Genomic DNA, 144,179 nt, shown 5'->3' with positions numbered 1-144,179 from the left:
GCAGCAGGCAGTTGGCCTGGAAAAAAAAGCCTCCAGTTACACCTGCTTAAGCCTCTGCTGCTTCTCTGACACTTACGCAGTGACCTGGCAAGGAGAAACATAATTCACTGATACTGACACGTAAGCCATGAAATGAGGTGCGAGTACAAATCGTGCCACTATTTGAACAAGATGCACTCACCCCGCTCTGTCGAGATGTTCTAACAGTGGTGGTGTGCCCTGCAGTTGGCCATACATAAAAAACTGTTGTAAAAGAAACCAGATGAGGTGCACAACAGTGAGAGGCTGGAAAGAATTAAGCCTTCAAAAGTTTGATCATTGGCGTTCCCTCTGATGTGCTCATAAGTCTGGAATCAGAAATCAGAGAGCTGCTGCGCTCGTAGTGGAACTAATAAGGAGAGGATGCCTTCCAAAGGGGTCAAATTAAAGAAAGATGGGCTTTTGTGAAGTGAAAGCATACAGCATATGGCAAAAAATAATGCTGCTGACCTGCAGGCATGATATACTTTTTCCCGTGAATACCCTTCACAGTGACAAATTAAACCTTTGAAAAACTGTAAACACGGCTCTCCTCTGAGAGCTGAGCGCTCATTAATTGTGGGCTTGTCTCTCAGCAGCACATGTACCCAAAAGGGAGTTTTCTTGCATTTTAGCTGAACAGATTGATCCAATAAACCGTGCCGCCTCGGCCATAGGTTGATCATTTAATATTACTCGACTGACACATAATCTGCAATCTGTCTACTGGTTGTGAAAACGCACTGCGTTTTGATATAGTTGGGGAACAGTGAAACCCTTTTCAAAGGACGTCAAAGGATGTCAGTTGTCTCCTTCACTTTATCATTCTGAGTGAGATTATATAGGGGATTAGCGGTTCCTGTTGTAGCGCGCGAGTGGCTGACAGAACGGCTCCTGGGGAGCTGTGTGCCAGGACAAGACGGCACAATGAGAGCACTGTAATGGGCAAGAGGCTTACAAAGGCAGGAGGTAGCCTACTGTAGAGGCAGATAAATATTTGATGCACTCTAATAAGGCCGTTAAGTACAAACTGCATAACAAAACACGTAGTTTGACAGCAGTTAAATTAAATTACAGTGTATTTATCAAAAAGGACAAGAGATGTTGGAATGTTACAATGCACGTTAAATTTCCAAAACAGGTTGGCAGACAATATTTACAAGGTACTTACAACATTTACAATTGGTATGGTACACCTATGACTTTAAGGCTGAATAATGCAATTCAAACACAATTACAGGAATGCAGGTGCTGCTATGACAATGTGCAAAAAATGTTCTCTATAAAGCAAGTCAGATGTCAACTGAAGTATAATTCAAGAGTCAACTTATGTTAAGGCTTAGGAGTTTATCATTAAGATTGCTGAACAGAAGGCAAGAATCCAAATACACATTATGATACCCGGGTCACAAATATAGCCTAACTCTTCATATTCATTATTATTGGGTGAGCATTAGTGGGAGGAGTAAGACAGGAGAGAGACTGGCCTTAATAATTTCTCTCTGCAGGTGTACAGTGAAAATCTCAGCAGGGAGCTTATAAACACGTGTCAAATGTACTTATTTATAAAGTAGGCATCACATTCTATTCACAAGAGGTAGTTCAGCTGGGTATTCAACACAGTTTATGTAATGCGCATCAGTTGAGCACAGGTGTGCCAATCGCGTTGGCAGAGCTCGTTAGACCGTGCCAACAACAAACCCATCACCATGTGCCTGCTGAATGTTCACAGCTGGCTGTACTTTCCTTTGCAATGCAAAATGTGTTTGTATAATCTGTCTATCCTGTCCTGGAGAACTCCAGCGTGCTCGTCTGAGAGAAATCCCAATTCCAGAGACAAAGGCTCGCTGTCTCTGTAGAGCTCCAGCAGCCTTCGCCTGACGTCTCTGCGCCTGTGCAGCTCCGCCACGCGCTGCGTGGTCCTTTTTCTGAACACGCACACGGAGCTCAGTACTGTATTGTGGTATTTCTCCCACATGTTTAACACCCGAAAGCCGTGCACGAGCCCGGCCTCGTTGTCTATGAACACAAGGTCACCGCGGGGTGTCTTGAGGAGGTTGTTGGTGTCCCTCTCCATTACGCGCGAGTCCCACTGCAGGCTGAACAGATTGCTGACGAGTCTGTCGAAGTTCGCCGTCAGGTAGTCGAATATGATCAGATCGCTCCACTGCATCAGCTCCAGCAGCTCCGCCGTCGTCTTGCTCCGCAGCTCCCCGAGCACAGGGTGCAGCCCGCCGCTCTCCTGCCGTAGCGGCGCCGGTGTGACCACCCCGGTCAGGTTGGAGACCCACTCGGTGAGAGAAACCACGGCCCGGTCGCTCCACTGCAATCCGCCTATTCGCGTCCTCACTGCTGCCCATTGTTCACTGTCACCGCTCAGCTGGGACAGCGCGAGAGGAGGCAGGTTTGTGATGCCCAACAAACTGGCAAGGTAATATGTCAAAGTTTCCCCTTGCACCTGATCCGCGTTTATCCCGTAGCGCACGCACGCTTTGGTCCCATCTGCGAAAGTGGCGAGCTGGTTGGATATCCTGCCGCATCCGGGCTCCAGCTTCACGATTCTGTATGTCCTGGCTCTCTCTCGCCAAGCCAGGGCGTATTCCTCCGTGAAGCCCACAGGGAGGAGATCCTCCAGCCATTCACTCCAGAATACCCCATCCTCCACCGGGGAGCCCAACTTGACCGGGCCCTCCCGCGGCGTTGACCTCTTGTTATCCCCATTCTCATGGTAATCTCGATTTCCTGCGGAGGCAGTTTGATCAGTGAGGTTGGGAGCCTCGAGTCTGCCCCCCAAGTGCGGTCTTTGTGCTGCTGGGACAGCAAGCAAAGCCCGGAAAGTTTTGGCGGATAGGTCCGCCGGGAGCCCCTGGTGAGCAGAGCCTCCAGCCGGCACCGAGAACCCGCGTTTGTGTCGCTCCAACCGGCTCTCCAGTGCGCTCCACACGTAGAACACACTCGCGAGGGCGCACAGGAAAAGAAGGGCGAACAAGTTTGCTGAGAAAGCCCTCATGGCGAAGACCACCCTTCCTCGGCGGAGACCCACACAGCTCCTGCAGGTTTAAATAAGACGGCACGAATGGATTTCCTTCAATCCGCCGTGCGCCCCCCTGTCCCGTACACCCCGCGGCTCACAGGCGGACTGTTTGAGATTACCGGAAGAGAAGAGTCTCCAAAACTGTGTGAATCTTATCTGCCGTCCTGTTCAGATGCCTCGTTACATCCTTCCTCTGCGGGAAGCATCGCGTGTCGGATCCCCACCGCGGATAGCCTCTACTGAACGGTGTCCACTGTAACCCACCGGCGTCCTGTGGGTGCTCTCTGTCCGTGTGCACCTCTTCGTCTCTCTCTCATCCTCCTTTCTCTCTCCACCGGGCGCTGGGTGAGTTTGATTTGTGGTGGTGTCGGCTCGCAGAGAGACGCTGCGCTGGGCGGTGAGACACGTGACTCCAGTCCCGAGGTGGTGGGCGGACCGTGGGAAGGGGGGTTTCAGAGAGGAGCGGAGCAAGTGTACCGCACCGCGGTGTGTGTGTGTGTGTGTGTGTGTGTGTGTGTGTGTGTGTGTGTGTGTGCGCACGCGCGTGTACGTGTGTGTGCGTGTACGAGTGTGTGCGTATGGGTGTGTGGATGATATTGGCAACGGCAGCCATTATGATAATTGATACCTAGGGCAGAACTTCCTTGGAAAATAATGCCTCTGCAATTCAATGCAACCAAATAATAAATGTGATTACTTTATTTTGTTTAGCATTAACACCCTCAAATGTTATAGTCAGCACTTTAATTTCACTGTCATCGGTGTTTTTAAGGCCAGTGTGCTGGAGTACAGAGACTAAACACTGTCCCATAGCGCTTCAGTGCAATCTGGCTGTTCCTCCCTTTCCACAAAATATATATATTTGTTGAGGCTGAAATCATATTGTGTCATCATGACATACTTCATACAAATACCTTGTGTTTTATAGTTCACGCTCTTGTTTTGTAGTCATAAAAACATGCATTTCTGTTACTTAGATTTGGATCATATCCTTACTCAATAAAGTCAACTCATCCTCTCATCCTTGTCCGAGGTTTTTGTTGAAGCAAATATGACACACACACACACACACACACACACACACACACACACACACACACACACACACACACACACACACACACACATACACACAAACTCCTCAATACACATCTCCTTCATTAACTTATTCCTCATTAGCATACCCCCAACTCTTTACCATTTAACGCACGTTTTCAAACTCTGTATCTTGAACGTTAGTTTGCTAATCAAATTAATTGGGTCATTTTTATAGCAACATGCTGGCATGCTAAATCGCCTGAGTGGAAAAGACAGCCGTAGACAAGAATACTCAATTACACCCGGTAAATTAGGGGTCTCCTAATGTATGCTTTAAACGCCCGGAGCTTCATGGAGCTCTGTTATCTTCATACTGATAATCATAGCCTGAAGGAAACATACTGAATGACACAAAACCCATACTGTATCTCTTAATAAAGTAACATTTATGCATATATGGGGAAACAACTCCTGGCAGACAGGCAGGTAAAATTATTCTGATGTGGTCATATTGCTCACATAGCCCTCACTTGTGCTTTGTTTTCTGATGTCAGCAGAATCATTTGTTCAATTCCCTGCCTTTGTTTGATTCTGCAACGCAGATTGACAGCAATAGCAGTGCAGAAGGAACGAAACAAATCCTTGGGTTGTGCACGAGTAGAGAAGCATTTACAAGTCCAAGAAGCTCAAGAAATGGTTTGTGTGGTGGTGCATGGCCAAGCATCTTTCTCTTTAGACAAAACAGTGGGTCCTGGTGGAGGTGGGGTTTTTCCATCTCGTTTTAAGAGCTGTTAAAAACAAATTAGCTTTTGCAAATTGCACGCTGTGTCCCAGAAATGCAGATAGTTAAGGAGACTAAACAAGCTCCCTCAATAGGCCGTGCAAGTATAGGAGAATATAGAAAGGATACCTTTAAGAGTTTGAAGTTTGAATGAATGTGTGCTGTACGTCATTGTGGCAGGTTATCTCTCTGCTTAGTCTTTAGCCCTGATTTAAAAAAAAAAAAACCTGCTTCCCTTTGGTCTGGCTGCTTTCCTTCACTTTCACCTTAAAGCTAAGTAACTGCAATACTTCCGAGGTCTAGACGTAGGAAATGAAGACGGCTTAAGTGCATTGCTGGAATTCTGTCTGATGTGTGTTGCTCTTTAGGAGTGTGGAGTGACTGTATTTACTGGCTCTCGGTGTCCCTTTACCCTAAGCACAAGTGTGGGCATGTTCACATATCAAACCTATCTGTTTTCTTGCCATCTGCTATCTGCAGGTCAGCGAACCTAGACGCCCCCCTTCCTCTCGCATTCCTCCTTCATGCTTTCCTCGTAAATCCCTCAGCAGTCCCAGGAGGGCCGTAACACAGGGAAAACCTTTCTCCACCAGTCATGGCTGTCCGTGGTCAAGCGTTGAAGCGTCACCAGGGAGCCCAGACCGTCTGTCATTCTGTCCGCAGCGTCACACTACACCCATCACCGGCCCGTCTGACCACGCCACAGCTGTGATGCAATCTCGGGTTCTCTGTGTGGAGCCGAGCAAAACCCTGCGGATGGACAGAGGGGACCAAAGGAGACAAAAAGGGATGGAGGACAGAGGAGGAGAACGTGCGCTGGGCTACTGTCACTTCCCTCGTGTTAAGGTTAGTGCGCACTGAGCAATAACTCATAGGTCCCTTGACACTTTGCAGCACTCTGTTTCCTGGACTGAATAATGAATGCGCAGGGCTTCCATTAGAGTTGAAAGCTACGATTATTTCACAGGGCCTGACAATTACTCATGCTCAGGGATTCAGGGGCAGGGCAGGCCAGATCTACAGGGATGAATTCATCCTCTCATGATGAAGACATCTGTGCAATGACATGTGTTCTTTGAACATGTGTGTGTGGCGTGGAGCAGATAATAAGCATGAGGAGTAGTGATTTAAATTAGTATTCTGTTGGTGAGCACGTATATGCACACTAAACTGTCGAAACCTGCCTTGAATCCAGGAACGGTGACAGAGTCATCTGTTCAGGAAGCCCGGCATCGGCTTTTCTCTACTTGGAACGCTACAATTTGGCTTCGGTAAACTCGCAGTTGGGGATGGACCATTACAATAAATACTCCAGAGACAGATAAGACATTTCTTTTAACTACTGGTGACAGAAACCCAATCACGTCAGCACGTATCTTATCTCAGCGCTTATATCAAGTAACGCTTTGGAATAGTGCACAAATTGCACAGAGATGGACCTTATAGTCAGCACACTGTAGTTTCTTGGCTTCTTTTAGCAGGTAGATGTTGGTGTTGAATGTGAGAGGTTACGCAGTGTAATTCTCTACCACAGTGTTTCTATAGGATGATGCAGTTTGATGACTTTGTCTAGACAGACATTGTTTCTCTGAGGCGGGGAGCAGAAACAAGCAGCCTCTGCACAATCTGACCGAAGCTGTGGCTCCCATAAGAGATCCAGTGCACCGCTGAGACCCGGGCGAGGCACACAGCCACCCCACTGCGGCCCTTTTTCCAGCAGGCTCTGTGGTTTCATTCGCCTCCCTTCTCCAACTTCCTGATATGCGCTTGCTCTATGTTTTCTTTTTCTTTTCATTTTCAAGCAATGACTGGCTCGGTTTTTATTAAGCTAATGCATGATATATTGTTAATGGATGCTGCATTACTGTCTCTTAGTCATGCAGGAAAAGCAGGACGCTTCGTTTATTAGGGCACTGTACTCTCCATCTCCATCTGGCTTCCATGGAGCAGAAGTTGGGGGGGAGTGGGCGATTTATATTCAGTGCTACACAAGGGAGACCATCTTACAAGACGAAATCAGGGAGGGGAGGACGGAGATGTACTGTCGAGTCAGTCGATTAAAGAATCAGTGTCCAATCTCCTGAATTACACCCCCCTGACCTGCCACACCAAATCCCTTATTAAATAAATCAAGAATTTCATTCTTTTTACTTTCCTTTCTGCTAACTGGCTTATTGATTCAAGCGTGCTCAGTGCTTTGTGGCGAAGATCGCCTTCCAATTGGTTAAAGGGAGTGCTCATGAGCGTTTGATCATAATGAGGAGAGTCATGGCATTCAAAGCCTTTGGTGTGTGTTTTTCTCTCTAATGAAGTGCACCGTGTGATACGGTTTGTGGCCCAGCTCATGTGGGGTTCACAAGGTCAGTTAAGATTAGAGATGGTGGTTGAATATCCTCCTAACGTTTCAGCAAAACATTTAGCAGCTTCGAGTTTAATGGACGAGCAGCGTGAAGTGCTTGCTCACATCATATCACATTGGAATGAATGTTCTGTATGTGTGAGGGCTGAGTGCTGCTTGTGGTTTACATGTGTCTCCTTTCTCAGCTCCTCCCCATCCTCCACATTTCAAACCAGTTTAAGCAACCGCTAATGAAAAACATTTGGCTTGTTCAGCATATGGAAGGAGCTTACACAGACAGTGGAGATAATTCAGCCTCAATTTTTTTTTTGAACAGATGTATGAAGATGTGCAGATCAGTATGGTTTTATTTCAACAAGATCTCCAGAATGCTCAGATAACCGTACAGTGTTTTTAACTCGTGGGCTAATTTGACTTGAGGCCATGTTGTTCTGCATAAAGCGAGTGCTGAGAATATAGTATAGATTTGGAATGGCTAAATGCACAGACTACATTTACATTAACAGGCCTGTGTGGTGCTGTATGAATAATTATTTGCCTTATGGGGCGTACTGTAAACATATGCCAGTTGATCTTTGTGCTATCATTTGGATCTGATGCTTGAAAGCCTGAACTGCTGCTTCGATGCAAGCTGGACATTAATTAAAAAGGAAAACAAAATGGAACATGCCAACATAGAGCAGCTTACAGTTAGGCAGCTCAGGCAGCGATGCTTCAAAATTAAAATCCTTGAATAGGTAGACATACGTTTGAAAACAAGCAGTACACCTTTAATTTTAAATTAGATTTGCACCTGACAAAAATCATATTTTCCTATTGCACTTCCTTTTTCCAGCTCGTCTGCAGTCGTAATAAGGGTGCTGCAGGGTTAACGGAAGGGAAAGCCCAGAGTCTCGGACACGAGGGTGACCCCTTAGCATTTTGACCTCTTCCTACACACGAGGCCGGTAGTGTTGACAGGACCCTGGTGGGGGATGGGTAATCAAACAAGCCGCATGGAGGCAGCCTCTGTAAGTAAAACACGAAAAACTCTCTCAGTCTCTCACTCCAAATCAGCATTCAAGATAGACTGTTTGAGCCAAAAATTATATATTATAAATAAATAATAATTACATAAATAAAAAAGCCCAGTTTTTGAGAATTGTTCATGTCCTTGACACAGCGTGTCTAAATAAGGAACAATCCCTTTATTCTTATCTTTTGAATTTGTTCACTTCTCTGAACTGTGCTGCATACATAACAACATTATGGTTTTCTAAGACAGAAATCCGCAGACCTATTGTCCATAAGAGAGGCTTTTCTGTCATTTAGAATCCACCATTTGATCTCAGCTTCTTTTCACTGAAAGTCCTGTACACAGTAACGGCTTGATCATTCATGTCCGTGGACTTGTGGAACGAGCCTCTTCCATAGGCTTTGATATTGAGTATATTTTACTTGCCTTTGCTTCACTAGTGCCTGGAATATCTAATGTAGCACATAGACTCTCGCCACTGATAGATTTGTGTCTCCTGGGACAGGTTTGTATCACTGTTGGCTGTCAGCGCATACATTATGCCGTTTAAGCAAGAATAATCACTGCTATTAACAACAAAGCAGGCCCAATTGAGTCATTTAACATAGTGGGTAGAGGCAGTGGCTTGTTGTGATAAAAGAAGGGAGTGGAGAATTGATCTAACAGCCAAGCGTCACCCGGCAGTGGGAATATAAATAAGAAAATGAGATCAGAGTGATTAGCTGCGGTGCCCTGATCCAGTCCGCTGCGTTCTACTTACATTCCTCTCCCACTGAGTTTCTCACTGTGGAAACCTTGATTCTACTTTGCTGCTTGCGATGGCAAATCAATATGTTCCATGACAGATGGAAGTGGGAACAATTGGATGTGCTTCATGTAAACTCCAAGAAAATGATGTGCTGCAGTACAGGGATCTTCTTTTTCACCGTGGTCTTTACAAGTGCCTGCACGAGAAAAAACACACATCATCTCTTTCACATCCGGTCGGCTTATCAGTCTTCACAGTCTACTTTAGATGCATCTCATGCCTCTCTTGATAAAAATATCACATAGATTTATAGACTCTGACTCCCCCTAGAGGATCAGAGGATCAACAACAACACTCCTCCCATACATCCGATACATAGCCTACTTTTAAATTCCTAGTTTACACCAAATGTCACATTTGCATCCACATGCATCCCATCTTTAATGATCATGCTGATAGGGAATTACTTTTGCACATTGGCTCTCTTAAAAACATTGGACTCATTAATATCGGCTATATCTACAGGCATGTCTCCACAATCACGGCACACTGGACGCTACACACTGCAGCATGTTCGGTCCTAAGCTGCCCACGTTGTCGGAGGTTAGACTTCAGTATGAGCAATGCATGATGTAACAGTTCTGTAAGGGCTCATTTATCAGCGGCAGAAACGTATCCTCAGCTATCAGGAGGATTTATCAGTTACTTAGGATCACGGCGCTATTTCTGGCTAATGTCTTAAGTATCTCAGAATAATATATTTTGAATCAATATCATCTTATTTTCCCTTAGGTCTGTGGTTGTGTTACATATGGATTGATCCCAGACAAGCTATCTTCTCTTTGACAAGCTAATAAATGTCGTCTGGGCCTTTCAACATCGTTTTCACTGGACAGTTTCAAATGAGAGCCACACATTTGTGAAGAAGATCAAAGGGTTTTGAAATTAACTTTTTGTCTTTCATAAAATCGCAAAATTCCTCCCCAAAAATGAATAGTGCAGAGCCAATAATGTTGGTAGTGGCAGTGCGTTACGATTTTTCATAAATTGTTCATATTTTTAAGCTTCCACTACATCTTCTGATTGTACTTAATTGCACAAATATTCTCTGTCTGTCTGTCTGTCTGTCTGTCTGTCTGTCTGTCTGTCTGTCTGTCTGTCTGTCTGTCTGTCTGTCTGTCTGTCTGTCTGTCTGTCGCCCTCCCTCGCACGCACGCACACACGCAGGCACATTTCTATTACAAATCCAGATACTCTATGCATGTGCCTATTTCAGAACAGATATATTATTTTACAGGCATGTGTGATCTTATTTTGGTGCTGTTCATTCATAAATATCTATATTTTAAATCATTTTTGATTTCCACTGAATCCATACATACTTCCGTGGAAAATGTCTTGCATTTTTTGATATATTACCTAAGATGTCTTGGGTGCATTAAACTTTCTTATCACTGGAACATGACATTTGCATTGCTATGCGGTTAGTCCTGCAGTCAGGGCCTTTGCCAACTTATAACACTGTGTACTTCCACGTTTGGCCACAAGAGGCTGCTGTCCGCATATCATCTCCCTTGTAAAACTTTGGCTGAAAGAACTTTGCACTTGAGTTGTTTTATGTTGTCCGCTGTTTGTGCTCAAACTTCATTCAGCACAACGGCCCGTTGCGACGTTGTGCTGAGAAGACAGAAAGGAGGGAGGGAAAGGATGACTGTCTATTTGCACATTTTACTGTAGATTGTAATATATATATATATAGTTTGCTGGTCAACTTCATTATTTAGCCCCTAAGCACAGCACTGTTGATCTAACGTGTGTTACATAACACTTTAAAAAACATAAAATGCAGTAATCGGCATGAAAAGAAGGATATGCCTCAGTCATAGACGCAGTGGTTACAGGTCCGGTGTATAAAATGTCTCATGCCCTAATAGTGGGATTCATCATCGTAAGAACACAGGTATGAACAATTTACATCGAACTGTGGTTTAAGAAAACGTTGTGAACTGCCGGAGGATTTTCTTCTGACCTTTCTTAAACATCACATTCAAGAATACATTTTGGAAGATGTTGTTGAATGAGACCAAACCCAGTAGGCATTTAACTATTTATACATTCCTTTCATCTTTGGTGAAACACATTGGAAACAAGTCCATAGCTATTATCAATATTAGTCAGTGACAGGACGCCCGGAGGGTAAGAGCTTCACATCTAAAAACAAATCGCAGCCTTTTCAATTCATGAATCATGAATTTGCACTGAGGACACATTTTAAGATTATTTACACATCTTATCTTGCTGTTGCTGTCTCACAGAAGATCAACATCTCTTTCACAAAGCACTTAGCAGTTTGATGAATTTAGCCTCAACAGGATATAAATGCTATGGGTAATATGTAAGGCATAAACCATCCTGACTCGCGGATCAATATGAACTGCCTTCATGTTCACAGGATACAAACAAATTGGAAAAAAAAAGCGAAAAGAGCTGCAAAGGAAAGAGCTGATATGAAGGAAACTACAAACCCACTGAAGCCGAAAGCAAACAGAACTTAAACATTGCGTTATTGTCATCAAACTGCTGAAACCCTCATTTAGCCCTCATCCACAAGAAGAGGCAGCCTTTATACTTCCCTAATGATGATGTGCAACATCAATACTCAAGTCACCCTTTTCCACTTGAGGAAACACACTTAAACAAATTTGAAGTCACACTAATTTAAAGTCACACTAATTTGAAGACTTTTAGTCTCGATAGGACAACATGGAGAAGAAATGTTGTCTCAAGAAAAAGGTTCAGAAACCTTTTGTGACCTTTTGCGAGCCAATTATGTGACGTAGACATGCTTGTGGGCTCACTTTGCCCCTCTGTGTGAGCCTATGCTCACATGGCAGAGCTACACAGGTTAAGCAAAGAGTTGTGCGTTTTGTGCTTTGTTTCACCCTTGAGCAGCCTCCCCTGAAAACTAGATTCTTTTTAGTTTGAGGAGATAACCTTTTTTGTTTTTTTTTAAATTAGACTAATTTGATGATTCTCTTTTGTACTGCAACACAACGTTTGTGGTTGTATTTTTAACAACACTGCTCCCAATAGACACAATATGCATGTGCAATTACAGCATCAATACAAATGTGTATGTGCAATATAAACACTTCATATGTGCCGTAATGTGTATCCAACCTCTCCATCTGATTAGGGTGTATATTTAGCTTTTTTGCGATTTACTTGTTTATTTTACCTTTACTGTTTGAGTATTTATTTTACTTTTTTACATTTTTTTCTACTGATGTCTCTTGCACTATCCATTTTGCTGCTGTATTCATGCACATTTCCCATCTGTGGGATGAAGAAAGGATCATCAGTTTTGATCTTATCTTTAGGAGTGAACTGAAAAGTATGAAAGCCTATTACTGCCACAAAAAAGTCATAATTATAAGATAAAAAAGTCATAATTATGAGATAATAAAGTCGAAATTAAGAGGTAAAAAGTCATTATTATAAAATAAAAAGTCATTATTATGAGATACAAGTCATAATTATGAGATAATAAAGCCGAAATTATGAGATAAAAAGTCCAAATTAGACAATAGTAAGTGCGCTGCCTGCTGTATCTTCATCTCCTCGTCGGTCTAACCATGCAAACTATGTGAACTTTTGACGTTTTAGCTCAATAAATAATAGTATTGCTATTAATGTAGCTGTTGCTGTATTTCTCAAAGGGGGCTAATTTAGTTCACCCTGAAGGCAAGCTGGAGGAACTAGTAGAAGCAAATGCCGAGCTGACTCAGGAGAAGAACAAGGACATATAGGCGCTTCAGGACCATGTTATTGAGTTTCAACAGAGACACCGAAGCAAAAACACTTCCCAGGTCCAGGTGCAGACACTTTGACAAGAGGTTAGAGCTAAAGTTCATCAGCTGTTCTCGCTGAGGATGAAGGTGAAGCAGATGTCTGCAGACCTCGTTGAAGAAAAGAAAGCGTCTACAAATTTCTGCCCGGACAGAAGAACGCTGAAGAGGAAAGTATTTGTCAAAGCCACAAGAACAAAGAAACCGAGTCCTCTGGTGGCGCAAAATGTTGATGTGACCCAACTGGGACAGAAAATCAAGACGGAGACGAAGCACACGTCAGTTCTGATCCCAGAGGCGCAGACTGTGGGAGAAGACATTAGAGAGAAAAGAAAAAATACTCCATCAGCTGAGGTCTGAGCTATTTCGAGGGAACAGATACATCCATTAAGCTCCAAGAAATGTCAAAGATATTGTTGGGACACATGTATGTTTCCACATGTCACCCCTAACCGATTGAGGCAGATGGCCGTGTACATCCAGAGCTCGATTCAGCTCGATTCGGCCCGTAAAAAAGGAGTTTTTTTCTTTGCTACAAGCTCTTGCTCCTGTTGGGATTTTTTGTGTTCATGCAAGTTATATTAGACAGAGAACAATCTACTGGCTTTATTTGAAAATTTGGCGCTAGAAAAGAACAGTTATGAACATTTAAATGCCTCAAACTTTCCTCCAGTCAGCATAACTAATCTTGGATGAATGGTGGAACATTGTTTCTAAACTAAGAACTAACAAATCATAAAAAAAACACTACAACAGTCGTTACAAATCACTAAATGCAACAATATCGTTATACAATGTTCCAGGTTTTGAATTAAAAATATGTCTCTGTCTTAAGATGTTTTGTTGTAGTTTTATGTAAATGAACACACTGTGGCACTGTGCCAAGACATATTTGCCTTCAGTTTAGTTTTTACCTCTTATAATATTACTCTATGAATTCAAATACTTCCAAAGGCACTTCCTTCTTGAAACCCACTTACCTAGTTTTCACTAAGATTCTGACATTCACACATGCATTGTTTTTGTCATTACGTATCTATTACTGACATTACTAAATATAACAGCTTGTCTGACGTTACTTTCTGCAGAAGTGCCTCCACATTGTATTTTTTTTATGTAGTAGTACTAATAAGTAATTTTGGTCCTTATTGACAATTTTTCAGATTTGTTTTATCGCGCAAATAATGCACATTTAACAATAAATAGATAAGCCATTATATGAGAAGTACAACAAAAAAATATGAACTGAAGCTTCAACATTACTCTATTCACTATACATTTTAATAGGCAGCCCTTTCACTAGTAGCTTTACAAAACAAAAACAAAATACATTTCCAAATCTTTCATACAAAATAATAATCAAACCTCAGTTTATATGTTTATCACCTTATTTAAAAAAAAATACATTGTATTATCAATTAAAGTAAACTACCACTTTTTATTCATTGTTTAAACCTCAAGGATTTCAAATCCACTTGTCTCTCTGACAGTCAGCATTCATGTCAATGGAGGAACAAAATATTGTTCCTCATCCCTTCAGTCGTCAAAATAGGATCCGGATCGTAGTGTTGCAGTCCTCACACAACATCCCACATCTGTCACTGACAACATATCGCCATCTCAAGAGCCATATCGAATGAAAACGATTAACGGAACCACAGAGAGAGCTCGGCGAGGAGAACGTTCTCTTAAAGCAGCAAAGTTAGAGCGCTGTGGTGATGTGCTGTAAAATGTTGGGTTTTGTTTATGGGCTTTGTGCGGCGGTTTTACGCTTTAAAGGGACTTAGTGGTGTCTCCCGCTGACATCACTCAGACAAACATTTTCTTTCTTTTTTCTACCTTTGCTATATCTCTATCACCACACTATTTCCACCACAATGGCCCAGCTGCGGTGCTCCGCGGCATACGGAGACAGGAAGGGGATTAAAAAAGAAGTCCAAAACAGAAACCCAGTTGCTATGATGCCTCATAACAAACAATAGTGCGTTGTGTGGCTCATTGCCTGTAATGTGGCTCGCCTTTGGTAACGATGACATGACAAGGGATACTTGTGATGATTAACACAGATCACGTGGAAGAACTTTTGCCGTATAAACACAAGCCGAGGCAGGTCTGCAGGACACTGTGATGCATGTCAGAGACCTCATGACGCCATGTTGGAACCCAGAGCAGATGGAAACTCTCGCCCTTCCTTCCGCACAACATACTTTCTCTCTCTCCATTTCCTTCTGAGGTTTTCATTAGCCCAGTGAGGTTCCGTCTTCCATGGAGAGCTCGGTCAGCAATTATTCAAGGAGCTTAGTGTTGCTGCTACCAGCTCCAGTTGTTTTTCTCATTCAATTTCATTCTCAGACTGGCGCATACGCTCGTCAGACTCTTGGTTTGGACCCCACCGCTGAAGACGACAGTCTGCCTATAAACTTGGAGGGCTGGACGAGATTTATGATCTCGAGCGCCGTTTGGATGGTGGCGTGAGACTATTCTGAGACAAATGCTACTGTATTGGAAGAGAAGGTGACCTTTATTATGCAATCTTCAATTTATTTTCAAAGGGATATCCCGTGTATTATTGGTTATGGATTTAAACTAAGTAACTCGTGGTTTTGGGTTCAAGTTTTTAAATCTTAAATAAGGGATATGTGTGTAATGATGGTTGATGAGATTTGAAAATACTGGCTAATTTCAAATGTGGCTATGCATGGAAAGCTAAGGTATGCAGATATTTTGCATATGAGGTAATTGGGATGTTTCTTATTAAAATAAGTTAATTCCAATTATGTTTTTGTTTTTGCCCGAGCATGAGCTAAGTTTTGATTCAGAGAAAAAGTCACATCGTACTTTGAAGTTTCAGATTAAAGCTTGTTTGAAGGTTTACACTATACTCAAACTGTGACTTCATGCAATAGGGACTCAGTCGACTATATAGCGTGTTCGTGGAAGTATCGTACATATGGAATACTTTATGCTGCATGCTGAATACCATATGGGTGTGGAGCTCGCATGCATGTGAGTCTACGCCTCAGATATGCGCAGCACATTCAAGCATCCTATCTATAATCGCCCTTGAGGGTTCTATAATAATCTTTCGTTTATTGCCGTTCTCTGCGGTTGCAATCTCCTGCGAATGGACCTTTTGAGGTGGTGCAATGACATGTGAAATCCAAGTCTTTGTCATTTCCAGCCAGGGCAACTATAGCTGCATAGCTTTATAGGGTGGAGATTCTGGAGGACAGATTTAGAGCTTCATACAATGTGTAAATGTATTTGACCTGACTTTAAGATTAAGGCAAATCAAAGCCAGACAGCCAGACTATTTGGAGTGTGTCTTATAATCAAAGAGTGCGTGTATGTGAACCCAAACTATGTCAGACGTTTCTGACAAGATTACTTGAATATGCGTTTCAAGCACCGAGAACGCTTTTAAGTTGGTGGAATTGGATGGTAGTGGCAGTGATGTGAAATGTTTCCGAGGCACTTTATCCAACTTTATCGAGAACATGATTTACCTATTAGCATATATGAAATGTCAGAATGAGTCTTGTAAACGGGGTCAGTAAGTTCAGGCACCTATCCTAAAATACATTTAAATGTTCACAGTATCTTCTGCCTTCAGTATATTTAGGCTAATTTGGTCTCATTTCCTCTTTCAAATGATGTGTATCACGTCATTATCACTGTATATCTTTCTTACTTCCTCCTGTTCTTCCCTCCCCTTTAACTGCATATGTGTAATAAATGACAAAGACTGGTGTGCCAAAAGAGCAGACAGGGCTCAGTAAAACAAGCAATCCTTCACAAGTGGATCATTCTCATTAGAATGAAGCACATACATGAGAGCAAATTTGGCATCAGGTTTGACACAGTCTTGCACTATTAAGTTACACACCCACACTTTATCATGGCATTATGCTCCTGGCAACAGTTGTCGCTGGCTTCGCTAAGTAACGGCTGCAGGCATCTGTCTTACCTGTGAAGCACCCGGCCTAGTTTCCACCCGTGTGTTGACTGTGTGTCCACTGTGTAACCATAGAAATAGGATGAATGTGATGCCGTGATTAGATTCCTTCATATTAAAACCACATGGCTCCATAGGCACACACAGATCTGACCCAGTGTGAACTCTGGGACCTCAAACACAAACAAAGCTAAAGCTATTAATAATGAACTGATCAGACCACATTTTGGATCTGAACGTATTTAATATCCTGTGAAAACCTTCTGTAATGAATGTGTAGTCAACAGTGGATGTCATTAAGTGTAATGGCTGCGAGGTAATTTGTTGTGCCCCCACTGCACCACTTCCTTCATGCACTTGGTAATGAGATTTTACTGTGCGCTGTGGGCAGGGGGCCCATTCTCTTTGACCAATCACAGTCACTGTGGTGCCAACTGAGAAGTTTCTATAATGCAGCCCAGGATGAGCGTGATCTGTGGGTCATGAGAAAATGCTTCCCTACAGGAAAATATCTCTATTACAGTAATGATGAATGAAGGTATTAGCAAGGCTCTGTTTTTTTGGCAAGGTATAGTGAGTCTACTATAGAGTCTAGTGGCCAAAACAGAAACTAATGGCAGTATGATAGACCTTCACATCAGTGTAATATTGAGTTTTGTGATGTTGCATCCATCGTCAGACATTATTTTGTCGATTTCTATTTTAGTATTTTTTTTCTTCTAAAATGTGATTTCAGTCTGCATGAGGTAAAGCACAAAACTATAAAGCAGCTTTTGAATTTACAAATCAGAAAATTAGGATATAATTAACAAAAAAAAAAACAATATTCATATATAACCAAGTAATATCTTCATTATTGTCTTGATTTTTGCTGAAATGCTCGACCGATACTTCAGAGATGCAGAAAAGTATCAGAGATGCAGAAAAGTATTCTACTTAAGTCGGATACATCATTAAAAAAATTGGATTATCTAAAGGCTTTTTATCTTCACTCATGAAAAGGTACATTCATGGAGATGTGTTTTCACAGGACAGTGACAGTTTCTTAGAAGTTGTATTCACCTCCAGTAGTCATTGAACATAGATAATGCTTTTGAAGAAAATCCCATTAAAACAATGAAATACACACCATACAATATTATGACAGTTACCACTGTACTGAATATACCAAAAAAAGTGCAACAGTGTGTAAATGTATAGTAAAAAATGGATGGAACAGGCTGTGTATCTATTACCAAAAGCAATCTATTCTGCTGACAGAGTGGACTGAAGATGGAGTCTCTGAGAATACGAAGCCAGTGTCCATGTTAACTTGAAAGTCTTGGGTTTCACATTATAAACCATTAAGCATCTGGACAAACAGTAGAGAGGTGGTGAAAAGTGGATAGGAAGCACACAAAGGCAGACAAAATTTCCTTTCCCCTCCTCTTTCTTCCTTGGTTTACTTTTCTCTCTGCCTCTTTTCTCCCTCTTTGTCCCTATTTATTCATTCCTCTATTCTCTTCATGAACTTTCTTGATTTCAGTCTGTTTTTTTAATTCTCCTCTCATACGCCGATAACGACAGGAGCACTGCTCATGTCTTCCCTCTGCGGTGTAAATCCTGCTGTTTTAGGAAACTGCTTGGGATATTTGATTCTCCAGAGTCGTTTGATCTGTACACCCGGTGAGGTCTTTCATGCAGCTTGGAGTCCCTGTGGGCGAAGAACAACAAATGAATTAATTCCAGTGCTGTGTCCAGCTGAAATAAAACACACACAGGAGATCTTACAACATAACAACTGTTAAAGAAAGTATCTTGGCAAACTGTGCACTAGCTACCTTCCTGTTGTTAAAGTCTTCAAGGTTGAAAGCCGGATTGCAATGAAGGGTAAAACCTTCTATATTTATTTTCCCCACCATTTAATTTGCAAGATAACATTAGTCGTGCACCAAACAAATGCAATGGGAAAAAATACCACATTTTTGTATATTGTCTCACAGGAATAGTTTGACATTTTTTGAAAAGAGTTGGATGAGAAGATTGATATCACTCTCCCAACTGTAGCTGGAGCCAGGTCCCGTTAGCTTAAATTAGCATAAAGAGTGAAAGCAGGGGGAAACCGCTGACCTGGCTTTGTCCGAAAGTAGCAACATTCTAGTCCCAACCATGAAACAGACTGTTTCATAACCAGCCGTAAAAGGTCAAATTATTGTTTTTTGTACAGATACAAAAAAAGAAACAGATATTGGTCCTGATAGGCAGATTTTGTAATCTCTGGTTGCGCATGTTTGCGGTCTTTAAGCAAAGCTAAGAGATTCACAGCTTCAGTGAACACAGGGAGTGATATCAATCGCTTCCACCTGACTCTTGGCAAGAAAGCAAATAAGAGTATGTTACAAAATAACATATTATTCCTCTAAACTTACAATAATAACCTACTAAAGTCTATTGTTTAACCACATTGCATTCAGAGACTACAAACAGCTGCTGTTTTCCAGCTTAGAAAGTGTGAACATGAATAACACTGACCTCGAGAGTTTTTTGACATTGCAGTGAAGCAGACATACTGTATATGCTATCATCACATCATTGGTCTCGTCAGTGTTGCAGGCACAAAGTGTACAACGTAAACTGGTTATTCTGTGCCTCAATGTGTGTGTGTGTGTGTGTGTGTGACCTCATAATGAGTTAAGCATATAACGCGCTGGAGCCTGTATTCATTCAAGAGCAGTGACGTCGTCCTCTTTAGCGGGGCGAGGGGAGTTTTTGGGAGACCTGCAAGTGGAACTCCTTGCGAGGCTGGGCTGTAACTTGAAGCCATAGAGGAGAGAGAGAGAGAGAGAGAGAGAAAGAAAGAGAGAGAGAGAGAGAGAGAGAGAGAGAGAGAGAGAGAGAGAGAGGGAGAGGGGGAGGGAAGGACCGATGGCCAAGAGAAGGTGATGTCAGCTGAGTTCAGAAAGTAAACAGAGTTCCAGACTGCAGCATGCTGTCTGCGGGACGGGGACTGCAGCTGGGGCAAACCCACAGGGGCGACCACACAATCCCCTGGACCTCCACCTTCATCTCATGGAAGCAGGGCTGGTTCCTCTTCATCTCTCTCTTCATCGTCTTACCTCAAGGGACAGCCTGGCCCTACGGTAAGAGACTGGCAGACTGTGGCTTCATTGCTGCTCTTTCTCTCCCTCTCTCTATGTTTGGCACAGCCTCTCGGTTTATGTTCTTTGTTCTCAGAAAGCCGGCATCAGCAACTCTCTCCATCCCCTTTTCCCTTCTATCCTGTTAGAGCACAACAGCGCTGAGCAAGGCTTGTAAAAGTAGAGCCACAAAGAGACAGTGATGTAAAGACGCTGCAAAGAAAAACAGCACTGACATGTTTGTGCAATCTTTGACTTAACAACTCATGTTCTGAAAAATACAGAGTAAGGCATTCCTGTGAGGGTTTGTTTATTGTCCTATTAAAAGGGGCGTCGTGATCTTCCTTTCCGCTCATTGCAGTTGTCCTCTGTGTGAAATTAAAGTCAAATTGTTTTTTTTTCTGCTCTAAAGTAAAAGAAGCAGTTGCATGTGGCACACATTCCTTAAGGTAAAGGGAGGCGGTCACAGTCCTAATAGGGGTGCTGAATCTTGGCACGCGTTCCCTTTTGTGTCAGAGCATCTCTTTAAAGGCTGAAGGGTGCTCTCCCTGAGATTGAGATTCGTCTCTGCTTGTTTACACTGGGTGACCACTCCAAATGCTGAAGACATGAGTCACATTTAGGTCAAACACACTGGCTATGGTAATGTTTATACCATACACCGTCTCCAAGACTCCCAATTAAACCTCTGTTGATTCTCGCGCGGTTACCAGGCTGTAAAATAATCTTCAATTTGTAGTGTTGGTGAATGTGGCAACGGGCTGGGCAGAGCTCAGCTGCCTTAAGCTGCACTGACTAAGAGAGTTAGTCAATGCACTCTGGGATATTTACCCACTTTTGTTGTTGTCAGCTGAGTCACTCTTAGCATGGCTTGTTTCATAATCGTGCATCATCAGCTGATAATAGATGTTTTTCTGGTGAGCAATCGAAAATTGTTTATTTTTCTCAGAGTAGAGCAGGGGTGTTTACGTACAAAATCTTGACATGTCTGTTTTTGTTTACATGTGTGTTTTGGATGCATTTTTTTCTATGGAAGGCTTCCTGTTTCAGATGCTCCAGCCACCTGGATCCTGAGATGACACTCTCCATATAGTGTGTGTCGCTAAAGTCCCCTGGGAAGTTGAAAGCTACTGGGTTGTTGTAAGAAACAAAGGTCAAGGCCAGCACATGTAAAAACACATATTACATTGGAGAAAGCGAATTCCTGGCACAGAAGATAGTTACAAGAATCCAAACACATCCTCTGAATGAGCATTTGGAAAATTAGAACGTCAGATCAGACTCAAGAGTTCATTCCAAGTTGAGGAGCTAAATGCTGAAAAGTGCAAATATCAGACGACCGTTTCGTGCCTGTTCATACCATTTCACCATAGTGGCTGAAGGATATTTCAACGAGGATATTTTATTGGGTTTGTGGTTTCCTGGCGAAGGGTAGTTTATTTAAAGCAAATTTCCAGGATGACCACTGGGACCAGCGCTGGGGATCAGGCTACATTCAGATACGCATCGCTCCCCCGGGAGTTTCCCTGTTCCATGATAGCAAAATCACTCCAACCTCAAAATACCAGACAGCTGCTGTGGGCAGTGTGCAAAAGGAATTATACACCGACACATGCATGGGTATGTGCACGAGCAGCTGCTGTAAAAACAACTGTTTTTCCATGATACGTCAGCATAAAATAAGCACCATTTTGTCAGGAGGAAACTATTTATTCAGTAGATATATACTGTAACCTGTCATTTTCTTCACAGAAAACCTTTTCTGACATAAGTTCCTATTTAATTTCAGTAAGTATGACTTAATGTTGTGGCTAGGGTTATGCAAAGCAGCATGATCAAATGAAACTGACACTGTCTGCATTGCTAGATGCCACGAGAGACATCTTTCTTTTTTTTGGTTAAATATGGCTTGTCACTATCTTGCTGAGACTTGAATGAGACGATTGATACCACTTCTCTGACTCTCAGCGAATAAAAATGTTGAACTGTTATATAACTTCGTCAAAACCTGCAGAACAGAGATGCTACATGTCCACTGTAGGTAACATGGCCACAGCATTGTGCTGCGCTTGATAAACATGTTGAACCCATCTTCTCTCTGGGCGCCGCTAAAATTGTCTCCACATTTTGCTCCTCAGCTTTGTTTGAAGTTGAACATAGCTGAGCTATGGTGGAGGTGTAAGACAGGACTGATAGGATGCAGTCACAGAGAAGTGAGAAAGAATATCACCAACTAGACAACCACTGGTTTGAAGGCCAAAGAAGGCAGTGTGCCATGCTGCATTTCCTAAAACAGTTTACATCAGAATATAACTGGAGTTATTCGACACTCCGGGTGCAGCACTTGGCTGTAAATGTAAACTGGAGCCTAAAGTTGATGCTGATGCAAAATAACAGAACATACTGACCTTGGGTTTTATTTAGTACAGAGGATGTTGCTTCCAGGAAATGTTGGCACAGTTTCAGAGCTGATGCAGGCGTGCGAGACACTTGTAAGGTGAATTCAGCCCCTGCAGCACACTGTGAGTTTATCAATATGATTTTCCAGGGGTCGTGGAACAGTTATGGGTGAGTTATCTGTGACCGTTACATTTTGGACAGAATACATTTCTACAGTTAGAAGAAGAAGAAAAAAGATGCAAAACAGAACAATAAGGGTTTCGCTTTATAGTTAGATCTTGGCAGAAGTCGGAGTTTGCCGTCCAAAGTCTCGTGTGAATTTCTGTGACCACATCTCGTCTGCCCCCAGTAATTATGACATCAGTCTCTGGATCCACATCAAAGGTGTGCAGCTGATGCGTGCTGGCTAACAACCTGGGTCTGCACAGCTTCTCATTGGGTGAGAGCACTGTGTGACACTCACACAGAGGTCTCCACCAGGCGTCAGGGTGTCTGTTATGATGCCACTATTTTCATTTCTCTGCTTTCTTGACATGTTGAAGAGCTCAACATCTGGAATGGAAAAAAAAAAGCAGAGACCAGAAAAGTCCAACAAGACACGAACAATCGGGCATGCTTTGCTTCAGATCAGAGAAGGGAACAAAAACCTTTGTGATCTGCTCTTAAATTGTGTTTGGCTTGGGGCCAGTGCCCTCTCACACAAAATACTAGTTATGTGTGCTTTGGGGAAATACTTAGACGCTATTACATATAACAGAAGACATATCTGACACAGTTGGATGGAAAGGGTGCTTGACAGGCACAACACTCCTTTGTAGGAGGGATTTCTTACTTGTTACGGTACCTGTCAGACAACTGTCAACACTTCCATTGTGATTGAATACACATTAGCCAGAAGCACACAACACTACAACAGTCTTGGGTTGAATCACAGGTCTTAGGAACATAATGATGAATGAAGTGTCATTTGTATGTTTATACCATTTTTTTTCCCACCCGTTTGTAAAAACACATTGGTCCAAAAAACGATTTCCAATTATATTGTCGTGCTTTTGTTAAGCTTAAGGCCAGCTCATGCATGTTCCAATGCTTGCACAAACACCGCTCACTTGCAGGCTCACTCCTGTAAGCATGCAATACACACCTGTTCAGACCTTCCCTGCTGTAAAAACCCATATTAAATTGCTACTGTCCAGTCTGTTGTTACCCGCAGGTGTTGACCTAGAAGCCTCACAGATGTGTTTTTACAAGGCAGTGAGCTTATAGCTGAAGTGAATGAATCCAAATTACAGCGGCACAAGCTGCAGTTATGTACAAATTATCTTCCCTGTAATCAATCAGCAAACATGTATTAAGGAGAGGAGATAGCCTCCCAGAAAAGTTGAGGCATTCTGAGAAACCTAAATGACATAAATGGAAGTCAGAAAACTGAATACATTCAGAGGATAAACACTGAATACACTGCTGCCTGTTCATTTACCTCGGGAGTATTACAGTTTGCGGAAGTCTGTAAACTAATCTTATCATAAATGCATGCTATTTCATGTCACTGTCTAAGCTAAGAAAGAATATGAAGAACCAACAAAAGTTAACACATACATATCTGTTTTTTTTCTGTATACCAGGGTCTTCTAAATGAGTGTACTTAGGGCAGTTACAAACACAGGATGTCATTTATCTATCTAAGGACAAGACACACAGCGGTGATCCATGTAATGACATTACCGGACCAGGTCATAAAGTTTTTCCTAGTTCATGTCCTATAAATCAGCTTTCACAGTCTCTCTGGCCAGAGTCCTTTACAAACCTCAGTAAGGAAGCAGCAAAGCTGTCCCTTAAGGAGAGGAGCTGGTGTCAGCGCCTCTCACGTCCCATGTGGCAAACAGCACACATTTTGTATCACTGTTTCATCCAGCTCCGTAGTTTACTGCAAGGTAGCTGACTAAAAAGTCAAATTGGCCAGTCGATAATGGCTTAAGTTAAATCAATCCTCTCTTTGACTAGTCCCAACCTCCGTTTTTATGTTATCTGGGTCAACATGCAATCAGACAAACAGTCGTAGTTGTTAAGACGGTTGATGCGGGCAACTGCATTTTATTGTGATTGAAAGCAGACCAGAGTCTGGATGGACTCCTGGTCTCCACTGAACAAAGTCAAGCTACTGTAGTCAACCAATTAGGAGCTTCAACTTAATTTGTTTTTCTACAAATCATGTAGTTTTGTTTAGCTTTTTAGGTGAACTGCCAAATACAGGGGAACGCCACCGAATGAGGGGGAGGGGGAATACTTCTTCATGTGTAAAAAAAATGTTGTACAAAGTCTTTTGTGGCTCCAGACGGAGCTGCACGGAATTTGATTATTTGCTTTAAAGAATTTCTCATAAGGAAAATTAAGATTACAAATTAAAAAAAGAAGAAAAAAAAAAAGAAATCTGGTGCAGTTAAGTAGAAGTGAGTTAACCGGACCTAACAGAGTCGCTAATGGCAGAATACACACACACACATCTCTGACTGAACTGTTGGAGCTCAAATTGTCAGGATTTAATGAAGGCAGCAGTTTGCATGAATTCAAAATGATATCTTGATTTTGATCTTATTTTTTAGATACCAACCTGAGTCTGACAATGTTACAGGATCCCAATGCTAATCAAGAGAAAGACTTTTTTAGTTTTCTAAATAAATGTTAGCGAACAATATTGAGGAAAACATAACGTAAGACTCTGGTAAAGACAGGTTTTTACTTCGTGTGCCTTTGTCATACTTGTACCTGACTCACAGTATACGGTGCTTTTCTTGTCTGAACAGACATCTGACTTAACACGCAGACCATGCCCATACCATGGAGGTTTGTGGTTCTCACACTTGGTCAAAAGAAATCCACATAAATAACAATGCCAACAGAAACTTTGAGCTTCTCCTTTTGTGTCTCGGGGAAGCAAACCGAGCTAAACAAAACCGAGACAATGCAAAAATGTCAGCTTTGATTATTAAAACAAAGCTTCGGGGTTAAAATTTAAATCCATTTTTACCACAATAAAACTGGCTGTTTCTTGGACTGGTGCGTTCGGGCGCCATGGTCCAAAAACATTTAAGTGACATTGAATTATAGTCCTGAGATCTAGTGCACGTCGTTAGACCCCATGTTGTCGCTGGCTTGCTGGACATTTGAGCTTTAAGGTTATTTCACAGATCTATTGAGCGCACGTTATCGAAACATAAATGACCTACGCCAGGAACTGACAGGGATCATAAAATAACTATGAAGCACACACTCTGTCCTGAAAATGAACTCCCATTAAAGTTGAACTAGTGGCATTGCACAACCTCCTCTCTGTTTGATTAATGTCACTGAGTTTGACAGATCTCACTGTGTCTGCTAGGAGAAATAGCTGAGGAGGATGAGCCAGATTGTAGTTGGACTGAGATACTATTTATGATATCATTAATGTGGAAGGGCAGCAGGGACGACTCACAGCTTTCCAAGACATCTACGCTTCTCCTCTCTAGTTGACCGTCTGCAAACTCTGACGAAGAGATTTATCCTTCCTGGTTTTTGCTTTTGTGTGTTTGTGTTTTAGTTTCTTTGTTTCACAAAAGCAAATAGCCCTCATGTGCAGAACAAAGCAGTGTGCTTCTGTGTTTAGATGGGGTGTCAGGGATGAGTAAATGGTGGGATGGTTGAGGGCAGAGAAGTTATTATGATCGCATACGTACAAAACGCTGCACCAACGTTTTGCCAAGTTTAAAGTGCAGCTTCAGTTAGTACTCTGTCCACATTCTACCGCAAGAGAATTTCCACTTGTCTGTTTCAGCTTTTAAAGCCACTGTTACATAACTGTTCAGACTCAAAAGTCCTTGACTCACTGGTTTCCAGTCCAATTAAACATTCCATTTACTGGGTCAAACTTTACAAAAAGGAAGCGCTTTCTGATTGTTGATTTGATTCTGTTTTCTGTGACAGTGACATGTTGCAGTGTAATGTAGTCTGAGAACACACAGGGGAGGAAGACTCCAGGGAGACTTGCCACCATATGGCAGTGGAAATAACCACCAAGCCAGTGCAGAGCAGCAGCTCACATAAACACTGCTACTCACCAGAATCCTTCCACTGCTGCTCACGCCTCTGCCGACCATAACCCCTGTCTGCTCACGAGGCCAATCATTACATCTGTCAGATTTTCTCCATGATTGACTCATCTTCCTCTCTCTGTTAGCACATGTATATATGATGCTCGCCTGTTTGAGTTGACGACCCTGACGTATTGTCTTCTTTAGATTACAGGTATTTGCACAACCACTGCCCGGGTCCAGAGTGGAACGTTATGTGTAGAGGCTGCTGCGAGTACGATGTGATCCGCTGTAAATGCCCCTTACAGGGGACGCCGGTGGGCTATGCAGTGCCCTGCTGTCGCAACGCCATCAATGAGTGCGACCCCTGCATCATCCATCCAGGTAAAACCGCTTCAAATGTTCATATTTGAATAAGTGCTACAATTTACCTTCAACATAACAACAAGTTGGCCTTCTCCTTGTGAAGTCTACATCTGCTGATCTAATCTTTAACTAATATCTGCAGCGTAAACTGTGCAAGACCAAGTGAAGTCGGTCAACTGCACAGCTGTTTGCACCGCAGCATTACAAACAGTACGACAGGAAGAAGGAACATATTTGTGTCTGATCTAATTTTTTTACAGGCCAACTTCACATTCGCTCCTTCTTTTGCCTTTCTGGTAGAATCCTCTTGAATGAGTGCAGAAGTAAATGATTATACTTTGATTTAATTTTGATTTGTGAATGAAATGGGGGGGAAATGTGTGTTGTACTCATCGTCTGTGTAAGAAATACAGGTGTGCATGTATGTGAGAACATAAATACTTACAGATGTCTGCATGTGCTGTAGCTCTTACATTGAAACTCTTGCATTCCCGATGCTATCTTCCTACCTGCCATCCATCTGCCTGTAAAAGGATGTTGTGTTTTCTTCACAGCTTGAATGTACGCATGGTTTTCTTTCTGGAGGAAGAAAACAGCTGCTCAGATTATAATGGTTACCTGTAAATCCCATTCTACACTTAAACTCAAAAAATGAGTCATGCCCCAGTAAACATTCCCCTCAATGGACAGAACATTAGGGAGTTTTCTCCACATTTCTAAAAAGGAAGCACAAATTTGTCTGTGTGTTCTTTTGTAGTGAAAGATGAGCGTAATTAGTTAAACAGAGTTGATTAAAAGGAAACATAACAGCCGTCTGATGAAGGTTGGTGACATGGTTGAAGCCATGTGGAAAAAATTGCGTTCCCAATTCTAACAAAAAATAACAACCCTTTGAAAGACTTGATTTAAATTGTTTGCATCCTTTGTATTCTGGCCTGACTCTTTAATTCCTGTTCTGTGATTTTGTTTCGGGCTCTCTTCCTTTTAGGTTGCAGTATATTTGAGAACTGTAAGCGATGTAACAATGGGACATGGGGCCCCAGAGATGACTTCTTCATTACTGGAAAATACTGTGCTGAGTGCCGTCCTGGCTGGTCTGGTGGAGATTGCATGAGTGAGTCTCTTCATTCTCCCAAATAGCAGTACTTAAAGGGTTTTGCTATCAAACTTTGTTTTAAGTATTCTTTCCTTCCCTGATTTTTTTATGCTCATCTGGGACAACTATGCCAGTTTGGAAGGCCGCCATATGCCCAGGAGATTTTTCCATAAGATGAATGACAAAGTCAAATCGGGAATCCCATAAAACTATTTAATATGTAACATTTGGATACTGACTACATCTTTCTCAATGCACAACTATTCTGCCAGGGGGGAACAACAAACATACATTTAATTAAAACCAGAACCTGGATAGGCTGCTGAGCGCCTTGTTGCCCCTGTGCGTATTGTGTTTATGTTTCTTTATTTTGTTGAGCGCCACACTTGGCTTTCACAGTGGCTTTGGAAACTGAAATGTAATTGTTTTTGGTTTAAATTGTAACCAGAGCCGCTGCATATAGCCATTCAAAATATAATTAAGCTGTGATTCACAGCCCCTGAAATTCAAAGAACACCAACTTTTCCAAATATAATTGTTTCCCATGTGTCTTTCAGAGTGTGGGGGAGTAATCCATAAACGACAGGGCCACTTGGTGCTCGAAAGCTACCCCAACAATGCTCGATGTGAGTGGACCATCCAGGTGGACCGTCCCTTCACTATTGAGCTCAGGTGAGACTGCGCCCGCTCTGCTTCTATAGTTGGAGTTCACTGGTCCTCATTTACCTCATCAGTTGAGTTACATCGGGAAGGTTCGTAACAATATTCACTGATGAGAGTTATTTTGTTTTCACCTATCACAAAGCATGATGGGTAAAACCACAGGTTTGATTGTTTGTGTTCTGCATAAAAAGATACAATTTCCAACGAGACTTGGTGCCTACAGCCATGCTAATGGAGCTGTGCTTTATGCTAACTTTAGCATGTCAACATGCTCACAATGACAATACTAACATGTTGATGTTCAGAAAGCATGATGTTTACCATGTTCACAAACATAGAGTTAGCATAACATTAGCACTAAACAGCTGAAGCTAATGGGATTGTAACCAGTGTTTAGTCCTTGGCTAAAAATTACTTTAAAAGATTCAACATTATTCTGAATACTTTGCTGTCAACAGTTTTCATTGGAACTACTTTCAAATGAATCAAACCACGGAAAAGGTTTGATAACTAATATATTAAGTGAACAAATTATAGTTGATATAATGACCTCAGGTTATACTGTATGTGCCTGTAGGAAGCTGAAAAATATTACAAACTTTTGTTTCAGTTTCATTTAGTATTAATTTAAACATAATTTTAGGGATCTTCAGTGACCATCTATAATAGTTAATAATGGCTGATCTGCTTTAGTTAAATTTCCACTCAGTTCAGCTTCTACATGAATGGAAAGTATTACAGCAAAATTTGGAAATCACAACATCTGCTTTTTTTTAGGAAAGTTATTGCTCTTCAGTCATGTAATAACTTTCTATTTCTGTCATTCTATCCATTACACATACAGCGTTGTTGTACAGGCCAGCTTTTGGGCAGGGTGTTAGAAGAACTAAAGCTTCATCCAATTATATTCAGTGTAGTAATCAGACATTTAGAGTTGATATATATGTCATATTTCCTTTGTGACATAAACAAACGCCTGAATGAAACAGAGCTCCTGTGCTTGGAAATAGACTAATGGGAAGTTAGATGTTTGGGCCTGAGTGACTGGAGAATAAGGCTTTTTCTGTATTTCTTTAACTACTGTGGCTCGCAGTACACTCGCATCACAGGAAACATATCTGAATTACTGCTGGCATTATTGTTGAGAGTTGCTGCAGGCTAACATTTAGCATTACTTTATATCATATTAGTCTAAGCTTCTCTGACCAAATGGTCTCTAATAAAGGGTAATATTGGGGGATTTGGGAGCATGCCAATGTATCGTGTAAAATATGCAGTCATTCGTGTCCGTTCCAATATTAGACCAAGGAGATTACATCTGGAATCACAGAGAAGAAGAAAAGAGAGGCCTTTGTGTTTTTTTGTTGGCAGTCCTCTCACACACGGACAGCAACTGAATCAAATATCTCAATATTTGAAAGTTTATGTAAATTGTTCCTATACAGCTGTTATACTCACTTAGATTCACATTGCATCAGGCCTCAAAGCCACTCTTTCTGCATGTCCTGGCTGTGTTATCGCACACAAATAAACTGTTCATATTTACACAATGCCTAGAACCTTCATGCCAATAATCACCAGTACTACCCTCCAATGCCACAACTAATGATAAGCATCTGATTTTGTTTTCGTGATCTTGCTGCCAAGTGTCAATAATTATTGTTCTTTATCTCAAATATTTACTCTGAGCTCATATAATGTTGTTACAAATTTGTGTATAATATGCGTATATGTTGAATTTATCTTACATCTCTCATTTGAATCTTTAACTGCTGTGGTATCTGGTTAAAATTAGACTTATTTCACACACCAGTAATAACGGTAAGCTTCACAAAAGTGGAGAAAATCTCCTGTTATGTAATATTAGTTTCATATGACTGTTCATTAGGCTGAAGATTTTTTTTTGTATTTTTATTCTCTTACTGACAGGTTCATGATGATGAGTCTGGAGTTTCACCAATCTTGTCGTTACGACTTCGTGGAGGTCCGAGATGGTGACAGTGTTGACTCGCGCGTTATCGCTCGATTCTGTGGGAGCAACAGGCCGGCCCCAGTTCACAGCTCTGGTCAAAGTCTGCACATACTCTTTGTGTCTGATGGTTACAAGAATTTTGATGGATTCTTTGCCACTTTCCAGGAGACCTCAGGTAGGTCAAATACCACTCTAATTGTTCTAACAAAAATGCTGCTACTACTGTTTGTATTCATGCACTACTAATTTATTTCTATACTTTTGAGGACATGATATATTTCAACCCCCCCAATCAAAAGGATAATTTTAACCTTACACCCAAAAATCTAATCCAATAACAAAGATCAACAGTCAGCCCTTGCTTCATAGAAAATACATAAAAGGTCACTTGTAAAGTCAGGCTCAATGAACAGAGGGGCTCTTTTGAAGAATGGGCCACAACAAATGCCAACAAGAAGAAATTTTAAAAAAGCCTTTCTTAGTGCATGACTCATACCTAAACATGTTCAGCAAAAGCCTTTGACAGGGTGTTGAGCCTGCTAACGGCCCAATGAGAAACCCAAAATGTCATTACTTTCCAGAAACGTCCTCATTCTTAAGGTATCTCACGCTCATAGACACACTCATAAGTTACCAGCAGCCAAGCCAGTCAAAGTAAACAGAGGCATTATGTGTATGGAAAGTAAAGATGACATGTAAATACCATCTTTGAATATGAATTCCTCAATGTGCTTGATGTGGGCAGACATTATTTTTTGGCATACATATTTTCTCACCATACACAGAGTATAAATGCAACATTTCTTCTTCTAACCTAATGTTACACCTAATGTTTACAGCATGCAGCTCTTCTCCTTGCCTACATGATGGGACTTGTGTCCTGGAAAGTTCTCACACTTACCACTGTGCCTGTCTGGCTGGCTACACAGGCAAGAGGTGTGAAAATGGTGAGTTTGTAACATAACTGAAGCCTCTATAGTGGTGCAAAAAATGCCTGTTCTAATCACACGGAAGAAAAGTAAACAGGACTTGAACTTCCCATCTCCACAGGAATTTAAAGTAATGTGTATCTCTACTGTATAAGCACTTTTGAAATCTCAGTCACTTTTGTTATTTTCATTTGAAATCAGACACAGTTAGTTAGAATAAACTTGTTTTTGTGCTGTTGTTGTTGCTCAGAGGCAGTCGGTGATTCACTGTCAGAAGGGAGAGGTCTGTGGTTTGGACTAGGTTCAAGCCAGCTGCTTTCCACTGTCTGTGCAGTCCCAGCTGTAGCGTGGGTCAGAGAGCAGGTCAACAGTTGGGCTGCAAATCCAAATGACCGTCTAATAAAAATGTTTGCAGCATTGAACTAACTAATGCAGGAAGTTATACTTCTGTGAAGAGATAGATACGGTCTGTTTCAAAGAAACTGGAAAACATTGAAGGGGAAAATGCATTTATATGCAATATATGATGAATCAAGAATGAGGAAAAGAGATTTATTTTTTGTTAAGGTCAGCAACCATTTTGGTTTCCTGCACTATATAGCACCTTAAATCTGTATATATATCAATATTTACAATATACCAGCACTCAACTCTGAGCTACTCAACTCTGTCATGTGGGGTACTGCTCAAACAGGGTGTGGTTGACCTAAAAGGTCTTGTATTTATGAGTGTCTGGACCCTCACTTGGGTTTTTATATCCAATACACCTCCCTTAAGATCCCACAAAAACAGACCCCTTGAAGCTCACTCACTTTTTTCTTGTGGTGTCATTTTCAGGGTTAAGTATGAGTCTATAAAACCAATGGTGAAACAATTCTTCTTCTATCACACAAGGCAGCTTTTCCATTGGAGGACACCCCCATAAAAAAGGCAGGAGTTTCAACTACACTGTGTGCATTCATTTGTATTCCCATAAGGGATCCTCAGCTGTTAACTTTAATGTTTGACATTTTGTGGGTGAAATGTAGTCTACATTTCTGCCTGGAGTCACATAGAGAAATGTTATATGAACCTGACATCAGCTTAATTTTATGTCTCCAATAATCAAACTGTCAACTGTTGTGAGCCTCATATAAAACTAATTGTGTATGAGAGAGCCTTAACACCTAACAGTAGAAACTCAACATATTCTTGAGTTTATTCTGTTTTGCAGTGCAGTGTTCAACATCTTTTCCAAGGCATTAACCAAAAGAATGATAATTTACTTACAGTATGAGTCTTTATTATGTTAGCAATCCAGCCCAATGACTCATCTCATTATGTCTGTGGACAAAATCTGACAAGAAAGATGGATCATTTATGCACAGTAAAAAGATGCCCACAGCGCCGCAGTATCCTTCAACGTTTAAAAAAAAAAAACAGATTCAAAAGAGGTCAACTACAGTTTGCTGTTCAACTTTTGGTTGGCAAAATCGGTAAACAACTCCGTGCCAGATGATTGGGAGGGTTCCTTAATTTAAAGCTACCAAGCCACGGACAGAGCATTTCTTGGATCTGACCCAACTAAAAAATGAACACAGAAAACCTCTCGAGGGTTTGTGCACACAGAAATGCAACCTCAGTGTTGACATGTGTGTTTGGGATTTTGTGAACTCAGTTGTTGGTGGGCGGTCCTATACCACAGAATTTGTGTGCACATATGTAGTTTGCCTTTAAGATGTAAATTGATACTGTATTCCCAAAATGTATAACACAAAATACTGAAGTAATTACACAATATTTTCCCCATTTGCGACATGGATTCTTTTTTTCCCATGTCTTCACATAACTGAGTTACACCCAGTATTCCATCACCACATTAACACTCTCTACTGCCCCACTGTGTAAAATCCACTTTCATAACCCTGGAAAATTAAACAGTTTCACAAAAGCTATTTATTCCATTTCTTTTCTCATTTACAAGCCCTGTCTGTAAGTTTTGATGTGAACTTCACCACGACGAGTGAAATTACTTATTGATGAGCCTCTAAGGTAGCAGGATATGCTTTTAAAATTCTGGGCATTTGTAAATTAAGAGTCTTAGAGCTGAGATTTTGGTCTGTGACCTGCCCTGCAAGTGAAGAACTGAAGGTCTATTTGTGAGGTATGTTTTAAGAGGGAGGATAAAAATACTGATGTTTTGAGGAATGCTTGAGATGCTTCATAAATCCCAGATTTTCCTAAATGTGCGGAATGTGGAAACACACATGGCCATTATAGCTGATTCTGATCTGGCTTTCAGTTAAAAAAAACAATAAAATAAGACGACATATGTTTATGAATAAAATGTGCATTCCTGTATTTCCCTTCAGTTGTTGGATGCCGCAGGCCTCCTGTGCCCACCCATGGATTCACAGAGGGTTTGTTTCATCACTCTGGAGCACGCATAACTTTCCGTTGTGACCCTAACTTTGAGCTGCAGGGTTTCCACACTGCCACCTGTCTGAGTGATGGCACCTGGAGTGTGCCTGCCCCAGACTGTGGTAAGAGAATGATGTGAATATGGATTTTTTTTCTGCTGTACAATTCAAAATTGAGATCTGGGAAAGTCATATGTGTGTCATTTGCTTGCTCTGGATGTCATGCATACTACCCTCGAGGTGGTGAAAAGAGGAATAGTTGCAGCCACGAAAAGCCTGATTTTCCTTTCCTGTCTCTAGTGCCAGTGGAAATAGTCTGCACTCTACCACCCAAGCCAACACATGGGGATCACTTCTTGGTTTATGGACCGAATGATGTCCTCATTGCTCTACAGTACCTGTGCAACCAGCCCTATGAGCTCAGTGGGAACTCCCAGAGAGCCTGCCTCCCTAACAACACCTGGAGTGGGACTCCTCCTCTTTGCAACCAAGGTCAGACAAAGTGTCTCAAATAACAGAGATTAGAATAGATGAGTCAGTTCAAATATTGCAAAGTACCTGTAGCTCATTTCGCTGTTTTTATAAGGTCATCAGAACATGAGTCAGTGTCTAGAGCCATTCAGCACGATAAACCAACTGCTGAAAATAAAGTAACACTTTTTCTTCATGCTCTGTATCTACAGTGAATAATACCCTCACTGAAGAAGAAGAAAAGGAGGAAAAAAAGAAAGAAAAAGGCAACGAAACAGATGGTGACAAATATATCAGCGAAACGAAAGAGAAAGGTCAAGAAAGCACAACTGGTGAAAAAGAAAGCGTTGGAGGGAGAGATATAAACACTGGGCACGACAATACAACAGCAGTCAACAGAGAAGATAAATATACGGGTACTAATCCAGAGAAAACTGTGTCTGAGGGAGGGAATGAAGGAGCGCTAGAGGAAAGGAATACTGGATCAGAGAAACCCACTGGAAGCAGCAAAGATAAAGTGGATAGTGAAAGCCCAGACAACAGCCTGAATACAGTTGAAATGAAAGAACCTGAGGTTGGGAAGCCACCTGAGAAAAAAGAAGGTAGTCCAGACACAAACTTGGAGACAGTACATACAGATATCACAGAAATAATTGTGATAAAAGACAAAGGACAAGAAGAGAAGGAAAGAAAAGAAGAGCAGGTGAATGGAAAAAGAGATTCGGACAAAGCCGGCCCGAATGATACCAAGATGAGAACGCTCATCATAGCTGAGGGTGACAACACAGTGGAGATATTTGAACTGGAAAAGACAAAGAACAACACCGTTGTACGTAATACAAAGGATCCACAGAAGAAAAATAATACTATAGGTTCTCCAGAACCGGGGAGGAAAATCCTTCCGACTCGAGTCAACATTACGCAGTACACCATGTACAGAGGGGGCAGTGAGGAAAATGGAAAAACAAAAGAAAAAACAACAATTAAAGAGAAGCAGAAGGAGAAGGATTCTGCTGAGAAAACAAATGAGGAGTTAGAAAGGGAGAGCGGGGACAAAGAGAAAGAGAAAGAGGTCAACCAGAGCTTCACCGGTGAGAGACTCACTGAAAATAAAATCGAAATGAATATCATCTGCTCCTTGTTGGTCTTCACCCTTCTGTCTGCTCCCCCCCTGCAGAGAAAAGATGCCCACTTCTCTCTCGCCTCTACCATGGCTACAACCAGCTGGTGCCTGGACAGGAGCCTGAAACAGTGGAGTTCTTCTGTAACCACTCATATGTTATCAGTGGTAATGCCCGACGTACCTGCCAGCCAAATGGGACGTGGAGTGGCAAACAACCCCTCTGTGTAAGAGGTACTGTCTTCTGTTCGGTCACTGCCTTTCTACTGGTGACATTTTGGCAGGCAACACACACCACTTCCTCATAAAGTGTACAACCTACCATCAAAAGGTTGTACACATTCAATACATCAGACTGGTAGATACAGCCCAATGGTTTTTAGTAAAGAGTTGTAAAATGCAACAACAGCATAAAAAGTGGTCGAAGTGATTACTTTCCTCAAGAATTAAGGAGCGAAGGAAAAAAACCACAGCAAGTGATTCTATTGAAGGATATACAGCAGCCAAAGGATGTTTTTCTTTTTAACAAAGTTTTACAGTTTTGGAAATATTCGTTTTCTCTTAGTTAGTGATACCAGATTGGCAGCACTCTCAACAGATCAGTTTACATGCAACGTTAGCTTAACAATAAGGGCACAACAGCTAGTCTGGCTCAAAGCATGTTTTAGTTTTTTGCCTACGGATTTTGTTTGGATTAAACAAATTGTAGACACATTTCTATAATCTTTTCATTTACCTCTTGCCAAGATGCCAGATATGTGTATTTCCCAAAATATTGAACTTTCTCTCCAACCCTTATTATAGCCATTACTTAGAACTTCTAAAACCCTCAGCCTGTGCCATATTAGACAGTGATACCAATTGTGACATGGCACTCCCGACAGTCCCCACAGTCCAGCCCTGAATGTTAAAAAACAGCTGACATTAATATCTGTGCATGCTCATAATGATGTGTTTATTTGCAGCATGCCGGGAGCCCAAAGTGTCAGAGCTGGTTCGACACAGAGTTCTGCCACCTCAGGCCCCATTCAGGTATGTTTATCAATGCATCACGTTATCTATGGACAGATGTTCTGTGTATCATTTTGCTATTTAGTGACCCGAAGAATTCAAAGCAATGACACACAGTAGATTTTGGTCTGCACTCGCATCCAAAAGCATTCACTCCACTAAAAGAGTACGTCTACATACCCGTGGCCCTTTCATCTTCCCTCAGAAAGACACCAGTGCACAAACTCTACTCTTCTGGACTGGGCCGACTGTTCCAGTCTGCAGGCCCCACCAGAGGCCCTCCTGTGCTTTCCCAGTTGCCCCAGGGCTTTCACCACCTTTACTCGCAGATAGAGTACGAGTGTGCCTCTTCTTTCTACCACCACTCTGGCAGTTCTCGCCGCACTTGCTTGAAGACTGGGAAATGGAGCGGACGCCATGTGTCCTGTTCGCCAGGTGAGGGCAGCAAAGAACTACCAATAACCAACACACTCCCACAAAGCACACACATTTTAATACAGTGATTAATGCCCACATATCAGCAATAATATGGGGGTATATAGTGATGATGTAGTCACTCTGACAGACATTTGTCTTAATTCTCTTAAAATATTACCCCCGCCTATAAATGCTGGCATTAAACAATTCATTGTCGGCATCTTTGCCCATCTCTTAGGCACCGCTGTCAGCTGTGGTCCTCTCCCTTCTGTTCACTGTAACTTCTCGAAGTTACTAAAAAAAAAAAGCCAGTCGCTGACATTTACAGCTGTGAGATAGATGCAGCGAGAGTTTTAAAGATCACCATCTTTTTCAGATTGTAATTAAATGGATAAAATACATAAACAACAGTCTCCACTTTCTTCATCATCAGCAACAACAATTGTATATGTATAAGCATACATTATGCAGAAGATGGGACAGCTTTGCTGCAGAGTAGAACCAATCCCACCATACCTTCCCATCAATATTATAACGTTGCTAAGGAGACTTCATCCACACAGAGTGGTCGATTTGAACCTTTTGCCTCCCGACTCAATCGCTTTAAAATAGCTCTTAATATTCTTCAGAGTGGAAGGAAAACACATTGAGCCGGACAATTTAATCACCGTTTGTAGCAAACACTAAACTGTCTGCTCTTCTCCTAATATCAAACTGGAAAGGTGTTGGTCCTTGAGCTACCACATGTTAACAAGCCCTGGAGGTAGATTTATTTTTTGGTATCAAAACGAGTCAATTGTTGACTCAAATGCATATTAGAAACATATTGTAAAGGGTAAGTTAAACATCAATCTATTGAGACGTTTTTTTAAGATTCACTTCTTCTTTCAAGAGTTAGGCTCTCTCGTATTTCCCAAGATTGTGTCACTTTTCTTTTAGTTACTCCTTCTATGCCACTGCTTTGCATTTTGGCACACATTCTTAAAGACAGCAAGCTTATGTGCACAGACAAGATAAAAGGCTCCATAAAGGAAATACAAATCAAAGACACTAAGTGTTGACACTGTCTCAGTGTGAGTCAAATTTTTTCCTGTACTCCTTTTCCCGCCCCGTCTCTGCATTGTGGTCTTTCCTCTCTGTCCTCTCATCCTGTCACCTCCTCTTTGGCAGTGTGTGGGAAGCATCCAACCTTTGACCCAGAGAGGCCAGTAGAGGCTCACTGGCCTTGGCTGGCAGCCATCTACCGCCGCTTCTCCAACGGAGCTGGGACCAAGGTGACCAAGGCAGACAGCCAGGCAGGGTCCCTGAAGGGGGACGCTGAAGCAGGAACTGGCAGCCACGACCAGGCTACTGATTGGCAGCTCGTGTGCAGTGGGGCTCTGGTGAACCAAAAGAGAGTGGTTGTTGCAGCCCACTGTGTGACAGAGCTGGGGAAGGTGTATCCTCTAGATGCATCCAAGATCAAGGTGGTGGTAGGGAAGCTGTACCGTGACGACCACAGGGAAAGCAAATATCTTCAACACCTGAGGGTAAGTGATGACAGATCTTGTCTTTTAATGATACCCTTAAACCAAACTTGCAGTAAGTCCATGTCTTTCTCCTTTAGGTGGCCTCCATTGTTGTTCATCCAAACTACGATCCTCTTATTCTCGACTCTGACATGGCTGTGGTCAAGTTACTGGACAAAGCAAGGATCGGGGAGAAGGTCCTGCCCCTCTGCCTATCGGAGCGCCATGGAGAAGAAGTGACATCAGGGCAAGGGCTTGTGACAGGCTGGTCTCCACTGCCTGATTCAAGTTTAGGGACTGATGAGAAGGCGAGGGTTGGGCTTGTTCACCTTGCGGATGTAGTTCCCTGCGAGCGGCAGTATGCTCGCAATGGTGTGCCAGTCAGCGTCACAGACAATATGCTCTGCGCCAGCCACAAGCCTGACTATGAACCCTCTAACATATGTCCCTCTGACACAGGGGGAATCCTTGTCCTCCCCGCCCTCTCCGAGAACCAAGCCAGCAGCAACCAGAAGCCCTCTCTCAGCTTTAGGCAGGTGCAGGGGGAGAGCAAAGGGCAGTGGACACTCATGGGACTGGTAAGCTTCGGCTACGACCAAGGGGAGTGTAATCCTGACCTTTACACAGTCTACACACGTGTAGGCAACTTCAAAGACTGGATCGAGAGCAATATGAAATGAAGATGCTACTGTCTGACTCACCTTGTTCTTTTCATGCTTCTAAAATATCTAAACAACTTCATATCTTACAATCCTCTTTCCCTTATTTTCAGTTTTTTCAGTCGATTCATCCCTCCTATAACTGTTATGTTTCTTTCTTGCACTCGGGCATTGTCTTATTCAATGCAGAAGCACTGGACAACACAGGAGAACACAGTGCTCAAGCTGAAGGGGGTGCTAACACATTATATGTGCCTGGCATCAACCTTAACCGCTCATCAGAAAGCTTCAGCGTTCAGGTCCGTCACTTTGAGGTTTCTGACTTGAATGTGACCAGAAAAACATTTCATGCCGCTGTCAGTATTGTACTTATTGGTATGTATATAAGTTGTAATGTACTGAATTATTCTATCAATTCATATGACCCAAGAGCTGTACATATTGTATCTAAAGACAATGACGTTTTTAATTAAATATAATGTGGGTGTGGTAAGGTGTGCTCAGTGTGATCATTTTTTCTTCATCGTGTTAATCTCAATATGAATGCATGAACAGACATATTCTACCGTTTACAATGTCATTACATTGGTATGAAAGACAAGAAACACCTTACATTTGCTCTATGAAGCACACAGATGGCTTGTGCTATGAGGCAAATTAATCCAGGTCAGAGAAGCACCATTTTCACATCCATAAACGGAGCATGTTATTCACAGATCAATTATCTTTTCTGTGCTCAAATTAAATCAATTACTTCCATTCTGATCCTCCTCCATTATTCAGAAGTGAATCTGCATGGACAGAGGAGCTGCAGCTTATATCTCCTTCCAAAAGAGATGTCCAGGAGCATCAATACAGAAGACGATCACTGGATGTCGATTGATTTGTTCTTAATTTGGGGATTTCCAAATAATTAAATAATAAAATGCAACTTAAAATTTAAATGTTGTGCTGCACGAGTAACTAAGGTTACAAAACATTACATTACATTTCATTAGCTGACGCTTTTATCCAAAGCGACTTACAATAAGTGCATTCAACCATGAGAACAAACTCAGAACAACACGACTCAGAAAACAACAATTTCTTTAATAAAGTCAAAGTACAAAATGCTATCAATAAGAGATATGTTAAACCATTTTTAATACAAACTATATCCATGACAGGTCAAATCAGGCAATTAGAGTTTACAAAAACTCAATACAATGAAGCAGGAGGAAACAATTAACTCCACACATACAAACATACTGGAACTGTAAAAAATTAAATTGAGACCAATATTAATGAAGCAAAATCTCAGATTTGGGAGTATTTTGATTACCTTTCAACATGTCTATGGCGAATCGGCTCATGTATAACTTATATACTTATGTATCATATCTCTTCAGTATAAACTATATGGTGAAAGTGCTGACAGAGCTAACAAGTTTACCTAAGGCAAAACCAGGGCGGGCACTACTTTCCCGCTAAAACCACAGGCGGCCAATGTTAACAAAGCCAGAAGATCAGACGACATCACACACAGTTACTCCATTACAGATTTACATTGCAAATAGTTTACTGCTATATTTATGCTCAGAGGTTTTTTTTTATTCTTTCTTTCCAGATCTGTTGCTGAGTCTTCAAGCCTCAGACAGGATGCATAAAAGGTGAGGAACCTTCAGAATGCTGAGCATCTGAGGCTGCACGTTAGCTTATAATGAAGAACAGAAATCTGAAATCTAATTAAAAACTCGCTCATGAAGTTCTTCAAGTTTGATGAGTAAAGTCTGAATGTGAGCCATTGTGCTTCAGGATTGCTCTTCAATTACAGAATTGGCAGGTCGATCCCATTATATTATCCGAGTTGATGTGTCCTTTGGCAATACGCTCAACCCTACAGGGCGGGAGCAACCTGTTCCTGTGGTGTGTGACTGTGTGGATTAATGCGTATTGTGAAAGCGCTTTGATTTTATTCTTTACCACTACATTAATGTTTGTTCTTTTATCCACTTGAAGAAACACAGCGCTGATTTATGATCTATGTATAAAGTTGTCTTGTTGAATGTTAGCCTATTTACACATGGAACGACATGATCATTTATTTGGAGTCGTGCGATTGAGAACTGGGGCTTAACCCTTACAGTGTATTGTAGCGCTTGAACGTGATTTTATGAACATATAACTTTATCAACTTGTAACTAGCAATCCAGTGGCATACTTCTCTGCTTACATTCCTCACATTCACATCCCAATGTTTAGCACCCATGTAGGTATGTTTATGTGAAGACAGCCTCTGCTTCACCCCGAACCAGAACTTCCAGTCGGTATAGTCAGAGTTTTCAAAAGACGTACCTAAAAAGAGTTACACAACAACTGACTTGGAAACATTTCCCTCTCATGAATTTTATAATCAATAAAAAAAAATGTAGGCCTTACTTTACTGCTTGGACTGTGGCTGGATATATATATATATATAAATATATATATCCAGCCATTTATAACACTTAATGTTCTCACAATTGGCATGCACACCTAATACAGTACCGTTGCACTCCGCGGGAATAACATCCATCAAAGACTTCCTGTCTTTCCTTCACCCATTTACTGAAGTTGAACAACAGCTTAGTATCGTCCCATGAGGAGATCCTGTCCACTTGGACTGGGAGGCTGTCTGTTCACAGGCCCTGGTTAGCTCACAGGGCATCCCATAGAAACATGGGCAACACTTAACCAAGTCCTGACTGTCCTGGGAACGGAGATGTAACCCTGAGCAAAGTACCTGGATAATGATGGGAAAATGCCACCATGAGAACTCCATAGCTGGAGAGGCGGAGGGGCAAAATACTTCACACCAGACTTACACAAAATGTTTAGGTTTTCTCACCAGTTTTCCAGTTAGGCTGATGAGCCCTCTGTGCTTTGTTCTCTGTGTGAGAACCCCCTTTGAACTAAAACATTTTGGCACTAAGGATCCACTGCTGCTGTTAGTATTCTCCTGGTTCTGCTTGGGTTATGTCCTCAAACCTTTACATGAGGTCTCTATATTTGTTTTAAATAATTGAGTGTTGCCCAATTTTCTCCTGAAGATTGAAGAAAATTGGTCTCAAATGTTCAAGGCAGAAATGGGACCTGTCGTTTTTTTCAATGTAACACAGTCCAACAGTGTGGCTAAATCATGTGTTTTAATGAAAGCCAATGGGACAGAGGAATATAATACTATCAGTATTTGTTGGAAGGATCAATTCATAATTTGACGTTATCCCTATCCCATTGTCTACCCATCATGCCCATGGCAGCTCATTCTGGTTCCCCAGAAACACCTTTATTCCAGCCCCTTCAGTCCTCCTATATATACACAAATCTAAACAGAGCAGGGTATTATGCAGCCATTACCTGCCTGATTTGGCTCGGCTATATAAAATGGAAGATAGCAATTCATACACTTCGGAGCCCTGAATAAATATACAACACGCACGGTGTTTCAACACAAAAAGCAATTTTGCAGTATTGATGTGTTTTCATCCATACGCAGGCCTGGGACTGAATTGCACAGTAAGAAGTAGCAATATGATTTATTGTAGCTGTGATTGTTTGCCTCCTATAGCAGCTGCAGAAAGCTTGCATTCACGCAGGCTTTCTGCAGCTGAGAGAGAAATAGTGCGAACAGGAAAAGTGAGTACAGAGATATCGGATAATAGATAGAAAAAGGAATAAATGAAAGAGCAGGAAATATGCAGTACGTCAAATGTACGAGCAGGCGGGGTTCCTTTGTTTGGGAGCAGGCAATAACATGCTCTTGGTTTGGCTGTTTTTTTAAACATGCACCATTCACCAGCACCAAAGGCAGTCTTTCAAATATACAAGGCTTAGCATACAGTTCAATATATGCATTAACCTCCTCCCCCAAGGAATCCCAGCTGGGATATTTCTGAAGACTTTCCTGCTTTATTACCCTTGAACATCCTCTTAACACATCTACGTTTTCTGATTGCTCCTGAGAGGCCATCAACTCTGGCCCAAGCCCTTAAGGGTTAATGTGCAAGGGCAGCTGCAAATGGCAGCTGTGTATCATGGTTTCTTCCCTCAAACATTTATTAAAAATGCCTCATTTAAAAACATAATTATCCATCATAATTCTATTCTCTGCTGTTGTTATTACTTTTAGTTATAATTCTTTTTACTGCGATGACTGCTTTGCATGTGGATAATTTCTGTCATATGAATTGACCGTGATTCATTTTATAATGTTCAGTCTGTACACATGACATTCTGAAACTTAAAAAAAAAGTGAAATGGTCATCGTGCATTCATTCACGTATATTAGAGCAGTAGTTCATTTTTAATGGGTCGCGGGCCTTTGCTTGGAAATTTTTTTTGGACACTCTGCCTTGATTTCAATCCAGAACACCGCCACTCCGGCAGAATTGAAACGTACATTTAAGTTTCATTTTTCAGGCAACGTTATCGCGTAGTCTCTGACATGTGTCAAGAGTAAGAGGCTCAGATGCACAGATGGATGTATCCGCTCATTTTTCAAAATAAAACCGGCCTTGGTTTTTTTTGTTTCTTTTTTTTTTTCATTCTTTCTGTGCAGCCCGATACCAAGGGGACGTTGCGTCACTCGCTCACAGACAAAGACGTTTTTGAGCGAAATTTCAACAGCATGGCACCAAAATGTAAATCCTTTAAAGGAGTGGACTGATATTGGTGTTTATTCCCATGTGACTATTAAGAGTTAGTTTAGGTTCTGTTACATATGTTATTGTTTTATTATGCACCTTTAACACCCTGTTGGAAGAAAAACAATATTTACGCTTCATCAGTTACTGTTTCACTATTATATTCAGACTTCTCATTGAACTGTCTCTGTTTAATCTTAAACACAAACTCAGCATGTCTCCTGATTGCAATGAGACTGGGGAATCTGTATGTTTCTGTCTGAAAGAACGTGCAGTTCCGCTGTTATCATATGACCATTTCTTACAAACCGCTCCATGGGAGGACAGGACAGGTTTACGATTAGGCCGAAGATGTCATGAGGGTTTCTGTTAGTGGGTCATGATGTGTATTTAAGAGGTGGTTTTTTGAGAGATCTTTGACCAGACTTGGATATGCAATTTGTCTATCACGTTGTACTTCTGACTCTTTCTAACACACCCCTACACACACAATCACACACCCAGTATGTAACCCGACTGTCTCCATAGTTTCTCGGCTTCGAACTGCATCATCTTTTGATTAAATACATTGGAGATATTGAGAATGTTCCTCGATTTGGGTCGCGGCTTATCATTAAGGGTGATCGTGGGTCCCGGATCCAGACCAGTTGAGAACCATTGTATTAGAGGAGTTAAGGGGCTGGAATAAAAATGGTTCTGTAAAGCAGAAGTAACTTGCTACTCCCTATACACTTACCAAAAACTTCTCAAGGGAAGTTTTCCAACTGGAGTCACAGAGTTCAGCTCACTGCAGTCAAAACAAACATATAATATCTTGAGGTGAGGAGGGTGAAGTTGTATTACCCAACGGCGTTGTTGCTCTGCATGCAGAAGAGGATCCTGGCATTGCTATATTGACTATCCTTCAAAGTGCAGTCTGTTACATCCAAATGTTGGATGAATCCAGATGATTGTCTCTGTCTCATGGGCAAGCCAAACCCAGGGGATTGTCGTCTCTTCTCTGCAATTTCATAGAGATTCAAGTTGCAGCAGAATGAAGCCAATGACTTGGGACATCAGTCCACATATCAGTTGTTTTGGCCCTACCAAGCAAACTAGCAATTTGCTAACATAGTTAACTAACTTAAAGTAATGTCATGCTCAGTGTCTCTGATATGAGTAATTCAGCACTTGCATTTGCTGTTGTCAGAGTTGCTTCTATTGGGTGACACTCACCCAAAACTGGCCAAAGTGCTCACTGCAGCTGATCCTCATGCACCATAAGCTACCTAGAAAATGGGGCAAATCTGGCAGCCATTTCAGAATGGTCTTGGCTCACATTTGGTCCTCCAGTGCCACAATCAGAAGGTTATATGAGATTGGTTAATGTCAGAAAAAAATGTAGAACAAATATGGTGTTAGTCGTAGGTCCAGTATGATCTGAATGTTATCCTAGTTTGAATTCATTTGTAGTAAGGCGATAAAGGTCTATTTAAATCACCCTAAAGATTTTAAGAAAACATAAAAGCAAAGGTTTTTTTTTTTAATTCTGCTTTTGGGTCCGAGATTAACGCTGCTTATCATAATCAAGGAGAAGGAGAATAATTCTGACTCCTCGTCACCTTTCTTCTGAAGTGACTTTGTTACCCAGGGGTTTCACCAAGCTGTTACTTTTGTGCTGTTGACATTCTAGTCTTAATGTACAGCCAGTGGAGACAAGGTGCAAAACCACAAATCCAGTTATCTTTGACCCCATACTTAAGATACACTATCACCTTTGATGACTGAGAAATCTCAGGGAGGTGAAGGGTAATTTGTCAAAGACCGCAACATTTACCCAACACCATGAACATAACCAGGCAGATTACTGTTGTAATGAGTGATCAATTACACCAGCATGCTATGAGTTATTACCATTTCAGAAATGACTTTGTGTTGATGAGGTAATCAGGCACAACTGGAGTGTTATGATTCATACGCATATTTTCAAAGTAATTAAAGTTGACGTAACAAGTTGGGGAGTTCTGGAAATAGTTCTGGAACTAACTGAATTTGTTGTATACACATATAATACAATGTCAAGGTTCTGATAAAATACTATAGTGATGGCAAAACACCAGCAAGACATTTCATGCAGCAAACATAAGAAGAACTATAACTCCTTAGTTGCTCTGTAATAGTCAAGTTTCTTTCCTTTTCCTGTCCATTCCTACTGCTCAGTCACTACCCCCAGCAAGTATTCCCCTCTGGCGGTCTGATTACTTATTGACAACATAATTTCACATACCATCCTTTTTCAGACGTAGATTACTTTACAGGCCTGTACATGCTGAACCTGTGTTGTTTAACCGTCATTGAAAAAGAAGAAAGAAAATACGTAGCTGTTCAGACATGACAACAATGTAGAATTACTGATATTGTTCGGTTGTCCTGAGCTAAATTCCCATGTGGGAGAGGTATTGCATGGCATGCTTTTAAGGGGCTTTTTTTTTCAAATGACTGCGGCATCTGAGGGCCTTATCAGGTAAACTTATGCAAATATCAAACGTTTCAATCGTTTGAACAAATGACCAATGCCTTTATATTGCTTTGTGATGACAGTGTGCATCGTCGCTTTGCAAGGAATAAATATTATCTTCAGCTTTACTATTACATCTTCTTCAAAATATTGCCCTGCCTCTGGCAAAATGACCCGGCAACCTGTTCCCCCACCTACTTTTTCCCTTTTACTTTCATCTTCTGCATGTCACTAAAAGTCACTGTGATGATATTCAAAAGCATGTGCATGAATATATATATATATATATATATATATATATATATATATATATATATATATATATATATATATATATATAGAGAGAGAGAGAGAGAGAGAGAGAGAGAGAGAGAGAGAGAGAGAGAGAGAGAGAGAGAGAGATCTCAGCATTTTACACCTAAATGTCAAACATGGTTATCAGACACTATTTTGCTCATCAATGAATCCTTTGTAATTTTTTAATTAAATTAATACATTCTTACAGAAAGTTCAGACATTTTACAAAACGATTCATTGATTGACAAAAACAAACAACCTATTAATCGAAGCAGTAATGACAATAATTGTTAACCTATGCCATGCATCACTGACAGGTATATTGCTGTAATTTTTCCAAAGTTTCCCCCTTTCTATTAATTATTTGTCCATGCTCTTGGTGCTCAACCTCACCCTTGATTCCATGCAGACAGACAATAAAAGACATGTGTGTGCCACAATCTGTCACTGAGTCATGAGCTGAGCATGAGGAAATGTGAACTACAGTTTACAACTGCAATCATACAAATTAGACCTGGAGCGCCTTCTGTAGCAGTTTAGATGATGCATTGATATGAACCAGTTTAATGAATTCTAGCCAACAATCTCAAGCCAGTGCAACTAAATAAATGAATAAAGTCTAAGCCAACAAGGGCTGCTAAAATAACCTGCAGCCCTCTGCATGTCAATGCAATAATGAATCAGTGTACTCTCTGATCTTAAACTCTCTGCAAACACCACTTTGTGAACAGGTTGCGCATCAACTTGGTATGTGTGTGTGAGAGAGTGACTGACAGAGCGACGAGAGATGTGTACGTTATTGGCCGACATCCTCAACCAACGGGAGCTGGCATTCCCATGCTAAAGAGACAAAGAGGGGCGAAACGGGCGGAGGCGGGAGTGGAGTAAAGCACCGAGGAGCGAGGTGAGCCAGAGCTCATTCAGTGGGATCGTTTGAGCTGCGGAGCTCCTCGGATTTAACAGAAAAGCCCTCCGTTTGGTCTGTGACGCGCTCCTTGTCCTGGACCTGCAGCTCGCTGTGGCTGACTGAACTGAAGCGGATACGAAAAGACCCTGCGAGGGGACCAGACCAAAAACTTTTTTCATCCTGGTTTTCAACACAGGTAAGATGCTGTTTTGTGTTTATTTTAGCTTGCACACAGGATCAATACACGCCCGGTGTTGAGAGGTGATGAGCATATGCACGCACGGCTTGCCCTGCTCCTTATTGGTAGCTGTATTTGTTGCTTTCAACCTTTTCATAACAAGTCGCAGGTTATTGATTGATAATTGAAATCATTGCTTTTCACGAGAAACGATGCAAGTGTGTTGGTGATGCATTTAAAATACTAAAACACACCAGTTTGCAGACCCATCCTCTTCATAACCATGTTTTCCCTTTGTGCAATATTCCATAGATGCTCATAGATTAAGCCATAGATGTGACAACCTGCAGTGAAAAGTCCCGGAGCGCTGACCGACAACAATAATCTCGTGCTGCACATGCTGCATTCACTCACATCGTTATTCATGGTCTTACAGACCACTGCCTCAAATTAAAAAAAAAAAAAAAAAAAAAACGAAAGTAGAATTAATGAATTTTCTGTCGATAAACGATCAAAGTTAAACGTTATCACCAGCTGTTACATCACAGGGAACGATCGAAACGGCGTCTTTGTGTTTGACAGCAGCCGTGGACAACACGTTGTATCAGTGCAGAATTAACCTCTGTGAGCCAAGCCGAAAGCCTTTCTCCTAAATCTCAGGCTTCTGCAGCTTTCTCTCCACTAAACCAAAGGGCTCCCTCCGCCGTGCTCATCCAGCCAAACGGGAAACGTGCTCCTGTTGTTTAGAAGGAAAGGAAGTCGCTTTGAACTGATTTATCTTGTCTGTTAACTTTACTGTCGAAGCATTTACTTCATCTCGGTGCGCCCAGAGCACAACGGTGCCTCTGCAATACAGGTTTTTTTAAAACGATAAATCAGTCAAAAAAGTTATAGCTCAGAAAGTGTCTTTGCTGTATTACATTTTTTCAGGTTTGCTCTCACAGATTCACTACTAAATAGTCAAGTGCAATATACACGTATACACGTGCTAGAATTTGAGAAAGAAAAAAACCGTCCGCATTGTGAGTTGCTGTAGTTTCTCTGTCTTTTCTCCAAAATGTTGAAGGCTATATATTTTTTTTTATTGTTTTTTGTTTTTACCTCGAATGAGATCATTACATGAAGGGTTTTTATTTTTGGAAAAGGCTCCTTGAAGGAAAAATAAATAAATAAAACGAACCGCTTATTACCTTCCCATCGCCTCCCACCTCTTGAGCCAATCGTTGCAGCCCTTTCTTCTTTCATATTAAAACGCGAGCACGAAAGTTCGCACGCACGCGCACACCGTTTTTTCACAGCACCAGCAATGTCACCATGGAAACCAACTGTCCTTGCACCTTCGCTTGATGTCGTCAGCGTTACTCGGGGCTTGTCGTCACTTGAAAGGGTGTGTTTGTGGATGAGAGCCTGTCACTCTCTCTGCCTCGGACTCGAGATAATTGTGTATGTTGGATTTTTAATGGGCATGGTATTTCCCGCTGGCGGTTCCTGGTGAGAGGAACTGTCTGTGGCCTGCCTACCTTGGGCTTTGTGTGGCGGGGCTGCAATCTGAAGAGGCCTCGGCCTTCAGTGTAATTGCTGGGAGAATCAGTAAAGGAAAGTGTCCATGCAGCTAATGCGTTTTGTCCTTTTCCCAGAGGCTGCTCTCTAAACTACTGTACTGTGGCATTTGCTGCCTTACATGAATGAGCACAACAGATATTCAAGGCGAGCTCACATGCTGTAAGGCAGGGTGAGTCATTTAATATATAAATGCATGTCCTGAATTTGTAGGGGGTGGATTTTTGAATGCACGCGTTTATCATGTGAGAGGGTTACATGCTGTTAATGTAGCCATAACTGCCAATGTGAGTCTGCTTCGACACATTATGCAGATATTTAGCATTTGCTTACAGAAGAACATCATTAGTGTAAGGGAATTTGTTCAGAGGCTAGTACCGTGGAGTGCACCATTAATCCTTTTTACCTGCATGTGCCGGAAAATATTAGAAAACAAATTATTTCCTGTCTTGCCATATGCTGTTCTCGTAAACAAATTCTATTTAACACTCTTCTTTTTTTTTCCCGTCATCGTCAATTGAATAGATTACAAAATTAATGAATTGAAATTCCTATTTTTGATATAATCAGTTTTAATATCTTTTAGTAAGGAAGCACCTCTTTGTGGGAGAAAATGAAATATATGTTGAGTGTGTGACATCAATATTTAGCTGTGTTTTAGCAATTTATGTTACTGTTAATGTTAAAGTTTTTTTTTCTTCCAAAAGTTAATGATCTAAAGTCCATCATGCAATCATGAATATGTTGCCCCCTCTGAGAATGAATGCATCCGAGTAATCATGCACGCATACACGCACAGTACACACAGAGAGGTACTCCCACCCAAAGACAAAACCCTGCAGCCTTGCTGAGTTCCCAAGTGAAACGAGTCAAAATCATATTTCTCAGAATCTGTCATGTTAGCCATCTGTGAAGCTGCTGCTTTAATTAGGCTAGACATCGCTCGGGGTACTCAGAGCAGAGTAGATGTTTGCCGGGACATGTGTGGTAAATATAAGCTGTTCTACTGAGGTACAGAGACAGGTAGGGGGAGAGTAGTTGTGGAGATATGAAAGTGATGTTTAAATAACAGAAAGGAAAGGTTGCAGCCCAACGCTAAAAAAAAAATCTATATGGTAACCGATAGCCCCTTCATTGACTGTGCATTACGATGGAAATCAAATTGAACCAATCAATCTTTGCATTTTTCTGGATTGATTAAAAACGTTGACTGTGCTTGAGAATTAATAAGAGGAAAATCCTTTGGATGGATGTGTTTGTCATACTCAATCACTGGAAGCAGCAGACCAGATGGCAAACAAGCATTAATGGAAGAAATTAAAATTGCATTCACATTGCAGAGTACGCTGCAAAGATTAATTGAAACCTCTGTGTTCACATGCAGTAGGGTAGAATGTGATAATTTGGTCATGTTTTCATTAGCTATATTGTTGTATAGGCCTGACAGCTCAGAAAGCAAGCGGGCAGCAGATAGTGCTGCCTATTTTCCTCTCTGCCTTCATATTTTCTACACTGCTTCATAATGTTCTTCAGTTCCGTTTAGCGCCTGTGAAAAACAACAAAACCCAAGAACAATGTGGAAACACTTCAGTTTCTGCCAAAAAAAACTGAGATTTTACACTGCCAGAAGTGTTAAATAGAGTGGGAGAGTGGCTTTAATGTGTGGGAGTGACGGAAAGATAAAAAAGAGACGGGGAGGACAGACAGTAAAATATAGCACTTTTCCTTTGGTTGAGATAAATGGCCAAAGGATGGAATGACCGAACGGTGGTAGAAGAGGGGCCCCCACCCTTTCGGCTTAGTACGTAAAAAGACCACACAAGCAGCCTGAAGCCGGAGCATATGTTACCTGTCTGACTGGCCATGTCACACCTCTCCTCACACTGCTGCTTGGAGAGGATCCAGAAAGAGCGAGAAAGTTAGAGAGTGAGAAAAGAGATGCAGGGAACAAGCTGGGAAAAGTGGAGGAAAGAAAGAAAAAGGAAGCGGAAGGACAGTAGAAATGGAAAAAAAAACATAGAGGAAACAGGTGAAATCGACACCAGAGTTCAGGCATCCTCAGAGATGTGTATGTGTGTGGTTTTGGGTCTCCATTCATGGAGCTTCTCTTTGGTGGTGCTGGCAGTGTATGGCATCGAGTGCTTGAGTAATCCTCCTGGGAACACGCAGAAGCTGCCAAAGTACCATCCAGCTCCTCTTTTCACTCGTTACCACTCTTGATGCTCGTCTATCTCTGTCTCTCTCTCTTTTTCTCACTTTCTCAATACTCTCAAACTCTTTCTCTCCCGTTAGCCGATTCTTTCATTTCATTCCTTCCTAATTGCCTTAATATCATCCAGTTGTCTTTGTCGCTGCACTTGATTTCCCCCGTATTCCTTTGCCCGCTCGCTCATTGCTTTTCAAGTCTTGTGATTCATCTCCTCCTCATCACTTACTCCTGATGTGATGTGAATATTCCTAATATGTGGGATTCATGCTCTTTTTTTCTCTTTTAGTCTTGCCTATAGAATCAGTGTTTCGGTTCTCAGAGAGCACAACAGAGTGAGGCCTTTCCCATGGGTTGACCGAACAAAGAGCCTGGCTCCCTTCACTTCTGTATGACTGCACAGGAACAGAAACAGAGGCATTCACTGCTGCCGGGCGGCAAAGCGATAGATCTCCGCTAGCCACGGTCAAGGCATTTCTTCAGTTTTGCAATGAGATCATTAAACTGACCATATAATCTATTATCGGTGTTGATGCGTAAGGGATGAATCGTAACTCAAGCAGTGGGACCGTGTGTGTTTATGATGCGGCAAAAAAGTGGTGGATACAGATGGAGATTTAGTTGAGGGGAGTTTAGCAGCCGTATACAATTCAAGAGCTTGTACTTACGTATAGAACACACAATTACGCATTAAAAAAAGGATGTGTTGGTTTGGCTAACACATCCTTACAAACACAGCCAATACACAAACAAGCTCCTCTCACAACTTGATCTTTTTAATCGGGGCTGTTTCAAATAATGATTAAATGATTCAATCTATAGTTTTCTATCCTTCTCTTCAAACAAAAAGACTCAACTGAATTAATATCACATTAAGACATTAACATTTACATACTGGGAGGGGGGCCCCAGAGGGGATTGAGTCAGTGTTTACTGAAGGCCTCCTCCCAGCGCTGCCACTGTCCTCCTCCTTCCCCGAAAAAATTCCCCCAAACCACCCACATCCCATTGGCACCTGCTATATCGGAATTCAGGTCAGCAGGGGGAGTCACGAAATTGCTTTGAGGGTGATTGGTAAAGGGAAGAGGGGCCGAACACAGTAGGGGTGGGGGGGGGCTCTTGTTTTTTTTTCTTGGCACCAAAGACCATGCCATTGAAAACAATCTGCCCATTGTGCGGCAACAAAGGATTCATAATTAAAGCACATTAAGAGATTTGTTCAAAACAAATAGAGGACTTCATCTGAACAATTGTCAGAAGATGCAATCTGACAGATTCACACTGCTTGTCAGATGGAGCTGCCTTTGATTTGTGCAATTGCTCTTTTCAAGCCTGAGCACATACTATCTCTATAAGACAATAATGCAGTGACAGTTCCCTTTTACTTGAATTTAAGAGAGCTATATGATTGACAGTTCCAAATACTCGACCGTGTGACCTTAAACAATCCAGAAGGCATTTAAAATATACTTAAACATATTAATATTAAGTTCTTTTGAGCTTTACAAAAAATATTGTAGTTGCTCGAGCTGCTTTTCTCCTCCTACCCTTCCTTTCTAGAGTACAGCTTTTATGACAGTTTCATAATGAGGATAATGGGAGGATCAACAAATGTGGAATAAAGAGCAAAGGGATAAATAGAGGGGAAAAGGATTTGATGATGCCTAGAGTTTCCATATGGCGACAAAGATGTAGCTGGATATTATTTTCACATTTGATCCTCCTGCCATTACCCACAATGTAATCTGACCAGGGATACAGAAAAAACTGTAAAACCATTGCCCACTTCACCCACTACCCCTCCTGGTCTCACCCTTCTTCCTCTTCCTTTGCCCCTTTTTACTATTCCACAAATCCTCAATTAAGTGCGTAATGGGCCTCTGAGGAAGGTTTGTGTGCTTCTTTGTTCAGCTTTGGGGGATCGGTCGGCATTAATGTTCCTCTTGAGTATGTAAATAGCCTGAGCTGTGGGAGCGCAGAGCTTAGTCGTGGAGAGCTCCATCACTTTCCGACATTTTAGGGAGCCAAAACGGGACATGCATGAGAACTTCAGCACCCAATACAATGCCTACACTCGGAGGAGTAAACTCAGCACCCATGTCCACCTCCCATTTCTTCCGGGAAAAGAAAAAAACCTTAATTTCTCTCTCTCTCTCCCACAGGACCCTTTACCCTCGCCCCTTGTACCCTCCACTTCCCCCAAAACGTCCCTCACCCCTCTTACTCCACAGAACACTGACCAATCCTCCCTCTGTATGTGTGTTGCTCCCCACTGCTTAGCCTATCCCATTCCGCCGAGCCCAGATGATAGACCCTACAGTCTTGTTTTGTTTACCTCACCCACTTGTCCAGCGGAACACAAAACAATCCCCTTCATTGCATGTTTGTTAGCCCCCTTTTCAGAACTAAAAGAGGAGAGAGAGAGAGAGAGAGAGAGAGAGAGAGAGAGAGAGAGAGAGAGAGAGAGAGAGAGAGAGAGAGAGAGAGAGGAGGGGGGTTTACAAAAACAAAAACCAAGGAAACAATTAAACTACCCCCCCACCCTCCCTCACCCTCCTTCCCAATGAACCTTGTGCAAGCTGTTTCCCAGCTCTAAATTCTGTGAACTAACTTGGAGGCCGGTAAAGTGGCCCATTATTCTAGTAGAGGTGGCGTGTTCCAAGAGCGGCTTGCCTCAATGGCCGATGAACACAGAGAGTGTTTTGTTCGAGGGTTTTGGCTCACCACTTATGCACTGGTTAATTAGGAGCTGCATCTCTATCTATCTATCTATCTATCTATCTATCTATCTATCTATCTATCTATCTATCTATCTATCTATCTATCTATCTATCTATCTATCTATCTATCTATCTATCTATCTATCTATCTATCTATCTCTCTCTCTTTCTCTCTATCTATCTATCTATCTATCTATCTATCTATCTATCTATCTATCTATCTATCTATCTATCTATCTATCTAACTATCTATCTATCTATCTATCTATCTATCTATCTATCTATCTATCTATCTATCTATCTATCTATCTATCTATCAATATAACAATATATGTAATGGCTATTATTATGAAAGCCACATTTATGAATGAATCTTTCATTTGAAAAAGAGAAAACATCATAAATATAAAAGTCAAGTTGAATTAGTTTAAATTCATGTTGTGTATAAAATTCTGTTTCACATGCCCTCTTACTGCACACTGCACAGCATCCTTTTGTATCCAGAGAGATCCTGACATCACTGGGAATCCTTTCTCGTCTTTTAGTAGTAGAGGATTACAGCGAACTAGGATTTTGAGGAATTACCGTTGTATGCCTTAAATCTCGACTGAAGGAGGTTTACCATCTTCTGAGTGGGCTAAGATGAATGTGCTCTGGGGATTTGGCTGTGACTGGCATCAAACAGGGGAACTGTGTTGAAAGTGCTTTTGCCTAGAGGTTCTGATAATGAATGACTGGGTCTATCGGCAGGCTTTCATAATTAGTTTGTGGAAAAAAGCCTAAGCGAGTGCTTTCGCTCTCAATGGCATTCCAGTAATGCGTGTGACTGAATACATATTTACATAGTTTGACAAAGTATTCAATAATCGTGCCATGGAAAGAAAAACAATGAAGTGGGGAGCAGCAGGGGCCCCCCTGCGGCTTTTTACATGTAACAACAGTCAGTAACAGGCAGCGTTTTGCTTTGATTTTCAATGCATTTATGAGAAAATAGCTACTAGTTGATGTGCATATACGTACATATGGTTCTGAAAGAACAGAGTCAGTGAAGGGGTCCTGAAAGGAAAGCAGCCTTCCAGTGTTAGAGGCCTCACACCACAGGCTGAAGTTTTGCTTTTTTAGAAGGGTGAAAAAAGTAATTATTGAATCCCTTCCTGTCTTTATCTTCACAAATGTATGTTGTATCAAGTCAGGCAACGTTGGATCTTTTGATTAAAATTATGTTAATAATAAAACAGTTGACTCACAGCGGGGTTTTTATACTCCACAGGTTGTGTTTGTATCTCATGTGCTTCCTTGAAAGAAGAGCACGGCTCCAGAAAATGTGCTGTCTGTCAAACAGGCACAACAGATGAAGGCCCGCTTTTAGTTGATACAGCCTGTTGTGATAGCAGTGGCATGTTGTGTGCATGTGTGAAAGACAAGGAGAAGGAAAAACAAAGACAAAGGGAGGGAAAGAAGGTGAAAGTGGGAATGTAATGAGGAAGAAAATGCAAACTGTGGAATGAAAGAGACTGTCAGCGCTGTAAGTAAGTAAGTACAATTTATTTATATAGCACTTTTTACAGACAGAAGTCACACAGTGATTGACAGGAGTAAAGAGAAAAGCACTTACTGCATTCCTGATATGCTTTCCCATTGTAGCGCTGACAGCCTTAATGTAATGCTGTGTTTTGCTCGGTGCAGATACACAGACGAGAAGTGTCAAAAAAACAAGGCATACAGGGACCTTCTAGAAATGTGCATAGGACAACATCACCACAGGCCATGTCTTCAGCACATAGTCTTCAACTTGGGTTTAAGGTCATGAGCATGACTTGATCAAGCCAGTGGATACCATCTGGCACATATTCTATGAGCACAATAATAATTCAAACCGAGCAATACCGTACAATTAGTTATAACATATGTCAAGAAATGTCTGTTGGTAGAAAGCAGTCAGTGAAGTTTATGACTGCAAGATCTAGAATATACTGTTACTATTACTTTTGTCTAAGGTGAACTGAATACATGATATGTAATGAGTTTACCATGCTACTTAAACAATTACCTACAAATATGAATAATTTAGTGAGTAATGTGTTCAAAATATATAGATATATTTGAACTGTATGTGTGTGTGTGGCCATGCGGCTTTGCTGGTTGATGTAATGAGCTGTGTTTGTGTGTGTGCGTGTGTGTGTGTGTGTGTGTGTGTGTGTGTGTGTGTGGGTGTGGGTGTGTGTGTGCAGGAATGCCCTTTCTGCCATCACTGCGGGGTGGTGTGAGGAGAGCGGGGCATGGCCGCTGCTGTGGGCTGAGCTCAGTCCCTCCTGACTGCAGTGTTTAATTAGTGAGAGAACATCCATCCTCCTTAGCCCTCTTATTGGCAAATCCTGAGAGAGACTGTCACCCCTCACACTGCCTCAAATACCACGGGACTGGACCAACGGAGATTTATAACCATAGCCAGCCAGTGTGTGTGTATGTGTGTGTGTGTGTCTCTATGTGTGTGTGAGTGTGTGTGTTTTGTACTGACACAAATGTGAGCGAGAGAGAAGGGCTAGACGGTGAGGGTTAAGGGCAAGTATCGTTAGCGTATATTTAAATCTGAGAGTGTGGCAGGTGAGTCTAGTGATGTATGAAACGTGATTTGTGCACTAATCCCATTTCACAGGGCCAGCTGCCCAACACAGATGTTAGCTCTTCATGTATCCACAGATAACCAGATACCACAGAAGCCCTTCATGTAAGCTACTGTATGTAGAGACGAGCTCCACCTCATTCTCCACTTCGATTGATTGTTTTAATCTGACCTCCGTCCAACCCTTTCTTTACAGCGTCACCTATTTTTCTCATTCTGTTCTTTTCTCTCTCCATACCTTCATCAGCCACACCTCTTATTTTCTACCCTCCCGCTTTTTATTTCCCCCTTCCCCCATACATTGTTACACATCTATCTGTATTTGGCATTCTTGCCATTTCACCCCACCCACTCCTCCCTCTTTCTACTATATGCCTCTCTCTCTCTCTCTCTCTCTCTCTCTCTCTCTCTCTCTCTCTCTCTCTCTCTCTCTCTCTCTCTCTCTTTCTCTCTCTGTCTCTCTCTCTCAGCAATGTGGCGGGTATACCATAGCGGTGGTTGTGGTAGGGGGTGGGGTGGTCCCGCCTTACTGGCAGATTTAATGAGCTCCTGTGGGGATCGGACCGAAGCCATCAAAAGCTGTGTGATGCTATGTAGCCAACTCTGTTAAACAGATGCGCCTTTGCTAATGATAGCATCGCTTCATATGCAGCATAGGCATGAACGCATGAGCAGCTATAGGAGAAAATAAATGAGTTTGTCTGCAGTAGGTGTGTAGCTCTTCAGTAGATAAAAGGAGCTGCGGGGAGGTACAGCAGAAAAATCTTCCGTGACTATATGGATGATCTTCTTTTGTCCGCTGACCTTTCATCAGTGCAGCTTTAGGAAAACGGTCTGGGAAGAAAAGAGGATACTGGGAGGACAGTCACAGTTTTGGTTGCAACTTTGAAGGAAAGAAAACAGCATCCCAGTTAAGACTCTTAACATGATGGAGAAAAGCCTGAGAGTAACACAAGCAGAGACATGTAATATGAATGCCAGAGTTTGGGGTTACCCACTTTAAATGCAACACAAATAAGAGAGAAGAGAGGAGACCCAAAGGAGGAGAGGGAGAGACATGTGGGGATGAGTATGTGTTCATGATTGAGTGCCCAACAGTAGATCCGGCTGCTATGCGGGTTGTGGCTGAATTGGATCAAACTTAAGCTCTCTGCAGATTTTGTTCAGACATATGGGACTCACCCAATTCAGCCCTATGATACCCACTCCCATGCATAATAGGTTGTTAGCACATAATTACAGTGGGACTGGTCACATCTGAGAGACCTATGAAGTCTACAACACTAGCCTCAGGATTCCCAGAGGCTCTCTCTAATGACTGCCTCATTATGGACACAAAGAGTTGTGCTAAACAAAGAGAAACCTTAGAGGATGTTGAGGGACAGGCGCATACAGTATGGCTCAATCAGGAGTTGCTAGGATGCTGATGCTTCCTGATTGTAAAATATAATTTCAAAGATGGGATGAAAGCATTTGAACGTGAGTTAGTGGTACGGCTGTAACCTATAATGTAAGAAGCATTTTTGCTAATTGCAGCACATGATTGACAGTAACTGAAAAGGAGGTTTGTGTTCTTCAGTAGAAACATTATGGAAAGACACCGAGACACAGAAATCGGTTTAATAGGGAAGATTTGCTCCCAGTGGTCAATGTACTTCATTTTAATGTCGGCAGTTTGTAGAAAGAAACATGCTAATTATTTGACAACAGGAGTGCTTGGGAGAATTCTTGGTATCTTCGGGGATGGAACTCCGTATGCAAACCGTACGATCACTTTGGATCCGTTGTGGTAAAAGCAGGTCAGATCATCCTGAGCTGAGGCATCAAGCTGCGTCAGTATTCGTGCCACTAATTGCCTGCCCTGCTCCCCTATATCTCTTTGGAAGGTGTAACCCTCCAATACCAGTCTGTCAAAGCAACCCTTCATAATTACACACATAATGAGATGAAGTTAATGGAAGAAAATATAACACTTTTTGTAACTGTTAATATTGCCTTTGTTCTGCTCTACTTCAGCAAAAATCTGATCTCCACTCATTACAAATGTACTCACTTATTCTCCAGGAATTAGATTGTAAATAAGCACAATGTTTGGTATTAAATATGCATTTGGAATCACAGTTATTTGCTATTCAATCATGAGCCATTCAGCATTCAGTCCTAACACAGTGAATTACAGCATGAAATTAATAGAAATTAGTCCCATTCCAGTCGTACCTTTGGCTCTGTGTCAATTCAGTTTGTTTATCAGACTGTATTCTTACTCCAAAGTTCACATGGAAGTGTTCAAGACAGCTTCAGTAACCACAGGGTGACTCTGCACACCTGGTGTAATAGTTAGGTAGCTGTGAAGCTCCCATCCAGTAACATAAGAAAATAATTTTCTATTTTTAAACGCATGTCTCCTTGAGATGAACTGACTGAGAAAGCGGTAGGTCGATTGCCTGTCGGCAGTTATTTGGGGTTGAATCCATGCAAAGTTTTAAGGCAACTTCCTGATGAGAAAGTTGTTTGCCATGGTCCCTATGTTCATAGGGGATATTGTGTCTTAGCAAGCAGTACAATTCTTTTGTGGGTTAGTGCTGATGGAATAAACCAGATTTGCATGAAAGTTCACACATCTCTCAATCACTATCTACCACTGAATGCATTCATCCACCTAGGGATACATAATTGAGAGGCGTAGAGTGACAAAGCTTCCCTTTCTTCAGAAGCTGGAATTTATCTCCCACTTCCTATGCGCAGCGCAACCTGAAGTGTTTCCTGAGAGCTTCATTTTGGGGGGGCTTTTTCACAGCTCCTAGGCAGCCAGTGTATGTGAGCCCATTTCTTCTCACTGCATGGCAAGTGGCTGTGAGGCCCGCGGACGGGGGGCAGATATATCCGGTGCCTGGCACAGCTCCAATTGTCTTTACATCACAGTATATTGTGACGCTCCAGTCATGAGAATGGGCATCATTCATGTGCTGTTGCATGAATCCCGACAACCTGAATTAGCTGAGAATAACACACAACCGGTCTCTAATGTAAACTTTTGAATCATTACGTAAGCACACGTTGTGGACGGAAGAGTGGCATTGTATGACAAAGCCACTGACAGAAGCTCATATAATTATGCGGGATGGACAGCAGAGAAGCTCTTTTTGGAAATGTCCTGAAGTTTCTAAATGCATACAAATGCATAATGTAATAATACTTCTCTGTCTTTGAAATCCAATGTTCTTTGGTAAGGTAAAGATATAAAATCTTTCAAGCTGAATTCCATTTCTTCATGGTGTGTGTGCAGGCCATGTGTTTGTGTGCGGCTTCCCGTTTCCCCTTCATCCCCTTCTCTCTAAGCTGCAGAGTGTTGCTAGGACAACCCCTCGTGGTCCTTGCTGCATCCCAGCGGCCCTCAATGCCAGCACTCAGGGAACCTCCTCGCACTGGGAAGGCAGCATAAAATCAGGATAATCGCTGTCGATTATGGGACACAATGGGCTGCAGCTTCTGAAAGATTCATTCATCCTGGAAAAAGAGACTGTGGAGGGGGGGGCAGGAGAAAGGGGCGCCTCGGTCCCTCCGCTGCTCTCCCACGGTGGGCACAGGCATGACATCAGTGGCCTGAAAGAACTGGCATTCTGGACATGCCCACTGCCCTCCCCCCCTCACTATACCCTTATACCCCCTCCATTTTGAACCCCCTCCCTTCTTTTCTCGCCCCTGCCAGTTTGGATGCAGCGCTTGGCCGGGCGAGTTGGGGCCACTGCCACTGTTTGCGTGTGGAACAAAGCCCCTCAGAAGGAAGAGAGAGGAAGCAGAGAGCTTCACATGGTGTCAGCCAAGAGCAGGGATGGTTGCCTCAGCCTTCCCCTCACAGGCCCCTCTTTTGGCTGAGAGGTGCTGGTGTGACCCCAGTACCCCTTTCTCCCTCAGTGTCCCTCTTACTCCCACCCAAAAACCCCCTTCTTCTCTGTACTACTCTCTCGCTTCCATCACGAAAATACTCTCTCATCGCTGAGAGCGCCCTTTCAATGACTATGACATGTCAAGGGATTTAGGATGAGTGATTTCTCATGACACAACCTTTGCCGACAGGGATGGGATTCCTCTGGCTTTTGTTGTGCGGTTGGTCATTTGTTTTAAGAGGAAATAGCTTTCCAACACATTTCCCTAATTAGAATTATGTGATACTGCTCAATACGATGTGAAGTCCCATGCTGCTGGGAGACTGGAGGGAAATCAGCGTGACGCCATCCTCACATGAATCACGTTGATCATTTGGGCTTTGGAGAGCAGCACTTTGGAGTTTTGTTGAATAGTGGGGATACATATATCTATATGTTGGAGAGTGTGGGACTTGAATGTGTGGATCATATTTTTATACAATCTTTAAAGACAGATATTTAGTGGCTAATTTTCACTTTTTCAATTCATGTTTGTTGAGATTTTAACTAAATAAGTATGTGTATACCTCTCGTACATTTGAATCTAAGTATTTAGAAGAGTGTGACATAACCATTTACAATAATCTAAAGAGTGACATAATATGTTGTAGCAAGAGCAACAAACATTAACTCTCATCTGCTGTCCGTCAGGATGACCTCAAAGCTCCCAAACGGCAGCATTATGATGATAACCCTTCCATCATTCATTCCTCTGTCGTTTATTCCCCTCTCATCAAAAGGGCTACTTACAAAGCACTACTGTCCTGCGCTTAGCGGGCATCATCGTGTTCATCTCTAGCAGTCTGGCCTTTCCCTCACTATCCCATGTAGCTCGATGAGTCTGGGAGCGTACTCTCTGGGGGGATTATGGTGTCATGGGAATGGAGGGTCCTAGAGGGATTTGACTCTTAAGCTATTGACTCCTCCCTCCTCTTCTTATTTTTAATTCTTTATTTCTACGTTTGTTGGATGTGTGTGCATGCTACGTGTGTGTGTGTGTGCCTTGGTGTGTAGCTGGTTGTGGGTGGTGGTAGAGTCAAGGGGTGGGGGCTGATGGGGGTTTGCAAACTTCTGGATGGGGCAACTCAGGTTGCTGTGGCTGTGACTGGGTCGGTTGTTTGGGCTGTGGTGACTCGCTCCTCTCTGGATGCTTTGGAAGAGCTTGTGGACATCTGAGAGCTGCTAGCTGTCAGCAGAGCTCTGGTATTTGCCCGGGACTTTACCTGCTGTTTTGGATGGAGCAGTCGTGATCCTACTTACGATTCCTTGAGCTGATTCACTCTTAAATTCCCGAGGCTGAAGATTTGATCCTGGTAAATGTATATAGCACTTACCTCAACTCCAACAGAAATTAAGTAAGTACTCGCATCTTATTTGCAGTTCTAGGCTCAATCTACTTTGTCTATTTAATTTATTTTCTGTAAGAATCAATGGTAAAGATGGCAAGCTACTATACTTTTAGCATGTCAATCAGTTTATAAAGTATAGTTTCAGCAAAAAATATACAGGAACCTCTCTTTTAGAAACTGAACGTCAAAAACATTTGTTTGTATCTCACTGGATGGAAACCAGGTGTTGATTTGTTAAGGCCATCATTAATACTTCCTGGCTTAGCGGTCCTGTAATGTAATTATTCTGATTTAGCCCTCGGCCAAGATTAACCGGTTTATGAAATGATCCCATTAGAGACCGAGAAGAAGAAACTCTTTGGTTGTGTGTGTGTGTGCGTGTGTGAATGTTCTTTAAACCATGAAGTTATATTGGATTTTTATGTTCCTAATCCACATTTTCTAAAAGCAGCATTGCAGTGTAACTCAATGGATGCTGTAAATTCCTTAGCATTACATGTCACTTTTATTCTTTATGGCAGAGACAATCCTTTCCAAACTCATGGCATATACATCAAGACAAAAACAATGTACACAAGGAGAATTCCCCAACAAGTAAAATAATTATTTCACATAGGAAAAACAACTACTGATGTGAAATGACTGTTCTCTGCTGTAGTCAATTTTTCTTTTCTGTACATTTTAATTTTCATCTATCATTGAGTTCCACAAGCCCCACTCTCTCATCTGTTCTCTGCTTGATGAGAGAGGTGCTAATGAGAGGATCATGACAGAATAATATCCGTCCTCTGTGACGTCCAACGTCTGCTTTCTCTCCATCTTTGTGCTAAAAATAATGAAAGGGAGCGAAACTGGGAAAAATTCAATTAACAGCACTCATCACTCTTGGATTACATGGTAATGACATTTCTTCTGGGTTTTATTCCTGGGGTTTTACTAATTCATTCGACTATTATCTAAAGTATGAAATGGGGTTGGCTACCATTGCCTGCTGTTTTCATGTATTTTCTGTATTTCACACTTCACTTTGAAATTAACAAGAGGAGACAGGACTGGTCCATCTGTATGCCTGGAAGCTGACCAGGTGGTCTTCCTATGGCCAAGCTTACAGTGCTGTGGGAGATGTGTGTGTGTGTGTGTGTGTGTGTGTGTGTGTGTGTGTGTGTGTGTGTGTGTGTGTGTGTGTGTGTGTGTGTGTGTGTGTGTGTGTAATTATTATTGACTACTTACACAACAACAATACGGCCATAAAGATCCTCTGGTTGCAAGGAGGTTTTCTGAATGCCTATTGAGTTCATCTCGCTGCTTTGCCTTTGAAGTTTAAACTTTAAAACAGTGTTCTGACTTCTTAGTGGACATGAAGGCTAACAAAAAAATAATTTAATCATTAAGACTTTTATTTGTGAGTTCCACGCCATGAACTCAAGGGGTGAGGTGAAAGGTCAGAGTCACATTATTTCTTCTTTGCTTGTCTTTGTAATTCGTCACAGCAGACATGTGCATGGGCTTATTGAAGATGAATATGAACACAGACACATGCATATTATCTCGTAGACAAAAATATTGTCAAACTGAGCAACAGAACATGATATATTATTCCTGCAACTTGTTGAGGGGACGACGAATGTAAAGCTCTTACTGAGTTACCGAACACCTGCTTAAGTGGCATGTGACACACACAGACACACAGCTGGCTCTCTTCTGGCTAACAGATACATTCACACCTCGGCCCGGACCACAGGAAACTGCACTGTGCTGCCTGTTATGAGAAATCACTTTTCATTGAACTAATTACGCTGCGTGACTGAGCTATCTCTTCCTTCGATTGTATTTGAGTTTTGTGTACTTCTAAATTCACTGTCACACAGTCATGACTGAGACAGTGAATGTAGAAGTGAGTGAATAGGTCTGAACAGGATATATGTTTGCTCAACCTGTCAAGTGGGCATCTGTTTTACTTCGCCATCTTAAATGGATGTCTACACTTACTTGGGGTATTTGTCTCTGATTCTCTACACTGAACCACAGTATTTTATTAAAAAACATAGACGATGATGACGACATGATACATCATTTTAAGTTGTTAAGTCCCCATAGTTTAACTGGGTTTGAAACTTGTACTCAGGATGCAAGTGTCTTCACTGTTTGTACTATTTTGTTCTGTGTGCACATAACAGTACTTGGTCAAAACTATCCTGGAAATCATATCAGTCAGTCAAATTGCATAATGTACACATGTCTTTAACTTCTTACGAAACATGTTTTATCAAAATGCAGAACTTCTTTATATATATTTTTGAATGCACTGACTTCAGATGCTATGTCTCTGAAGTACTGTCCCCAAAGGAATGCAAACAGCAGCTTGGAGTCAGCTTCCATCTGTTGGCTATAGGCACAGCAATAGCAATCATGTGCTGGAGTGACAGCTTGGCAACACAGTTGAATGCGTAACAATTTTTTTACCGTGCAGTGTTGTCTTTTGAACATTATCAGAGATATATTTTCAGACACATCATGCACACCCAAAAAGATCTGATTTATTTATTAAAGTGCTCTATTTTCTTGTTATTAAATGCCTAGTTTTTTTTTCCCACTTACGACACATAACAGAACATAATCATGTGATACTTGATGCATTTTGTTCATAACAGTTTAATTTGTTCTTTCTCTCTATCACAGTGCCAACAATATGCCTAAACAAGTTGAGGTGAGGATGCATGAGAGTCACCTGGAGCCCATTGAGGCCAGGCCTCAGTCCAAATGTGCCCAAATCTGCTCCAAGATGTGCAAGAACCTTCTGCTCACACTCACCGTCCTCGGTAAGTTACCTCGTCGCCGGCGTAACAGTGTTCTGGTAACTCAGAGCTCAATTATGCAGCTTGCTCATAATATGAGGGGGAGATGCCATCTGTGCTTGCTCAGTGTACCAGCCAGTAAGATGACTAGTGTCCTGACCTTCCCCAGCGTAGTGCCACCTGTTGCTATCAAATGCTCTCTGCAGCACTGGACATCCAGACAGCCTCTGGCGGTGCACAAACATAATGTGATAATAGCATTGGCTCACTGTGCCACAGGGGGATTTTAAAGAAAAGGGCATACAAGTAGTCATGCAAGGTCTGCTTCTAAGCATTGAATCATATTTGGGTTTGAGCTGCACATATTATTTATAGTTTGCTCTGTGTGGCAGCCATGTGGTCCCTCACAATCTTATACTGTATTCCATGAACAAGAATAGGCTTTGAACCTGTCCGATTGTGTATATGCATGTATGGGTGTACTGTATATTTCCTTTAGCTGTGTGTGTGTGCCTGTCTATGTGTATCCTGCGTGCATGGATGTGTGTTTATGTGAGCATGTGTAATGTGAACATCTCACCCCGCTTGGCAGGAGTCTCGCAAAGCAAGCGAGCCAGCATGATCATTGATCATCTGTCACTTCGCAGATAAGAGCCTGAATGGGAACTTGCAAATGGGCCAAAGAGAAGGCAGGAAATCAAGTGCCATCCAAAAACCATTGGGTGTGCAGAATCCACAGGATGCTGCTAGACTGGGGGACAGATAGAAGCACAGAGGACAGCTTACAAAAAAAAAGAAGCTGCAAGGCTTTTGATACCAGTGTGTGTTAATAAACAATGTCCCGGGCCTGTGTGATCTTTGGCAGTGATGTGGCAGTAGAGGAAGTGCAGCCCCGGGGGCATGCTGGAGTGTGTGGTCTGAGATGGACAGACACAGAGGCCAACTGCCGGACCTGGGAGGCTGTTGCTACAGGGGGCTTAGAGCACACAGAGGTCATCCTAACCTTTAGAGGCAGAAACACTGTGTGGACGGAAAAATACCGTTTGTTGGAAGAAGTATGTCAAGGGTCAACAGGGACTTTGTTAGGGAGGGACTTCTCTTAGGAATGACATCGTTTTCAAGCTTTAGAGAGTGAATGGAGGCCAGAGGACTGAATGGCAGAAATATGCCAGTGAGGAATCGGCTCAACTTCTTCCTTAATTAGTCTCTTTTACTTGCCCTGCCACAAAGTGAAAACAATCCTCGAAAACATTTTGGGTTTGGTGGGATTGCAAATGCTTCACCGGGGAACCTGAAATGCTGCCTCCTCCCTTCTGCTTCAAAGAGATCTGATCGTAATCCTCCATGAGCTTTACTCTCTCTCAGCAGGTTTTGGTTTTTATCTTCTCAACCCATGTCCTCTTTAATCGTGGAGCAGACAGAGTGTTGTACAGTTCCTAACAAGTGAATTGATAGGACAGGAGTCATTTATTAAGGCTTCTTTATGGAGATAATTATAGCTCATTTGCTATTTTATGGATTATATCTAAGATGTTCACATTAGCGCATAGTACACCCATGATAAATTACTTTCATTTGTTAAATTCAAATGTCTTGTCTGACTTCTCAATATCTGACTTAATTTCCAATTCTCTTCTACTTTGCTGTTATGCACTCTTGCAGTTTCATTCACTCACACATCTTCTTAAACTTTAGGTGTGATCTTGGGAGCTGTATCGGGGTGTTTGCTTCGTGTCGCCTCCCCGATCCATCCAGATATTGTCATGGTGATTGCTTTTCCGGGAGACATCCTGATGAGGATGTTGAAGATGTTGATCCTGCCACTCATCATTTCCAGTTTAATCACAGGTGCAGTGGGACTATTCTCTTATGGCAAATACATATATCAATACAATAATATTGGATATTGTACACTTAATCTTCATCTACACCTTCTCTGCTTTATTACAAATCAATGTGGCTGTGATCCTGATTCTGAAATCGTAATTGACATTAATGCCATGCATCATGCACATGATCAAATACTATTATGCGAGCCCCTAATAGTGACCATTTTCATTCAAAAACTCAAAGTAACTACAAAGTAAACACAATCGTGCTTGTTTTGAATGCAGGTCTGGCTGGTTTGGATGCCAAATCCAGCGGTCGCCTGGGAACCAGAGCTATGGTCTACTACATGAGCACAACTATTATTGCTGCTGTACTGGGAGTCATCCTGGTGTTAGTCATCCACCCTGGCAACCCCAAACTGAAGGAGAATCTGGGCGAAGGAGAGAAGAACGATGAAGTGTCCAGTTTGGATGCCTTCTTCGATCTGATCAGGAACCTGTTCCCAGAGAACCTCGTGCAGGCTTGTTTCCAACAGGTAAATGACGATGAATCGAACAAGATTACACACGCGATGTAATGCTTATGTTTGACATTCAGTGCAAGTGCTTGATGCTGAGAAAGTCTGAGATACATGAAAATCACTGTTGTGTCTTGGATAAGTACAATCACTTAATATGGAATATAATGTGTTGCTCAAAATCAAGTTAGAGAGACTCTCTTTATATAGCTGAGAAATTATTAAGATGAATGCAAATGCACCTTGTATTGTAAGGACACATCATAGAAGAAGCAGAACATGATTATTAACAGTTGAGTGGCCTTGTGTCATAGAAAACATCATATCTGATACCAGCTTTGTTGATCAAACTCAGTTCTAGTATGTTTTCCTCCTTTAACTCAGATCCAGACCGTCACAAAGAAGGTAGAGGTGGTTATTGCGGAGGATCTCAATGCAACAACTGCCGAAGGCCTGTTGGCTAACATTACCAAGGAGCCTCAGTTCATTGTCAAAAAATCCCTTCAGTTCAAAAGTGGCATGAATGTTCTGGGTATGTGAAAACACTTACATTGTGTGTAATATTACTACTAAACAAAACAAAACTAAACAAAAAAAGAGTCTACAGCGATGCCTCGCTGAGGCTGTACTGCTGTTTAGCATGTATACTATTGCATGTTAACCATCTTAGTTTAGCATGTTAGCTTGCTAACATTTGCCAATTATCACTAAACATAAGATGATGTTGATCAGCATGTCAACATATTTGCAGATATTTGGTCATAAAACAATGTACACAACACAGACTTTTGTCATGGCAATACAGCCAATAGCCTTTGAGACATTTCACTCAAAACAAAAAAAGTGTGAATCTTTAAGGACAAGTCAAGGATCACCAATGTCATTTGGATTATTTCTCAGGGCAAGATGAATATCTCTATCAAATGTCATTGGAAATTCATCTGATAGGTGTTTGAGAATGTTTTTTTGTCTGGGCCAAAATGATGAACTTACCAAAAAAAAAAAATCGAAAAATTTAAGCAATAGTCACAGCATTACATTTACAATTTGCAGTTGAAAATATGTGGGCAAACCAAACTGTTTTGGCTGTTAATGGAACATTTCTCATTTTATAATAATCCCCTTATGTGGTCATCATCTCATCTGTCCACGCTGGTATTTGAAGTTTGATTTTCTGCCACAGGTATGATTGGTTTCTTTATTGCATTTGGCATCTGCATGGGCAAGATGGGCGAGAGGGCCAGACTCATGCTTGAATTCTTCAACATCCTCAATGAGATTGTGATGAAACTTGTCATCTGTATCATGTGGTTAGTATCACTTACGAATCTCATTGACTCATTTTGAAACTCAGTTATTTTGAGCCAGAAATAACTGTTAATGTCAAGTTTTTTCTCCAGTCATTACATTTTAAAAGATCATAGCTATGTGAGACAGAAAACAAATTGTGTCCTAACAAATTCGTCTTCTGTATTTTAAGTAATAACTAATGCTTCTCTTTTTGTCAGGTACTCTCCCTTCGGTATTGCCTGTCTTATCTGTGGTAAGATCATCTCCATCAAGGACCTGGAGGTGGTGGGCAGGCAGCTGGGCATGTACATGGTGACTGTGATTGTTGGCCTCATCATCCACGGAGCAATCTTCCTGCCCACCATCTACTTTGTTATTGTCAGGAAAAACCCCTTCACCTTCTTCCTGGGAATCTTCCAGGCCTGGATCACTGCCCTGGGGACAGCTTCCAGGTCTGGATCAGGATAAATGGAGAGTTGGTTCTTGTTATTTCTACAAAGTACAGTATACAACGTATAACTTTCCTTTTTCTGTCTTGTTCCTCCAGTGCTGGTACACTGCCAGTCACCTTCCGTTGTCTGGAGGAGAACTTAGGTATTGACAAAAGAGTCACTCGTTTTGTCCTCCCAGTGGGTGCCACCATCAACATGGACGGAACTGCTCTGTACGAGGCGGTTGCAGCCATCTTCATTGCCCAAATGAACGGCATCCACCTTGACCCTGGTCAGATTATCACTGTCAGGTCAGGAGAGTCTTATGATTTGTTCATCCTTGAGCCAATCCTTTACATGTTGAAGTCTATGTATCAAATGTCAACATCAGTGTTACAAAATGATGAAATCTTCCATTATATTTCAACAATCCTCAAATGGAAGTCTTCTTGAATGGACGTAAATTTAGGTTTCTTAATTGTAATTCTTCTTCTTCAAAGGGGGTTTAAAATGAGCTCAAACACATTTAGCTCTTAATAAATGAGGAGAAAAAAAACACAACATTAGTGTAAGGGTGTTTAACAGTGAACAGAAAATCATCTGTGGCTTGAAGCAGCAACATTAGAGGAGAAATTGACAGACGAGTAAATAAACCACCAGCAGGAAGTGACAGCATGTGCTAGTGCCGTTCTCATGCTACGCAGGAAGATAAACACCAATCTGTAAATCTGTTTCCCAAATGCTCTTCTGGTATCAGAGTGAGTCAAGGATAGACAACCTTCCACTTGACATTTATTGACATAAAAATCTTCACAACCCTTGAATTAAACATCCCATCCCTCACATTTAAACCTCTCATCATATGTGATGGAGGACTTACTCTGGTGCTCTTCAGCTGCTGCTCTCATATACAAGTGCCATCGAAAATGTATGTCTTCATGTGTGGTGTGTCCACGTTTGTTCCAGTTTGAGGAGTTATGGCAGGGTGCGGGCTCAGTTGTGATTAGGTGTGGTAGGTTTGGGAAATGTGACTGACTGCTGCTTTGCTGTGATTTCCTCCAGTCTGACAGCCACCCTGGCCAGTGTTGGCGCTGCCAGTATTCCAAGTGCCGGCCTGGTGACTATGCTCTTGATCCTGACCGCTGTCGGCCTGCCAACCCAGGACATCAGTCTGCTGGTTGCTGTTGACTGGCTGCTGTGAGTTTGACGAGACAAAAACATATTTTGTGGTCACATGTTGATTCTTCCCTTTGCTTCTACGTAAGGTTTTCTTCTTTCCACGCATCTCGGAATCCCAGCTGGTATATTCCTCATCTAGTAAAAACATCTGTTTATACTTTTCTCTGTTCTCAGCGATCGATTCAGGACCTCAGTGAATGTGGTGGGTGACTCCTACGGTGCAGGCATCGTGTACCACCTGTCCAAGGCTGAGCTTGATGAGCTGGACACACATGCGGCCAAATCCGACGACATTGAAATGATGTCGAAGAACCAGTCTTACTACGATGACATGAAGAACCACCACGAAAACAATTCCAACCAGTGCGTCTTAACCACAACCGATACCGCTATCGCTACCTCTAGTGCCACTGCTAACAATTCTGTCGTAGTAGATGAATGCAAGGTACAATTAATGCTTCCGGACGTAGAGACTTGTATTTAACCCTCTCTGTTGTTGCATGCTCTCCCTGCATGTTTGTTTGACTCTGTTTTATTCATTGCATCTCTGTACATAATAATCTTCATCCACCCACTGTTCTTTTAAGACAGAAGGGTAGCACGAGAACAACTGATGCATGTGGACGTATGTTTTTCATTTTTCTTGAATAGCGGTTTTTGTGTTGAATCAACATCCGAAAATTTAAAGCGCTCAAGCCAAAATGTTTTCAACATGACACAAACTCTGACATGTTTTGAGTGCAGTCTTTAAAAATGAGGGATACAACACCTCCTGCTCTGTGGTCAGCTTCATCAGATGGCTGTAACCTGTTGGGGATTGGCTCTAATTCAAAAGGCAGATCCAGATAATCCTCATCATTATATGACCCTGAGGAATTATTTAGCAGCCTTCCCATCTATTAAGAATTCACAATGCATCCAACGTCCTAAACAAAACGTCTCAATAGAATAATTTTCCTTTCTCTGTGATCAATTTAGTTTGCATTTTCCTTTTGTTCAGCTTTATATATATGAAGTGGTTTATTCTGCTTTATTTTAAAATGTAGGGGATTTTAATTGTTGAAAGGTTAATTGTTAAACAGGAAAGTGTTGAAGATAATTAGTAGTTCAATTCCCTATATATACACTTCAACCACACTGTCAGTGACTCATTCCCAGTTCGTTTTTTTTTTTACATTTTCACACCAGCTATTTCTGTCCATTGTGAGAACGCTGTTGTGAAAATTGAAAGCTGTAAAGCAGTTACTGTGACGTGTAACATAGCGCGTGCCAACGTGTTCTGGGCTTTTAGAATAATTTATGGGTGTTTAGAGGTCCTGTACCCTGACACACTCACATACACACACACACATGAACACACAAACACTCACACACACACACACACACGCACACATAAACACGCACCCTGGCGGAAAAGGTCTACTGATGAGCCTATTCATTTATTAAAGGATGAAAGGTGTTGCTTAGCAACACTGGCAACCTGTCACACAAGTGATCTGTCCATAGTATGAAGTGATATCCTCTAATCTGGATCTATATTTAATAAAAGACATTTACATATGAATGTGACACAAAGGCTTGCTATCACAAGTTACCACCATGCAATTTCTACTGTGTTCTGGTCTGTTTAGCCTGTAACTAGTATGACTTTTCTAACCTTCTTTCCAAAGATGCAAACTACTGTAGGGCGCTTGCAAAATAGTTCAACTTAACAATGCATTCATCATGTAGTTGTTGCACCTTGTTTTTCCAAAGTAATCTGTCTGTTTTGCATTCATTCATTGTATTTTTATTTGTTGTCTTGCCTGTTGAGTTTTTGGTCATCATCTCCACTCTTGTACAGGATTTCCAGTATTCTTCCAGAGTTGTTGAACATTGCAAAGTAGCTATGATGCCTCAGAGGCAATGTTTTAATGCCAAAGTACCATACAGCACCCAAAATCACAGACACCAATGTTCTCAATGGTTTCCTGGCTTTACAGTTACACAGTGTTTACAGTCGTGTGTGTGTGTTATCTCAAATTACTACCTCGACATATGCCAACTAGGATAAAGCAGCATTAATTTAGTAAATTTGCTCTTTGATGGCAAAGCAAGCAATACGTGAGGGTCAACCATGCTTGAAGAACTTTGTAAGCATGATTGACCAATTAGATTGCTTGGCTGAAACTTAGATGGAAGCACTGAATCAGTAAAGCAGATCCAAAGTTTTCTTACAAAGAAACTGTGTTTTTTGTCTGTGCCTTGGATCAACTGTTTGGATCTCCCTGCTAACTGCTTACAGGTAACCTCAGCCACTAACGGCTCTGCTGCGGAGTGCACGCTTGTTGAAGAGGGACCATGGAAACATGAATAATGGCAGCACAGAGATCCCCTGCTCCTGGGCTCCACAAGCTTTCCTATCTGGTGAAAAAAAGAGTGAATGAAAAAAAAAGTCACATGAACAGAACTACTAATTGTTTTTTTATGTAGCTTTCTTTTTTTATTAGTCCCTTTAAAAGTTTTTGTAACTGTCTATCTGACTGATTTATAATACTAATTCACTTATTTCACGTGAAACGATAACAGAGGTATACTTTACCTGTTAGAGCACAGTTATGTCCGTTTAGCAGATACTTGCACAACATACTTCAAGGCTTGGGGAGGAAAGGACGAGAAAAAAAAAAGTTAGATAAGCTACGCTTAGCAATATATCCTGGTTCTACATTTACAAGAGATGCTCTTAAGATGAGAGAAGAAATGAGAGCATTAATCATGGCAACCAAGGTAATGTTTGGACTGAACTTTCTTCAATTTCAGCCGTGTTAGTACCATCAACATGTGTGCACAAGTCTCTCATCTAAACACATCGCTTTTGAGTCTCAAACTTTCACACTTTAAACTGCATCTGACTGCATTTGCCCAATATTACCCATTATCCTTGAGTTCCAGCAAACTGATGAGAGAGTAGGAGGGGAGAACAAGAACAGGATAAGCACACTGAGCCTTATAACCTGCAAGCACAGTCACAGAGGAATTATAAAGCACAAATCTTACCATGGACGGCATTTTTTTGTATCCCCTTTTGTTTTCCTTTTATTTTCTGCTGTAAAGGAAAGCGACTTGTCCTTATGTTACCTGTTGAGTGAGATTTAAATGTTATGTGTGTGTGTGCGTGCATGTGTGCGTGTGTGTGTGTGTGTGTGTGTGTGTGTGTGTGTGTGTGTGTGTGTGTGTGTGAGAGAGAGAGCTGGAGTTAAGAAAATCATCAACTTAAGTATACGGACCAAACAGGCAGAAAATCAATCAACTCAGAGGCCTTTGAACTGCCTCCATGACATCATTTACAACATATTATTCAGTTTTCTAACATTTATGTTGATTATTAACTGCCTGGCAACGCAGTTGATATTACCACCGTTTCTGCTGAAGCCTCAAAGCTAAGAAAAGCACTGCCCTAAATATAAAACTTCACACTTTCTCTATCCCACCCCCCCAAAAAATATTTAGTAATGCCAATGAAATTTAAAAAAAAGATTAGGCGCCAAAGGCATTGTTGTAAAAACCAACAATAAATCATAATTGACATATCTGAATAATTTGTAGCACAAAAATAGATAATATATAGCACAAACAGAAAGATACAGCACAAATGAAGCCAATGAGGATAATTTTCAGTCAGTGGCAGAATCAAAGTCATGCACATTATTGTTTCATGTCAACACTGATTGTATTCCAAGTTTAAATTTTAGTTTTTTAAAAACACAATAAGGGACAGCGGAAGATACTCAGGCTTATATGTCTACTCTTTTACAGGGGAAACCCTAAAATGTTTACTTTCTCATTGTAGAGCTTACAAAATGGCCTCTTTTCCAAGCATTGACCTTGAATATGGGGACAGTTTACTGCAAATGTCTTTGTTGAAAGACAGTCATTTCATTATATGATAATATGCTGGGATGGGAAGTTTCGTAGCACATACAGGGAGCACACACATATTTCAGACAACATTCCAGCGATTGAATGATCCTTAACCTGCGTACTTTCTGTAAGCACAGACACGGTTATTACTGACAGAGTGCACAAGGTGAACCACCAGAACCTTTTTTTAAATAGAAACAGAGGAAGATGTAGTGTACGGTTTGGCTGACAGATGGATTCTTGGCTTGCACAAACAGAGACACATCACTTTCCGGGAGGCTCGCCAGCTTCTTGGCTAAGCCAGACCTAAAAAAAAAGGTAAACAACAATACATTTTAGCCACCAGAGCTCAAGACTGTTTCTACAAACCCTCGATGCTGCAGCTGTGTGTCCATATGGGTTCAAAGACGTTGTTTTTAGGACAATGGACACTTCACATGCATTATGTCAGAATGTTGCCACCTATCAGGTAATATTACTATACTGTATTCCTCTCATAGAACCAAATGGTTCAAAAAGACCTGCAAATACAGAAATAAAACTGGACTACTGGCTGTTAATCTTTTTTAGCTTGCGTGGGTGAGAGGTGAGACTTCTATGATGTGACTGTTGATTTCTTTGTCAGTATTATGTCCTTCTCTCCCGTCTTGTTTCTTTTCGTTTGTGCTTAATGACATCCTTGTCTTGAAGATGTTCAATTCAAACAAATCCCAACAACAAATGCCAATAAGAGTAACACTAAGAAACTTAACAAAACACTTAGCACAGCACTATGTCCTTTAGTTCCTGAAACACACTCTCAGAAGATGTCTTTCAACTTTGCTTTGTTTTAAGCTCGGCTAACAAGTGTGCTTTGATCCAACAAAGAGTGCGCTTCGTGATCTGCCCCGCACACTGCACAGACTTACACACACCAAGCAAAAAACAGCATAAACACACACACAGACACACAAACACACACAGACACAGACACACACACACATTCACTATTGTTTTGACATGCCTTACACATATAAACACACACACAAACACTCTTAAACATGGAAACTACATTTCTAATTGTAATCAGCGTGCTGCTGAGCAAGGCACTGACACATAATTTCAACCTTGTGATCTTCATGAAAAGAAAAGAGAATCTCTCCATTAAGGAGGCGATACAGACCATAGTATCATCGATGGGGATTGAGTGTTGGACCACTATTATGTCTAAACTCAAGATTTTAGAAGCATGAATAAAATAAAATAGTAATTATTTTTTGCACCACTATCTTAAAAGCATGACATTTTGAAGTGCCTCCTTGCACTTTGTGTATATATTGTAGGTAACAGATGTTTTTTGTTTGTTTCGTTCATTTTGTTTTCTTTTGGGGGGCAGAATGGTATATAGGAATATAGTTGCATTGCTGTGACATTTTTAATGTAATCCTTTAGAAAAAAATATATCATCTATGTCCTGAGTAAAAATAGATTAGACAAAATGTATAGAGAGGAAATCGTGTAATAAATTGCTTGTTTTTCTGTTCTCTAATAGTTGTTAACTAGATGTTTTACTTACCTGTCACACAACAATATATAAATATCTTTTTTTTTTAAATCTAATGTAAGAGTTTTGAATGTTTGTTCATGAAGATATAAGCAGTGTGCATTCATTTCCATTGTACATAAATAAATATATAATTGTTCTGTTCAGTGGCGAAGCAGACTTTTCTGGAAATTGATCCTGAAGCAAACACTGTCTGAGAAAGAAACGGAGTAAGAACGAGAGAGACAGAAAGAGAGCGAGGGGAAGTTTTTGGTTTGAAGAGAGGGGGCCAACACAAGATATATCTCGGTGGAAATTACTGCGATGAAGGTGGCTGAAAAGAGAGACAAATAAAGGAAAAGGTCAAATTTGCCCTGTATGTAGGATAGAGTGAGGAACTTAACACAGCCTAGTTGTTGATTTGAGTGAAAGAGCAAACAACATGTGATGCATTCAGATGCCTGTTACGATAAGCAACACTCCTCAGGTGACTCATCTGAACCATTTTGTCTTTTCAATGAAAGAAACTGGCTTTAGTCTCAGGCATCTTTGTTTACCTGGTGCATGTGCATTTAAAGCCGCAAGACATGAATATCTAGATCTTTGACATCCTCCGTTCTCTTGTCTAACCGCCACATCTTCACACACATTTGACTGTTGACGTGCCATCAACATTATGGAGGTTTACTCCACTTGCCTTTTTATTGCTTTCTACACAGAAGCTATATGCATTAACAAACACCTGGAACTGGAGCTGAGTTCAATAGTATTGATGAAATGGGATTTGATTGGCATGGTATTTCAAACAAAGAGCCAGTATATCTTCAAGCTTGTCCTTTTCTACTGAAATGTGTCTTTTTAAAGAAACTCCTAAACAAAGCTGATAACCTGTCGTACTCCTGCCAACAACTTGCTTTCCTGATCTTACTTTTCTAGGCCTTTCCTCTTTGTAAAGCTGTTGTATTTTTGATGTAAAGGCAGAGCGTATGTGTGGGGGAGTTACACTACTCAGAAAAAAGACAAAAAAAGACATGAATTCTTTCCTCGGTCTATGTTATACATAAAAAACTGTTTCTACATATCAATAAGTGTTGTACCTTTGGTGTACATATACAAATATAACTAATAAATGTTGATTCATAACTAAATATTGTTTTTTTGGTTGTGTGATTTTCTTTTTTACTTCTTGTCACATAACTGTCACACACACACGTATACAATATTCACATCTGCTTCTGTTGTTGAGTTGGTGGCATAACGACTTCCAGACAGTCGAGCCGTCTTGCTTTTACTGATGTAATACAAATTATTAAATGGAAAGCATTAATGTGTCATATTAGAACACAGGCAAATATAATCTATAATAATGTTGATTACTATGGTAAGGCTAAGTTAATAATAATTAGCCTTGTCATTTATATTTTATCCCTTGAACAACTCAAGAATGAATGAAAAGCACAGGCTAAAAATGTAAAATATGCTTTCATACTTTTCAAAACCCACCTGATGGACAGTCCCATACGGGTTCTTTCACCATCTGGTGAGGTGTGTACAAAATACAATTTTAAATAGAGGAATAGTCAGTCAAAGTGAGCTAGGTTCACCTGCACCCGCGAGCCAGCAAACAGAAGAACATTTTAAGTTAAGCCTTTAACATTAGCCAAGCCTATAGCCTAACTCAATGAATGTTGTTTGACTTTGGCTAGTTGGAACGATAGATGGATGGACAGTGAGTTTGTTTCAATAAACCAACTTTGGCATTTCTTCACAGCACACAGTTATTGTGTGTGAGGGCGTTATTATTCTACAGGTCCATGAGAAAGTCAAACAAGTAGTTCTGGTTAATCACAATCCTTTGGATTTTGATCATTTTAGATGTCAGAGCCAATAGTCAGACCAAGTGAAGCTTAATTGAAATAGCGCAACGTATCGAACATCACCAGTCCCTTTACACTGGTTGGTTTATTTCCACTTTCGTCTGTTTTGTTTCTCTTTGTGTTGTTTATAAGTTATTGATCTTGTTTGCGAAGAGGCATATAGTATGACAATATATGATCATATCAGTCTGTGTAAGAAGTTGATCATTTTACTAGTATAATACACATAGATCTAAAAAAAAAATGTCATAGTACTTTGCCATATGAAATGCATCGTATAGAATGGCATGAAAAAGTTATACTAAAGTATATCATAAAGTATGTCATGAACAAATGTCACTGTCTTTGCATGCTATGCCACACAGTGAATTATGCTATCACAGTGTCAGGGAAAAGCTAAATATGCCTTATTACTTACCTGAAAAGACTTGTTTCACCACAATTATGATTATTCAGTTACACAAAACATTTAAGTTTCACAAAGCCATACTTTTTCCATTACCATGGCGATAATGTGTCCGACCACAAACTTCCTGTGGGTCTGCAGAAAGAAGAGGCTCCAGCAGCTCGCACCATCCTTGATGTGTTGGTTTCATGAAAGTCCACGCTGCAATAAGATGATCACGCTAGGGGAATCTTTAGAAAAATAATGCACATATATTCTGCTGTTTGTAGCCAGAATACTTTAATATTACTTCAGGGAGTCTTCTGAAGACAAACAAGCAGCATGAAAATGGGCCAAATAATGTGAATCATGTGCTAGTTTGTCGAGTGGCTATTTTAAAAATGTTTACATATGACAGAAGCAATCTGCATGCTCACTAAAGTAAAGAAACAGTACGATTCAGTCTGTGGTTGATACAATTGCATTTGTGGTTAGTGCAAGTATTAATATCAATCAGATTATCAACATTTAATAAAAATAATGGGGCACCCTGGAGTGACAGAAACACCCTCTAGTTCCTGTAGTCCTTATCTAATGAAGCATCCGTCTTGTGGTTTGAACCAAATCTCACACACAGGTGAGATTATAACGCCAGTTTAGACTTTTAAAATCCCAACCTCTGTTTTTTGGATATTGGATATATCGGATTAGCGGTTAGGAGAATGGATGCCGTTATTTTAATACTAAACTAATTTACATTTGGACATTATATTGTTCCACCTGACACTTCTGATAGGCAGATGGGAGGGAAAGCTGTTCCTCTGTGGGCATCTCTCTTGTTGGATAACAGTAGTTTGTTGGATCGTATTCCTCCATCTCTCGCTCTGTGGCAGTTAGTTCAGCTTCCTCTGGTTTCTTCAGATCTGGTCGTCTTCTTCGTCGTGGTTCAGCTTGAACAGTTCCTCCCCGTCTCTCTTTCTCTCTCTCTCAGCGTGCGGCTGACTGATATTAACAGCCCCCTTTGTGGCAGCGGGAGTCATTATGGCACATTTGCCAGTTTTAAAAGGTCTTTCATCTTAGAGTCTTTTCTTTTAGAGTGTCTTTCTCTCAATAGTTGCTTGAATAAATCTTCAGCATGTTTGTGCTTCACAGTTTGGGACTGCATGGCATTTCAGGCGGCATATAATGACTGTGGTTGATGCATCAGGAACACCAGGCCAGAGAAGAGGTGGAACTGGCAGAACTGCTCGAGAAAAATCTAGTGTGCAGGATTTAATCAATTCAATTCAGGTATTTATTATGGTAGTAGAATATTAGCAACCAGGTGAAGGAAAGCACTTTCTCAGGTGGGCTGCTTTGTTATCTTAGTTATGTTTTGGTTTCGAGTTGGCCTTCTAGCCCACAGACGAACAGAACTGCCTGCCTCGTACGACTTGTTTAACTTGTTTAACAATCTTTGTTTCCTGAATTTACATATTCTCACAACCCTGGTGCCATGGAAACCTTACTTCTTGTCATGCGGAGAAATGTAACCACGCACATCCCTCTGTCACATCATTCACTCGCTCTCTTTTGTTTCACACATACGGAATAATTAGTGAGTGAACACGTCGCATTCCTGCACATCTCTTTCTATGCACATTTATTTTCATCCATGACATTACAAATCTTTTCAGCAACATCTTTTGTTAATTTGTCATGAAACTTGCCTACACTAGTACATTTGCTACTTCTCCTCAAAAGGAACCATGTGAGCAAAAGCAGAGAAAAAAAAAACGGAACAAGTCAGAGACAAACAAAAAAATCTGTTTGCAATTGCTGTTTGTAATTCTGCGTTTTCATACGGAAGCAGAAAGAATTAGCTGTCACACAAGGAGCAATATTATTATGACACAATGTATGATATATTTCACCAAGGGGAAGGTCAGTAGAAAAACTGCAGCATGTTTACATGTGTGAAATGTACAAAGACTGGGGCATGGGCAAGCACACAAGCTTCATTAATCACACCCCTCCCCCTCCTTTACATTACTACCATTAACAGCTCATAGGCTCCCCATTATCATAGGTGCCGTGTTTATCATCTAAAGCTAGTCTGCTGTCACTCAATTGACACAAATGAGCATACTTTTTGCATTCAAAAGATGATAAATTTATCCTATTCTTTCTTGTGCTCTTTGTTTTTCCTTAATTAATGTACACACTGTGTATATAGTATGTCTACATAATTTTTAGAATGCGACCTAACCTCAGGACAACATTCGGGACTTCATCATTATTACCAACCTAATATAAAAGCATACCATAATAACAGACTTCAGTGGTGCATCAATTGCACAGTTTTGGATGCTATACATCAAGTGCATTCATACAATATTCACTCCACTCTGACTATTGCAAAAAAAAAATATTCACAAATGTGTACTTTGAAGGTACTGTTTTCTAATTAAATAACCCTCACAAAATGACACATTCCTTTATTTAGAAGGGATACAAAGCCCCTTTCTACCAAACAACAAAAAGCACTTGCAGCTATTGCTAAGGCATTTCCAAAACATACACGTTATATACAGAGACCAAGAAAAAGGGAATCAAAACTGCATACGTTAAGGTAGTGACAGCCCTAATTGTCTTGAAAATGGAAGAAAAAAAAAGCTCCAGTCCACAGTAAATGTCTGACATATACACAACGTTACAACAATGAGCAAACAAACAAGGAGATGAAACAGATGTAAAACATCAAAGGCTGTTTTGTTTAAAATTAAGATTGTTTTTCTATCCACAGTATCTTAAATGTAATAACCCAGTGCTCATCATTGACTTATCATTTATCATTTACGATGAAAGGCTCTACAATTTAGGATCCACCCACTATGTAAAAAAGAGACTAATTGGCCATCAATGTTCTTCTCATCCCCCCCACCCTTTAAAACCCATGTCTATCCAGCCCTATCGTCAACAAAGCATAAAGCTCACAAACACAAAGAACTGACGCAGAACACATTCGCACACCCTGCTGCATCATGCACGGCTCCCCACCATGCATGATGCTCTTTGGATGCCATTCAGTCCTAGCTAACCTGGCGTACCAGACAAACAAAACAATGCACATGTTGGTTTGAAAGACCCTGCCGACTCGGTAAAATATTGTACCTCAGTTAGACAATCTTTCGAAATAACAAACACACGTATCCTTACATAGTGTCCATCCAGCTGGCCACCAAAGCAGTTTTCACACCCAGTGTTGGGCGCCCCATCTCGTCCAATCTCCCAACCACTCCTCACTCTAACCCCGCCTGTCCTCACTTACTCCTTTCTGCCTGCCTGTACACTATTCTCTCACGCCAGCTGTTCTTTTTCTGGCGACTCCTCTAGTGTGATGACAGTGAACTCCTCTGTGTTGCCGTTCTCCTGGATCTTCTCTTTGTTCATGAGGGTCACCATTTCCTGCTCTCTCTCCTGGGCGTGGGAGCTGGATGCTGATGCTGCAGCCCCGTTCCCCTCGCCGCCGTCTTTGGATGTGATCTGCAGGGTCTGCTGTTTGCCGCACAGGCTGCAAGAGCACATTCAGCCACAATTATTTATTATATATGATTGATGTTTCTTTTATTTTTTTGGCCATGTCCCAGTAAGTTGCAAATAATGTGAACATTTTGAACAGTGGCTATTGGCTGATGAGCACAGAAAGGCCAACAGGGAACAATGTTTTGGTCCAAAACACATTACATGACAGCTCTATTAGTGCAAGATGAAAAAATAGAATAGCAATCAAATTCATACCTATTTCTCTTGACAACAGCCGCACATACGACAAGAATCGCAGCAATGGCCACAATCACTCCAAGGATAACCAGCCAGTCTGGAAGGAGAAAAGACAAGTCATGAGTTGACAATATTTAAGGTGTAAGTCAGTAAGAAATAAAGATTGGATCTAAATAGAAGTACACTTTTCACATCATGTTCTTAATTGATGCCATCACTGTGGACTTCAGGGTGTTAAATGTATATAAAGTAATGTGGCCGCTCACTCCTTGAGCTGCCGCTCTCATGGTGATCAGGCATAGCAGAACCCAGGACCCGTCCTTTGCCATTAGGTGGTTGATGTTGTGGAGCTGCATGTCAATAAAACCAAATGTAAACATTCAAATCATCTCACACATCGGCCATTCAACGTCTTGTTTAACTTAAACGCACAAAACTAGATGCACAATTGAAATGTATGTGTGACTCTATTACAGCTCATGTCTTTTACATTATATTGCATTTCATTGAAAATGCATATTCCTCTTTTTGAGGGGCTGCATGCTTTGCCATCAATACATTTGATGTGTTTGTTGAATTGCAATTCATCCTCGGGAAATTTAGAAGCAAAATCCCTGAGTCCTGTAATGAATCCACTCCACAGCTCAAGCAAACACAAGGGGGCGTCATGTGTTCCTGAACTTAACTCCAGTGCACCCAAAACCTGTTACATCTGAAGCCAGAAAGTGCTGTTCTTTAGAAATGTGTTATGAATAAAAAATCTTACGAAAAACAATCAGCATTTTCTATGTTAAATTTGCAGAGGTAAACAGTAGAATGCAAACAAAAGATTACTAGAGAAGATTGTAATTATCTCATATAGAGTCTCCACTCAAACTGAACATTACAAGCATTGGGAGTTTTTTATTGCTTGGCTATTATACAGGAACACATTACATTTTCAGGTGTTGTATTCACCCAATACTTTGTTCAACCCAACTGAACGTGTGCTTTTATTTGTAGCAGGTAGTGTTGGTTTTGCTTGTGTTTTTCTTACGCTCTGTAATGACATCTACTCCGTCAGACTCTCGTTTGCCATCCGGTTGGGTTTTGTCTGGCACTCCAACGGGGGCCACTGGAGAGGTATCATCCTCCTCAGGGAAGGGTGGCATCATCCCAGATCCAGTGGTCTGGTCAAACTCTCTCGGAGTGAAAGTCGACCCCACATTGCTGCTCTCTCTCTCTCCAAAGGTGTTTTCTTCCACTGCAGGACCCTCCGTGGCAGCGTCTGGTTCGTCTACACTCAGAGGTGAGGTGGCTGAAGGGATTATTTCGGTCACAACCCCGAGAGCCTCTTCCCCAGCGGCTGCCGTCGGGTCACCACCATCACTCCCAGAAGCCTCCTCGGATCGTGTTTTTGAAATGGTCTCATTTTGGCCCTCTGCTGGTGTTGGGGCCTGAGGCTGTGGTGAGGTCTCAGCTGATTGGAGAACAAAGAGGAACATGCATAGTCATACATTACTTGTGATATTCTTTGTAGGAACAACAGTATTATTATTATTTCTTATCAATGTGGTTAATGTGTGTCTGGATATTAGTTTTCAGTGTTGTAAAGCCTGATTATTTTCTTTTTTTTTTATGATTTACAAATATATAGTCTTGTTCTGCTTGTTGCAATTTAGACCAGTGATACATTTTTTTGTACATATTTTAAAACAGTTTTGATTTTGACGTCTTAAAAGTCATGGTAACTGACAGGACACTTCATTTGTGTGATTTCCTGTTGTTAGATGTTGACTTTATGTACAATATTTCAGTTGATCGAATGCTAAACAAGTTTCACTGCTTTCAGCCAAACATTTTGGGTTTTACTTTACTGTGAATTAGTGCCTTTGATAAATGGTGACATATGGGCACTATGTGTATTGCAGTAAGGTGAGTGTGAATGGGGGTATATTGTGCTAACCTGGTGCATCTGAGGATAAGTGTTCCTCTTCTGCAAATGCTTTCGAACAGTTCATCTCAGGCCCAGCTGCCACATGGGGAACAGGAAGTAGGTGTTATCAAAAATGGCAAGACAAAGTACAGCAGGTTAACGCAATGTAGAATGTTAATTCAGTTCAGTTGTGGACTGCACTAAGAAAGTGTAACTTTTTCCTGTGGACATAGTCACCTTCTTTGTCATAGCAGTAGGCATCGCAGAGTTCTTCAGGATTTTCACGTGAATGAATAATGAAGCCTGTCATGTTCTTTGCACAGTTTTCATGGTGAGAGTGTCTGAGTATGGCAATGCTCATATTGCTCGTCCAGCCGTTTCTGAATGGACACAGTAATATTGTTGTTATTATTATGATTTGAAGGCATATATGACACAATTTGTCATTCATTTTGAGACATTTGTTGAGACATAATCCCAGGTCTAAACACATCACATCATATAACAAAACACTGATAACAAACACTGAATCCATATTGTAAAACTGGAAGATCATGTTCTTCTTTTCTGATTTTTAATCTCGAGATGAAGAGTAATAATTAAGACGAAGAGCATTTATAGTGAAGTTCAATTGTGGGTTTTAATAATAATGTCTAATTATGAGAAACACATTCCCTGTGATGTGAGAGGGCTACAATAATGGGAAGATCTTGAGAATATGGATTCCATAAATGTTCCAGCATCAATATGCTGTATTTCTTTCATGTCTCAGAGCTTAAATAATGTACTTTGTACTCAGCAAATATTTAAATGATTTCTTCAGTAGATAAAAAAAAGTCTTCCTCACGCCAATCAATGAAGATAATTATTAAACAAAGACGTGTGGTTTCACCTGCATGTTTCCATGTCTTTCTCATAGGCCTCGAGGACTTGTTCTGAACTCGCCAAGTCGCTCTGCAGCTGCTCACACACCTTTTGAGCCGTGTCAAAGTTCAGAGAGTGACGTTTCGCTCCCTCGGCCAGAAATACCCCGGCATAGCTGCAGCTGCGGGAATTCACTGTAGGGAAAGAAAATGGCAAAATATAGGTTCAGTGTCACAGAGTTTGTCATTGTTTATGGTTTTTTTTATCGCAGCACTTAAAATTTTGTGTCCAAATTATTTCTAGCCAGTAACAGGGAACCACAGACTGCAATTTTGATTCGAGAGGACTGTAGAATATAATATTTATGAGACGATATGTTGTTCCAGTCAGCTGAGAAGAAATTTAAAACTTTCTTTTAATTTGCATCATTCATTTTGTTTATGCCTTTAAAACTCAATTGCTCAAAACATATATTTACAACAACTAGATAGTGAGATAGCATAAGCATAGGTTGAAGATTACAGTGAGGATTCAGATGCAGTGAGTTACATTATGGGAATTTGTTATTTGTTTTTGATTCATGTATGACTTCCTGACGAAGAAAAACAGCCATTCGCTCAATTCCAATACCATGTTTTCCATTCAGAAGATTCAGTTATTGCTTTCTGACATGTTGATGGTGGTCATGAATGCTTAAAATGTATGGTAAGGTAAATCTTGATCCGCAGCCTACACGTGTGCTGTGTCATTTAAATCAGTAGTAAAGTGTTGAGTCATGAGACGACTGACTTGTTGAGTTCCAGATGAGTTGTCTGGGAGTGACGCAGAAGAGTCCTGAGACAGGCAAGCAAGCTCATCGACAGTGTTTAGCCACTAGGTCCTGCTAAATCATACAAAGTGTGCCAAGCAAAGTATGCATAGCGCTTAACCGAACACTACTGTTCAAAATAGTAACACCATCACTAACGTTGGGGATATTTTACCCGATATAATGTACCAGATGAAATATACATCTCATCAAAAACGTATAAAAATTCAACAATACATGGCAAATTGATGTACCTTTATTTTTTTTTTCCTCCATAGAACAGGTATTATTGTAATTATAGAGTCTCCACTCAAACTGAACATTACAAGCTCAAAATCAGGTGAAAAATGAGGGAAATGTCAATAAATTATGATGAAAACAATATAAATAATGGAGCTATGAACTTGTTCTTTGGTCCACATGTTCCTGGGACATGTGAGTCTTGTTCTGTGAAGGAAAAGTCTCCCTTCAATGGTAAAACCCACCCGGAATGTTTTCACCCTTTATTACTAACATTGTGTGAATATCACCTGAGCACATTAACTGACTTCTTTCACAAAAGGTTTAGGACAGAAAAATGCAGCGGCAGCAGGGCAATGTTTGTCTTTCATGTGACGCTCAGCCTATTTGCTTAAGTTTGCTTGACTAAAGGAGAAGCCTCATGGAAATGACTTTGCCTCATTGAAATGAAAACAGAAACGCAAACTAGGCTTGGTAATGAGCAGATGAACAGGCAGCATGAGTATGTGTAGATCAATTGTAAATATCCATATATGTCCATTACAAAGAAATACATTTCAGTTTCGGAACACATGGGGATTTTTCTGAAATGAGCAGGTGATCATTTGAATATTTACCCGTGACTTTGACTCGTGATGTTTACATGGTTTCCCCTCCCCGAAAAAACTGTTCGGTGCATGAAAAATCTTGCTCAGGTCTACTGAAAGCTATTTTAAAAGCATGACACCTCCATTATGTACAATAGCATATGATGTCATGGGAAATGAAAGACGTCATAAAACAGATTATCAACCGGAAATTCTTTATCTGGAAACTGATATGGAGGCTTAACAGATAGCAATTAAAGTGCTGAAAACAGGAATGTGACTAAATCTTTTTCCGCAAGTTAGTCAATACTCTCAAAATTAAATTTTAGTCATATCCTCGAACATCAAACCGCAAGACACATTTGCATAAGCAGGATCTTTTACTATAAACACCAGATTTCCCAAAAAGATGTATTGGAATTCATAGAGCTCATGCACAGAAGAAACCAATATCTGCACGTGTCATCTATCTGTTTGGTGCTTGTTTTAACGTGCTACCATGGTGACGGATGCACAGGATGTGAAATGAAGTATATGAACACTACAAACAAATAAAGTAACTAATGCTAACTTGTTTCACTTAACAACTCCCATTAACTGAATTTCTTAAAGATTCACTTGGAGCGTAACAGCCAGCAGCTGTAGGTTTTAGAAAGAATGTGTAAGAAATTAGATTTATACAAAAAATAAAGATTGATTTTGTCGCTTCAGAGGAAGACAGAAATTACGGATCTAAAATGTATCAGTGATTTAAAATATAGTTAGCAATGTTTTTTTTCTTTTCACCTGCAGTTAAAGAACTTGTAAAACTTGCTCCCTCACAATATCATATCTACTCGAGCAATTAAGATGACTGTCAACATAATGTCGTTGTCCTGCAATGTACACTATAAATCATTATTATGACTGCTTCAGAGACAAATGTAACCAACTCATGGGTTTGTGTTGTTGCTGCTGCATTAGATTGCGTGGCATTGAACAGCGTGCATTCACTTTGTTATCACATGCTCCCAAATGATACATGGTTCTGCTGTAGCCTCAGCAAAGAGGGAAGAGCTCTGGTTAACCACCAACTGTACAGGTTATCCAGGCTGCAATCTGAATTTGACTTGTGCGTTGAGGCATGTAAACGCAAAAAATAAATGACTTTTTGGTTTCAAAAGATATTACACAGTAAATTCCCCATTGTCAAAGTATAAGAACTCTTTTAGAGTTATTACAACAACGTAAACAGTAGTCGCTATCAATGTATTGCCCAGTGTTGGTGCAAATAATCAGAGTTAAACTTTACAGTGTAAATATGCTGTGTCAGAAGTATATTGACTATTTCAGAGGTAATACATCAACAGCAAGAGTAAAGAAAACCCCAGTGTTAATGTATTTGTACACTGTGTGTACTCTGAAAGAAAGTCTGTACTCTGACAGGCTCCGCCCACCTCCTTCTCCTCTCACGGTATATTGTGGACAGTAAAATAGCCGTTTCTCGAAATCACTTATGAAACCAAATGTTGGCATTTAAGCCGAAGAGAATACTTAAAATACCGTTATATTGCTCTTAAACATATGCTGCAGTTGTCTTGTTGTCTTGAAATACTGAATAGCAGAGAGCTAACTCGACCATGATGAAGGTTAGCTTAAGGGTTGCATTAGCACTGTCAACATGTGTACGAATACACCCACACACAACTGAAAGTACATCAACACAAGCTGCCTCATGGCACAGTGTCTCTAAAAGAAAAAAGGGGTGAAAAACAAGACAACAGTCCTGGCCTTGCAAACCTGCCAGGGGTATCAAAGGGAGCACAGCTTACCATCAGTGATGTGAAAAAGGGGCTGACTTAAATCTGAGGTGCAAACATTAGTATGCAGATGGAACGGTCATGGGTGTCTTTATACAGTTGAGAAGCCTGCTATGCCAAGGCACTGACTCTCCCAAAGGCTCCATTGTCACCTAATAGAGTTGAAACCAAGGATACTGCAAAGTCAGAGTGTATAGAACCTCAGAGAAAGAGAGCTTTAACACAACGTCTTGCCAAAACCTCCAGCTGCTCTAAAAGTCATAGACAAGCCTGACTCTCCACTCTCCCTTCACTTTCTCTCTGTTTGGCTTTTCCATGCCAGCAATAAAGTACACATTACCCCCTGCATGCTCAAACACACGGGCAGATAGCAGATGCACATGCACTCACACACTTGGACGTTGGCTGATCATTTCCTTTATCGAGCCCTGACACAGCATGAAGCACACAGAGAGAGCCCGGATGCCCAGATCACTGATGTCAAGATTAATACATAGAAAACAGCAGCTCTCCACTTTCAACCACTCTTAGATACACCTTACTGAAAATGTTCTCACCAAAGTTTCTCATAACATGAGGAATCCCATGCCAGAACAAACAGTGTACTGTAAACCCTACACGTCCCACGACTACTGTAACATCCCTTTAGCCATAGTTCATCAGCTGGTTTGGAGAGGGACCATCACTCCCACAATGCTCCAGTGTCCTGCATTATTACACTTGAACGCAGTTGCTCAGTCAGTAGGTATGTTTTTCCCTCCACTGGTCACAACACAAGTCCAACAGGCCAGCGGGACAGGTGAAACATTAACAATGTTCCAAGTAAGTTTGCAGACACACGCGGACACACACTGACACACACACACACACACACACACACACACACACACACACACACACACACACACACACCCTCCCTCCCCCAACAAACATTGAATATCACCTTAGGTGAAAAGAAGGACTCTCACTATCTGATTTTCTCGTAAATGTGCCATTTCCTTTCTCACCTTCTGTCTCCCTCCACCTCCATCGAGTAGACACTTTTTAAAGCAGCTTCCTATTACAGAGAGCAGGCAGGTTCTCTTATTTTCTTTTGCTTCTTAGTAGCATTAGTCTTAAAGCTCTTCCATGAATTAAAAAATAAGGTTTCAATGTATCTAAATAGATGATCTGTGATATGAAATTTGACCTCCAATATGCTTTTCAATCATTCACATTTGAAGATAAAGAAACCTTTAATGGAAATAACACATTTGAAGACATTGTAGAAGTATTTCATTGTCTGTTTTTAAAAACATTATCATGTGTAAACATGTTTTTTGTGCTTAAAATGAGGTTTGGATTCAGAATAATCTGCTTGCTTTTTTCAGCAGTTCTTCCATGGACACAAAGACACTTTAGTGTAGGCTATATAAAGAGGGAGAGCTTTCAGGGGGAGTATGGATATAAGCATGAAACAATATTTAGGACCAGTTCAATCAGTGTTAAAGGAATTGGGTAAAGAAACAAAAATGAAAAGAAGAGTTATATAAGATATTGGTGCAGAGCCATTCTGCTTCAGGGTGGGTTATTTGCAGAGGAGGGTACATATAGGTAAAGGAGGCAAACACGTGCCTGAGAGTCTCAGGTGGCAGGAGATGGTGCCTGGACCTGTACAGGCACAAGCCCTCTTTGTCAGAGCCCAGTCTCAGTCCACAGCCCCCTTGACCACCCTTCACCTTGAAACATGACACGGTGCATGCAGAAAGGGTTGTTACGCCAAGGAAGCAAATACGGACGCATTTGCAGGAAGTTCAGCAGGCAGGGTAGACCTTAACGCATGCATCGGAGTTTGTGGTGTTTGTGAGAGAGAGAGAGAGAGAGAGAGAGAGAGAGAGAGAAAGAGAGAGAGAGAGAGCAGGACTTGACTACTATAAACTCAACATACATTAGAGCACTAACCATACCCATCAGGTAAAGTTCCTGAGAGTTTTGGTTGTGTTGAAAGCTCTGCATATCAGAATGACCATCAGATCATTCTGATCATCAGATCATCACTATTCAATCTCGTTGCGTTTTTAACAAGGAATTGACGATTATCAAACTATTGTGTATATGTGTATATTTGTGTAATTTAACATCATATCTCATCGCACTTAATATAAGACATTATCACCGAACAAGTAACATGTCACTGGGATATTTGGACTTGTTTTTATGTGAACATACCATGTTTTGATGGTTTGTTTTGGCCTTTCCCCACCCAGTGAGATAATATAACTATTTACAGTCTGTTGACAAGCAGTAAATACATACATCATAAATAACTCCACAAACCTAATTAATTGGCCAGCCACAAGTGCATGAGTGCTGCTCTTAATGATGTGGTTCGAGCAAAAGCTACAGGTTTAACGTTCAAAGACAACGTCTGCACCAGGATGAAATCTAAACCCAAAGGACCCATCGAGACAGACACCAATTACTCTCAACACTCAAATATAGAGATACATACACAAGTACAAAAGCTCACAACTCCTCTGGAAGGAGGGGGGCTGGAAGTGGCTGCATCCCCTTTACTCTCCCCACATACAGTGCACATACAAGCTGTTAAGGCAGTCTCCTGTTTGACTTTAAATACTGCTCAGATTTATAGCTCGATGCTGATTGTTCTTTGGCGCAGTGCCACAGGGAGTCTTTGTGAACATCTCTACCACCACCTCCTCAGGGAACAAGCCAGACAACCCCAGACCTGTTAGATTCAGGACCAACTTTGCCTCCAGAGATATATTGCTCCAAGCAACAAATCCAATCAAAACCTTACACAGAAAGCACATGAGTGAGAGACAAAGAGAAACGAGGGAGACTTCGGGGGGAGAGCTAGAGCGATTTCTGAACATCCTTTGTGTCACAGAATAAAGCATTAAGCGTGGCAGCACAGACTCCAGCAGTATCAGCACAGCAAAAAAGGGGGAAAAAACACCCTTCTACTCGAAAAAAGACTGCTTGTGAAAGCTACACTGATCATCCAAAACCCTGATATATAAGGTTCACTTTCCAGCCTGTGAATGTGTGTGAGACAGAGAGTGAGCAAGAGCGCCTGTCTCCTTTGTGTCTGTCAGGAGTCTGGGACTGCCAGACGTTAGCCTGTCTGTGCTGGTGTAACACACACACTCTTGCCGGCATCCACTCATCCGTTCTATAAGCAGTAGCAGCAGAGCACAGCCTCTTTCTTTCACTGTCTTCTCTTTACATCAACGTTCACTCATCATTCTAACAAGGCTCAAGCAAGAAAAAAAAACACGAATATAGTCTGGTTCTAAAACAAAGGAGTGTTGCCAGCCAGTCAGACCGGCACAATTTTGACAGAATAAGGTAAAAAGAAAATATATACGATTAAATATATCCATAAACAAAGAGCCGTCCAATGGGCAAAGGCACAGTCCCCTCACCTTGAAGTTGCTCCGACCTGGAGGAGGCCAATAATCCAAAGGTGACCCCCAAGACAAGCGTCCACATCCTGGGGAAAGCGTCTGTCGATGGCATGGTGAGCAGCTGGGAGTAAAGGTGTGTAACAGTTCTCCTGTGGTCCTGTCTTCCCTCTGCCAGGAGTGACGGGTGGTGGTGGTGGTAGTGGTGGTGGTTGTGGTGTGTGTTTTTGTGTGTGTGTGTATGTGTGTGTGTGTGTGTGAGTGTGAGAGAGAGAGAGAGAGAGAGAGAGAGAGAGAGAGAGAGAGAGAGAGAGAGAGAGAGTGAATGAGTGAGAGAGCAGTAAAAAAAAAAAAAGAAAAGAGAGAAGAAACCTGCCACTGTAGAGGGAGTTGCTGAGAGTGTCTAGTAGCTGCTGGAGCTAACTCAGACTTTGCCCTAACTTTTATATTCTTTGCCTGAAAGACAAACTGACTAGTGGCACACAGGCAGAAGGGCGAGAGTGGTTCTTGTGAGCACACACCCTTCTGCCTCTTCCACACTTGCCCCACCTCCCCTCCCGCCCTGCCTCAGCCTTGCTTGCTCATTCTCTCCCCTCTTCCTGTCTCTACATTTCTTCATGATTAAGAAGAAGGTGATCTCTCCCTCTCTCTGGCTGCTTATCCTCATCTCCCTCCTTATCCCTCCCTCCCCATGTCCCGCTCTCGCCCCCTCTTCCTCTTTTCAGGTCCCTGACACCAACAGTTTCTGAGAGCCCATCTGGTCTTTTGTTCAGTTCTCACTCCATTTTCAATTCATCTGATTTTCTTGTCTCTGCTCCCTCGCGCTCTCTGTCTTTCTTTTTTTGCTGTATATATTTCAGTGCCACCAATTGAAAGAGGTCACAAAGAGACACACCTCATCCTCCATGTTTATATAGATGCAAAACAACTCTAAAATGTTGCACGCATGTCTTTGTGACTAACGTGTTTTTACCGCAATCTCATTGCACTGCTTGGCCCAACATACATAAATTCATCAGAGAAAAAATGTTGAAGAAGCAAACTCAAGCAGCAGTTATGAGCTACTTCTTTTTTCAAAACCTCTGTCCACTAGGAGTGGCTAAAATGTGGTTGTAGGACTCTGTTTCAGTTATGCTTTAAGCTGAGGAGCCCCCGTGCTTGATGTTATCTGCAATATCTCAACTTCCTTCCTCTTCTACTTTCCATTGTAACAAACTTCCCTTCACTCTAAAAATCTGTATTAACATTTCACTCCAGGTGAGGGCTGGAGTCATCTCAGGTTTCCAGACATCATATTTTGCAATATCCCAAATAAACGGTGATGATGATGTGTGACTGGTCATCTGTACTTGTCTGACTTCCTTAACAACAAGCCATACACAATTGCTTTTGGCTCAGCATGGCCAGTGTGGTAGTCATGGGGACAACTCTTAAAAAACTGTGACCTGGTTTTTAAGGTGAACAGTTATTATTACACTCAGCAACTTATGGCACATAAATCATAGCATAGCCAGCTCATTTAGCCAATCAGGATAGGACAAATAGGCCATTTGTGATAATGGGTAAAACAATTAAAAATCCCATGACCAAATATGGGAGATCCTCTAAAATATTAACCAATATGTATGAACCTCTTTCAAATTTCAGCTGTGTTAAATGAACGAGACTAAGAGTCCCCAGCATGCTATTAGCTATGTAAGGCTGCACTTAGGCACAGAAGTGCTTTGAGCTAAATGCTAATTTGAACATTTTAACATATTCAAAATGAGAAAGCATGTTGAGCTTAAGCAGGTGTGTGTTTACCAAACGTTCACCATCTGCGTTTAATGATTGGAAGTCGTCCTCTTGGCTTTTTGAAACCAGAAATGTCGCAAGAGGGGGAAGCTATGTACAACCAGACGCTACATAAGACATTCGTAAAGCAGCCTTAAAGATTACAATTAACAAGGACAACTCCCAGACCTTCCAATCATGAGACCTTTCAATCACAAGGTAGCCACACCCTAAAGCATACCGGCATGCCTTATCATCTCCTTCACTCTAAATCGGATTATAATTTAGTAAATGAACATCATGCTGAATTGAAGAGGACTCGACACTCATGTTTGCAATTTTTGCTGAGGGAATACAGCAAGTAACTTTCTCATATACAATACAATCTGACTTTTGTTTTTGCAACCAGAAGAGTCGCCCCCTGTTGGCCATTAGAAAGAATGAAAGTGTACGGGACATCCGCATTGGCTTTGCTGTTTAAACCAGGATGTCACCACCTGTTCAGGACTGAACATGCAGGATTAGGAACAAGTGGAATTAATTGTGGAACAATTCCGAAAACAAGACATTGAAAACAATGTACTTCCAATAAATAATGAATAGCGCCACCATGTCCTTTAGCCTTTCTTCACTTACAGTTTGACAAAAGGTCAAGAGGTTTCCCAAGTGGCAATGAAGAGATAGATGCTATTTGGGTTTATGCAAGGATAAAAATTTAGTTGGAGATTTATATTTGAGTCTCAGACATACAGATCATCTTTTCTGATGACTGACTTCACACCCACGCATGATTCCACCAAAGAAATAAGAGAGCAGAGTGTCAGAAAGATTCACACTTCCTACCCGACAGATAAAAGTCACTTCCTGTTTGAGCTTGGTTGCCATGGTGAAACTTGTTTATAGCTCATATGACGCAATAAATGCAAAAAACAAACATATTTACATCATTTAAGAAACCCCATGCGAGGTTGTATTTGCTTTCTTTTGTATCATGTACACCACACTGGATTTTCTGTGTTTTCCTTGTCTTGTCTGGATTGATAAATCTGTTTTCTGTGATAAAAAGACTAGTATAAATATGTCGACAAAAATCTAGACACATGATGAAAAATAGAGCGTACAAGACAGAGACCGAAACAGAAACACAGCGTAACACAGAGACTGTGAAGACCAACGATTACCCAGCCTGACATTGGCCTGACATTGTGTCCCTCTCAGGACAATGTCTGTCCTAGTTTCTCTCTCTGGAGAAACAACATTTATACAAACTGCAAAGACGATCCACTCCTTCAATGAATAGTTGGGTGAACGTGTAACCTTTGCTGTGATTGATAAATCTCTTTTCATAGAGCTGAACATACAAGCTGTCCCATGTAAGGTAGACTGAATAAATACGAAAAAGTATTACGGTCAACACTTGAGCACGTAGGAATGCACACAACTCTCAATCACTGACAGTCTATAGAGGTAAAAGGGCTTGTGTGAACATGAAGGTGATCAGATCATATGTCTCATTGAAGTGGGAAGCGGCTTCAAAATAAGCAAAAACGCCGAAATGAATAAAACCAACTAGTTAACCAAGAGTCCAGTGTTATTATCTGGCTATCTTTGCTGTATGATGTTACAGCAGCACAAAAAAGAATATCGCAGGAAGTGAACAGCTGTATACTGGGCATTACTGAGGCCTAAATTAAACATCTGAGTCAGCCAATACACATCTAGCTAAGAAACAAAGTCCATGATAGTTATTCAGTAAGGGCATACACACGAGCTCTCACCAGACGCTCTTGTGGTTGGGAATCCTTGTGGGAAAGGCCGACTAATGCATTCCTGTTCGACAACGTGTTTTTTTCCCTCCAACCAGCACAGTCACTTGCGACTCGAAGAAATTGCAAGATGTCCATATACGTCCAGAGCAGCGAGATGAAATGAATCATTGGCTGTCTAAACATCCAGTGAATTTGAACGTTTGCACATATGTGGGGTAATGATGAGAACTACATGGTGTACCATTATATTTCTATTTTATTCTGATCCATCTACGGAAGAACATGTAATCTATCGGCATCTTTCTCAGAACTTCCTGTTTCTACTTCCTGTAACCTGTAACTACTGAGGGGCATTCAGAAGTATATAGTCCCCTAACCTAGGAGTCTCTGTAGAGGTGAGTGAGGTCATCAGGAGTGTGTCCTGGTTGTGTATCTTTGGCCTATAGATGAGCTCTGCCACACCCTGCTGTGTCTCAGGCTGAATGAGCTGTCCAGGCATCATGGGAGCATGACTGGACTGCTTCAAAAGGCCGGGCTTTGTGCAACAACAACAAAGCAAGGGCCTCGCTTGTGTTTGGGTGCTGGGACAGCAGAGCTGACGTGTTTGGACAACGAGTGTCACAGAGTACTGTATAGCCATCTGGAATGTCTTGTTTCATCCCCCATCTGGGTCGGACACGCGGACGACACAGTATTCTTACAGGTGAAATGTTTGGCGATAACCAATCAGTTTGTGGTTAATTTACATGTGCTTTCTTTAAAGACCACTAAAACAGGATGCCTTAAGTTGAGTGGGGGAAAAAAAAAGAGACCTTACTTCAGAAGTAACATAAAGGCCTGAATGTAGTGTAACCCAGACAGAAGAAGGAAGTGGAAGTACTCGTTGGTCATTTTACAGCAGGCTTTGCGAGCAAAGTTTGCATCCCAGTTAAAAGACGACTGAATAGAGAAGTGCTGGTCGTACGGGAAAACGGGGAGACCAGAGGAAATCCTGTCAACAATGGTTGAACAAACTTGAGCGTGAGATAATGTGGATGAGAGCAAGCCTCTCACCAACCCTGCTGATTATTCACAAAGCCTGTTCACACAGGGAAATATGTGTCTCTCTCTCTGTGTGTGTGTGTGTGTGTGTGTGTGTGTGTGTGTGTGTGTGTGTGTGTGTGTGTGTGTGTGTGTGTGTGTGTGTGTGTGTGTGAGAGAGAGATTAAAAAAGAGACAGGGAGTGACTCCTGAGAGGCAAAATAGACTAAAATGGTTCATTATTAGATTATATAACCATCAACCTCCTTTCATGAGTGGGGACATTATTCATCACTACCTTATAGAGACAGAGAACTCCTTCAAAGTCTGTTAGATTTCATTGAGAGCTGTTAATACGTAAAAGGTTCTGAGCTTTGGTACTGCCCATGCTGGAGGGGGATGGATGGAGGCTTAGGGAAAGGGTGGGGTCCAGACTGGATGACGGCACCACACTCCCCAAGCCTGTCATTCTTCTGTCAATCAAGAGGTGCTTCCAACCCCTCGTTGACTGTATGGTCGTAACCCTCCAAACACGGAACCAACACCTTTGTGAGACGATGTATCTGAAGGACATTCAAATATCAGCACAACAGAAATGCACTCTCGCCTACTTTGGTCTCCATAGCAACTGCCTCCATCTCTCTGCACCATGCTGTGTGTCCATGAGTCTGACCTACACGGCAGCGCGAGCCCCCGCACTATCTTTAAGACCACATGCACAGTTAATCAAAACCTTGATGGGAACCGATCTGATTCCTTCTGTTTGGTGGCTCTTATCCAGCTGTTGCACATAACACGATGTGGGCAGAGGTTGGTGGGCAGCATCCAGTGGAGTAAATGTCAGACAGTGACAGGTAAGCCAAGGAAATGTCAGAATCTGTTTTGTTGCATTTGCAGTGCTGATATTGAAAAGTATTGTTCAACCGCTTCGCTAAACGGTCCCAGCAGTTGTCAAGCTGATAGCAAAATGCAGTCTGTTAAAGGAACATTATTTCACTATAAAGCAATATCAACCAAGAGAATGGAATTAGAACAGAAAAAAAGGATATTGCAACAGAAAGAATAGTCTACTTCATCCCAAATATTAGGCCAAAGGATATTACCCATGACACAAAGAGGCTTTGTTCTAACCCACAGCTCTTATTACATGTATGGTAGCATAAGAGCACAACTAATCAACATTTCTACAGAAAATCTCACGTGGTTATCAGTTAGCTCCAAGCAACGTGTCACTGTTTTCCTGTTAGCTCGTTGCTGGGGTAACAGCAGCATCATGTAAGAGTCATAAAAAAAAGGAACTGGAATAATTATCAAACCACAAACAGTAAAAGACATGACCGAAAAACCAAAAACTATGTTCACATACTCTTGTATGACAATTACGACTCAAGCTTGAAGGTTGAAAAGCATTATTTTTGTCCTCTCCTCACTTCATTTGAGGGCACCTTCACACCCCGATCCCATTGTAGCCTACCCATACAAAAATGTCCTCGCTCTAGTCATGGAAAAGTGGTTATGTATGTAAAGGCCGAATTGTAGAGGAAATGATTTATTGGAAGGCCATTTTCACTACAATCCTGGCCGTCATTAAATATTAATGCAGTTCCTGTACCTCTTTTCTTTCATTGTTACCAGAATAATCCACAACTCAACTTAGGTCATTACTATTCTGAATTAAAATGTAGAAAACCCATCATGTGAATCAGCAGCTCATAAAGAAAAGCCATTAGTCAAGTGTTTTAAGAGCAAAGTCTTCACCTCGTCAAACTGCTGAACTGCCCCATACTCTCTTTGTAACCGCTGCTCTTGGAGCTCTTGGGTGTGAAATTTTAATTTAAATTGGAGCTATCAGAAAGTCTGATATCACAACTTTCTCTATTTCAGCAGGTAAAAGATAATATATATATATATATATATATATATATATATATATATATATATATATATATATATATATATATATATATATATATAATACCAAACCCTGATTACACACATCTAGGAGAAGCTCTGCCCAACTGGTGCCGTTACACATGTAAACAGCTGTTCTGCCGACGCTTACAGCAAAGATAAACATCTGCCAGCAGAGACTGACCTGTATACTGAGCCCAGCAAATCATACTAATTGGCTTCTATGAAATAATTGTGTAATCTCTTTAGATTTTAATTAGTCACACACACACACACACACACACACACACACACACACACACACACACACACACACACACACACACACACACACACACACACACACACACACACACACACACACACACACTAAATGAGGCTCACTGACATTTGAAGGTTGAAAAATGTGTTTTATTTAAGGAAACAAAGAACCTACATTATTTTGTATACATTTAGGAAATGTGTTTATTAGGTATGTCACAGGATCTGTTTAAATAAGTTAAATTGTATGAACATGGACAGTGAATTAATTTCCTGAATTGTGTAACAGTAAATGGTTTATGTGGTTCACCCTTATTGGAAACATTTTTTACAGTTTACAATACCACTTGGACTTCTATATTAATAGTGACACAGACCAGATGCACTGGGACTGAAAAATAGAACTTAAAGTGGAATAATCATTTCACATATATACACTTTTCTGGTGTGATAGAACAACCACCGTTATTACATTATGTGGGATGCACCCCACTATCCAACTTCTGTTTATATTTGGCACCTCTGCTACATCCTCTTCCTCTCTAGCAGAAGCCCAGTTTAACCGCCCCACCACAAGGCCTGGTGATTATCCGTCAGAAGAAAGCTACAAAATCAAATTTTTACTATGCACGCAAAATCGAAGCACAGGAAACAACTTTTAAGAGCTCTCTGCTTGTGACAGGCTTCGTCGTGCAGGTGCTTTGTCGCTTTCTTCCTTAAAGTTCCTTTAATACAAATATTTATCTTTGTGTTTTACGCAAGGGCCATGCGTTGCGGTTTTTCTAGATTGCCGCGGAATTTATCTAGAAACCGCGAGGCTAATTCGTCATCCACCAGCCGTCCGTCACTGGACAGCGTAACCGTCATCAGCTGCTGGGTGGACAGGGTCTGATCATCCTCGCACAGTCGCAGCTCGGACCTGGAGGTCCCGACGGCCAGGATACAAGCCTGAGGAGGGTTGATCACGGCGCTGAAGCCGCTGATACCGAACATCCCCAGGTTAGATATACTGCCGATGAGAGATAAGAAGAACGGATGGAGGAAGGGACGGGACGAAAGAAGAGACAGAACACATATCACATCGTTAGTCAAGCTCAGCATGAGAGGAAATGCATGAAAATCAACTAAGCCACCATAACGGTCGTTCTAAAACCAACTTCTTAAGGCAAAAAAAGAACATTATCTGGAGTGAGTGACTGAAAAACCAGAGGGTGAATTAAGTAAATTAATATAACTGGATTTTAAGATCTTATTTTACAACATAAAACCCTGATCAGTTAGATTATTACAGCAGCATCGGCCTCCAAGTGAGTATCGTGAGCAAGACTGACCCGAGGGCAGTTTGCATTAATGAGAACTGTAGCTCGTGGAGATGGAAGAACGACTAGACTAGAGGAAAGACGTATACATATATCCGCAGGAGGACAAAGAGGGCTGCCCTAACCCATAGGAATTAATCCCTCCTGTCTGACACAGAAACCCCATTTATGACTAAATGACACCATTAAGTCTAATGAGTTGAAAAGCCTCCCATTCAATTCTCTGCAATTGATGACACAGTACTTGTCGCCCAAGACCACATTCAGTTCAGGCCCGCATGAAATGTAGAATATGCATAATGTATAAACTATCTGAGAAACTGGATTTAAGTCATAATAGGGGGGCGATTTATGAAGGCTATCTTACTGCTGAGCTCCAAAGGAAATTGTGAGATAGAATTAAGTATTAGAGATAAAAAAAAAAAGGGCCTCTGCTCTCACATATAAAAAGTCTGCTTATTGAATTGAGGAAAATGTACAGAGTTATACTACAAATTGAAAGGGAAAGACTGGAAAATAGCATTACGTTGTATAACGTTATGACTTTTAATATGCCTCTTTATTAACAAATAATGTGTGTCTTGAATTACCTGAATGAGCCTCCCTGGTACTCCTCTGGTAGAAGTTTCCCGTCTCGAGCCTTCTGGGCCAGTGCCTATTGATACATGACACACCACTCAAACAATTCAGCTTGGTTTCAGAGAAGAACAGATGTGCAAGACACAAACAGTCACTGTGTGACATATGAGACAAAGCTGGAAACAGAGGACCATAAACACATTGCTATATCCAGGTTTGGTGAAGTCATGTTCTATCAGAGCATGAATGAGATGCGTATCCTCATCTTGAAATAAAAAAGCAGCCTCCAAAAAAGGTGCAAGTCTCATATTTTTAGATCAACCCTTCAATCTCGACCTCCTCCTACGGGGACTTTGGCGCTCTTTTTTACTGTCATCTGTCCTGGCCCACGATTACGTGGATTACATACAAATTGGTTATGTGGGTTATATATGAATTATAGTGCATTACTTTTATTAAATAGAGGGACAAAACTCAGCGTATCCGTCAATGGAGAACAAACTATGTTGGGTAATAGACTTATTGTGAGAAGCAGTCCTGTGATTCTCTAAACATACACAGTTGTACCACCGATTTAAAATACAGGCCACCTTATACTAAATGCCTCGCAGAAATAACAAGGCTACTGCTAAAAAGCTATCGTTGAACTTCTCTTTTTCCAAGCTCTGCCCTCTGCTGAGACTGCTGATGGCCACCATGTCTTTATTCAACGTGAACTTCATTCAAATGGAAATGTACTTAAAGGTTAATGCGGGGACACAGCCAATACAGAGAGTCGAGAATGACTCACAGGACTGTGAGACACAGTGAGACACGGTGGACACATTTGAGATAAGAGCTCTTAGTGCAAAAACAGGCTGATGTTCCACTCCATCACATCAATAGCCAGCAGCAACCTCTCTGTGCTTCATTCAAACCACATGTTGATTTTAATTTGAGAGCAATAAGGACTGGCAAATAGATAATTAACTCAAGGCAGCAGCATAACCAAACTGAATAGTGGGTGGCGGAGCTCATTTTGAAGGCTTAAGTGAACTAAAATGTCTGCCATGTTGCTGCCCATGCTTTACAGCAGCTGATGGATCAAAATAGTTAAATAAAGACAACAACATACGTAAACAAAAATGAAGCAGACTATCTTTTCCGATGGGACTAATCACTGAAACAAACTAATGTCACTGCTCCTTCAGACAGAGATGAAAACAGGGATAAGTCATCTCATCCAAGCTTTAAAATTACACCTGCAGTCCAATTTACACGCAAAGACAAGTGGACAGCTTGATTTAAAAACCTGATGCAAGCCAGATACTATTCTGGACTAAAACATTACACCTCAACTCACGGGAAAAAAAAATGTATAGCATAATTTGCAACTGAAGTGTTGGAAAACTACTAAAGTATTAACAGTAACTGACACTGCATGCATTGGGTAATATGAAACATATATTAAGAAAAAAAATGACAGTTCAAGAATCATAGCTTTACAACTGGATAATACTACTATCATCTAACCATATACTACTAACAAAACACAGCACCACTGAAAAGACATTAAATACTAAAAACAGAAAAATAATGCACTCAAAGAGGGTTGATGGAAAACAAATGTGCAAATTCTTAATTGCTGATGAACTGTATTGAAATACTTCAAACACTATACATCTTTAACGCAAAAAGGGACAGCTAGTGGTGTTTGCACTGACATTCATGCCATCAGTGTGCGATGGTGTTTGTTCAGACAAACAGACCATATCCCTTGTGATGAAGCAATCACGTCTATTGCAAGATCAGTTGTGTATGGATTCACGCCGTTATAGAAAAGGCATAAATGCAGCAATCTGATTATAAGTATGTCTTATACCTAATTATTCACGCACTCACTCATCCCTCACCTCTCACTAACACTCACGGACATACTGCTTGTATTCCCTTAAAACTACCACACAAATTTCCCCTGACAAACTACAAATACCATCATTTACTGATTCTACTTCTGCCACTACTAGTAATGTGCCAGGTAGAGAAGCAGTCTTTAAGTTTGACAACACTGTTTTATTAAAACAATCATACATCTTCCACGTTTTGTTGCCAACAGCTGTTGAATCAGACATGAATCAGGCCTAAATAAGGGCTCTGGGCATTTTGCACGAGAGATACCATGTTTAATACCCTCACCTTGAGATATTTATTTATTTGATTTGTGTCGAGGTCTTTAATGAGGACGAGAGTGAGACAATTCAAGAAAGTGCGTGTCTGTACATTCATATCAGATTTTGAGAGCACATTTATGTGTTTGTGAATACATGCCTGTCCCCAGCTGCAGACTGTGAGCAGCAGGAAGAGCTGACCATTGTTGCTTTGTTCTCCATCTGTGGCCGGTAACAGCTGAGGCAACCCAACAACCCAAAAATCCAACTATCCCAAATCTAATCAGTTATCTACAGATGATCTTTCCAGCTGATCTGAGATTTTAACTCAACATGATCTGATGGATATTAAAAAGATAACCACATGCAATAAAGTTTGAGCCAGAATACGAGCACAACTCTACAGACGCCTCGCGATACAACTGGGCTGCAGTCAAGTCTCAACTCCCTTATCCATTCCCACAAACAAATCAACAACAAAACTATATGTGTTAATATAAGTTATAAACTACTGGCAGCAAAGGAAATATGGAGAAAAAAAACCCTCTTTGGGCGGTTACTCTCACACCTACGCACCTCACAGCATATGATGACATAATGGTTTGTAATGTATTTGTTACCTTAGCATTAGCTGAGATCTCCTGGACTCCTTTGTCTGCAGCGTCCTTGATGATGGGGGTAATGAGGCCTTTGTCAGTCGCCACTGCAATTGAAATGTGGACTGAATTAAGAGCACGGGGTCCGTCGCCAGACCAGGTCACGTTAACTTCTGGCATCTCCTAGGACGGAAAGTCAGAGTCAGCACAGGTTTTAACGGATAACAGGGAAAAAATAAATAGACAAAGAAGAGATAAAAGGCCTTCGTTTTTGGTTACACTGTGCTCCTAAACAGTTCATGCATGTAGGGAAAAGTCTGATGCAATACTAAATATGTCATTTTATATAATATGATTGGTAGCATGCTAATGGATAAATTATGATGGCAATAAAAAACTAAACACTATATTACAGTAAATCCAAGAACATAATCAATTTGGTGGTGAATGTGTATGTGAAAATATCAGGCCATCAAATCTGATTAAAAATATGTCTGAATAATGTTGAACTTAATTAATCTGCTGTGGTGGAGCGTCAACAACAACATGTTTATGTTGAAATTGTGTTGTATGAACACAGACAACTTTTATCTGCTGACAAAAACACACATCCCAGAGCACATCAGTTTATTAAAAAGTAAAAAAAATAAATAAATAGCCTCAGATGCCACTTCCTGATGTACTAAAGCCAACTCTGGGGGGAAAGTCTGATTTTCCACTGTTATGCAAGTGAGTCCCATGTCTCAGTGCAGTGCCGAGACCAATCCAAAGAGGTATTTTGTGGGACATAGTGTCCAGACTACGAGACAGCCATGTGCTTTAGCATTTAATACTAACATTAACTAGACCATTTACACAATTGTGTTCCACACTCCTCATATTTCCTGTGACACATGCAGCAAATGTTCAAATTTATCAGCTGCTGCTTATTACAGCAATATTTTATACATATCTTCCTACAGTACGCTAAATTAAATGCATATTTTTTTTCCATCAAAATGAACACAGTCTTTCAGTAAACATTCAGTCTCATCTTATAATGGCAAGGCTACGAGTTGATTCAGCATCTGAATAAGCTAGCAGTGAGCACAACAGAGGGGAACTTGCTGCAGAGAAAATAAATGAGGGATCAAATACCACCTGGGAAATCAATTAAAGCATGAACGTCAGATCATTGTCTGTGTCCAGGCTGCTAAGCACTACAAGACCAGATAGTTGTGGGTATATAAGGTGAATAACATTGTGCACTGTAAATATACACGTCGCCAGCATAGTAAGTAAAGATAAACAGGTGAACAATACTTACTTTAAGTGTAACAGCCGCTGCTTTGATGATGAAATCATTAACTGATACTTTGATTTGTTCTAAAAAGACAAAGAAGAAACAGTTTGAGAGCCTGATTCAAGCAACAAATGGACACAACGTCACATTTTTTTTACAGGACCTGTGAAGTGTGACACTGTTCTCTTGCATTTGACGAAAGACTGTTACTACACATTTCCTCAGTGTGAGGAACGCTCTCCTATAGCTTGACCTATACTCCAGTTGATCAGAGACAATCTCTCTTTACCAGTGGTTCTCAAATGGGGGAACATGAAGGCCTTCCAGGGGGTACGTGATGTTTGTAAAAAAGATATTTAAAATTAGCATACATTCAAAAATCCTTTAAAAATAGTTACTTAATAAGTATTAAATAACTTATAAGGGTAAATTCATAAACTCAATGATTATATTCTATATTAAATCAGACACCCCATGCATTGCATCTTTTTTTTCAACCAAAAATGCTGAAAAAAGGTTGAGAACCACTGCTCTATATGGCTCCCCTCTCCGTGTTGGACACCAGCGGGCCAGGCGGGCTCGGCCTGGCATCACTGCCAACTTGTACTCGTGTCCATTAGTGCAGTACCAGACGGTTATGAATGCTGTGAGCGGGATGATTAACGAGCAAACCGTGAAATCGCCCTGCTCCTGAACAATGGGAGTCGGCAAAAACAACCGCGGAGAGAATCCCTGAGTACACACACAACCTAGCTAATAGCTCTGGAATGGCCGACCCGTTTCCTCCACCACAGACAGGACCCGGAGAGATTTACTGGTTGTTTGACAGCGAGGCAAAGTTAAGCTAAATAAAGCAAATTATGTGATAGTGTGTTGAACTAAATGTCTAAAAATAGGAAATTGAAGGACAACTATTGCTTCATCAACAAAAAATGTCCCAAAATGAGCATAGATTACATTTTAGGAGTCTGTGAAAAGCAGCAAAATGCTGAAGAGTAACTGTTGAGACCCATAAACAATGTTTCCTTTCCCTGGTTGTGGTGTACAGCTCACTTCACCTTCAACAAACACATCCTGATGGCTGTTGCACAATACGCTGCGGTTAGCTCAGGGACAGTTGCTAGGGAAGTCTTTGAGTCTGAGAAAGTAGCTTTCCAAAACACGGTGAAGACATTGCTAGTATTTAGTTTACAAACACTCAAGCTCTCAACCTATCCATACACGTCACTCCTTTAAGCACAAAGGAAATATATGAATGAAAACAACGTCCATTCTGACCACCTGTAAACCTTTTGTTGATATCATCTAACCTTATTTCAACAATAAACTGGACTGAGCCACACTCATGCACTATATACAAAAGGGACAGACTCCTACTGAGGAGACTGAAGTCTTCAGGAGTTATTGGTATGAACCAGAGGTCCATGACCATGACCCACCTGAGACGACATGCACCACAGATTCTTTCAATGCATAAGACTGTTCTGTCTGTCAAGTGAGCAGTCATGTAAAAACTCTGAAATCCACATCTTCATAGAAACGTTTCCCTCCAAATACATGTCGGAGATGTACTCAAGGACATGACACTAACACGTACATGTACAGAACACATTGTCAACGTGTACAAACCCCCCTCACAGTAGTGTGATTTTTACCTTTGGCCAAGTCTTTGCGGAGGTGCATGACGGCAGCCATGTCACAGTCAACTGAGGCGTACGCATGGGGGATGGTGGTCTTCGACTGCGTCAGTCTTTGAGCAATCACACGACGAACATTTGAGGCTGGGATCTCTGTGAAAGTGCCCTAAAGTAGACAAGTGGAGGGAGGGTAAATGAACAGGGTGATTAGGTGCTTTTTTAAGAGAGACAATAGGGGACAAGAGTGACTGACAGACATATCTCAGGTGCCATCAATTACTCAAGTTGATGGATGGATGGATGGGGTGACAAGGTAGAGATGCGATTGATTAGTTTGTCACAATGATTTAATGACGTGTTAGAGGTGGGCAGGGTGCTCACCGGTGCTCCTGGTTTCCCTGGTACAGAGAGAGGAGGTATGTTGGGTCTGCTGCCCGGGGGCGGACGGGCAGCTGCTGGGGTTGGGGCAGAACTCGGGGCAGTCGGGGCAGCCATGGCTGGGGTTGCTTTGGGGACAGGATGCGTCTTCAATAGATTCAATGCATCTCTGTTCAAGTAAAAAACAAACAAACGTATGCAGGCGTCACTTTACACTGTAATTTAAAAATTGTTATACAACCATTTTGTTTTGTTGACTGACTCTCACCCAGTATGCCCCCCGTAAACAGATGAGCTGGAGTATGCTATTTCAAGCCTTTGGCAAACTTTTCCTTGTCATGTTTTTTTAATTTCTGCGATTTATTAATAATGGCTTATTTAATTTATATTGTGAAACACTAAATCATACAAATGTATTGCTGAATTCAAAGTGATTTTTCTTTTACTTTGACCCTTTTAAAATAAATTCTAGTTGTATGAAAAAAGGAAAAACTGGCATGACAGTACAATTATATATTATTAATCCATATGCTCCCATTTACCAACTTTTTGAGTGTCACGCTAGTTTTATCTGGCTTGTATTTGTGTCAGGCTTGTAGAGAGAGGCAACTCTGTTATCCTCCCGTGGTTGGGCGTCATGACAATCATTTGCTAGTCACAAACAAACCCCATCAGGATAAGGCGAGGCAGGGTCGGGTGTCAGGTGCAGCAAGGGACACGGTTATTCAAAACGTTGGCTTTATTATCCTGGTCACTGGCACGATGAGCCATGGACGTCAGAACTTTTTCAAACGGCATCTTTTTCTGAAGGACGACAATAAAATAGCACAGACCAATATCCAGATGTCTGCATCGTTAAACACATGTTTACAAGTCAAATGAGGGTGAATTCCCCACTTACAGATCATTCCAAAGCCATCTCAAATGATGCCTTACACCTTAAGCTTTGAAAAAATGTAATTGAAATTGTATCAATAATATCACAGTGGCCAGTTAAGATGTAATAGTGCACATTTTACTCTTCAACCGCAACATTTTCCACATCCAGTATATTTGTAATATGTCCAGTCACAGCGGTTTCATGAATGTAGTAGAGGAAGTGACAATTTGTTTTGGGTCAGGATCCTGCAGACCGCTACACTGAATATTGATAGGCAGGGAAGGAGGGATTCAAAATGTACTGAAAGATCTGGCCTGGATTTTTTTTTTCACCCATTCATTTTGTTCTTAGCAGCAAAAGAGGTGGGAGGGGAAAGTATCAGGTGCGCAAGCTTGAAGCTCTCTGGTTCCAGTTGAGTGCACTGGGGTCCACCTACCACACACATCCAGCCTTTTGTCTGGACCAGCTGCCTCTGACCTCAACGTGTAGCCGGGAACAGTTTGGGCCCCACGGTCCCTCTCTGAGCTGTATCTTTTTATTTCCTCCAGCAAACTAACTCCTCCCTCTCCCTCTCTGATAGGAGTATTTGTTTGTGGAGCAACTGAGGCAATTTAGAAATCCCCCAGCTAACCTGTGAAAACCACATTGACTATTAATGATTACTGCCCACCACACAGGAAACAGAAAGTGCAGCATAGAGGTTATGTGTGACTTCAACTTTCGAGGCTTAAAAAAAAAAAAAAAAAAAAAAGGACAGAGCAAGCTAATCAACAAAACATATCCGTGACAATATTGTCCAACGTTACAAGTAATAAAAAGGGAGAAAAATGGTAATATGCAATAAATATTCCATCATAGTCTTGAGTGAAAAGAAGTCATGTCACTAGCAGCCTGTAGTGGACACTGGACCAGCATGCTGTAGATACCGTGTAGCTGGTTGGCTCTATTCACACCGACCATTTACACCCCTACTGACAGCCGAGGCAAAAGAGACTTTAAAAGACTGGGAGAGTGCGAGTAGAATATTAAAAAGGCAACGAGGCGGCGCGCACACACACAAAAGCACCACATGCACACACTTGAATAAACTTTGTCTTCTACTGCCACCACAGGTTACAATGGGGAGGGAAAAAAAAGAGTGGTGTCGTCATGGGAGCTGCTCCACTGGACTGGTGTGTGGTCTGCCTTTTTCAATCACGTAAAAATAAATATACATTTGCATATCAAAAAGGAGAAAAAGAAAGGAAAATGGGTCTAACTCATCACTTTCCCAACAGGGAGTTGGGCGTTAGTTCTGCAGTTAAGTGTTGCAGCAAGATGTGCTTTTGAAACAAAGCAAGACAATTAAGCAACACTATATGACAAATATATCTGACTCTACAAAGCAAACACGACTGTTAAGATTGTGTTTGAGTTGTAAAGTACTGTATGAAGCTTTTTTGTGTGCAGCGTCGGTGCTGCACAGGCCAGAATGAGAGTTTAAGAAATCCTCACTTGTAAATGAATACCTGTGTTAATCAAGGTCAAACAAAACTGCTCTTTTGGGCCAGATTCATTGCTATTCAACGTACTTTTAGAGAGTGTTACTATTTAAATAATTCAGAAGTGGCTTTTGAGCTTTTTTTTGCCTCCAGTGTGTTCCTTTTCATAATATTTTTTAATTTCAGAAAAATGTTGTTGCAAAGAAAGCCATAATTTTAATATTTGTCATTACTGAATATTTACATTTATGTTAGACTTGGACACAGCTGAGGCTTATAGTTAATGTGCTCCCTGCTTTAACTAATGTAATACGTTATACTTAATACATGAAATCAGGAGTTTTTTTACAGACATTTTCAACATAAAGGGTAGCGTTTTGCCTGCATACATTTACACAGGGTACAGTATCATGATGTAGAAATCATTGAAACCTTTACCCATCACTTTTTGATAACATCTCTATTCATGACAATGATGAAAGATAAATGGAGAAAAAGGTGGTCATATAAATGTGTTTCTCTGCTGTGGATTATGTAACATGCTATGATCTCATCCCTGGGTTGCGTGACCTGATGCTATTCATGCCCACTATAGAGGGGCCTCACCAGTACACAGGGTGGATTGGGAGGGGTACCGTACTAGTTTCAGTCTTATCTGATCTACCAAAGGACAAAGGAAGGGAAGTGGGGTCTTTTCTCCCCCCTCTTGAAGGAGCAGAGCCAATATGTGAAACTATTCTCACCGAGGAGATTTGATTTCTAACAAGAACAGAACAGTTCTGTCTCAAGATGTAGAAGCTATAGGTTCAGCTAATCTGGGACATCACATTGAACATATCTAAATATCCAGAAGACATGAAGGCATTGTGTGAAAGTAAATGGCTTAATTACACAAATACAGAATTAGTTAGCATTAATTGGTTACTCAACATGTCCCAAATAGTTGTCCCATACATTCTTGTTTTAAACTATGCTCATATATATATATATATATATATATATATATATATATATATATATATATATATATATATATATATATATATATATATATATATATATATATAATAGTTACCTATAATATTCCTAAAAACATCCTTTCATGTCAAGCCTTTATGGCCATTTGTCAAGGGCTTGATGGACCATAGTTGTTATAAAGACAAACTGGTCGACACATGTCCAATCTAATAGCATTTTTGAGCAAACAGACATCTGAGAGAATGACATAGCTCGCAGAGCTTTGGGAAAAACATCACGCCAGGTTACTGATAATTAATAATTGTCTGTGCTCGGGAAAATGTTAAAGGATGTTTTCTTGTTGTACTTTCATGGGATTCCCTATATTATTGATGTATTAGCAGCTGTTCCCACTAATACACATTTGTGTTTGTCAGTTTGAAGTTATGTATTCAACACCCTCAAATGCACTTTCTAAAAGAAAAAGCCTGAGAAAATAATACACTTTTCATTTCCAAACTAATAATAATGATAATGATAATGCCTTAAAAGTTAAGCTCGGGGTACTTGTTTTAGTCTGTGGCTTGGCCAGCAAACTATTTCGAACAGCACATCATTAAATTCGGAAAGGTCTCTGACAACGTTCAACCTCTTGGCCGGCAGAGTTTTTCAACTATCTTCCTTTCTGGGCTTATTAAATCGCCTCGGTATCGGGAAGTGATTTGGCGAACCGGTCTCGCAAATCTGGAGTTCAACAAATGGTTTAAGGAGAGGCAACAGAGCATGCCAACTCAAACTATTTGGAGATACAATTTAAACTTAAAAAACTAGAACTCCTGCTATGTGCAGAACATGCCTGTGTTCATTAACCTGACAATTAATTATAGCTTAATACCCAAAAAAAGGCAGTGTTCTCATCAATTCCCAATGTGCTTGAATAAGGGCGTACAAGACACTCTCTCAGTGGTAAGTACACTTAAAATTGTGATTTTTAAAATGGGTGTTCATAAACAACATTCACAATTCAAAATGTAAGCATGAGGGGAAAACGGCTTCACCGGGTTTGTTTCCTGAAGCTTCACGTCCCTTTTACTGTTGAAGACCCCACAAAACACATGGTCTGCGTTTCTATGGTCACCAGTGGGTCCTGGAGACTGAGTTGCTATGGCGACCAAAGTTGCTTAATGAGATTCCCCAGCAGAGTGTTCGGTGGGTAACGAGAGTATTCAATCAGGTCCCTATTGACAGCAGGTAACCATTAGAGCTGTGTGCACGCGTGTGTGTGTGTGTGTGCACGCGTGTGTGGGTGTGTGTGTGTTCACAGCTTTCTAAAGTGTGAATTCACCACTTAACGGGATTAAAGTACCTAAAATCTTAACCCCGTTAGTCACATCTTTTTTCACTTATCGGATCTCTCCCACATTGTCATTCTCACTGCCTACACTGTTGCTGTGACCTCTCTTGCTCTGACTGACATCTCTTTTCCTCACATATAAACTGGGTGTCATGTTGGCCACGAGGGGACTGGTCCAATCTGTGCCCTCAGACCGATTACAAAGCTAAACGATCCCCTACTGTTGACAAATCACTTCCTGTGCAAACAAACAAATAAACCCATTCACCCATACTCACTCCTTGGTGATCAGTCCTCTTGGTCCTGTAGGAATGGCCAATTTGGGGTCGACGCCATGGGAGTCCAGGATATTTCTTGCTGCTGGGCTCAGACGTAACCTGGATGAGGAAGAGAGCGTTTTTTTTAAATTACAAAACATTTTTCAAATCCAAAAATTTATATCTTAAGTTCTAAAAAAATAAATAAGAATAATTTTTAAAAAAGTCCTGGTCTAGCAAAAAGGTTATTTAAAGCATATCAGGGCCTTTTTTATTTCTTAAAAAGGACCTATTACTTAGCCCAGATACCATCTACTGCTTCACAGAGCCTATTCCTGTAGCCATCGCCTGGTAATCAGGCTTACTGCACAACACATCCACCGTTCACATCTTTCACCCGTCAAGTGGATGCAGCAAGGTGCAAATCTGAAAATGTAGACGGGCTCAGCGTGAAATGTTTGCATGAAGGGCCTGTTTGTTCTGTGGCAGCTCTTTTGCTTTCCACAAGAGTATTCATTGTGTACACAGGAGTCGGTAGGCTCTCACACATTTTGGAATGTGAACAGAGGACGATCATCCTATTCAGCCGGTTACATTGGTGACTGGGATAAGACCTGAAATTCGCATGACTGCATACTGAATAAAAAAGGGACGCGTTTCTGTTCCATCCTGCGGGCATCTTAGTCCTTGTTATCTACATTCTTGGCTTTGCTGTCTCATCGGCTACTCAGTGACACACAATGAGCAAAATTGTCATGGTCACCGGGGGCACTGTTTATCCATTGATAATATCTACATAACTACTTAGACAAAACAGACATCATAATATTACATCAGGGCGTTTACTTCAGCTCATGTCGCTTATTCAAACAAGCGTGACCTAGTATTAATGCTCACATTGCACTAGTCACTTACAACAACACATCGACAAAGAGCTGACCCATTCTGTGGATAATTTAACTACAAGCATTACAAACAAACAAAAATCAAGCTTATTCAGCAGTAAAATTATATACCACACACAAATCCTTTAAAGAGTGCTGACTTGTAACCATGACTGCAAAGAAGATGTAAACCACCTTTAGGGTCACATTAGTTCAGGGGGGGGTGTGTACAGACCTGTTTTCACTGTTGAGATTTTATGAATTGGATTGAGCCATACAGTGTGTGATTTCAGCAGCAAATCAAAAGGATGGCGACACTTACGGTCCGGATATGGCTGGTTTTGGTGGAGGGACTGGAGAGTGAGCAACAGGCGGCGTCACCGGGGCGGCGGCTGCAGCAGGTGGAGGAGCAGCATCTAAAGGAGGGATCTCAACTTGCTTCCAGTCCTGCCCTTCGTCCACCATGAGGGCAATTAGAGTGCCCAGGGGCACATTGCGACTTCCCTCCTCCATCTATAAAGAGTGTGAGAGACTTATTCAGTCAATGAGGAACATTAGCAACACTGCAAGTAGAGGTGAGTTTACTCGAATAAGAGGGAAGGTTCAGTTATTCGTGAAGCAAATAATACCACACATAAAAAGATGACGTGAAAGTGATACTGAAGTTAATCAGCTCGCCAGTGGTCATTAAAAATAAAAACATTTTGACAGCCATTATTAGACGACCTCTTGAAAAATCCTACTGCCTTCTCCTTCGCATCAATTTCCATTTTTCCATTTTCTCCCCTGTTAACTTGACAAATCATACAAAACACAGCTCTGCTGGAATAGATTCTTGGAGTGGAATGAATGTGTTTTCATACCGTCAACTATTGATTCACTATCTTGTTCCACTGCAAGCCTCATGCTACTCTCCCCAAGCAGTGCTAGGTGTTGATCCTCAGTCAATAGTGATCAGTTTAAATGAAAGGCCAGGCACAAGAGACAGGACAGGGTTGGGCTGCTACACTTCATCTCTTTTCAAAAGGTATCCACTTAGTGAGCTGCCTCTTCAAGGGGTCACTCGATATTATAAGAAAAGGAAGAAGCCAAAAATGAGAAACATAGACCCTGCTGCCACCGTCTAAACGTAATAACCTGTGAATGTCTGACAAATGACCAAATGAAAACAATTAGGTTTGATTTCACAATAAATTGGTGCAATTAGAAAATCCAGTTATCATACTCCATCCCAACCCCCGCTCCCTAGAAAAATTAAAAAAAAGCAGCAGATTAAATGAACACCTGCACTCACTTGTAGAAAGAGCGTCACTTTATTGCTCATTCTGGTCTACTTTAGTTTAATGTAGTCCTGCAGGTTGAAGCAGAGATCTGTCACTGAAATGCAGAGCATGGTTGTTTTGATGCCTGATTAATTTATTACATAATACAAATAACTAAAGGCATCTGAGAATCCTACTTTCTTGCCCCATTGGACTTTGCAGTAAAGTTGAACATTAATTTTTCCACTTGGTAGAGATTCTGGAAAAGTAATATACTTCCTACATTAGTCGTATCATGACACAAGCAACCCTGTGATATGTTGTTACGGCAGCCATCAGTATGTCTGTGTGTAACAGAAGGGGAGAACATATCCCCAAAGACAACCAAAACCAGATCCATAATATACTAAATGAATATTCATTGCAATGTCGAGTGCTGACACAAACACACTCGTGTTGTAATTTAACACCAACAAACTAGCAAAGGTTCTGTCAGAAAGCGGAACAGATCTCGTATAGAATAATGATACATTATTTTGATACTAGTTCATCAACACAATATGGAAAACACAACATGATAAATTACACTGAATTTATTAAGACAACCCAACCCATACAGATTTGCACCTATCCAAAGAAAATAATATTAGTAAAATCTGTGAGGAAATAGATCTGCAAATACAGAGTGACTGGCAGCCCAATAGCATGATGCACAATAAAACGACCCGTCAGTTGAGAAGGTAATGCCATTTTGCAGCTGACACTATACTTAGCGCCACCCGCCTATGGGGTGGTTGACCCTCAGGGAATTGTTGTCAAATATTTATCCTACCAGACTTTAGATCAGTCTAAATTTAAAGTCTTATTGGCATATCAGGTTGAAGACCATACAGCGTTACAGTTGGCTTTACTGACAGAATGTGTAGCAAAGCAATGTATTAAAGTAGAAGTTTTGAAAACCATGATAACATACAGTATAAGCTGCATTTGATTCACAAGCTGCATCAGTGGTTTCATTATAAGGCAAACCACGTTCTAACGCACGTGCACACACACACACTTACACACACTCTCAACACTGCCATCAAATGGTTTGAAGCGGTGAGTTACAGAGCTGGTTTCACTTCATGCTCAAAGAGCGTCTCTGGAAAAGCTTGCAATAAAATCCTGTTTACATTGTGAGCATGTCAAATTAGAACAAACATTAAGCGTCACAATGTTCAGCATGAAACTCCTCTAAAACAGTGTCTACGATCACCAAGAGCAAGACATGACACTAAACCACACATCAGCGTTTAATATTATTAGGGCTGTATTATTTTAATAATTGATATATCATTTTTTCAATTGATCGGATAAAACTTTTTCTCTCTCAAAAAGCATTAATTTGCAACCTTTTATTACAAAAACAGAACTGACAGTGCAAATTCACAGTGAAAACAAACTTAACAATAAAGAATTTATAAAAAATAAAGAAATACAAATCAGAAAACTTGTTCTCTACACTTTCTAACACACACGCAAAATGGATAACTTACGGACTGGACTTTACCTAAAAGTAAGTTATTAATTAGATATGGAACCACAAATTGTAGCAAGCAATGTGACTATGCAGTGACATGAGAGGATACAACAAACTGCACCAGAACCTCCTGTCTGCTGCGCTCTGCGCACAACTCAACTTTTATACTCAAACATCTCCACGGCTTATTGAGTGGCGTAATAATCACGCGACACAACAAATCAATAATGAAATGTGTTGCCAACTTTTTTAATGACCGATTTTATTGATTCGTCATTGCAGGCCTAAATGTTATGTGAATATTAAGTAGAGTCCGGTTATGATCATAGTTACATTTTCTTTGGGCCAACAGTTTTATTGATATCATTGTTTCATTATCTTTCCTTAGTTATTAAGCAGTGCAATGCAGATATTTTGTTTATTATAGTTTGTTTAGATGCCTGTGTCTTAGTCTTGTCTGAATTGCCTGATCAATCACTAGAAAAGTTTCCCTCATGTCTCAGTTAAGAGTCAGTTTGTGCTTCTCAGTCACTTCTGTTCGTGCTTTATGTCATGATGGCAGGGGAAAAAAAAAAGAAACATGTCTCTCTCTCTGGTCTACCAGGCCGGTCCCTGTCCTCACAGCCATCCTTCTTCTCAAGCTAAACACGAGTGGGCCCTGTACCATGAAGACGTCTTTAGTCTTTCCTATGGCAACATTCTCCCTGTGAAAAGCCTAACAGATCACAAATATGGCTCTTAAGGGACCTCTTCAGAGCCCATCAGCTATGCTAATGATTCAACAAAGTCAGACTGGACCATTTATGAGGTTTAACCTACTTATCTCAAAACTGTTATTATACAGTCAGCCATACAAGCCCCCTGAGGGTGTAAACAGCTTAGTTACAATAAGCTTGGTCTGGACGAGTATCAACATTCCTTTTTATTTCAATTAAGAGTGTTGGCTGATGTAGCTGTAAAGCTTGTGCTGCAGATCCCACGAAGAGTGATTATTCCAGGTTTGTTGGTGTTACTTTGGGCATCGGACCGTGATAGAAAATCGGGCTCCAGATCAAACCCTGATTGCAACGTGTTTGAGGCGGTATATTTGTCAACAGGAAGATGTATGTAGCCTAACAATGCTTATAGACAGAGGGAGAGAGGGATATCTTGTTTAGGCAGTGGAAGATGGTCTGTCTCTGATCAATAGAGCATGACAGATATCGCACACAGAGGATTACAGCGACATCCTTCATTTTAGCAACGCCAGTCTGCTAGGCCAATGTAATCTCACAGAGAGAGAGGAGGAAAAAAAGCACAATTCAAGCTGCAACTCATTCCTTCTGTAAAATCATGTTTGTTTAGCTTTCTCACAATGAAACCACAACTTTCAGGTTCAAACTGTCAAAGACCTTTTACCAAAAGGTAATTTTCCTTCATCTATTCCATAATTATATTGTTCTCCACTCTGTTTCCTCGATAATGTGTCACCTCAGTCCCTACCTCTTTCCCCAATGCCCTGCTGGCCTTTCGTGAAGGAAAATATGTATATATGAACTGAATCAATTTAGCATTTATGAAGTCTAACAGTCTACAGGTTATTTACTTTAGACTTTTCACCCAATTTGTTTCAACATAAGAATGCTAAAAGGTTAGAAAGTGATTTATACTAACAAATGATTTAAAGGACACTAGCGCTGCTCCTGTTGGTGTTTTCATTTTCCACAGACGGTGATTGATTGTTCTCAGGGCAGATTTTCAGATTGAAGCGATTGGGTCTGGGTAGAGCGGCACAGTGAGAGTGTGATGAGATATAGTAATCTGTGTTCCCGACGCTGCTGCTGCTCCTATCCCCCGCATCCACATCCCAATACAAGCAAAATGTATCCCCTGTTCTCTCACTCCCGAGAGCCATGGTTGGAAATTGGTCGAGGGCCACTGCAGTACTTGACCCTCATAAATAACCCCATGGAGCACTGGAAGCTCCACGTCTACGGCAGCATGTCCGGGCATTTGGCCACGGGCAGGTAATTATTGTAGTCTCTAAATTAGAAACCGACTGGGTGCTTGGCGAGCCCCAATTAGACTTTTAAAGACCCGATACTCTCTGACCCAGACAAAGTGGACGCCACATTTCCCGTGCCATAGACGGGAGCCTGGATCTCTGAAATATTGCCAAAAGCTCCTGTTTTTATTATTAACTATACTCATACTATTACAGGAAGGGCGAGAGAGAGAGGGCGAGAGAGAGAGAGAGAGATAGAGAGAGAGAGAGAGAGAGAGAGAGATAGCTAGGGGGCTTGTCTAATGCAGACCATCTTTCTTTGCCAGCTTCAGCTTAAAAGCCCCTACCCCCAATTCTTGGGTGGTTGCTATGGAAACTACCTCATCCCCACAGCCACAAAGACAAGGATGGAGTAAGGAGTAAGGGAATGTGGACAAATGGAGGCAAAAGAAGTGAAAAGAAGGAGAGAAAAAAAAAGAGATACAATCATATATTTTATAATTGACAGTAATCCCTCCCTTCTGTAATTCATTGTTTAATTTAGCCATCTTGATCTTGGAAGAAATATTGTTGTGTTGTTCATGAACAATGCATCAGTGTGACCATTTGCGATGTGCAATTGCTGCTGCAGACTGGCTCTGTAATTGTTTTTGTTCAGGTTTCACAACCAAACAGACACACGAGCTAATTAAACTCTGCTCCGCTCAAGCGTCACCAGAATGTGAGCGTGTTCAAAATTACACGGCGAATAGAACATGTTGCGTTATTAAGAGTTAAGGCGCTCTGTGTGACATGGAAGTGTTTGTGCTTCTGTGCATGCGCAGGAACGAAGACAGCAACACCTCACTGCCGTTTAAAGGAGGATAAATAAAAAAGAGGACATAAATCTTAAACTGCAAGGCAATCCTCCCCCTTCTTCCCCGTACTGTATGCAGATCTCTCACAGCGCAGTCAAACACCAAAAGAAGATAAAACGTCTTCATCTTTCTGTTCAGGGGGACGGACATGTGGTGGAGAACTGATGAAAGAAAACAGATCTCTCCGTCTTTGGCGGTCTATTAAAAATCCCACAGACAACCGGCACGACGGGGGAGGGTGGGGGTGACATATTTGTCACTAAAGACGCCTTGTCAAAGCTTTGCTGTTATGTATAGGAAGAGCAGATTTAACAAGCGTAGCTAATTAGCATTGGCAACGAGGAAACCCTGAGACAGTCACACAAATTTACCAAGGAATTATAGTCCATGTGAATATAAACTAATTTAAAATGCATAGACATAACTACTGCTAACTGCTGACTTCACACAAATTGACACTTGTCAAAAGGCAACATTTAAAATCCTGGTCTGAATACTTAAATAAACAGCGTTTACATTTGCCCTCGACCCATCACGGTTATTGATAAGTATACTGAAGCTGTATTCCTGTATCTAATCATCTCCTCGAGAGGTTTGTGTGTGGTTTTGCTCACTCACCAATATCTTTGCCATGATACCATCCTCATTAGACTCCATGGTAACAACAGCCTTGTCAGTCTCAATCTCACAAAGAGCATCACCGGCTGCCACTGCCTCACCTGAAAAAAAAAAAAAAAAAAAGGTGAAGAAACACATCCAAGAACTTCAATATCAAACAAACAACAACAACATGTATTTGCCATTTCAAGCACCTAGGTCCCAAAACCAATCTCGTCATCGCTCTTAGTTAGAGAGCAAATGAGTCATTTTAGTTAAGCTTGCAAATGCATGAATCACGATTAGCAGCAGAATGTTCAAAACAACTGCGGCTCTGTGGACACATTTGTTGCCATACAAATTTAAGCATCCATTGATGGGGCAACCAGGTTATGCGAGAAATTATCTGCTCTGGTTTTGGCCTACATATGATATGAAGGGCCTAATCAATGTTTCATGGTAAAGAATATGAGATACAGAAACACAGCGTGCCTGAAAGAAGCCAAGATCTTTGCCTATCCTTAGAATTCCAGTAGAGTCCCACTGGTTCAGCCCATGAGAGAGTTGGAATACATTAGCATCTGCTTAGCAATGAAAGAGGACGGCAATTAGGAGGCATCGGTTCAATCTTTCCATGCTTATATATATCGTTTTTGTCCTACACCCGTTTTGTGAAACAACTCAAATGGGGCTTTCAGTGAAATAGAAAAGACAAATGGACCTTATTGTCTCACTTGTACAAGATGCTTGTTAGAAATCAATGTGTCAATGTTGAAGACGAGGAGGGTTTTGGTTATATTGTAGCCTCCAGAAATGTCTAGCCTTTAGCCGTTGCAGTCAATCCATCTCATGGAGAGTCAAGAGTAGGGCGCGGCGTGATTGAATCGTTTTTGTGACATATGTCTATGTGTTAGAAAGCGAGGAGGAGGGAAGGTATAAGAGATGAAGGTCACGGGTTATCGAGATCGGACATCTGGTCACATTTCTATCTTTTCGCAGAATAGGATGAGAAAGTGTTATTTTGGGGACGGAGCAAATAATAGAAAAAGCAAAGACAGTACTATCAAAAAGGAATCTTGTAAAACTTGTAATTAATGCCCAAACAAAACAAAAACAGAAAAAGAGTGTTTATAGACTATGTTTAAGATAGAGAGACGTGTGGGAAGGAAAAAAGGAGGCACTAAGCGGGTCAAGAAAAGACTGCGATGGGGATGGATGAGGGGAAGGTTAAAGGAGGGAGTATTAGCATTGGGGGCCCATGAGAGCAAGCAGTAGTGGAGTTAAAAATGAATCAGTCCGAGGCTTTAACACTGTGGGAGCCCAGGGCTGAGGTGTGATGAGCAACATTAAAGATTAAACAAGCGACCTCAAGCCTTTCACCTCTGCTCTATGGCATAACAACAACAAATAAAACTCAGAATACATGGGTATGCGGGCCAAGGCAACATGCATTACCTGCAAATATCTACAAAAGGAGGAAATTGTTTCGAAGAAAACTCACGACGGGCCACTTTGTGGAAAAACAGCTGCAGACACTGAAAGGGCTGCAATGTCATTCAATTTGGCAGCTACGCAGTCAATTTAGGTTCACTAAAAAGGGATTTCTTTTTCACCGACAGGCTCAGATTGTCATTATAAATCTGTGACAACATTATTGTTGGGACCCCACAGAGAACAACATGTTTGTCTTTTCCTTTCACTTGATCCAGCCGTTTTTTTTATTGCGTCATGTGGCTTGTTGCGAGAATACCATGGTGGACACGTGAGTGGGAGGTGGAGAGGGGATTGTGTTGTCAGTTTGTAGTGTTGGAGAAGACACATAATGACATGATTTTGATCATGTTGTGAATATGACACAAGAGCTGTACAATAGGAGTCTTGTTTCATTACATAAAAAGAATAAGGTATTTTTGTAGGCTTTCTTAAAACCTGGACGTACATTTGAGGAGTTGGAAAGATCGCTTTATGCATTTTTCTTGTTCCTGAGAATATATCTTTCCCTTTCTCACTTACACACACGTGTACATATCTCAACCCAAGTCACAGAAGCACATGGCAACACAGCAGAGCAGCCAATCAGAATTCAGTATGTTGCCTCCTGATAAATGATGGTGTGGCTGAGGCGCCTGGCTGAGTTGCTAAGCAGTGATGAATAGTGACTGCAGTGTTTCCTTGAGCCAATTAGCCACCAAAGGCCCTCAGGTGCTTCCAGTGCTCAGTCCTCTGCCTTACAGAGCAGCGTGATGTCACTGAGTGAATGATTAGTGCAACAGTTGGTCATCATTGTGGGGAAAATAAATACTGAGCTTTTTCATCTGATGAGCACAGACGCAGAGGTGTTACTGTAAAAATTACATAAATGTAGACAAACCTGCGAAATCTACAAATCTGCTAAACTGTAGATTTAGAAAGTCAGTTAAAGAAAGTCAGGCATAGGAATGAGAGCTGGCAAAATTAAGTATTGTGTTTCTTTTACCTTCCTTCTTCAGCCATTTAACAATACTTCCCTCAGCCATGGTGGGTGAGAGCGCAGGCATTTCCACTTTGACGGGGCTGACACCTACAGGATAGAATGAGAATAGTACATAGTTTACATCATCAGGCAGCAAAACTACAGCGGAAATATTTCCATGAGAATCGTAGTCAGAGATTTCCTTTAGCCACGCCTTTCAGCATAAACTAATGTGGATGTCAAAATAAATCAAGTAGCATGGGTAGAAGTCGTAATGTTTGTTAAGGCCCCTGGGTTTTTAATATGGGACAACAGGACGAGCTCGTGCCACTACGACAGTAGAACCTCTTTGGGTCGTTTCTGTAATCGTGATCCTCGATGACACCGCACCCCAGCAGCTGCAGGGGTACTCTTACTATTACAAGCCTTTGAGCAGTCATGAAAGCCCCCCATCACTGTCACCAGCTGCAGTCACTCAGAAGCCAGGGTTCATCTGGCGGCTCACGCACTGTGGTGGGCACTGGCTCTCCAGGACGCCAGAGGCATCACTGCTTTACTACAGCCAGTCTAGTGCTTTACAAGAACAGTCAGGCATATTCATCAGACATTGCGAAACTCAAAAGGAACACCCTTTTGTTTAGTGTTGAACAATATGCTCAGTGAACTGCTCCCATAATGCTGACATGTATGATATATAGAAAGCGAACGTGGTGAAGAGACAATATGAGACAGAAAGAGCCAACAACGGAGGCAGAGGGAAGGAAAGGTTTTTGTAGCTTTTTCATTGGATGTGATCCAAACAGAAGCCATAAGACCATGTCCCTAAGATATGATGCTGCTTAAGTACACTTGTGATTTGCTTGGCAAAGGTTTCACCGTAAGAGCTAAATAAACCTAATCTTTAAAGTACTTTTAAATTTGACGGTGAATGTTATTATCAATCAAATCGCCTCAATGAAGAAACTAAATTGCCTGAAAAGTGGTCATCTCAACCCAGCAGAAATTAAATGAAATAACCTTGTAAAAAATTACAAATTGAAGCTGGCATTAATGTTAATTATGTCAGAGGCAATGATTGAGATGTTTTTCCTCAAATTAGGCCTTTTAGTGGCCATGTCGGATTTGCTGCCAATCATATCAATAAACCATAAAAATGTGAACTCCTGTGTGGTCTCTGGTCGTGTTGTGTGCTGCTGCCATCTGCTGGATATTTGACAATGTCACAAAATGTATGTAAGTGTATAAGAAAGACAAGTATTACTAAGTAATATCCAAATAATATTTTGTTTGCTTCCATATTTACATTTCATTCAGAATCTGAAATTTAAGAATGCCAGTAAACATATTGATCTGCCTGTTTATGTATGTGTGTGTGTGGGGTGGGGGCGAGGGAGGGTAAAAACAAACTGACTATTTTCTCATTAATATGATAAATAATGAATATCAAACTTCATACTCATAGTTCAGTTCCACAACCGTGTGGCTGTGCTTGCTTGCTGACACACTGTGGAATGGAGCCATCTTTAATGCAATTAGTAACACCAGTGTTTTGCCTGCTACAATATGTCAAACTGTCAGCAGCAAAAATCTAATAAAATAATGGGCAGCACATTATCAGTCTAGAAGTCATAAATAAGTGAGACATTTTGGAGAAGAAAAAAATAAGAAACATTCACATAGCGCTAAGTTGTCAACATCTCTCTAACGTTATCTTCTAGTTTCTTCCAACAACCAATTATTTCTGACCTGAATTCTTTCCGTGTGCCTATTACTGGTGATGAATACTGGCTACATACCAAGCCAGAAGTTGTTCCTAACTGGTCCTTTCCAAAAAGATAAAGGAATAAACGGCTAAATAGTTATTTCTGGATGTATGAAGACAGATAATTAAGTGCTGAGCCGAAATGTTTTTGTTTTTTTCTTGGAACTATCCTATACTTCCCAAACCTGTGGACATTTACCAACTAACCAGAGCGGTTCTCGCCTGCTTAGTCAAATAACACTCATACGAGTTAGGAGACAAAGATGATAGTTGCTTTAATCAGCAGATCTGTAGAGCTGAAGTTCTCCACAAAGAACAGGCAAAAAGCACCACTTTAAATCTTGTGTTTACCAGAAATGTGCTCATTGGTTTCTTGGAAATATGTCATTCATCATTTAAACCCCTGCACCTACCCTCCGCTATGCCCCACGCAGCCTCTTCAGTTTGCTTTCCTTTCTTTCTTTGTTTGTTCTTCGTTTCTTCGTTTGTTTTGTTTGTTAGAAAAGTGTTATATAAAATTGAATTATTATTATTATTTTTAAAAAAGCATTAAATAAAAAAGAGATCTTAGACGAATAAAACCAAAATGACTGATACGTGTATTGATCAACTATGAAGAGGCAGCTCTACCCACATCATGTTGCCACATGTAAATCACAATAAAAGGAATAACTGACTTGTATTTAGCTGATTTGGATTGATGGGGCTGGTCTTGTACATGTTGGCTTACTGGTATTACTGGGACCCTTGAATGTGTGAATGTGATGGAGCCATCGTTATTGTTGTTACTAACACCTGTGATTTCCTACTGAGACAACTCAAATTAAAAGTGCCTTTGAGTTTATGTCGTTGCTCAAACATATTCTAAATAATCTGTATTTAACTTTGCTATAAATGAACTCCGCCAGTGACCGCAGGTGGGATTAAACCATTTTGGGACACCAGACTGACTGTAAATGAACCCAAAAACTCAAACTCGTCAAAACGTCTCTAAAACTCAAGATTGTTTTCGGTCCAGGTTTGCAACACTGTTATGCACATTTACGTGACCAAATTGAGTCCTTATTCCCCGCATTGCAAATTTCCTCGTGCATGGACCCGTATTGATATCCCGCAAGCTGAGGTCAAATAAAACCCTCAATTAATCGGACAGGAATGCGACGTGCCAGTCTGCCCGTTGAAAACATGTTTCATTAGTTATAGTGTGAGTAAAAACACCGTGACCAAATTAACGGTAATGTCACACGACTAAAGGAGGCAGACAAACGATGACAGCAAATGTCAGCGGCTGCCAGCAGAGAAGATGACAACAGCACAATGTCCACTCACCGAGGATCCACGGGGATCGGAAGAAGTGTCGGACATTCTCCTGACATGGGTGCGTGGCCCATACACATCTGTCAAAAGTACTAGATAATCTAAGGCCAAATAAAATCCCTTGACGACCCAGACGCAAGGAGGCCGCCATGTTGTCGTCCTCCGTCGGTGAGACGTGTCCTCACAGATGCCTGACGGTAAATTTGCAGGGAGGAAAACGAGGACATACTTCTATATATAATTCAATTGGTAGAATCATCAAATCCAAAAAAAGGTTGTGTAAAATGTCCGTTGATTTAGAAGCTATTTAATTTGCCCAGTAAATACATTGTTGGTTTATTTACGGATAAATGAGCTGGCTTAAAAAGAGGAACTCGTTTGGGTTCTCCGAGGTCCTTTACGCTGTTGTTCTGTTGCGTTCTAAATCGGTCGAAACCCCCATGCTCACTGATCTACTGCCCTCTGCTGGAGAGAATATGAAGAGCAGCTGTACAAAGAAGAAGCTAGAAGCCCTTTAATAGAGTCTACGGTTAAAAACAATATTTCCGGAACGTTTTATGTGGAAAAGGTGCTAATGCTCGTTATAAAAATAAAACACAGTATACTATTTGCCTGTATTTTACCTGTTAACAGCTCCGATCCTTGATCCAGATTGGCATCATATTGTTGTCAATCTGGATCATGAGCTCATAATCTTTGGGGCACGTTCATACTGAAAACACGCACAACCAGCCCCGCTATGTCAACAATACAAGGAGAAGCTCTGATACAATCACACTTAGAGGAAGAGCGACTTCATTCTCTGCTCAGCAACACATTTGTCATCTAAATGTGTACACATAATTATGTTCTTATGACTGCTAAATGTTTTTTTTAATTGAACTTATCAGTGTGCACTATTGATATAGTTAAATGTTAATATTGTTAAAGAAAAAGAGAGAGAGAGAGAGAGAGAGAGAGAGAGAGAGAGAGAGAGAGAGAGAGAGAGAGAGAGAGAGAGAGAGAGAGAGAGCTAATTTGAAATCCTCATCAAACATGAGTAAAATTTGAAAAGAATAATTTATTTTTAATAATATGTTTTGCCATACACCATAACCATGTGTTTACACATGTTGATAAAAGAGCCATAGTGAGTGCAACAAGGAAATTATTGTGTGAGTTATTGGTCAAAAGTGAACGGGGAAACACATTTTAATGGAAAGTCCAAAGTCATAGCAGGAAATTGTGCAAGAACACATCATTGCATTGTCATGAATACTTCCTCATGTTTCTGACTCTAAAAATCTCTCACACAATTACCAATTGTTTCTGTGAGCCCAGTGACTTCAGTGCTGTTTTTTGTTTCATGTGAGCGCAAAATCATTTGAACTTTTGTTCATTTTATAAAGCAGCGTGTTGTTTCTAACTGGGAGGTGAACAAAACAAAAAGTAAAGCTGCATCAGTGACTCAGTTCTAATCCGTCCAACTCGCAGATTGGGCTGAATGCCTCACAGGTCCATTTGAGTGTGAAGAGAAAATGATAAGGGGGCCTGATAAGCTGGTTGTGTGTATCTGCTGAGAGAACACAATAGCCCAACTGAGACACTGACACAACATCCCAGCTGGCTGTCTTTATGCCCATGCTCAGCCTATCTTTCATCACATCCCTGTTCTTCCTCCAGCCTCTATCTGATTGAATTAATGCAGCACATTTAAATAATGAAGTAGTCCTTGCGTGACTCATTCAAATCTGAATCTTTTTTTTTTTCTGACACTAAGAGATAAAGGTTTTTTTTGGGCTGATATTGCATATTGTTTTCAGCAAAACAAAGGCAGCCATTATTGCATCTGTGCCGCCCAGTGTGACACACAGTACTGGAGGCAAATAGATTTGTACCTGAACATGCATTGTGTTGTCATCTTTCTAGACAGTTGTCTGCACTATTCTTATCATGTCAGTTGATGTGCAACAAAATCAGTCATTGCCAAAGTGAGTCACATGGATTAAATATCTCTTCACAGCTGCATGACTGGGTTTTTTTTTTTTTTACTTCCCAGATCAATTACAACCGGTTTGTGTGCATGTTTCCCAAAGAGCCATCAGTGCCTGCCATGAGTGCCGACAACCCAGCGTTAAAAATACTTGTTGTGCTGGTTTAACTGTGCTTTCCCAAGTCTCATTATCTTCCACGTACAGTTGATTGTCAAGAAATATTAGTCATAGGTCTCAGTGAATCACACACAGCTTTTCCTGCATATTAAAGGCAGCTGATACATCATTTGATTCAGCTGTCAGTATAGCTCTAGCGGATCTTTACACTGATAGTAAGTAAAGCCTGTGTTTGCATTCACAGGTTATTTAAATCATGCTCCTGTCTCTTTGGGCTGCAGGGGTTGGATCAGTCCAAATGATTTGCCTCACTGTATACTTATCTTCACACTGTCACATCCAACATGTGCCCATATTACAGCTCGCGAAACTGAGACAACCTTTCAGACGTCTGTCTGTGCCTCTCAATACATGTGCACCTCTTTGTGGCATGTACCATGCAATGCGTCAGTATGGTGGAGGAATACAATGAATCATTTGATGTAAGGAGCAAATAATGCACACAAACTTGTTCGCACTGCTTTACCTCATCTATCTGCGGCTTGCAACATACATCTTATTTCCCGTCATTATTTGAGGTTTTAAAACGTATGCAACGTATAACTATGATTTTATTTCATCTTTAAAAACACGCCACATTACATTTTGTGTGCACTTGAAATTAAAAGTGCACAATATGGGTCATGATGAGCACTGCTCCAGAGGAACCACCAAGAGGGATTGTATGTAACAACACAGAATCTAAACAATTGAGTATAATGAATATGCACTTGAGTTTGAATTGCATTGCTTGCATGCCTAATGTTCAGTTATGTAACAATATGGCAATCAATGGCCATTATCTCAATCTAATCAGGAGCAGTCACTGATTATATCATCCTGCGTCCGCAATTTTCTTTATTTCATTTAGTCGTCAATGGAAAACAACATTAGCAAACTCCTCTAATCAAAGATGGTTTCCTGATGTCAATCATTCAGAAATTCAATCGGGCCTGACACCAGAAGATTACTTCTTAATAGCGACATATGGTGGAATTTCTTCCAGCTCGCATCATGACAGTGTGGGATAGTGACACCGATGTGTGTGTGAGCAGAGCGACACAAGCGAGGATGCGGCGGCGGTGCAGTGAGCACATTTTGAAGCAGTCAGGAAAGATAACAACCGAACATGGAGTCAATCAGTGCCACGCTATGCAGAGAAGGGCTACAAACGCCAGATGAATCAGAGTGAAGATTAGAACAAATTTGCTTGTGAACACAGGCCAAAGTATGGCGTCTTATGTTGCCCCCCGCTTTCATCTGGTTGGCCATCGAGGCCCGGCCATTTTTATCTGCCTGCCTGCATGGAACCAGCGTGGAAACTGTGACATGCGCCAGCCTCCGATTGACAGTGTGACACTTCACACTGCAGCGATAACACAGAGCTGACCTGCACTATCTCTGAGTGCGTGGCTTTTCACAGCTGAGCTTGTAGCAGATTGAGTGGCCACACGGCGCACAGTTGTGGATCTAAGTCACACTTTGTGGACACTCCACGATGTTAAACAAAGTCACAGGCAACAATAGCTGCAATGTAGGCGCCATGTTGAACTCAAAGTGCTGCTTTCAGGAAGTATCCTCCCCTTGGCGTAGACAGTGACACCCAAAATGCACTCCTGAAAAAATGACATCCGTAGAATTAAAAACAACGATGAGCTTTATTTTGTATCAATCATCATCCGATATGTACATACTTTCTTCAAAGCTCAATGAATGCAAAAAATATAAAATGAACCAAATAAGACCATTCAGTTTCGTAGATATAAATATGTATCACTTGTTTATGCATTGTTGTACTTCATTCCATTTATGGGATGTTGTTTTGCCATTTATTGAAGTTGTTGTTATTCAGGAGTGATCAAGCATCCTCCCCAAAGGACACTTCACAGTATCTGTTAAAACATACATTTGTTTGCCACGTATTGTGAATGCTATCAACACGTGCTCCTTTGGGACTTCGTATTATCTGAAAAGATGTTCGACAAATAGGATTCTTACTGTTTTATGTTACATAAACACACATGTGTGGGGTTTGACACGCTGATACAATAAGCACGTTTAAAAAACAGGCACAATAAAAAACATATCAGTGCAATGTCACAAGAAGAGAATTTTACAAAATCAAGGCAAACATAACATTATCAACATAGTGTAAACAGTTGAAACATTTTTTTTTTATCAAACAGGCTCAATAAAAACAACAATAACACATCATATTTGCATACAACATAAACACAACATAAATTAGTGAAATTGTCACTTGTCTGACGCCCTCCATCCTTTTGCATTCTTTCCAAACTTGTAAACCAGCCTGCGTCCGTCTACTCGCTCTAGGATTTCTCTTTTGTAGTAATATCTGTAACAGGACAGATGAACACTGTCAGACAAATTAAAAAGAATTCATCACAGATCACCTAAAATGTGGTTGGAATCGTTATACAAAAATGCAATGTAATACTTTAAAGTATTAATTAAATAACGTGTGGTTGTTTGCACTTATAGAACTTTTACTTCTGATAAATCTGAACCAGATGATTTACATAAATTACAACTATTTATAGTGTGATGAGAACAGACATGTTTTTAGCTTTTGAAACCACCAATGAATTGATCCTACTAACCAGTACTGTGTGTATCGAAACTAATGTAACGTATTAATCTGTGCCATAAAACTCCACTCTTATGAAAAACACACCAATGAGCCACGCAGTCGTGCTCGGTGACAGCTGTGTTTTGAGTTGATCCCACATCAGCTGTCCTGTGATGAAACTAGCAATCCACCACTAAAAATAATTCCTAACAATTAATTTCCTTTGGTTTGAGTATTGTTCCCAAAAAAAAACACCGCTGTTTCCTAGTTTCTTAGCATTTTTTAATGCTCAAAGTATGTATTTGTGACATCGTTTTCAACATCAGTGTCAGAATCAATGGATTGAGAGGTAGAGACAGGCGGCTGAAGTCAAAACGTATTGAGAGAAAAACACGTTGCTGCTTTTGTTCTTATAATGAGATTCGGGGACGAAAAAGAAATGTAGAGTTTTACCAGCTTTATTGTTTCACTCTGGTCATCATATGTGACAGAATGTCTGTCTTCCACTAAAACAACTTACATCATGTGTTGTCTCCTCCCTTAGCATATTGAATTCAAGTTTGTGTTCCTCAGATTACTTCAACCATATTATGTATACTTAATCAAATATGTAATTAACGTATGAAAACAAAGCTTTCCCTTTGCCCTGGCTGGATTTATTTAGCATTTAATGTCATCCTGACATGGATGATAAGTCATTTTGTCAGGAGATTATTACTGTTCCTGTTCAGATTCACTGTTGTACATAATGAACATACAAAATTCAATCACATGAATTCAAATGAAAGGAAACTAAGTTAGTTTGGTTGTTATTCCTTTGCTTTTGTTATCAGAGAGCACCAATCTGTTTGGTGATGCCATCAAGTTGCAAATCCTTCTGCAGCACGGTAAATAGAAAATCAGCTTTTGTGGTCACAGTGACGATACCTGTGGGCACATTTTGAAACTGCCAGTGGTTCGCACGATGATGAAATTAAGCTCATTAGATTAGCTTGTTTGAATGTAAAGCTGTGACTGTTGCAGGCGCCGGGGAGACTCTCAGAGGAGAAGCTCAGAGGAGCTCATTTGGCAGCAAAGTGAAAACATGAGCAGTTAGAAAATGAGTCCATCCGACTGTAGTAACCAGCAATGGGGAAAAAAGGGCCGTGTAACTGTTAATGTCCTGAAAGTGTGGGAACTTTATTTCTGCAGACTCATCCCACTCCCCTCAGAGTGAAACGTGGGGATTTTCTTTTTACATTTTATATCCTTTATTAATCCCCAGAGGGGAAATTATTCTCTGCATCCTTAGTAAGGAGCAGTGGGCCGCCGTGAAGCGCCCGAGTTGCTTTCGGGCACTTCGACATGCACACTATGGGGAGAACAGGGATGGAACCGGCGAGCTTGTGGTTTTTACTCCCCATGAGCAACAGCTGCCCCCATTTGATAACTTATTGTCTGGTTTTGTATTTCTATAACTACACGTGTGATAGCTGCAGGTGTACCTCATTGCCCGACTTAGTTTCTCGTAGGTCATGCTGCTGTTATTCTTCTTCTTGCCCCATAACTGTGCCACTGCATCCGACTTCAGGAAGCGGAAAACGCCCTCCGTCCGGTCCTCCCACTTGATCAGCCCTGGGTTTCGCTCGGGGTTTAGCAGAATGTCCCTGATGAACTCCCACAAGTGGGTCCCCCTTGGGTCTGAGGGGTAAGCAGGCAGGTTGAATGGTAAAACAAGTATAATCATTACATATATAACAGATAATAGGTAAAGGTGTGTTGATATGACTTACTGGCTTTTCTGACCTGATGACTCACAGACCTTTTGATATCTGAGAAAAATGAATGCACATATTGTTGAATCCTTTCACCTATTTTCTTTTTTCAAGCATGTGTAAAATGTATTTTGCAGCTCCATTCCAAAGCGTGTTGTATTGTTTACATCTTGTAGTTTCCTCACCAGGGCTGGAGGGGGCGGGGGACGCAAGAGGCACGGCAGAGGGAATCGAGGGATCGAAAATGTCTAAGTTAACAAAGAAAAATAGATTTCATTAATTTGTTACAAGAGCCACTCCAAATGAAGCATGAAATTAAATAAGGCAGCCGACTGATATATTCACAGTACCTGCAGGTGGATAGCTGATGTCTGAAAATGAACAGGAGAAGTCTACTACGAAGGGGAAAAGACAACAAGAATGCCGTAAAGATTGGATCAGATTGAGATAAACAGAGGGATTATCAACACGCCTTTCTGCGTTGACATTTATGTTTTTGTCTATCTGGACTAACAAGTTGTTTGAGTGACTCTTACATTCTGGTTTGAGTTCCAGTTGCTCTAATTCCACATGGTACTGGCCTGCAGGGACGGGGAGGATTAAGAAGAGAATTATCAGCACAAATCAGAGAATTTAATTTGCCAGCGTTGTGTAATATGTAAAGACTGATTATTTAACCGACATTGTGGTGAGCTGTGAACCGTATCTTAGCTCAAAGTCTTGACCTCCGTTTTAGGGCACACTGTGAGTTGCACTTGTGCGGTATTGTGAGGTCTAAATTATTCATGAGATTTAGTAGAAAAACTGCATCTGGCACATACTTTTACCTTCTCCACAGCAGAAACAAGTGAAATATGGATGAATAATATATATATATATATATATATATATATATATATATATATATATATATATATATATATATATATATATATATATATATATTCCTTACCACTAATGATAACATTGCCACCTTGATACCCTGGTAACATAAACAGTTCCACAATGATTTGATGTATAAAAGCACCAAACACATGTAGCACCAAGAAGCTGAGTCGGTTCCGCTTAGCTTGCAGCAACAATAGCAGCATTGTGCTCTCATGTGGTTAACCTCAAATCTCCCTGTAACCTGGAGGTTAAACCTGTTGTGCCGGGTCTTCTCCCTCTGTTGTTTTAAAGTTCCATTAACTTTAGACATTAGGGAAACTATGATGAGCCATGATAATTCACACGTGATTATAGTTAATAACCCAAAGGAGCCGCCTCAGGCCTATGAACTCCAGTTTCAGTACAATACGCCTCAAACTCTAATTAGAAACAGTGGATGAGCCGGCTAGTGTCTCAGCTTCACACCCCCTCTGTGCTTTGTTGGGAAACCTACTCGGTAAGAGCAAACAACAAATCCATCATCCCTCGCTTTAACTGGTCTTTCGCCGCCTCTACAGCACCACGCGACGTGACCCCTGACTGCATCGGTAATCCCTCCTGAGCAAGAACTCAACTGGAATCTCTTTCATTGTGACTAATCATCCCCCCTCCCTCCAGTCCCCCGATCAGCCTCTCAGACGCACCGCTCCACTTCAGCTCCGTGAGGCTGTGGAAGAGGATGGGTCCCACGCTGCCGGCAGCGTGGATGAAGTCCTGGTAGCTCAGGCTGCAGAGCTGATGGCCGTCAATATCAAAGTTTTGGAAGGGAATGGTGGAAGTATCGATCTGGTGCATGTCCATGAGCTGCTGCAGCCACTCCCACACCTGGAACTTACTCCAGAACTGAGGCGGGGAGTCACGAGGCCACAGGCGACTGCTGTAACCAGGCGTCACCATCGAAACTGGAGGCAGATATCAATGGTTGTGTATAAAAACATTTTTAAAAAAAAGCATTTGTCAAGTAGCGTTGCATATTTGTCAATAATTAATCTGCAAAGCAGTTGGTGCAAAGAGCTGTTGAGCAACTTCTCGGTGTGGAATCTCTAAATCAAGCGTTATGTTCTGGGCTCACCGTGTGAACAATACATCAATTGTTAATTGTTGAATGATTTTTCATTTTGTATTTCAGTGCCATAATCCGTTAGAGAACTGGATTGCTGAACAGAAAGCCATCCAACTCCACCAGCAGAACAAATAAGCATATATCCTTGAGACATTTTGAAATTGTCTTTGTACAGTGTATTAAGTGATTGACTGGAGTGCGTGCATCGAGCCGTGAAGGCAGAGAGGGTTCTTCATGAAGAGTGTGTCACGAGCCTCACCATCAGGGTAGGAGTTCCTCGGGCTCCAGGTAGCAGTCAGCTGGCTGTCGAGGGTGGTGGGTGGAGTTACGCTCATATTGTAGCTGATACGCTCTGATGTACCATGGCCCACAGGTTCAGGCCGCAGAGGAGTAATTTACTGTATGGATCAATTGAAAACCGAATGATAAACTTACAGCTTTCTGGCGTCCAACGAGACACACATTAACGTGCTTTAAATATTTAAATTTAACAATATATATATATATATATATATATATATATATATATATATATATATATATATATATATATATATATATAAACTGTTAAAAAACTGTTAACTGTTAAAGTATTTACATTTACTCATTATCCCCCGGTAGAGTAGTTTTGATAACTAGTGGCGGAGTGTGCCTCTACAACGCTGGGTTCAGATTCCTCACGTAAGCAGGAGACCTTCACAGGAAACAATGCATGCTTGTGTACTCCAGTTTTATCAGTCATGGATCATTGAACAAGAAGCTCAATACATCCCAGATCAAGGTGAGTTTTAGTGGCTGGAAAAAATTATGACGGGATCAAAGCAGGACGTCAAGGACCGTAGTATAAAATAAAGTCATCGGTGGAAGGATACTGAGGATGAATGGTCAAACAAACGATGACTTTCACCCATGAGACTGCTGTTCAGGGCCTGAAGTCAACCATAATCCGCGTATCATTTGAGTTTACATATTAAAGCTGCTTCTTTTACTGCCAGTTCATTTAGTGTTCAGGAGGGTCTGTACTCTTTTTCACGTTTCACATTAGCAGTTAGGGCTGTAAAGATTATGAAAAGGCATGTTTCAGTCTTAACCACAACATTTGCATCCCAAAGCTAAACTCAGAATTATTACAACAGCTCCACTGTGTTGACCAACGGGGGGAAGAGAAGTGTAGCACAAATAATAATAATAATAATACAATAGCTCAGTTATGACCGACAGTGTTCACTTTCAATGACCGATTTTATATTGATTCTAAATGTTTGGGACATCAGGTATGAAATTCCAGACTTTTATTAGTTTAGTGTTTAGCAGTAACATTTGCCAACATCTGAACAAAGCGCCATGTTTTTGAGAAATCAACTTTATGTGTTTTGAACTGGAAATGAATTATCCGTCTGTGATGAGAAATGTGACATTTTTGTATTTGTAAACGTTATGGAGCTTCATCAAGCTGTCAAAAGGTCAACATCCGTCTCAGAAGGCTACACCACGTAGCTGATTCTTTGCACAGTGACCCACTCTTAACCTGTTCCCTGGAAGATCTTTGTCACACTTTTATGGCACGTTATAAACAAAATTACGCCACGCCCTGTCACACATGTTAACAGTAAATGCTGTCAGCCGAACAGAGATGTTAAAGACAGACAAGCTACTTCAAAATATGGCAGTCCTGTTTCCAACAACCTAATGTCAAGAACCCTGAAAGTGATTTCCCCGGGAGGTAGGTGACACATGCCAACATGCAAAAGTAGATCAGCTTCTTAGATGACAATCTGCCAAGTCTACTCAAACACCTAATGCTGTGTGTTAACCCCGTCCACGCTGCCAAGCACATATCTCATGAACCTGGCAGTAAGTATGTCATGTAGCAGCACCACAGAACAGAGACAAAGACATAGCCACAGTTATGGATCGATATCCCATTAGCTGAGACTGAGTGAAAAATCACTCTCCTGTATATGCCACGGGGTTGACGTGATGTCAGACCGCTGATTTCATGTCCCCGATTGTTGCCTTATTATAGCATCGGATGTAACTAGATTAGTCCATTTTCTTTCCGTTCTATGCATTATTTTTAACCGGGTCTCTCAACTAAATGTAATGGAAGTAAGCTTAAGCTGACACGGAGGTGGATGTAATTGCGTTACAGAGTAAGGAAGGGCCGTGTTGACAGTGTGAAAAGTGTGTTAAAAAATGTGTGAGTACAGGAGAATATATTAAAGGTTATGCACTATTTTGCCTTGCATTACACCAAACTTGTTGCAGTCATTGTTATACAGATACATATTCAATGGTTCAGATTGATCCAGATTTTCCTTAAAATGCCAGATGCTGTTATGTGTGATTACAGAGATAATCAAACTGTTCCCATCTTGGAACAACACTCGATACATGTGAGGGAGGAGGTTCGAACCCACTGGGATCCAAAACAAATATAAAAATAATATTTAAGCAATTGTGAAAATGTCCTCTTCTATTTTATTTCTACACCTACACTTGAATAGAATAGGTTAAATGAACCCATGTTAAAAAAATAAATAATAACTTCATTAAATGGTATCAAAACACACACACTATTTCGACCAGACCTCAGTTTAATATACTGTGTTCAGTCATTATGAAAAGCACTGCTGGGTACCCAGCGCCAGTAAAACAACTTACCAGCAAAGAGTGGGGTCGAATCAGGCCTGACGTAGATCCACTCTCAATACGACTGACGAGATGAATACTTATTTCTGGAAACTCCAATTATCTAGAGGACTCGTGTTTACAGTGAGACAAGGTGAGTCCTTCTGCTTCCCAAATCTTTGAATTAACAAACGAAAGCTTGCAGACACACTAGGTGCTGCCCCACGTTTTTTTTTTTATTCTCCTAACTTCCTTATCCAGAACCAATTGGCTACCTGTCCAGAGTCATACCAGGCAGGTATTTGCATAATGCACACCTACGCACGCACACACACACACACACACGCACACACCTCACACAACTTTTATATCTCCTACTGGCACTGTTCCGTCTCACCTACACAGGCACTCTCTCGCAGGAAAACACACCTACACAGGCATGGATCCAGACACTCACTAGCCCATAGAGAGAACATTCGATTCCTTGAAGTCATTGTTCATATAGTTGCTTAAAATAGTATTTAACCTTCAGAGAACATTTCCCATGTGTTATTATGTTGCACTACATTTGTATTATTTCATCATGATGAATGAGGTGCTGACAATTCAGGTAAGAGGCCCTGAGAGAATGTTTTTCTTTTCCTTTTTTAAAAGTCACTGCAACTGCATGTTGGGAAAAAAAACATTAGTGTCTGTGTGCTTGAAAAGAATGCAGTGGAGAAATGCCTGTGTCAGGTTACACATTTACAAATGCCTTCAATTAAGTGTTTCTACCCCACAGGCCTCTCCCAGCTATCAGTTAGTTAGAGAACTTGAACATGTTGCGTCTGTTTGAGAAATAATCATAATTTAGGACAAGTTTATTTTAGTTTCACTTAAAGCTATGGATGACCTCACCTCATCACAATCACCCAGCCTTTGATTAATTCTTAAAATAGCTTCCACAAGCATGCGGTGATCCACAGGCGTCTGAGTGGAGATTGACAGGCGACAATTAGCTTTGGTGTGCGTGCCGCACAGCCCCGTGAGCATACCACAACAATAAAAGAAGTGGAGAATCAAAAGTTGCTTCATTATGTGTGAATTCTTCGCCAGGGTTCATTCAGTATGTGCTGAACTACATTTCCTTTCAGGTTTTATGCATTTCCCCATGTGTCATTCACAAGATGGGCTGTCTTTAACCTATTCAAATTGGCAAGGTTTTCACAGCCATACTCAATGACTCGAGGACGTCACATTGCATTGTAGAGAACATGTTGTAGAGCTAAGTCGATGCAATACTGTTCAACTGTCCAAAAGATAAAATCATGTTTCTATTCAAGTCAGCCTCTGCACATTGCACAACTCTACTAATAAACAAAGAGAAAGTGAATGTGAAGGGGATCATTTTCCCCCCTTCAAATTCCTCCGAACAAGTTTGTCCTGTTTTTTTTTTTCTCCTTCAGTTTGCACCAGTCAAATGCAGAGCACGTATGGCAAATCAAAACAGAGTAGATACAAAATACAGTATCCACACAGCGGTAAATATGTCAAAAAAAGTATTTTTACTGAACTTTGTCACCCTTCACAGTCGCTGTTGCCCCACACTGACAACGATCAGGAGGAGTTCAAACAATCTATTTTTGCTTGACGGCAATTAGGGTTTGGGCAAATTGTAACATCTTTGATCTTAGATCTAAATCTGATCTGTAACCTTGTACCACTACAATACCTCTTGGGACCAGAGGCACTCACAGTATCATGTTGATAATTGAAGAGACTTTGAGGGGGGGTGAACTGCATAATAGGCTGAAGACTGTGAGAAAGTATGTCAGGTTTTTCTCAGAGCTGGAGTTGTGTGGAGGGAAACAAGAGGTGACACTGAACAAATAAACTCAATTAATTTGCTCTTGTATATTATAGATCCATCGGTAGTAATACTATGCAACCACTTCAAGGTCTTAATATTTAATCACATAGTTAGCTTTTCCTCATTCCACAGAAAAAACTAATCGCCATGTACATACATGCAGTTTGACCTCTTTATTTAACCAAGTATTTAGGGAGAAGTGAACATCAGAGTAGCACACATTGGATTCTTTACATTATATTTAGCTGAAGCTTTTATCCAAAGCAACTTACATTTCCAGTGTCTTGCTCAAGGACACTGTCACTCACAGACGTATGGACAGGGAATCAAACCGCAACCCTTGTTTGCCGCTCTACCCACTGAGCCACAGCTGGCCAAAGATCCCTGCGATCAACATTCTGGCTTAGTTCTGTGCTCTCTACAGTTCACACTGAGCTCACTTTGGAAGCTCTCAGCCTGTGTGTGTGTGTGTGTGTGTGTGTGTGTGTGTGTGTGTGTGTGTGTGTGTGTGTGTGTGTGTGTGTGTGTGTGTGTGTCTTGGACTCTTGCCCACAGCTCAGCCTCAGAGGTAATGAGGGAATTCAGTGTTAGCGTGATTATCTCCGAGAGTTCCCCTCATCCCCCCCATGCCAGATCTCTACAGTCCTAATGGTAAAACCCACCGACTCTATGACACCGTCCTGCACCAGTTATGGATAAGTCGCCTCAAGCCCTCCATGCAGCCCGTCTGCTGCCTATTTGTAACACAGGTGCTATTTTCTGTGATTTCTTTGCAACAGTTTCCCAACCGCTTTTTAAAGGGTAAATTGCCTCCAGGGTCTAATTTGGGACCTAAGCCGAGCTCGGTGCCTTCCTACTGTGAATGCCTGGCCAGATTTTATTGCAGTAAGATTAATACGCCCATCAGTAGTGAACTGAAGTCACACATTTCTCATTATAGCCATTGGTTTGACCTGCTTCTCAACTTCTCCTTTTTTTCATTCTTTCTCTATCACCCTTTCTTTCCGCCATGTCACAAGGAGCGCCTGGTTTTTGGCATCTCATTTCATGGATCTACGTTCTGCTTTTTTAGGGTGGATGCCGGTCGACATATGCAGAAGTCCACTGGGGGAATAGCAAAATGGAGAAAAAGAGTGGGAGAGATCAAAGTCTGTCATATCAACTGTGTGAGTCAGCCTACCAACATCATGAGAGGCAGTGAAAACATCCTCCCAGACACAGGAAAATGTCAAAAAAAAATGTTGGCATTCGAGACAATGTCATCTATTTTTAAATAGAGAGCCAAGCAGAGGCTTATGTCACCCGACAATAATTGTGCACTACTGATCCATTTACAAAAAGGCTTATAACTTGCTTAGTGGTCCTGTGAAATATAACTGCTTTATTTTGAGAATGTGGGCAAAACTTTACCTTTGACAGAAAAGGCTGTCAAAGTTGTCAGTCAGAAGAAACAGACAAGACAGGAGGAGGGTACAGTTTGCGTGCTCTAATGAACAGGAACTTATTAGCGGGAGTATGTCTATTACTGTCCCACTTGCCTACCCTCTTTCATTAGCTGCTCATCACGCCGTTAGTGTCTTCTTTAATACTTCACATTTTGATTAGCATATGATCCAAGGGGAAAGACGGAAAAATCATTTTATTAGTGTCAATTACTGCTACAAATGACAATTTCACTGCCTAAATTGTAATTTCACGTTTTTTCCCCTGTCAAAGAACAATGTCTGTGTAATTACAGTATGAGATGTGCAACAGAAAATGAATTATTCACAATCCTCTCTCTTTCTTGTTCTTTTGTACTCCGCCATGTCTATTTGCTTGTCATCTGACTGGCTATATTAATCACTATGCAAGGAGAACAGAGGTTGTGCACGTCTCACAATTTATATAGAGGGCATGGCATGAATGATGTACAAATATTTTTTCACCTGCACAGAGTTCAGGAGCTTGACTGCGCTTGACGTGGTAGCGTGTGGGTCTCAACTCCACCCGTAGGTGACACTGTTGTCTCATATACTACTGGGATTCTCTGACAGCAAGGTTACGCGATGAGTGAACAACGAAGATGTGATATGAAAATACGTAGGCGATGCAACGTGCTTCCTGACGGCTACTGACTACAATGCCAATGGATGGTGCTACCTATGTAGGTTACAATGACCTACATACTCTATCTCACTAACTCCTTAGGGAAAAATCACAGAGGTGTAAGAAGGATGTATGAGAGAGGAAGAGAGACAAGAAGGAGGGTCGTGCAGGGGTGTTTTGTTGTGGCTCAGGTATACTGTACTTTGGCTTGGCCACTGCAGCCCTTTGTGTTTTTCTTAGAGATACAGCACCAGCATAGTCCAGTTCCTCGGCATCGATGACATCATGACAGCATGAATGTAGAGTGTTGTACAACAGGAACATAGAACTGTTCTCAACGGAAATCATGTATTTGCTTAGAATGCATTTCAGCCCTCAAAGTTATAATTATTAATTAAAACTGATGACCGAGTCATATTTTCGTATCACCATAAAATTCTGGTTATAAGCCGCTACTTTTATTTTCAACGTTGACCCCTGCGGCTTGAATATCAGTGCGGCTATTTTGTGTATTATCCCGATTCTAAATTTAGCAGAAGTTGCAGAGACATACGGTACAACAAATCACGTGCCATACTCCCAAATGTCCTTCACGAGTGATCGCACTGTAAAAGAGAGTCCTCTCAGCAGCAGCAGTCAAACTCCTTACTGTCCTCTCCACGTCGCGACGCATTTCACCCCGCCACCCATCTCACCCCGCCACCCAGCTTGGTTCTCTGCCGGCACCCACCAACGATGCCACCACGCACACCCGAGGAGGCGCGATGGAAAACAGGACTAACAGTGAGAGGACCCATGCCTCTCCCATCACCTAGCAGCTAGCAGCTCTGGCGCTAGCAGCTCCGGCGCTAGCTGCTCCGGCACTAGCTGCTCCGGCGGAGAACCAAGCTAGGTGGCGGGGCGGACAGCAGGGAGTTTGGCTTGGTGAGTGTGGTGGCATTGCCGGTGGGTGCCGGTGGAGAACCAAGCGGGGCGAGACGCCGTGGCACTAGTGGCAGCTGCTGCTGCCGGCTGCACTGTTTGAGCTCAAGTAAACAACACTGAAGACCAGCCCGAGCTCGACGCCCGGCTCAGGCGGCGGGGACGCGCGGGCAGCAGTGGTAGCAACAGCGGCTTAAAAACCGCTGCAGCTTGTTTATGTTTAAATACGACTTTTTAGTTTTCTTTAGTAGATGCAGCTTATAAAAGCCTTATAACACACATTTTACATAACAACAGATCACAGAAATATAAATTGGTTATGCGTATGACAAACCCACAGCTAATTAACACTTGACTTTGCAGTTCCCTTGCAGTTCCCATCAGCGCTTCATATTCCCCAACATTACTGTTTTGGTTCCTTGGTATCCACCTAAACTAGCAGCCCTAAACCCTACGATTCATACCGCGTTGATTTTAAATAAGTACATTAGTCGAACAACAACACGTTATGGGTGTTTGTGCCGGACTATTTCTTTGCTGCAATCCAGTCGAGATTCCAGGAAGTCACTGCGCCTGGCCTAATATGAAACGGGATGAATTTTCATATCTTCGATCCCAGTAAGAACCAACCCTGATTTTAACGTTGATTTCTAGTTTAAAATCGTGTGATATTCAGTCTGAACAACCCATGTCTTTTTAACCACAGCTACAACATCAACGTGTCACAAAACACCAATTTGTTTGAAAATGTTGAGTTATTGAGACGATGTTGGTTACTTCTCAAAAGGGATGTTACACCGGTCGGTGAAATGTGGTCTACATGAAAATGTGATTTGAAAGCATTTCAAGTAACAGTAAGCATGAACGTGTTTTTTTGGGCCAACTTTATTATATTTAAATATGGTCTAAATGTGAACATTAAATCAATGTTTTTGATCAACATTTTTTCTCACTTTTTTATTTACATGAACAAACAATATGTTTGTTTGAAAATGTTGGTGATTGGTTCGGTTGCAAGAGAGATTATCTTTGAAACTGTGAACGCATTTCTCCAGTCATATTACACTGGTTGGCAAAATGTTTTACTTGAACGCATACATGTAATATCTTTTCACCAGTGGCCACAGTCATTTATTAAATGTATTTTAAATGGAAAAAAACCCTCACTGGGAATGATTTCGTTTTAAAAAGTTAAGAAGAATATACTCACAAAATGTTGAACTATTACTATTAAGTGTCAGTGGCTCTGCATTAAAACCTCAATTCCTCATCTCATACAAATCATTGCAAAGGGCAAAACTAAAATGATAACATCATGACTACACGCATATTCACAAAGACTCATACCGGTTCATTAGCAGGAAGACCAACACCAGAAAACCAATGGAACAATATCAAACTGCAAATAATGTTTTTTAGCTCTTTCATCAGGAAAAAATATGAATTTATTTAGCAAAAAACAAGAAAAGCATACTGCTGCCCACTATAATGAATGTTTGGTCAATATGTGTGGTAAAAATGCCTTAACATCAAATAGATTAACTAAAATATTGGGCTGTATTTGTACTGTATGCTTTCACTCTTATGAAAACTTCATGAAGTTAAGAACACTAAACATGATTTGCATTTAGAAGATTGTCAGTCATTTCAACATCTCGATAGACAATCTGTAAGAAAACCATTTAGAATTGTTATCTTCAATAATTACCTTGTCAAAAAAAGTGTGGCAGTGTTTCCAAAATAAAAGTACACGAGCTGTCTAATTGTGTATTTAGTCGAGCGTTGGCGAGGCCTGTGGGTAAAATAGTTGACATGGAAACATACAGTAAGCACCTCAACTTTTTTCCACCCCTCATAAAATAACACTGTTGTATTTTACAGGTTGTTGGCGATACAAAACTATATGCAATGTGACGACCAGCTGCATTTGGACAGATCAATTGTTGAACCATGATATCACTTGAGTACCAGCTCTGAAGGTTGAGCCACACTGTCAGCTGACCCCCTTTGTACACAGGGGGCTGATATGCTGGCGAAGTGAATTAGCTGCAGTCCCTTGAGAGCTGTCAACCTTTCCCTGAAATTACTAAATACCCCTTACTGCGTGCATATGATTCCGGTAGTAAGATAATTTAGGGAAGCCTCATGTCGGAGGGCAGATTAATCAAGTTTGACCCTCTCCTGCTGAGTCAAAGTTGCTGTTATATTCTAGGATAATGTAGCAGTTAGTTTTGCAGCTCTTTTCAATATGAACACAGTGAAATAATATACATCCAAAAGCAAAGGGGTTCTCATGACAATGAGGTAGTGTGTAGTATTTGCAGTTTGTGCAGCGACCATCCACCGAAAGATGATAAAATGGGAATGTAATAAATAAAACAAAGACAAACTCTTAACTCCTAAACTTCTGCCAGGGACTGCCCTCAATACCTCTCGGGTCACTGAGTGCTTGGACTCTCAATTTACCATGTGACTGGACCGGCTCAAGATAAGGCTTCAGGTCAATCTCGACACTCAAACCAATTGAACTATAAGACATTTGTTAAGGTACAAGGTTATGTTAGGTATTATGACCCAATCTTTCCGGTTTTATGATAATCTACATTCCTAAGGGACACAATAATGATGCAAAATATCATGTACCTGAATTGATATATTAGTCCTTGTAATATATATATATATATATATATATATATATATATATATATATATATATATATATATATATATATATATATATATATATACCAAATACAATCTACCTCACTTTATTTGTAAACCATTTACAAATTGACTCTTTTAACTGCCATAGGTCCAAGACATCCCCACAGACTGAGAAGATCTCCACCCAACCTGGGAAGCAATAACCTGAAGATGTGCCTTCCTTGACCTGGTGTATAATATGTTTCAACCATGATTGATGACTTTCAATCCTGAACCCCAGATCTCTCCGTGTGCCATGGCGGTTGTGCCTCTTCTCTAGCCTTGTGTTCCTGACTCGTCGCCTACAGCCATCATGTGCTATGCTACTCAGATCTGAGATGCACCAACATGCTGGAGATTTATTCCTGCAACTTGAGAAGGAAACTGGCAAAATGCCATAATGACCCTTGCAGCTACCGAGAGAGAGAGAGAGAGAGAGAGAGAGAGAGAGAGAGAGAGAGAGAGAGAGAGAGAGAGAGAGAGAGAGACGAGGACACCTGCAAAAGGCAAATCAGCTGCCACAGAGTGAGAAACGGAAGAATGTTATTTTAACACGCTATTATCCGACTAGAACCAAAATGCAGATGTCCACAGAGGAACATCTGCCACTTTGTATAGCTTTAGCTCCCATCTGCCCGTCAGACTCTTCATGTGAAAACAATACAATTTCCAGATGTAAATAGGTTTGATGTTTCTTGGCAAAATACATTTAAAATCAGGTAATACAATAATATTGGATGGAAATATCTTGGATATAAAGATATGCTATATAACAGGTGCTTCAAAATCTGGACCAAATGGGACTCTGCAGGGACAAACAAACAATAAATGAATAAATGAGTCGACGGATTGTTCATCATTCACTATGACTTAATGATCCAGGCAAAACAAATAAACAAAATAGAAAAGATCATTTTCACACAGGGCTGGTTTCCATCATTAAGTACAAAGACTGCCAAAGACTGAAGAGCTATGCAATTACAGTGACCACTTACGCTAACCATCACCTATACACTTTTTGATGACCTATTCCTGGACACTAACAGTCAACGCTGGACGATAGAGTAAGAGACAGACAGAAAGTTATAAGGGGAGGAATATAAAGAGTGTTGTTCCAGGACATAACACATCGGATTTGTAAAAGTGAGTAATGTCTAAGCCCTCCAGCCTGCCATTGCAATGCCTTTCCCTTTCTTTTTGTCTCTCTCTCCCTCTCTGTCTCTCTGTCTCCATTATGAAGTTAATAGGTTCTCAGCGGGGAAATTTGGATTGTAATTTAAAAGCTTTTCTGAACAACTTTGACAGTCTAAACGTGGCACATTATGCCACCTGCATGGGGAACAAATGGCGAAGAAGAAGGAAGATGTGAAAAATGGTATGGAAATAAATGAGCGAGTTAGGGGAGGAAAGAAACAATTAGGCTAGCATTCCTGAAGCTGAGTGTGTAACTAATTACGTGTGAGCTTTGTGACAGGGAGGCTGTTGAGTGCAGTAATGACATCCCTGCTGCTAAATGAACATGTCACAAGCTTTTGCCTGAGCTGAAGGAAGAAGACAATGCTTGATGACCTGTAGTTATCTTGCAAATGTTGAGCAAATGGTCTGCATGTTGTTTTGTATGTCGTGTCCCATTGTGTGGATACTGTAGAGACATTCTGACAATCTCTCCTGCGTTCACATTATTACCATACAACATAGTAGTTGAATGTTCCACAGTTACATACATACGGTATGTTCGTAGTATTTTAGATGAATGTAGCTCTATATAAATCAGTTTCTCTCTTGATAATATATGGGTATCAATCACTGAAACCCCCAAAAATATCCATGGAAACTTTTTTAATCCGATATTCATAGAGAAAATAGAAGGTAATGAGCGGTGTATGGATTTAAATCTTGAAGTCTGCAGAGACTTTCAGACTTCTAATCTTTGCCTTTATAAGAAATGATTGTTAATCATTGTTGTTCCAAAAGCTCTTACTGGCTCTCTCTTAATCAATAATGGTTGCAGTGTTTGCATGCACAATATCATTGTATAGGAAGTCAGCAGTTATGTGGTGTCTGGGATCCCCTGCATGACATTTTGTGATTGTAAAAAAAACTGAATTGTCAAAATGTGTCAATTGCTAACCCTAACCTTGAATGTGGATGACTCCGGTGACTTGCAGAGATTGTACAGGCATACTGGGTTGAGGCTTGATGTCCAGAAAAGGATGACATTTGTGGCAAATTAAATGATTGGGCCGGCTTATTACAGTCCTGCA

The 144,179-nt window shown here is 41.1% G+C and overlaps 6 protein-coding genes across 9 annotated transcripts; 2 read left to right on the top strand and 4 right to left on the bottom strand.

Moving 5' to 3' along the window:
* Positions 1–1,101: 1,101 nt before the first annotated feature.
* fjx1 (four-jointed box kinase 1) lies at positions 1,102–3,450 on the bottom strand. The gene has a single exon (XM_068603209.1). The coding sequence runs from the start codon at positions 3,026–3,028 to the stop codon at positions 1,745–1,747; it is 1,284 nt and encodes a 427-aa protein (XP_068459310.1). The 5' UTR covers positions 3,029–3,450; the 3' UTR covers positions 1,102–1,744.
* Positions 3,451–19,753: 16,303 nt separating this feature from the next.
* On the top strand, positions 19,754–39,453 carry pamr1b (peptidase domain containing associated with muscle regeneration 1b). Its single transcript, XM_068603906.1, has 14 exons — positions 19,754–19,915; positions 26,587–26,763; positions 27,734–27,859; positions 28,399–28,513; positions 30,434–30,651; positions 31,316–31,423; positions 33,757–33,927; positions 34,105–34,296; positions 34,488–35,366; positions 35,453–35,629; positions 36,361–36,427; positions 36,612–36,841; positions 37,994–38,352; positions 38,430–39,453. The coding sequence occupies exons 1-14, from the start codon at positions 19,762–19,764 to the stop codon at positions 39,009–39,011; spliced, it is 3,555 nt and encodes a 1,184-aa protein (XP_068460007.1). The 5' UTR covers positions 19,754–19,761; the 3' UTR covers positions 39,012–39,453.
* A 7,895-nt stretch (positions 39,454–47,348) lies between these two features.
* On the top strand, positions 47,349–75,719 carry LOC137803612 (excitatory amino acid transporter 2-like). Of its 4 annotated transcripts, none has more exons than XM_068602242.1 (11): positions 47,349–47,548; positions 64,594–64,733; positions 66,405–66,557; positions 66,824–67,074; positions 67,441–67,588; positions 68,240–68,366; positions 68,565–68,798; positions 68,894–69,088; positions 69,840–69,974; positions 70,131–70,401; positions 72,241–75,719. In XM_068602242.1, exons 2-11 carry the CDS (start codon positions 64,604–64,606, stop codon positions 72,310–72,312), a joined length of 1,716 nt encoding a protein of 571 aa, XP_068458343.1. In that variant the 5' UTR covers positions 47,349–47,548; positions 64,594–64,603; the 3' UTR covers positions 72,313–75,719. The 4 variants fall into 4 exon arrangements, with proteins under 4 accessions (XP_068458343.1, XP_068458341.1, XP_068458344.1 ...); XM_068602240.1 differs by lacking the exon at positions 47,349–47,548 and adding an exon at positions 49,163–49,262; XM_068602243.1 differs by lacking the exon at positions 47,349–47,548 and adding an exon at positions 49,170–49,262 and having other exon boundaries at positions 70,131–70,319.
* Positions 75,720–79,250: 3,531 nt separating this feature from the next.
* Positions 79,251–91,509, bottom strand: cd44b (CD44 molecule (IN blood group) b). Its single transcript, XM_068602159.1, has 8 exons — positions 91,044–91,509; positions 84,210–84,375; positions 83,555–83,697; positions 83,348–83,413; positions 82,439–82,861; positions 81,669–81,752; positions 81,421–81,499; positions 79,251–81,193 (listed from the first exon to the last, which is right to left on the bottom strand). Exons 1-8 carry the CDS (start codon positions 91,135–91,137, stop codon positions 80,980–80,982), a joined length of 1,269 nt encoding a protein of 422 aa, XP_068458260.1. The 5' UTR covers positions 91,138–91,509; the 3' UTR covers positions 79,251–80,979.
* A 6,375-nt stretch (positions 91,510–97,884) lies between these two features.
* Positions 97,885–123,423, bottom strand: pdhx (pyruvate dehydrogenase complex component X). The gene is made up of 11 exons (XM_068603927.1): positions 123,273–123,423; positions 120,206–120,289; positions 117,751–117,851; positions 111,830–112,020; positions 110,645–110,743; positions 105,698–105,863; positions 105,335–105,482; positions 103,704–103,762; positions 102,422–102,580; positions 99,666–99,730; positions 97,885–98,765 (listed from the first exon to the last, which is right to left on the bottom strand). The coding sequence occupies exons 1-11, from the start codon at positions 123,409–123,411 to the stop codon at positions 98,510–98,512; spliced, it is 1,467 nt and encodes a 488-aa protein (XP_068460028.1). The 5' UTR covers positions 123,412–123,423; the 3' UTR covers positions 97,885–98,509.
* A 4,182-nt stretch (positions 123,424–127,605) lies between these two features.
* Positions 127,606–132,097, bottom strand: ehf (ets homologous factor). The gene is made up of 8 exons (XM_068603486.1): positions 131,983–132,097; positions 131,305–131,562; positions 130,270–130,314; positions 130,084–130,128; positions 129,919–129,981; positions 129,752–129,790; positions 129,464–129,659; positions 127,606–127,745 (listed from the first exon to the last, which is right to left on the bottom strand). Exons 1-8 carry the CDS (start codon positions 132,056–132,058, stop codon positions 127,646–127,648), a joined length of 822 nt encoding a protein of 273 aa, XP_068459587.1. The 5' UTR covers positions 132,059–132,097; the 3' UTR covers positions 127,606–127,645.
* Between the last annotated feature and the right edge of the window lie 12,082 nt (positions 132,098–144,179).

The sequence above is a fragment of the Clinocottus analis genome, unplaced genomic scaffold (assembly GCF_023055335.1).
Source record: "Clinocottus analis isolate CAN_PGR_092001 unplaced genomic scaffold, fCliAna1.0.p SCAF_6, whole genome shotgun sequence".
NCBI lineage: Eukaryota > Metazoa > Chordata > Actinopteri > Perciformes > Cottidae > Clinocottus > Clinocottus analis.
This window is presented reverse-complemented; position numbering and strand designations above follow the sequence as displayed.

Bases quoted from the DNA above. Each gene is read 5' to 3' on its own strand.
- fjx1 (XM_068603209.1), bottom strand. From the start codon at position 3,028: ATGAGGGCTTTCTCAGCAAACTTGTTCGCCCTTCTTTTCCTGTGCGCC.
- pamr1b (XM_068603906.1), top strand. From the start codon at position 19,762: ATGCTGTCTGCGGGACGGGGACTGCAGCTGGGGCAAACCCACAGGGGC. The intron at 31,424-33,756 runs GTGAGTTTGTAA...ATTTCCCTTCAG, and splicing joins AGGCAAGAGGTGTGAAAATG to TTGTTGGATGCCGCAGGCCT. The intron at 35,630-36,360 runs GTACTGTCTTCT...GTTTATTTGCAG, and splicing joins ACAACCCCTCTGTGTAAGAG to CATGCCGGGAGCCCAAAGTG.
- LOC137803612 (XM_068602240.1), top strand. From the start codon at position 49,216: ATGAGCACAACAGATATTCAAGGCGAGCTCACATGCTGTAAGGCAGG. The intron at 67,589-68,239 runs GTATGTGAAAAC...TTTCTGCCACAG, and splicing joins AAGTGGCATGAATGTTCTGG to GTATGATTGGTTTCTTTATT. The intron at 69,975-70,130 runs GTGAGTTTGACG...CTCTGTTCTCAG, and splicing joins GTTGCTGTTGACTGGCTGCT to CGATCGATTCAGGACCTCAG.
- cd44b (XM_068602159.1), bottom strand. From the start codon at position 91,137: ATGCCATCGACAGACGCTTTCCCCAGGATGTGGACGCTTGTCTTGGGG. The intron at 83,414-83,554 runs GTGACTATGTCC...CCCATGTGGCAG, and splicing joins CTACTGCTATGACAAAGAAG to CTGGGCCTGAGATGAACTGT. The intron at 81,500-81,668 runs GTGAGCGGCCAC...TTCTCCTTCCAG, and splicing joins TGAGAGCGGCAGCTCAAGGA to ACTGGCTGGTTATCCTTGGA.
- pdhx (XM_068603927.1), bottom strand. From the start codon at position 123,411: ATGGCGGCCTCCTTGCGTCTGGGTCGTCAAGGGATTTTATTTGGCCTT. The intron at 117,852-120,205 runs GTAAAAGAAACA...TTTTTTTTTCAG, and splicing joins TAAATGGCTGAAGAAGGAAG to GTGAGGCAGTGGCAGCCGGT. The intron at 98,766-99,665 runs GTAATTCAAGAC...TCTCATCGGCAG, and splicing joins TACCAGGGAGGCTCATTCAG to TATATCTAACCTGGGGATGT.
- ehf (XM_068603486.1), bottom strand. From the start codon at position 132,058: ATGAGCGTAACTCCACCCACCACCCTCGACAGCCAGCTGACTGCTACC. The intron at 131,563-131,982 runs GTGAGGCTCGTG...ATCTGCCTCCAG, and splicing joins GAGGAACTCCTACCCTGATG to TTTCGATGGTGACGCCTGGT. The intron at 130,129-130,269 runs GTAAGAGTCACT...TCCCCTTCGTAG, and splicing joins ACTGGAACTCAAACCAGAAT to TAGACTTCTCCTGTTCATTT.